Consider the following 144,179-nt stretch of genomic DNA (forward strand, 5'->3'; position numbering starts at 1 on the left):
ATTCGATGATCTGTATTTCTCGATTCAAGGTTAAAAACTCGAATATTTTCTCAAAACCCAGATCTAAACCAGTTTTTTTAAAGAAATTTCCAAAATTCAAACCCAAATTCTCAAAAAGCACTTTTTTTGTAAATATTTTTAATTTTCGCAAAATTAGTTTAAAACCCTTAAGTTTTCAAAGTTTTCATATCAAAAACACCCAATATATATATATAGATATAGATATAGATAGATAGATATATATATAAAGCCTAAAAACCTCTTTTTGAAAACATTTCTTTAGCTAAAACCACTCTTTTGAAAAATGTTTAGAAGGCAAACCATTGTTCTGAAAATTTCTGAAAAAAAATGGACCTCGTATGAAAAACTCCAACGGCCATCCGTTGCGAGAAGGACCGCAGGAAGAACGATGGAGACGATGGCCTTCCAACCCTTGGATCATCCTCACCTTCCTCAGCCATCTGATCCCCAACTGCTTCACTCCTTCTCGATCCTTCTGAGGCTTATAATAACAGGCATCGAGAAGGGGTAGGGCATCCATTTTTCTTTTTAGCATCATCCATCTTTTCTCATCATCCGTGATTCACCTCCCTTCACCATCGAGCCTCTCTGATTCATCAAGTGCATCTGTTCCTGCGATTATCCATCAGTTGCTCACCCCTCCACGGATTGGAATCCAGTTTTTGCCTCTCTTTCAATCAGTAATTCCACAAGAAAAAAAAAGAGTGCCCTCCTTCAAATCCCCTACAGTGCTTCAAAGCTTCGGACCATCCGGAAAGAGATCGACCATCCCCTGCGGCTGAGAGGTAAGCGGTCACCTCCTTCTTCTTTTGATCTCTTTGGAACATCCCCATTTCATCATATCTCCTTTTACTTTATTCCGATTTTCTTTGCTTATTCTTTTTTTTTTAGTCACAACGCGTTGGTGGTGGAGACGACCTGCATATAGCAGGATTGGTTCACCTCTTTGCAAACAACAAAATGGAATTTCTTAATTCTGACATTTATGCTAGTTTCTGTTTCATTTCTTTTATTGGTTCTGCCGATTTCTTTTGCTCACACCACCGGATTCGATGAATCTCTATGGTTCATTTGAACCCCCAATCCGACCTCCTTACTAATTCCCAGTTTTACTTTCGTTTTAATTTTCTTATTTCTTGTTTATATCACGATCTCTGCTCTCGATGTGGGAAATTTCGCTTTTATTGATCATTTCATTCTGATTCTCGTTGGCATTATGGTCTCTGGCACCTAGACATCTGCTTTTATTTGAATCAACATTATTGTTAAACAACAGATTTGCAAGTTTTATAACTTCATATCCGCATTAACGTCATATTCTATGGCTTTGATTCCCTGCATCTCTGGTAGTTAACATGTGATTTGTAATTGGTTCTTCTTCCTTTTCTTTTCCTTTTCTTTTTTATTATTTTATTTGTTTGAGCATTCATCGGTGTAGGAGGACCTTAAATGGCTGTATTGAATTTGAGGTCTCTCCTAATAGTTAGCATCATTCCCTTTGCCTTTGTTCATTTTCTTTGTAATTACAACATGATGGAGGTCAGCAGGTTGCTACTGGCCACTGCTTATCGGCATTGAATAACCAGGTTTAAGCATGGTTTGTCAACTTATTTCCTCCCCCTCTCTTTGTGTTCTGCTAGTTGCGTCTGAAGAGAAGTTGTCAATAGGGGCCTTCTATGATGAAATTAGGGAGGTTCGATCACACTGGGTTTTGGGTTAGTGACCCCTGTGAAGACATGGTATAACAGGGAAACTGATACTTCCCAAGACTCTCAAAACTCTCCACCATCTACTCCTGGAGTAGAGAGTTCAGTGCTTTCTATTAGATGTTGACCTCAGGTTAGTAGCCATAAAAAATAAAGAGTAAGAAGCCAAGGATTGGTGATGTGTTTGATCTGAGTTGAACTATTTGACATTTGGAGATTTACTACTTTCATAATTATTGGTTTAAGAAGTTGTGAATTCTCAATTTTGCATATAAAACATTTTTCTGTGATATCAAATGACATGAATCAAGAAGATAATATAAGGATGCGTGAGGTCAAAAGTTCATGCAAACGTATTTTGTTTGTATGGTTTGCATTTTATATGAATCAGTTGGAAATTTCGATAAGTTAATGTAAAACTGTAATGAACTCAATGTCAAACATTTATTCCAATACAGAAGTTAGTTAGAACCAAATGCTTTTGAACGAGTATTGTAGTTGTTTATTCTAGCTTGCTCTTTGCCTTCATATTTAGCAGGCTTGGTGATTATATACAGATATACCTGTTTTGTTTGATTGCAAGCTAATGCTTTTGTCTCCTTATTTTTGTGTGCCTTCTTAGCACTAGTATGACCTGTTGTTATGTGCTTATAAATACAATACCTTTTGATGCCATTCTAACAATTTTGCTTCATGTATTGTACACTAGTTCATTGTGCTGTTTTGAGTCCATATTCTACATCATTGAAACTTGCAAATATGAGATTCCAGGTTCATTGTTTCATTGTGAATTGTGCACTTGCATGAAATATAAATTCAAGCACATGGCAAGAATACCTTTTAGTTTGTTTGACAGTTCAAATGAAGTGTTCATATATGACGCGTAGCTTCATTATGATGAAAATAAATAAAGGAAAAATGCAGGAACAGTGAATTCCATACCCAGCTTGTACATTAAACATGGCATGGACAGGGTTGTGGTTGGACTGGTAACAAACTTAGTCACTTGTATCTCAATCAAGTAAATAACGTATGGATCTTGTTTTGATTGAGTGGCTTAGAAGGGGAAGACATGGAGATCTGTGTAGCTTTGGTGGCTATATTTGGCTTGGAGACAGACGTGGAAAGAGAGGAACTGAAGATCAAACTGTAAATCCTATCAATACTCATCACCACATTGGTTGTTGCCACCTATAGCCTAGCCCCCTCCAACTTGTAGCAGCATCACCACTTCATCATTCAACCCATAGTAATCCACTGTTGCATACACCTTATATGTTATACAGAATAGAGATTGTCTGAGATGTTTTATTCGATTAAGTAGTGTGAAATCATTGGACAGTTGGCTCCAAGAAGTTTAGAATGTTGAAGTCAATGGCATCGATATGTTAATGGGAAGCTAATGATCATAGTTTCATGTCCGCTCAAGAAGGTTCTGCTGGATCAAGGAGGGTTGAGACCCTGGTAAAGTTTCTGAAGATCAAGAAGGGAGCCAGATGGTTGGTGAAAATTAGTCAGATACAGGGAAAAGCCGCGTTAAAAACAAGCCTCTGGTTGTGTCTCTAAAATCACCACAAAAACAAATTGAGCCCTCATCATCTGTGTTATAGCATCTTACCTCATCAGTGTCTACAGATGTCACCCTCAATACATCATGCATCCATTGCACTTAGTTTGTGCTCAACACTTATTCTATTCGTCATTTTTCTGTGCTTTCTGCACCTTTTCATTAACACTTATGCACATTACTTCATCACATGTCAGCTATGAGTTTAAGCATCATTTTGCAAATATGATTTCTTCTGTATCTTGTGCATCATTTGCTTCAGGGATACCTGTTTCTGTTTCTACACTCTAGGTTGCTGCCAACAGCCATGTAACCTTTAGCCTCCATCTTTATTTCAGTTAAGTCCCACATAAGTCTCACCTACCTGCTGTTGTGTCTCATCTTCTAGCATCATATGGAATTTCTGAATAAGCAATACATCCCATCAACCTTTTGTTAGCTAATAAAAATTCATTCTCTGTCAAGCATGCCTGTGACTCCATTCTCAAACACGCTTCTCACTACAGTTGGTTAGGCATATCATCCCTGACTACCACACATGCATATCCTAGCAATGTTAATATCATTAAAACCTGTATATGCACTGCAACTTAGATACATTATAGCACTTAGTTACTTGTGTCCTACGACAGTTTAAATGGACTGTCATAAACTGTCTTTATAGGTATCCCCCACATTAAACCTATACCTTACCTTAGGCAAAGTCATGTGCATTCCCCATTTAGCCTCTGCATCACCCTTAGGCAAACACATGTAGACTTGCATCTACCCCAAAGGTATTGCATATATCTTTCTCATATAGGTTTTCATTATACATATATATATACGTTTTCTCATTAATATAAGGCATATGCATGAATATTTCATCATTTGCACTCTAAATTCAAATATGATGTTTGCAAATTCTTTCTATCTTGTACTAACTCGTCTTTTGCAGGAAATATACGGAAAATGTTATTCCCTTTCCTAGCTTAGAAATTGCAATCTTAAATTCCATTTCAATGATGTAATAGCTAGATTATGATGAAAATTTTATCTTCCCAACACTAGATTAAAACGTATGAGCATGCATATATCTTAGAAATTGTTTGTTTTTCATATTATTTTTCTCCTTTATTGATAAATTTCACAAATGGGAGCACGAATGACACGTGCACTATTTTATAAAATGTGATTAAATCCTAAGTTAATGATTTACATCAATGGCCATAGTCAAGGTGTGAACAAAACTTATGGTTTTCGGATTTTATGGAATAACATTGGATCCACACTGGATCCTTTTAAAAAATCATCATGTTTCCAAAATAATTTTCTCTCTTTATTAGAGTTTAATTTAAAATTAATTCAAGATATATATCAATGGCCATAGTCAGGATATATTGAAGGTTAATTTAATCTTAAACCCTATAAAGGCACCAAAATATGTTTTATTCTTCATTTGAATTTAAATATGATTATCATATAATACATTTTATGACCATAGTCAGAAATGTATTATATCTTCAATCTTATTTCAATTCACTTAAAGAATGAAATATGTTTTTCAAATCCAATTTCAAATTCTTTAATTAATTTCATCAGTTAGGATAGAATTACATCATGTTTTCAAACATTCTTTTTTAAAATCCAAGTGATTTTGAGATATATCTTCAAATATTTTCTTCACTTCTCAAATCAATCTTCAATTCTTATTTATAACTTCAAATTCATCTTTCTATTCTCAAATTCTATCTCATTTTCAAGATTCAAACTTCACTTTCAAAGTCCAATTTGACTTTGAAATTTCAAATTCATTTTATATTCAAAATTCAAATTCTAATTCCAAATCAAATTTCAAAACTCAATTCAACTTTGAAAAATTCAAATTCATTTTCATTTCCAAGATTCAATTTCAAATTCAATTTAGCATTTCAGATCAAGTTTCAAAGTTCAATTTAACTTTGAAATTCTTGATTCATCTTCTGATTTCAAAACTCAAGCTTTAAATCAAGCTTATCCTTTATTTTTCTCCAAAGTTCTACCTAAAGATTGAGTCTTGATTCTCAATTCAAAATAAGGGTTTTGAGATTGATTCTAAAATCTCAAAATTCGATTTTTCCTAAGTTTAAAGCCCACTCTTAAAATTCAAATCTGGATTTCCAAAATCCAGGTCCATCCTCAAAGTCCCATTTGGATTTTCAAAACCCAATTCCAACTCGGATTCTAGATTTAGAACCCAATTCCACCTTGGATCCAGATTTTCGGATTCAATCCCATTTAGGATCCCAGATTTCGAATTCAACTCCATCTTGGATTCCAGACTTCAGATCCAATTCCATTTAGGATTCTAGATTTTGGATTTAATTCCATCTTAGATTCCAGACTTCGGATCCAATTCAATTTAGGATTCCAGATCTTGAATTCATTCCGTCTTGGATTCCAGACTTAGGATCCAATTCCATTTAGGATTCCAGATTTCGGATTCAACTCCATCTTGGATTCTAGACTTCGGATCCAATTCCATTTTGGATTCCAGACTTCAGATCCAATTCCATTTAGGATTCCAAGTTTCATATCAAAATCTCATTCCAGATTTCAAATCCAGTTCTATTTCCAATTCTCAATTCCAAAGCCAATTTTAAAAGCCTAAATTTGAATTCAATTCCTATTTTAGGTTTTGAATTCAAAATTTCCTTTTTCAAAATCGATTCTTGAAAAATCAATCCAAATTCAAAGTCCATTCTGATTTTAAAAATCCAATCTTATTCCAAAATTCCAAGCCTAAATTCCTTTTCTTTTCATCTGAAGGCTTATCTTTCCAAATTCTGATAATTCCAAGACTTGGAATTTCAAGTCCCTTCTTCCAGATATATTTCAAAATCCAAGTTAGATTCAAAATCTAACTTTTTCAAACCAATTTCAAAAGCCTTTTGAATCATTTCTTCACTCCATTTACCAAATTTATTTCAGAATCACTTAAAAAATCCCAAAATTTCTATTTCTCACAAGCATACATCTTTGCATTTGCATAAGCATGATTCTTTGTGCATTTTAAACTTAGAATAAATTTTTAAATAATATTTAGGCAAAGCAAAAGGCATAAATTCGATCCTTGGTTCGATTACCCCTCGTAAAGGCGTCAGGAACGGTCGAACCTCGTACCAACGAGCGAATCTCGTCTCTCCATTTTTCAGCAAAATTTTCAAAACGGAGGCGAGTAATTTCAAAATATTTTTCAAAATTAAGGTCAAGTGAGACCTTTGTAAAAGAATTCCTCTCTCTTCTTTATTTTCTCTTCTCTCTTCTTTTCTATCCTTTTATTCCTCTTTAAAAAGGGAATAGAGGCTAGAAAGGCAAAAGGAAGGAAAATAGGGATACAAGAGGAAAAAAATTTCAATGATCACAATAACATATATCTCTTGCTTTATCATCCTGTGCTCCACATGATGTTGATACACTCCAAAAAAACTTAGGTTGTGGGGCAAGTTTGGTTTGGTTTAGGTGAGGTGAATATGGGTAAAGTTTGGATCTCGAAAGAAGGTAAGGCATGGGGTGGCTCTTTTGGGATTAGACCACAATGTTTTTGGATATGGAGATATGAGAGTCCAAGATAGGTTTAGAAAGATTCAACAAAAGAGATTTGGACTCTTCACATGATTCTGGATCTAAATTTTCTTTAATTGGATCTAGGGTCAGAAAAGGCCCTCTGAGAGGTTTAATAGAAGTCTTCTTGGAACTGGACTTCACATGAGCCTCTACTTGAGTATGAGTAGTTTTAAGGACATGTAGGGGTCTCTCTACTTCTTGTCTCGGCTTTGCTTTAATATCCAATACATGTTTGATAACTTGTTCTAAGGATGTGAGGTTGGATCTTGAGACCTGCAGCTTATTTTGGATAAGAGACTAAGTTTGGATCAATTGTGGATCTTGGGTGAGGTTGTAGCTTCGATTGATAGGAAGATGCGTTTGAGTAAGGTTTTTTTGGATTGGGTATCTAGGTTGTTGGATATAGGTAGGATATGATTGGGTTGTATAGGATGATAATTGGGCATAGATAGATATGATCTGATTGGATCGTGACATGATCAGGATAATAACATGCAATTAGACTCATATTTAACTCGGACTAGGTCTGGATCAAGGTTTGGGAATGATATGATTGGTTTGAACCATGGTTGGCATCCTCAAGACTCAGTATCGGATCGACCACATACAACTGACTTACTTAAGTGAGTCAACTCGGTAATTAAGGTGAGTCAAGAATTTTTATTTAATTTATTCAAAATAAATAATAATAATATAATTTATGATAAAAATAATAAAATACCATATTAGGTGTAATTTATTATATATAGTAATAAACATAATTTAGAAATTGTATATTTTAAAATATAAAAAATGGTATTTTCACTATTTAAAATTGAAAAATAGTGTGTTATTCACAATATCATAATGTACTTGATAAACCATAAATATCACATTGTCATCATGATATTTTATATTTTAAACATATTTTTTTTAGAAATTATAGATAATTTTGTAAGAGTTAATTGGATGCATTAAAATAGTGTCACTTTGGTAAAATACCTATTTATTATCATTATTACAGTATTAAATATTATCATTTAGTTCGCACTCTCATGCTAATAAATTCTCATTAATTGAGTACCAACACCAAATGCAACTTTGGAAAGTAGAAATATTTTCAAATCTAGCTTTGGAAAATTGAAAGCTTTTAATGTTTTTACTTAATGTTTTGATTTTTAAGGAAAACATGTTTAATGCTTTTACCCAAACATGCTTTTAGTTAATGAAGTTTGAACATGGTAGCTAAGACTTGGCCGAGTCAATGATAAATTTAGTTGAGTCTTAGTTGGGCTCGGTCGAGTAAAAATGTGACTTGGTTGAGTTTGGTCCTAACTGAGTTATACTACTTTTTTAACTTTGTTAGGTCCCGATCCAAGACAAATCGGGCGAGCCACGAGTTGACTCGCTGAGTTTGCCAACTATAGTTTGAACCTGATCTATACCCATAATATTATTGAGTTTGGTTTTGACTCGGTTCATATTGAAATTGAGGCTATGTTTGGGTCTAATAAGATCCATTTTGGGTGGCGTTAAGATTGAAATTTTGGGTTTGGTTTTGACCTGCTCGGTATGAGTAGGGATTTGGGTTATTAATGGTATTTGAATCATATTGGGTCAGTATAGTTGAGTGTTGAAGTGGGTATGGGTCTAAATCAAGGCTAGATGGGTCAAAATAAGAGTATTTAGACTGATTTGGTGGATTGGAATGACAACAATGGGTTGGGGTATGATTTTAGAGGTTAAGATAGTCATTTAGAGCACTTTGGTTTGACACACATGGGTTTTGGGGTTAGGTTTGAGTTCAGAATCGGTTTTGATTAGCAGAATCAGTTCCTGAGGTATGAGAGTGAACCTGGATGTGAGAGGAGGAGTGAGTCGATGATGAGATGAACTAATTCTCAAAAAACCGGTTCACTCAAATCCCTCCACAATCGCAATGGGTTGAGGGAGGGAATGTGGAGGCTAGGGTTTTGATACCCACCCTCCACCACTTATATTAAAGAAGCACCAATCGAGCCACCGGTTGGCGACCAAGAGTGCCATCGGTCTGGGGTGGCCAGTGGCCAGCCTCCGACAAAGTTCCCGACTGGCCTGCACCCTATAAGCAGCAGCCGGATGAAAGGATATGAAATAAGGGTGGAGGAAGCATTGGTAGGGCCATCGACTAGCGATCAAGCATGTCACTAGTCTAGGGTGGTTGGAGGCCACCCTTCGACAAAGTCGCTGCTAGGTTGCACCCTGGCAACAACGATCAGATGAAATGAAATATAATAAGGGGTGGAGGAAGGTGGTGGGTTGAGGTTTGGAAATCACCAGCCATCCTCCATCCATGGGAGGTTTTCGGCTGGATGGTTTGGCCAATGGGTGGCCGGTGATGGTAGATGGAAAAGGAAAAGAAAATGGTGGGGTGATGGTGGTGGAGGAGAAAAGGAGAGTGGTATTTGTGTTGTTGGATATGGTGAATGTGAAGATGATGGGAAAGAAGAAGATAGTGGTTGTTGGGGTAATATCTGGTGAAAGAATATAATGAATGCAAAATGTATGAGCAACTTCATTTTGTTAAAGAATGAAATGAATGCAATGTATCAACAACTTCATTTTATAAAACAATGGAATGAATGCAAAATGTATGAGTGACTTCATTTGTGAAAGAATGAAATGGATGCAAAATGTATGAGCGACTTCATTTTATGAAAGAATGAAAATATATGAACAACTTCAATTTGTAAAAGAATTTAATGAATGCAATGTATGTGCGACTTCAATTTGTGAAAAAATGGAATGAATGCAAAATGTATGAGTGACTTCATTTTGTGAAAGAATGGAATGAATGTAATGTCAAAATTACATTCACATGACATCCATGAATGGACCTTACATTTAAATAACAAAATGTATGAGCAACCATGAATGAACTTTATATCCAAATGACATCCAAGTTTTTATTCATTGTCAAAATTGCATTCACATTTTTAATTTTAGATTTTCACATCCGCACATGGACCATGTTTATACTTTTTACTGTCAAAGAATGGGTGGGCTAACCTTTACCTCAATTCAGATTTTCAAGGATTTTTTTTCTTTTGAAGGAAAACGTTGATGGTTATATTATGTTCAACTTAATTGCAAGAGATACTATTAAACATTTGTGTTATCGAAATATGTATGTGTCAGACACATGTTACACTAGGAAACAAACTCTGCCTATAAAAAAAAGAAACAAACTCCCTAAATTTTGGTTTCTTTGAATCCAATTAAGGACTTATTACTCTCAAGGGCTCTGCACACCTGGCTAAGTGGATCAGCTTAAGGCATTCAAGTTAAAGGATGTTGCCAAGTTCTATAATCGGGATGCACGTACATCCTTTGCTACAGAGTTGAAGCCAATGACAAACTATCGTTAGTGGGTGGGGGAGCTAGTACTTGTGAAGTTTTACATCATGAATATCCAAACAAGACCACAGTCAACATGGCACCTCTCAGCCATAACATGACCTCTTAAATGTATGTGGTTTCTCCTTATTAAAAAAAAAAAAAAGAGCGATGGACTTACCCACCGTGAGCAAGTCCAACAACTCATACTTTTTTTCTTTGATATTTACACAGAGAAACCACCCCCAGGATCAAAGACCTAGTCGCACTGGCTTGACTTGTGGTACTTACGATCATTGTCCTGGTAGCATAAAACTCCATGGGCTTAGCCCCATGCTTCAGCTTGCGCAAGGGGTGACACCCATGGGATTTGAACCTAAACCGTTTGCTTAGAGGCCTTAGCTCCATCCCACTAAGCCAAACCCCTTTGAGGTCAGACAACTCATACTTGACAAGCAAATGGTCAAATAAACAGAGTGATAAACAAGATGATCAAGTTGAGTGTGTGAGCATTGTAACACCTGCAAATTTTGTTTATCTCAACTTTTAAATTTGAGCAAAATTCAAGTTAAAATCATGTTAAATTTAGGTAAAATTTAAGAGTTTAATGTGAACTAGGACCCTAGTTAGAACCGTTGTGAGTCATAGATCTCGTAGAAGGTCTATTTTGGCGATTTTGGATATGAGTTGGTTCAAAAAATGTGTTTTTCAAAATATACCGACATCCATTTTGAGTTTTTTTACTTGGATCAAATCCATAATTTGATTTTTTTTAATTGACCAGGCTATATTTTGGACTCAACCCAGATTTCTTATGGGGCTCAGAGTTGAGGTTGTGCATACCTCGGGTATTGAAAAATAGTTATTTGGAGTTATGCTTATGGGAGTGTGCTCCCTCTTGTCTTGGGATCGTCCTTGGATTTCTGAAGTTTGTGTGCCTATCATCATGAGTTCCTCATATGCGTCAGCATCATCATCCATGGCTGCATCTTTGGTTTTTAATGTCGTGATCCAGTGGATAGCCTTTTCAAGCCTTATTTCGATAAAATTGGATCGCAATAATTATTGGTAGTGACGATCTTAGATTGAACCAATTATGTTTAGTTAAGATTTGATTAAATTTGTTGGTAACTCATGCTCTGCTCCAGAGTAATATTTAATTATGGCTAAGGAAGGTGAAATTTGCCCTATAAATCATGAATATCATGTGTGAAAAAAGCTTAATTAGCTAGCCCCTAAGCTGGATTAAGTCCATTGTGATTGAGGTTGTGCTTAGTCAAGTTGTTAGAATCCCTATTGCTAGGAACACGTGGGTAGCCTTTGAGAAAGCTTATGCTTTTCAATCTAGCCTTAGAATCATGCGAATGAAGAAAGATCCCCAAGATATTAGTAAAAAAAAAAAAATCATGATAGGATATTGAAATCATGTTAAATTTCTTGCAGATTCTCTAAGTGTTGCTAATAAAATAATGAATAATGATGATTTGATGCATTAATCTTTAAATGGCCTCACTCATGAATATGAGAGCTTTGTTACTACTATTACTATGCTTAATGAGCTATCATTCTTTTATAAATCATATGATATGTTGTTGAATCAATAGAAAATGATCCATTTGATAAGCAAAAGGTAGAGGTCATAGTCAGGGTTTTTCATGACATTTTAGAGGAGGTAGAGGTGGCGGCAGAGGTAGAGGCATAAATTCTGAGAACTTTGGTGATCGTGGTCACAGTTTTCTTACAGGAAATAATCACGACAAAGGTAATGGTAATCAGGAAAAAGGAAATCCAAATCAACAGGGGTTATTTGTTAGTTTTGTGGCTAAAGAAATTATACTGCGATACAATGTTGGGATATTCCTAAGGCATTTACTTCTTTTTTGAACATGTCCTTAGTTGAGAACTACCCAAACACAGGCGCCACCCATCATATAACAGTAGAAGAAGAGGGTATAACAAATAAGGTGGAATATCAGAGTCTAAATTGAGTTATGGTTAGTAATGATGCTAATCTGCCCATATCCACAATAAGTAACATAAAACTCTCCTTAAAATACAAGTTTTTTATACAAAAAGATGTTCTTTCTGTTCCTAAAATTAAGAAAATTTTACTTTTTGTTGCTTCATTTACACATGATGACAATTGTTTCTTTGAGTTTCACCCCATATGTTTCTATGTTGAGGATCTGAAGAACATGTCTAACCTCTTAAAGAGATGAAGTGAAGGCGGATTATACATCTGAAACTAGGAAAATGAGGAACTAAAAAAAGTAGGGATGTTTCATGCTTAGAAATATACTTTCTCTAACATATGGCATTGTAGGCTCAAATAACTTAATCAGGGTCTAATGGATATTTTTAGTTCTAGACACTTACCTCAAAATAAAATGTATTTATTTGATTTATGCTCTAGTTGCATGCTTGAAAAAACTCATATTACCTTTTAGTTTATCTGAGATTGTTGTTTTTCATCCTCTTGAAATTATATATACTGATTTATAGGGTCTTGCACCTGTAATTTCTACAAAAGGTCATAGATATTACATGTTGCTTGTCGATGATTATTTTTATTTTTTCTGGTTGTTCCCTTTAGTTAGAAAACCTGACACCTTGAGTTGTTTTGAAACTTTTAAAAAGATTATAGAAAAACAAATTGGTTTCCAAATTAAATTTTTTCACAGTGATGGGGTAACAAGATTCTCAGTTTGGCCTTTTTAAAGTTTTTTAAATCAACATGGTATTAAGCACCAGATTTTTTGTCCCTGTATTTTCTAACAAAATGAAGTTGTTGAAAGAAAACATAAACATGTTGAAACCAGACTGAGTATGATGATCTATGCCTCTATGAGTAACAAGTTTTGAGTAGATGCTTTCAAAACTGTCACCTACCTTACAAACAAGCTCCTTAGTCCTAATCTTGATAACAAGTCACCGTATGAACTTCTTATTAAATAAAACCCTGAATACACTTCTTTAAGAGTTTTTGGATGTAGTTGTTATCCTTATCTGGTGCCATATAATTCTATAAAGATGTCTCCCAAAATCAGGCCTGCATTTTTATTGGATATAGAACAAATTATAAAGGATACTTGTGCTTTGATCCTGTGTCAAATAAAGTGTTCATATCTAGGCATGTGACCTTTGATGAAGCAAAGTTTTGGTATACTGGTTCTAATGCTTCTGTCACTTTCAAAAATCTTCACGACCCCAATGAGAAAGAATTATCTAACTCCCTTATAGTCTACCAAGTCCTTCACTCACATTTACCCTATCTGCACCAGAACCGTCCAGTGCAGAGCCTAGCCCACCTACCTCACCAACCCTTGGTCTTGACCCTAGTCCTAAAAACTCATCTTCTATAGCCTTTGCAAGAATTGACTCTAGTGTCTCTTCAGGGATAAATTTGATTGTTGACCCAAATCCTGCAAAAGTTCACCAATTTTCTAGGACTCATACCGTAGTTATCAGATCCCAAGATGGAACCTTGAAACCAAGACTCTTCTTATCCAACTGATATTCCTTAAGTGTTGTCTTGATAAGTGAGTTGTCCCAGGAATCTATACCAGAGACATTTGCTGAAGCCAATAAAAAAAAGTGACAAAACTATATAGGAAGAGTATGATGCTCTAATCATAAATAAAACCTGGGTCCTAGTTCCTGCGTTTTCTACCCAAAACCTAGTTGGGTGTAGATGGATCTATAAGATCGAGATTCATGTAGATGAGTCTATTTTCAGGTATAAGGCCAGACTTGTATCTAAGGGGTACAACCAATAGTAAGAAATTGACTATTTTGAAACCTTTAGCCATGTGATCAAACCTAATACTATCAGAATTGTTTTGTCTATTGTCGTAAGTTTTGGTTGAGTTATACATCAATTAGATGTGAACAACACTTTTCTGCATGAGTACCTTCAGAAAAAAGTTTACATGACTCAGCCCTAAGGGTTTGAAAATAGTAAGTATCTCAGTTATGTTTGCAAATTGAATCGAGCTTTGTATGGGTTAAAACAAACTCCTAGAGTCTGGTTTGAACAGTTGCATAACTATCTCATCCACCTAGGCTTTGTTGAGTCAAAGGCTAACATGTCTCTCTTTATTAAAAGAAGAAGAGAATTTACATTATTTGTCCTTGTATATGTTGATAATATCATTGTGATAGTAAACTCTCATGTAGAAGTTCAGAACTTGATCAATAAGTTTGAAAAATAATTCTCTATTAAAGATCTTGGGTCTCTGTGTTTCTTTCTGGGGATTGAGGCAGTTTTTTGTCAAATAGATTGATTCTCTTTCAAAAGAAATATATCTTGAATGTGCTCAAAAGAAGCCATATGCTAGAGGCCAAACCTCTAACTACTCCAACTACAATTAATGTTTCCTTCTCCATGTTCCAAGGAGAACCATTCGAGGACACCACTCATTATCAAAGCATTGTTGGGGCACTCCAATAGATGTAATACCTGAGATTTTTTAATGATAAGTTCCAGATTTTTTTACTTGAGATTACGTAAGTTCAGATATGAGAGCGATCCAAACCCGTTAAGTTTGGGTTCGATAGGGGTTAGAAGGAACCAGACCCAATAGCCGGTAGTGATACAGACTCTATAGTATCGATCCGTACGCGATTTAGATGGACTGAAAATCTATAAAACTCATTTGATCGAAGCAAATCGAGTATGTATGCAGGGTTTAGATCAAGATACAAACAATATGAGCCCAAAAGGGCATTTATGAAGAAAAGAAAGGGGACATGGCGTAACGAAAAAGAAAATGGGTTTTTTTGGGAAATTACAAGGAAGATGATGGGTGAATGTAGCCACGCCTGGCAGAACCACGTAAAACTGTGTGTGTGCATATGTTTGTGTTCTTGAGTTTTAGCTTACGTAAGATCTAATCCAACGTCAGCTCTATTTTTTATAACAAAGAAACTTTTTTTTTTAGGCAACGTTCCCGAACCGAAGTTCTTACCTCGTGCTAAACAGAGAAACTAACAACAGGCAAACAAAATTCTTTTGTTTTGGGTTTTTGAGTAATGTGCTAATAATGGCTAGTGAAATGGTGTACAACACCCTACCCCCTACCCCCTACCCCCACACACCAAAATAAAGAAAAATGCTGGTCAAATGGGCCAACTCAAACCATGTTGTTTCTTATATTTACTCTATAAATTGAGGACATTGGTTTATGGGCTAGTAAATCGGAAGCAACCACCTCACTAGGTAAAGAGTTTGATGCCTGGGGTATGTGTCTTTTGCTGCAAGGCATAAGCTGAATGGGAAACTCACTGATGCCTGGGATGTCCAAATGAGAAAACATTCTCCCTCTCTCTATCTCTCTCCACATATTGGGTTATGAACTAATTACTAAGAAATTAAACACCCCTCCCCCTCTACGTAAACACGGGGTTGTGAATTTATCTCTCTCTCTCTCTCTCTCTCCATGCACCTATGTCACAAGGATACTCCAACTTATCCACGTATATGTCCCCTCCATATTGTTCATAATATGAAAGTATAAAAAAAAAAATTGATGTATCTCGAGTCCTTTTAGCCGTGTCATTGTGACATAGACACGCACACATACATACACACGCAAGATCGAGATGAGCACATGTATTTCAAAATTCAAAACCATATACCTCCCTCAGCACATTCAAGATTAATTATACTTTCATCGAGTAGCCCAACAAAACCATTGTGCACGTCTTTAGATCGTTGGTTGGTCGGTTGAGCCATTGTTTGAACTTCAAACCCTACTGCTACTCTCCTCCCTCCCACGAACCTAACCAATAAAAAAATGAGTTTGACCGTCATCAATAGTTAATAGTCATAATAACATATCAATAGGTTGTCCTTCTTCTTGGAGAATGAAACAAGGAGAGCCACACATGCATTGTCCCTCTCATTTCCAAGTGAGAACTGCAAGGCGTGGACTTTTGAGGCATCACAAAAAGGAGATTTCAAACATTGCTTTCTACTAAAACCATTGTATCAATGAGGCAAGCTGCACTGTTAAATGAAATAAATCAGTGTTGCACTTAGCAATTAAGTATGATAAAAGACGTGTATCATTTTGAAGATTTACAGGTAGATATTGATGCTCTTTTTTTTTTTTATAACCCTAAAAAATGACACCCGTGCTGGCTCACAGCCTGCGCATACCTACGGTCGTCGTGCCAGCAGAGCATAAAACTCTGAGGCTATGACCCCTGCCTCCGGGGAGCCTATGCTGTGTTGGCTTGTACAGAGAAGTGATGCCCATGGAAATAGAACCTTGACAGATCGTCTAGCAGCGAATGCCCCACCCCACTACGCCAACCCCCCTTGGGGCGATAATGATGCTCCTTGTGAGCAAAAATAGGCATCGTCATGTATAGGGTCGACAATTGTGATATTCTGTTTCTTTCCTTTTAAAAAAGCCTGTCTTCATGGTGAGGAGTTCCACAAGCTGCAACTCAACTTTGCTTGTGGTTTACCCATATACTAGTTTTAAAAATATTGCAGGTGCATGATTTCAACTTTATGAAACAATATATCTGGGCATCTCTATTGGTTTTATGAGTAATTTGGCAGTTTTAATTGCATAAAGTCAATTGTTTAATGTATTTATGGTCTGTTAAGATATTTAATAATTTTGAGTATGAACCAATGTTATCAGTATTGGTGCCTATCCGCAGAATCTCGATACGCTGCAGTGCCAATTCGGCTAATTTTTAATAAATGTAAAAAAATAACAAAAAATATGTATATATATTATTTTAAATTTATTTTAATGGTTTTAACACGTATGATGTTATTATTGACATGTAATAATTTTTTATTATTTTTGGGCAGATACCGACACTGACACTGACAGCATTGGCACGAACTTAGTCTTTTTCTAAATGGGGGTCCGCCTCAAATTAACTGGAACGTCTTAGGATGCATGTCTGCATGAGTTATGTCATTTGAGCCATTTTGAAGAAAGAAAGAAAAAAGTTTATGAATTGTAATAATCTTGTAATTGGAACCCCTTCTAGTTGGTCAATCTAGCTATGTTCCCTTCCCACTATTCACCTTTGAATGCACTTGGTCGTGTCAAATGGGTAAGCACATGTAAGCTAGGTCCACATGTTCACACGAGCACCAACATGAAAATTTTATTCTCTTTGTCAACAGAAAACCTGGCCACGGATCACACATTGTCAAGCCTCCAGTTGGTAAAACCTTGAAGGTCTCTCTTGTCCACCAGAGAGTGCACCCAGCTTCAACATTGTAGAGAAGGATGCCTCCTGTGGGTTTTGAACTGTGGTCATCTCATATCAGGTGACAAACCATGGTAGACTCCCCTTGCGGGTCATGCTTTTATAATCTTACTCTAAAGTGAATGACATTCTTTGGATATTTGTGCTTTGGGATGGCATGAAGCAAGATTCATGTTGATCTTCGAAATTCAGGTGCATCAGCGACTCCTTTTTTGTCATGAATGCATCATTCTTGATCTCTTGAGTGGTTGGTTCCATTGAAAGAGAAGTTACTGATGTATGACAGCTGAGCTAATTGTTCTAAGCCGTGGATCAACAGCCTGCCTCATTCTATGTGCACGTTATCAAAGCATTAGTATGTTTCATTCTGTTGCAGTCAAGAGAGAGAGAGAGAGAGAGAGTATAGTTCCAGACAATTTTCCAACTGCCACCTATTTTGTTTCTTGCAGGTGAAAGGCAATAAAATCATCCACCAATCTACTATACATGAAGTTATACAGCTGCTCTAAGTTAAAACTCCGGTTTCTCAAACTGAGATTCTATGCCTGTGCAGCAAAAGAACAAATTTAATTAGGTCTGATGATGGCCAAGCGAAGTCAAACCAAACTTTTGTGTTACCGAATAAGACATCGGAACCATAGTACTTGAAATTATCACTATGTATATGCCTACCACCTCCTCGCCAAGACAGCGGCGGACGTACGCCTGATCTGACGGTCACACCAACGACTTTTAACGGCGATCATGACCGCCGCAAAAGCCCTTTTGGATAGAAAAAAATAAATGACGTGTGCATCCGCTCATGTGTATATATATAGAGAGAGAAAAAGAGATATGATGGTGTGCCCCCAAGTTTTGATGTGCCCTAGCCTGCCCCCAACCCTAAATAGACCAAATGAAATGATATTGGTTATAAGTGATTGACATGGTTTGTTCAATAAAAAATAGGTTTTTGGATCAGAAAGATTTTTGAAAGCATGAGAAATCAACGGCTCACAATGAACCAAAATTTCACCACTATAGAAATCATGATCTTGTTTAAAAAAATACAATCCAAGGTATGATTCTTACTAAACAAATTATGCTTCTTAGCACATACATAAGATTAGATTGCACAAACAAAGGTGTACTTAACATTGGGGCTAGGGATGGCAGTGGACGGGGACAGGGGACAAGGTCTCCACCCCCGCCCTGTCTCAAAATCCTGACCTCTATCCCCACACGGATTTGGATTTTAACCTCCATTTTTGCCTCCATCCCTCTTTCATGTCCTCCATCCCCATTCCAAACGGGACGAGGTAGGGCAGGCCCAGTTTTCCCTTGGTCCATTGACATTCTTAGAAGGATTGGGGATGGGGCAGGGCAAGGTGGAGATCAGGACGGGGCGCGGCGGGGGAAAGCGTAAGTCCATCCCCACCTCCGTCCCCACACGGCTTTTGATTTTAATCTTCATCCCCCCCTCCATCCCTGTTTCATGTCCTCCATCCCCAATCCAAACAGGGTGTGGCAGGGCGGCCCCGTTTCCCCGGTCCACTGCCATCCTTAATTGGATCCCAATAGGGCACACCATCCAATCTCTCTCTCTCTCTATATATATATATATATATGCGATTCCTTTGTCTTGGCCCTACTACTGTTACTCTGCTGAATGCATGAACCATTCACCATCAGTATATTACAAGGGCATGATCCTTTTTTGAAAGTCGATGGTCAAAATGCATCCATTACAATAATCAAGTACCTATGAGTCTGGTAGGTACAACTTTTCAAGGTCCTCTTTCTTTAGTTAAAAAAAAAACACCACAAGCAGCCTAATAATCCCAAGATAGCTAACTTATGCACTTTTCTTCTGTTATATTGTCATTGTCATTTTCACCCACAATAAGGTTGCCCCATGACAAGGATCATCTTGATAACCTGAGCTCACGTAGCCTTATCATATTACTATTGATGATGTGAGAATACGTTAGAAAAATATGGGCAGGTCAGGCATGCCCAGTGGGAGCCTGTCTTTTTCCAATGCCTGAATTGTCTTTGTTAGTCCCTTTGTCTTTTAAAGGCATCTTTGTTATGCCCTTGTTCGGAGCGTTTTGTATCTAACAAAGACCAAGGTCAGCAATTAAAAGAAAACTAATTTAGTATCGTTGCTTCTTTAGGGTTCAACCCTTAAAAGCTATTGTTATAAGGTGCCAACAATTTCACACACACACACATATATATATATATATATACAAAAACAGGTATAGTCGAACATCTCTCTAGCGTGGGACCAGCTCGGCTGCACACCGTGCGTCAATTAAAAAAAACAGCTTTTAGCGGCGGTTTTGGACCACCGCTAAAAACTGAAATGTGCTGCATTTTTTTGCGCCGCTGATCATGCACACGATTAGCAGTGCAAAAATGTCTGATTTTCATCGGATGACTTAAGTGTTTGATTATATATATATACACACAAAATGTGTAGGTGCATAATCACTTTTGAACATGATCAGAACGAACTCGTGCTGAGCATCCATCGTGCACGCTCAACTCAAATTTGCATCAAATAAGTCACGGCTAAAAGTCTTTTTGCAAAAACAGTGTCACTGAGCATCCAACGCAAGTTAGTTTTGGTCATGTTCAGAAGTGGTCATGCACCTACAAACTACTCTCTCTCTCTCTATCTATCTCTCTATATATATATATGATAAATGAATATATTAGGCCTCATTTCTCATTCTGCCCCATTCTGCCCTATAGGTTTTCAAGTGTTTTATGATAGATTTGAACTGTTAGATGTGTTAAACATGATCTATTTAATGGGAATTGGCTCTTTGATAATGTTTTTTTGATGAATTAACATGATTTTATGAGCCAGAAAATGTTGGAACCTTCATAGCCATTGATTTTGGACCATGGAAAACCTGTATATTGGTCAGATTCCCGCTATATGAAAGCTAGTTCCCACTAAACAAAACCTATAAATCACATCTACGGTACTATATGCGAGAAAAAAATACTTAAAACAATTATTTTTTAAGAGGCCTAACGAGACCTAACAAAAAAGTGGGCCTAAGCAAAACATTATTTGCAGCACTTTTCTGAATTGACAAATGTGTTCAGCTCGGTCAATTACTAAGAATTGACACATGGAACATATTTTTTTGTCCAAATTTTTTTTTAGCGCCGCTGATCGTTCACGCGATTAGCAGTGCAAAAATGTCTGATTTTCATCGTATGACTTAAGTGTTTGATTATATATATATACACACAAAATGTTCACTTTTGAACATGATCAGAACGAACTCGTGCTGAGCATCCATCGTGCACACTCAACGCAAATTTGCATCAAATAAGTCACGGCTAAAAGTCTTTTTGCAAAAACAGTGTCACTGAGCATCCAACGGTCATGTTCAGAAGTGGTCATGCACCTACAAACTACTCTCTCTCTCTCTCTCTCTCTATATATATATATATATATATATGATAAATGAATATATTAGGCCTCATTTCTCATTCTGCCCCATTCTGCCCTATAGGTTTTCAGGTGTTTTATGATAGATTTGAACTGTTAGATGTGTTTAACATGATCTATTTAATGAGAATTGATGTTTTTTCGATGAATTAACATGATTTTATGAGCCAGAAAATGTTGGAACCTTCATAGCCATTGATTTTGGATCATGGAAAAACCTGTATATAGGTCAGATTCCAGCTATATGAAAGCTAGTTCCCACTAAACAAAACCTATAAATCACATCTACGGTACTAGATGTGAGAAAAAAATACTTAAAACTATTATTTTTTAAGAGGCCTAACAAAAAAGTGGGCCTAAGCAAAACATTATTTGCAGCACTTTTCTGAATTGACAAATGTGTTCAGCATGGTCAATTACTAAGAATTGACACATGGAACATGTTTTTTTTTTCAAAAATCTAATATTTATAAGCTAAAATATTTGTAAAATTTATGAACATTTTCAGACTTTATAAAAATCTACCCATGTGTTGTAATTTGATGATTCAAAAACTGATTCCTATAAAATTGAAAACACATATAACATATATATATATAGTTAGTTAGTAACATCCAACCAAATGAATGTTTAAAATTTACAACCAACTATGATTGAACAACTCTTCTCCAATGCTTGAGCATCTCATCTCATTGATCCAACCTCGTATATTTGTTATTTATAGTTTATTTAATAAGAAATATGCTTTACAAGAAGCCTTTATGACATATAGATATGTTTTTTCTAAACGTGAAAAACCACTCACAATGCATTCAAAACTTTATAATACAAAGTATTTGGTTGGTTGATGTTTAGCACTTTCAAAAACCCATATAAACATCTCAAATTCATAATCCAAAACATGCCGCTCACTAAATAAACGGTAAAATCTAATATGTAAAATCTGATCGATGAGATGCTTAAGCATTAAAGAAAGGGAGCGTCCGATTATCATGGTTGTAGATTTTTGACCTTTCTTTTATTGGACATCACCCTCCCTATATATATATTAATGCGTTGGTTGCATGTACCCCACTTTTCGTTTTACCATGTTAGGACCCTTCTAAAATCATAGTTTTTGTGTTTTTTCTCACATCTAACACCATAGATGTGATCGGTAGGTTTTGTTTAGTTGAATCCAACTTTTGGATCACCAGACTTGTATATAGGTTTTCCCAGGGGCGTAGCTAGGATTCATGTGAGGCGGGGGCAAACAAGGGTGTAGAAAAAACAATTATTTGTGTAATAGTAGGGGGTTCGGGGGCAGCGCCCCCGAAAAATTTTTTTTTGAGATAAAATAAAAAATGGCTACAATTATTAATAAAAATCTATTTCATATGGACAAATCAAACTATTTGCTGCAGTAAGGGCTGGGCTAAAAAATGGATAAAAATCTATTTCATATGGAATCAGGGCAGGGCTAGGACTGGGCTTTTAAAAAAAAATTTTTTTTTTTAACTGTTTGGGGAGGCAGGACTGGGCTACAGCCCAGTCCTGCCCCCCCCTAGCTACGCCCCTGGGTTTTCCAGTGATCCAAAATCAATGGCTATGAAGGTATTAGTTTTTTTTCAGTTCTTAAAAATATGTTTTTTCGTCAAAAAAACATTATCCAAGAGTTGATTCCACTAAATCTAGCATATTAAACACATCTACCAGTTCAGTTCTGTCATAAAATACTTCAAGCTATGGGGTCTAATGGGGCAGAACGAGAACAACGGGCCTAATATGTTCAGTTCTCTTATATATCAAAAAATGGTTCAAACTATGGGGTCTAATGGGGGCAGAACTAGAACAGCGAGCCGAATATGTTCAGTTCTCATTATATATATATATATAAAGAGAGAGAGAGAGAAATGCGTTCCTTAGGCTCCCTTTTCCGTTAGGTCTTATTAGGACTATTCAAAAATTATAGTTTTAAGTATTTTTTCTTACGTCTAATACAGTAGATGTGATATATAGGTTTTGTTTAATGGGAACTTGTTTTTTGATAGCTGGAATCTGACCTGTATACAGGTTTTTTCAGTGATCCAAAATCAATGGCTACGAAGGTATCAATTTTTTTTGGCTCATAAAATATATTTTTCATAAAAAAAAATGATTCAAGAGTTGATTCCCACTAAATCAAGATGCTAAACACATCTAGGGGTTCAGATCTATCATAAAAACACTTGAAACCTATCAGAAAGAATGAGAAATGGGGCCTAATAGGTTCCCTTCTCTCTCTCTCTCTCTATATATATATAATTGCTTATCAGAAACGCTACTTGACCATTATGTCAGCGTTACATGGATATAATCCCCCTGCATAAGCTGAATAATCTGACGGGGGAAATGCCACGAAGTATATCGAGAGTGCATTTTTTTAATTTATCGTATATCTGCAATCATTTGTTTGGTTATTAACATGATGAGATAATTTGCCATAGCTGACCCTCGTTCAAAATCCACATATAAAGAAGGTACACTAATTTTAGTGATCTTGCATACAGTTATAATATCATTTGGGAACCGAATTCTGTCGATAAAATATATTTCGATATCTTAACTAAATGTAAACAGACAATCCCATTTTTAAAAATCAATTGATTCAACTTCACATCTTTCATTATTGTACAACAAAGGTTTTTAAAATAATTTAACTTGAAAAGAACCTTCTCGAAGCAATCCATCGTTCTCTCCCCATAATAACTCAACAAAAAAAGAATACATTTTGATCACCACAAAAGCACAATCTCACGTCCTTTTCATGGTCACAGGCCAAGTCACCCCTTCTCATGATGTGCACTTCTTTATCCCCGCAACCAGAAAGCACTCCTCAAATCATACACCCCAACATCTACAATAATAACCAAAGTGCACTCAACCATAAAAATCCATTTCCAGCAATAAATATTTAACCCCAAATATAACTATCAATAATCACAAAATATTCACACAATGTGCTTACTTTAATTCAAGTAGAATCCTCACTAAACTGGCTATTGTTTCTGCGATTAATCTTATCAATAAACAATTGGAACAAGAAATAAGCGAGAGAGAGATTAGGACTGAGAAACGAGCCAAGCCCTCTGTTCATGTTATGCTCCTATAGAGCTTATTCGAATTCGTAAAATAAGCTCAGCAAGCTGAACATGAACAACAGATACTCTGCTCAGCTCGACTCATATAAGCTCTTCATGTAGTTAGAAATATATTTTAGATATATCTTAAATGTATATTTTTTTAAACCCTATTTCTCTTTACTCTAAAACTGTGTATTTTCCTATGAATAATACAGCTGAAACTCAGATTTGTTTAACTCAGACTGATTATAAGCTTAAATAGCCACAAGAATGAGCCAAGCTTGAACACAAGATATTAACAAAAAATACTTCCTTTGATTCAACTAGAGCCCTTAACTGGCGATTGTTTCGTGCAATTAATCCTACCAATAAACAATTACTATGCAAACAATAAACAAGAGAGAGAACCGCAGAATATTAACCAAAGTACTTCTTTAATTCAACTAGAGAGCTTAATTGGAAATTGATTCCTGCAATTAATTATACAAAATAAACAATTAAATGCAATCGAGAGAGAGAGCTGGACCAGAGTTCATCGAAGGCAGGCCTATTTTTAGCGCGTGCTTCTGTCCTGCTTAATACGTGACGTGGGGTCTTTGCCTTCTTCTTTCGTCTTCTTTTCTCTCTCTCATCCCCATCTCCCTCTTAATAAATAAATAAATAAACAGAGTAAAAACGCAGGGGACGCAGGCGCATGAACTCAAGCGAAGCTGAAGCCTTCTGAATCGCGGAAGATTCCCCCATATTCCCCAAACCCCAATCTCTTTCTCTAGAAAGCGAGGTACCCATCATTTTTTTCGCACTTGTTTCCTTTTCCTGTTCAATTTTCGGGGATCCATTAAAGAATATGTTTCGATAAAATTGTGCGCTTGTTCTCCTTTTTGTGTTGGCCGTGAACGCACTTTTTTTTTCCTTTTCTGTTTTGTTTTGATTTTTTTTTGGTGGGTGGATGAATTAAACTTTTGGGAGTTGGGTTTTTTATGTGTTTCTTTGTTTGCATCCGTTTGTTTCGTTCTTGAATTTTATGTATATTGTATTTTTTTGGTTTTTGCGTTTGGAAGTTGATGGATTAGGGTTTTGGTGGTAGTCGGAGAATTAGCGCTTTGATGGTGGTGATGGTGCTTTGGCGTGCTCGTTTGCATGTATTTGATGGTTGGTTTCTTGCTTTAGAGGCGATTTTTTGGTTGAATGCATACGGAGTAGGGGTTGTGTTTAGTGAAGGTGGTCTTGGTTACGACTGGGTTTCGGTGCACAATTTGTACGCGGATTTGAAGGGTTAGATTTTGTTCCGGAAATATATTCTATCGACGGCGTTTCGGGAAATTCGAAGTAGTAATTCTGGCGACAACTCCCTGTTCGGGGCATTGTGCAGTAGTCTTGCATATCGGTTTTGGTGGAATTCTGGAGGTTTTTCTTCGTGAGTGTGGACGTTTGTGACTGGATTGATATAGGAACTTGGTTTTGGTGTTAGTTTGTAGCTACAAGAGTTTTAAAGTTTTGGAAATCCATCTCTCTCTTGGTGGACTAGGTGATTTGATTATATTGGAAATCCGTTTCTGGGATTGCTGACCCTGTATAGGATACAGCGGTTTTGGGTATCCCATTGTGGGTGGTGTGTTGGCAATTAGGGCATATGCTTTCGAGGCCAGTTTTCAGTGAAAAATGACAATCGGTTGCCTATGGAAATCATGATTCGAGGTATTGGGGTTTTGAGACAATTGCGGATGGGGGATGTTTACATTTGAGAATGAGGTTGTGCGTTTTGCTTCAATAATGGAAGGTTTAGATTCTAATAATGATCGGACACCGACTTGTTTGACTGCACACCGAACAACCAGCTCAACTGCTTTAGACACATATAATGATGAAACACCCACTTATTCGAATTCACATCAAACTATTGAGGAGGTAGCAGTTAGTGATCCAGCATCTGCCTGTTCTACCTCAAATCGATCTGCCGAGTCGTCTTCTATCGCAGCTGTTGAAGAAACATGGAGTCCCCGATGGATATCGTTGTTTACATCTTCCCCTAAGCATGTGACTGTTGGTGGTGGTGGACTTTTAAGATGGAAGCGCCAGCTACAGAGGGCTTGGAAATGGGGTCCTAATTCCAGGGATCATGGTTTAAGATCGTCATTCAATCCAGAAGTTCTAGCTAATCAGAAACGTCAGTGGTATCAGCATCACTCACAGTCACCGGTATGCCACTTACACCTCTCTCTCTCTCTTTCCTTTAATGTATCTGCCTAGGTGTGATATATGAAATGAACTTCAAGCTGTTCTCTGTGTGCCCACACACATGCCTGTTTTCATTTTTTTTTCATCACCTACAGTAAGTGGTGAAAATGGAACAATCAAATGAAAGAATCTTTTGTACTATGTTTTGAGTATACTTTTACATAATTGCAAATAAATCAGGTTCGGTTGATCAGTCTACACTGATAAAACAACCATGGTTACCAATTTACAGTTATAACAATTTCTAATACCATTCTTATGGATGGCAATTCAGAATAAACGTGATACCATTGTATTTCTATTCATTTATTTGGCTGATGATCATTGGTCCTGCTCCTCAGTCCTGCCATTCTGGTGCTGACTTGCTGCCAGGTAGATTGGACACTGGACTGTGCCTTCTAATGAGGTTGCGCCATGATCATATCTACATGGGTTGCACTTCTAGGGCCATTGAATAAACCGTGGGTGTATGTCTAACTCACAAAAATTGCGATGAAATAAAGATTTTGTGTCTCATGGAAGGAAAATGTTCTTCATAATTTATTGTTCTTCCGTGCATCAAGATATCGCTGAACTCGGTATTCATATAAGGCCTTTTCTTGTTCTGACCATACTCAAAATTTGGTTTTTTATTGGAGTATTTAAGTACAATATAGTTGCATTTAAATTGGCAATGAAGGTGGATATTAAACCATACATGTATTGTCATGAAAGTAGTTCAGTCAGTCACGACATCACCTTTGTTGCCCTATACTCCACTTTGATACCATATAAGTGATTTTTTTGGTAACTTTTTCCATCTTTGATTCAGTGAGCTCCTGTGAAAAAATGCATTTAGGATATAAATGCAAATTATTCAGTAGTTGACCGCTAATTTCCAATTCTTTTGCTTCTTATTAAAATGGGGAGAACTATGTGTTAAACTTTTTCTGTGGTCAAGAAGCTGAAGAAATTTGTAGCATACAACATCAGGAACAAGTGATGGCTTTTTCTCTATCAATCAATCAATGACTTGCTATATTGCTCTGTTGTGGGTCAGTATATGGTGTATCTGTTAAAATGTACCTATTATATATATATATATATATATATATATATATATATATATATATATATATATATATATATATATATAAATTCTGTTTATTACATCAATACCCGATAGGGGTATTTTTGTAATTTCACAGTTGTTTTAGAAAACAACTATTTTTTCTTTTTTGAACAAATGTAATTTTTACTTTTTATTTTTTTCATTTCTTTTTTATTATTTTTGAGGACCTAAAGGGGCTCCAACATAGAAGTCGTTGGAGCCCCCAACGATCACAAATGTGACCGTTGGGGGCTCCCAACGACTCTATGGGAGCCCCCTTTTGGCTCTTCTTTTGAGGCCCTTTGGCCCTCCTTTTTCCTCCTCCTTCTCTTGTATAAATAGGGGTGATCCCCTTGTGTATTCTCATCTTGGAGAGCTCCTCTCTCTTTTCAATAAGAGGCTTTGTATATTGTTGCCTTCTTAAAGGCTTGTGCTTGTATTGTCCCTTCGTGGACTTGTGATATTTTCTCTTTTATTCATTGTTGTATGTGCTTGTATGCACTCTTTATATTTTCGCAATATCTCATTACATGGTATCAGAGCCACTCGATTCTTGAAGGAAAGGTGTGGTTCGTGTATCTCTTATTTTGGTGGACATCTTCTCACTTCTTGGCAACATCATGGAGACAAAGATTGATCTTTCTTTCAAACTCAATGGAAAGAACTATATGATGTGGGCATCGGCAATGGAGAATAATCTCAAAGGGAAGAAGCTTTGGGGTTATGTCATGGGGACCGTTCCGGAACCTAAGCTTATGCTCACAAAAATGGAAGAAGATCAAGAAAAAGCTCTTGAGGGAGATGCTCGTCTCAAGGCCATTGAAAATCATCAAAAGGAAGTAGAAGATTGGGAAAGCAATCACGCAAAAATCCTTGCGTGGTTTATGAACAATGTGGAGCTTAAGGTATGTGCTAATATAGCTAAATTTCGTAGAGCCAATGAGGCTTGGTCCTTTATGAGGGGTATGTATACCCAAAAGGATCTTGCAAGAGCATACTTCTTGCAAGAAAAAGTTAGAACCACCAAGCAAGGTGATTCTAGCATTCAAGACTACTATAGTGCCCTTAACCCACTATGGGATGAATTGACTCTTTTAGAGCCAAAGTGGGTTTCTATGGAAGATGTTGATTTAAGACAAAAACAAATGGAACAAGAGCGATTGTTTCAATTTCTTTTTGGGCTACGCCCCGAATTTGAGCAAGTGAGATCCTCACTTCTCCATAGATCTATTTTTCCTCCTATTGAGGATGCTATTGCCGAAATCACTCAAGAGGAGACAAGGCTTGGCATGAGTAAGCATGTTGATGAAGTCCTTGCCGTATCCAAACCGGGTAACAATGTTAGAACCTATAAGCCTCCTCATTTTGGGAAACAAGGGAACCACAATGGAGGAAGAAAAATGATTGTTTGTCATTATTGCAATGAGCCGGGTCACATTAGACCCGTTTGTCCAAAGCTTATGGGAGCCTTCAAGCCTAAAGTAGCCTCTCTTGAAGAAACCACCTCCAAAGAAGATGAAGGCAAAAACAATGACATTAAAGAAACTCTTGGACAAATATCTATGGCTCTCCAACAAATGCTTAAAGTTTCTTCCTCCACATCGGGTGCGGCCATTGCTTCAACATCATCACCCGGTACGTATTCTTGGATCCTTGATTCCGGAGCTTCTTTTCATATGACCCCTCATGAGAATGCACTTAGTGATGTTTGCATCAATTCAAAGGACTCTTGTGTCTCAACGGCCGATGGAACCTTTTTGAAAATTTCAAGTATTGGCTCTTTTAAAGATTCTCAAAATTTTTGTGTTCCAAAAGTAAGAGTTGTTCCCAAATTAAATTTAAACCTTTTTTCGGTTTCTCAAATTGCCGACCATGGATGTGAAATATCTTTCTCATCTAATGGTTGCTTTGTGCAGGATCTCCGGTCTGGGAAGCGGATTGGGCAAGGCCATAGAAAGGGAGACCTCTATTATATGGACCATCTTGATCTCCCTACAAACTTTTTTTGTTCTTATGTCCAAGAAAAAAATATGGAAACTTGGCATAAAAGACTTGGTCATCCAAGTTATTCCAAAATGTATCTCTTTCCTTTTGGAAACAAATTTTGTAAGGAAAAAGAAATTAATTGCAAAGATTGCATTTTTGGAAAAATGAAGTCTATTCCTTTTCCAACTAGATCTTTTTTCTCATCAAGGCCTTTTGAATTGGTGCATTCGGATGTTTGGGGTCCTTCTCCGGTTATGTCTAAAGGGGGTTATTCATATTATGTTACGTTTATTGATGACTTTACTCGGTATGTTTGGATTTATTTCCTTAGTCATAAGTCAGAAGTATTTACTTTCTTTAAAGATTTTCATAAAAAGGTTCAAAATCAATTTCAAAGTAACATATCTATTTTAAGATCCGATTCCGGTGGTGAATACTTATCTCACGAATTCCAAAACTATTTAAACCAAAATGGCATTTGTCATCAAAAGTCATGTCCTAGGACTCCTCAACAAAATGGCCTAGTGGAAAGGAAACATAGGCACATTATAGAAACCGCTAGAACATTGCTTGTGTCTAGAAATATTCCAAAAATTTTTTGGGCGGAAGCCGTTCTTACCTCAACCTATCTAATCAATAGAATGCCCTCTTCTAAGTTAAAAAATGCTTCTCCCTATGAGAAACTCTTTAAGTTTTCACCCGATTTTAATCGACTTCGTATTTTTGGTTGCAAATGTTTTGTCCTACTACATAAAAGGGATAAGTTATCTCCCAAAGCAATTGAATGTGTATTTTTTGGATATGGTGAAAATAAAAAAGGGTATAGATGTTATGATTTTAAGAATGATAAACTATATGTTTCAAAAGATGTAACATTTCTCGAAGAAGAAAACGGTTTTGATAAAATAGAAGAAACAAATGAAATCGATTATGTATTCTTATATGATCTTATTGATGACATACAAGAAGATTCTCTTGAAAACATAGATGATACTCACGAGGTATCCCCTCTTGACATAACACTCTCAAATGATAGTAATTCAAATACAAATGTTCATGATAGCAATGCCAATATAAATGCTTACTCAAGAAGAAATCAAGAAAACCCTATTAGTGCCCTCGAAAAATACTCTCAAATTTCTGAATCAATTGAGGAACCACAAGTTAGGCATTCTTCTAGAATATCAATACCCCCAAATAGGTTTGTCTCCTATGACTCTTTAACTCCCAACTATCGGGCATGTTTGATAACTCTACACTCTTATTTTGAACCAACTCACTATAATCAAGCTAAATCTATACCTCATTGGGTTGAAGCAATGCAAGTTGAACTAAATGCTTTAAAAAAGGCCAATACTTGGGAAGTAGTTGATCTACCCTCACACAAAAAACCTATTGGTTGTCGTTGGGTCTTCAAAGTTAAAACTAAAAGCGATGGCTCTTTGGAACGATATAAAGCAAGATTGGTTGCTAAGGGATACTCCCAAGAATATGGTATTGATTACGAAGAAACATTCGCCCCCGTAGCTCGTATGACAAGTGTCAGAACCTTAATAGCTGTTGCATCAACCAAAAAATGGCCTATTTATCAACTTGACGTAAAAAATGCCTTTTTAAATGGAAGTTTAAGTGAAGAAGTTTATATGGATCCACCACCCGGAATAAATATTAAGCAAGGTCAAATACTTCGGCTTTTAAAGGCATTATATGGTCTTAAACAAGCTCCTAAGGCTTGGTATGATCGTTTTAGTGATATCATGATAAAATTAGGATTTCATTCTTGTTATACTGACACTGCTCTTTTTGTTAAAAATGCAGGTTCTAGTATCGTAATTTTGTTGCTTTATGTTGATGATATGATTATCACTGGAAATGATCAAAGTAGTATTATTAATGTTAAAAATATGTTAAAAGATAATTTTGATATGTCTGATTTAGGTTTTCTCAGATATTTTCTTGGAATTGAGGTTGCATATTCTCCTAGAGGATATATTTTGTCACAGATGAAGCTTGCTGCAGATATATGTTCTAAGTCTGGGATTTCTGATGATAAGAAGGTAGAGACTCCCGAGGTTATTAATGCCAAGTTGCGGTTAGAGGATGGGGTTCTTCTGGAAGATCCTACACCGTACAGACAACTCATTGGGTCTCTTACATATTTAACCATCACCAGACCAGATATCACTCATGCGGTTCACTCAGTCAGTCAATTTCAGCATGCTCCTACAACCGTGCATATGAGTGCGGTTCTCCGAATCATCCGCTACATTCGGAATACCATCAATAAAGGGCTATTTCTATCCTCCTCTTCCCCTTTGAATCTTCTTGCTTATACTGATGCAGATTGGGGAGGTAATCCCAATGATCGAGTCTCAACTACTGGTTTTTGTGTCTTTTTAGGGGACTCATTGATTGCCTGGCGATGCAAGAAGCAGCAGAAAGTTTCACTATCATCCACTGAAGCTAAGTACCGGGCAATGGCAACCACAACAATGGAACTTGTATGGCTTCGCAGTTTGCTTAAAGATATGGGAGTTGATATTACTGAAGCCTCAAAGCTGTGTTGCGACAATAAGAGTGCCATCTATATTGCAAGCAATCATACTTTTCATGAACGTACGAAACATATCGAAATGGATTGCCACTATGTTCGTGACGAATTTTTACGAGGAACTATTGCTCTGCCATATGTCACTTCAGAATATCAATTGGCAGACTTCTTCACTAAAGCTCTTCCGGCTCTTCGGTTCATGTTTCTTCTCGGCAAACTTTCCGTCCTTCCCCCGTAAAGTTTGAGGGGGGGGTGTTAAAATGTACCTATTATATATATATATATATATATATATATATATATAAATTCTGTTTATTACATCAATACCCGATAGGGGTATTTTTGTAATTTCACAGTTGTTTTAGAAAACAACTATTTTTTCTTTTTTGAACAAATGTAATTTTTACTTTTTATTTTTTTCATTTCTTTTTTATTATTTTTGTGGACCTAAAGGGGCTCCAACATAGAAGTCGTTGGAGCCCCCAACGGTCACAAATGTGACCGTTGGGGGCTCCCAACGACTCTATGGGAGCCCCCTTTTGGCTCTCCTTTTGAGGCCCTTTGGCCCTCCTTTTTCCTCCTTCTCTTGTATAAATAGGGGTGATCCCCTTGTGTATTCTCATCTTGGAGAGCTCCTCTCTCTTTTCAATAAGAGGCTTTGTATATTGTTGCCTTCTTAAAGGCTTGTGCTTGTATTGTCCCTTCGTGGACTTGTGATATTTTCTCTTTTATTCATTGTTGTATGTGCTTGTATGCACTCTTTATATTTCCGCAATATCTCATTACAGTATCCTCTATCCCACAATCATTTTATTCAATAATCAGAGTATAAATGTATAATTTTGGCTAAGGCAGACAAATCAATTGGCTTGAAGAATATGGTTTTGTTTTATTCTTGTTGGTTCCTTTTCTCAAAGAGCTTGATAGTGCTAGACTATGTTTGTCCCGTGCAATTGCAAATTCACCCTTGCTTAGGACTCTGCCTTAATGAAGGTATTCTTTCTCTGATTGATGATCATGCGTCTAAGAAGCTCTTTCTTTTCATATTCAAAATAGAGGCCGTAAACACAAGCCAGAGATGGTTTAGAATTAACCAACTTGAGATATAATCATTTCCTGCTGAAAGTTCACAAGTTCATATGTGTTAAGTGAATACATGCCTGTGTGTGCATGTCTTGTAGGTTTTGGTGCTATTCCTTGATGGTCCAGCCTGTTCTTAGGATCCTTATTTTTGTTCTAACATCTGTACCATTTTCAGCCTGAATCAACTTGCTGCCTCATATGTGTATTCTCGACTCTATTTTTAAGATTTGCTTAGTGGTTCTTCATTCTTTGAAGATGGTATCAAAATGGGTATGGGGTGGTGAAGATGAAGTAGTTTGTCTTGCCAAGATCGGAAGAGATTCTTGAGCTGGCTTGTGGAGCCCATCTTCACTAGGCGAGGAAGGCTTTTTATGGGCATATTACTTGCCCTACCTGTATACATTTGATCAATAAGAATTAGTGAATACATATGTTTAATGGTTTCCCGATTCATATCAGATAATTTAATAATTTGCTGATATGACAACAATTGCACTAGGAACTACCTTCAATATTGTGTCTCATTCCTGTACTGGGATGCCACATTCTAGTGCTGATGTCTCACCAATAAGTTTGCAAAAGATGCAGGTCAGGTTTTTGGTGGAAGTATCATCCCCGAGTGAAGTTAATTATGTCTTTTTTAAGGGGATTACTCTTAGTTGCATTTTTGTACAATCTTTAATTAAGATGATATCAGTTTCATGTATGTTTATTTTCGCCTGCCAAATTTATTATTCACTTGATGGATAAAGTTTGTCAGTTAACCAGTTTTATGTGCACATTAAGGCCTCATTTGTTTCATGCAACTTTCATGGGAAAGTGTTGAATTGACAATCCTCAATCCCTGATGTAATCCTTTCCCACCATGAATGAAATAAACATCAGATCATCATGGTGGGAAAGTGCCATGCTGGCACAAGTGGGCCCCAATTTTTCCCACCGCCTACCTCTTTTTATGTGTAAATCCTTTCATTCCTCCCTCCCCCCTCAATGAAAGCTTTCTCATGAGAAGGTTGAGTTGGCAGGATTTGTTAGAAATCCGTGTCCATTCCCATGTAAAGCCTTTCCTTTACATGGGAATGAAACAAATGAGGCCTGTGTGAAGTCTTAAAAGTTAAAACATTGCTTTCCTAAAGCAGAATATGCTGAAATCAGTTCATTTAATTATCAGTATAAGAAGTGGATGCTTTTCAAGCAGAGTTTGATATTGAAAATTAAAGTTGAAGTCATTTTCTTATGTCAATTTCATACTACTGCCCATGTGATAGGAAAAGTATATCTATCCCTGGTTTTTCAGTCATATGTCAAAACTTGATATTCTTGCCTGTGCATATGGTTATGTTTTTAAGGGGTTTCTGTGCATGTAAATTCCAATAAACAAGTCTTCGATTTTCTCTTTTGCTTTTGGGAGCTTAATTACATGATAGTTTTCTTGGTATTGTTTTAATTTATAATTGGTTGTATGGCTTTGTTCTTGCAGAATCACAATCATTATAAGGAACCTACTTCATTGTTTGAGCACTTTGTAATTGTGGGTCTTCATTCAAATGCTAACGTTGAAGCTACAGAAGATGCTTTTGCAAAGAGGAAGATGTGGGAGTCAGAGATGGCAAAATCTGAAATCTTAGCTCTCAGAAAGCTTCCACACCATGGTCGTCTGGTTCCGCCTTTAGAGCCACAGGTAATTCTTTTAGTTAACAGAAATTAATGAAGTGATTCTTGCTTGCTTGATCTCTTGAAAACATATCACAAGGAAAATGCATTCTATGACAAAGGTGCAGGAAAATCAAACTGCTTTGATACACCAAGATTAGTCCATGCAGAAAAGTAGGATTTTGACAGAATCAATTCAAACTTCCAATTCACAACTGAGATGTAGCTGAAGTGAAAAACTCAGTTATATGATAAGATCTAGATGCTGAATCTTGAAAAAGTAGTTGATCTCATTTGTGCTTTTCAAATGGTTCCTATTGGCTGATTCACTTATGCACATGTTCATGATTTTTGACATGTTAAAATTTACATGTTTTTTCTTGTTTTTAGTTCCTTGAAATATTGTATTGTTTGTTGTCATGCAGATTCTCTTCAAGTATCCTCCTGGAAAGAGGCTAACTATGCGTGCCAAGGATTTACCTGCATTTTGTTTTCCTGGGGGAGTCAAGGTGTGGTGTACCTGGTTTCTATTAATGTATGATTCAGATGTTGTCATATCATATACTGTTTGTTATTAGAGTTCATTTTATGTGCCCTTGTACAATTTCAAAGTGAGTCTCTTCTTATGTGTTGCCCATATTGGTTCTTGGATTATCTAAACTTTGGCTTGTGACTTGTGTCCTACAACCTATGTTACCTAGACAGTGATGAGAGCAACCTGAGTATGAAGTGTCAGACACTTCAAACTTTAAAAACTTAGACATGTGGACATACACACATAAAGGCATTTATACATACATGCATGCATATATATGAGAAGAGGAAAATGGTGTGACAAGGGACAAAAGGGAAAAAAGTGAGATGAAGGAAAAAGAGAAGCTCACCTATTCTCAACTAGACGATTGAGCAAACCCCCACGATGTGATGTGATATATGAGATCATGAACAGGGGATAGAGAGGAGGAGGCAAAGAAGCTATGTGAAAAACCCAGAAAATGAAAAAAAAATTGCATGATGAAAAAGTAAAATAGGTAATTTGTAAGATCCTTGAAGTTTAGATGGAAAATTGCTAAATGCTTTAAGAAAATGAAACTCAAAAAGGCCATTCAGTGCTAGTGATCATCATTGTTCACCATATAATTAATACTTTAGAAAACAAAGGATAATTATAAAATATCAGATTCCACTCACGGAGTCTCTTGCACTTGACACGTCATGCCTAGCATTTCCAATAGTGTTGGACACTTTGAAGTTAAAAAATGACCATATCAAAGCTATGTCAAGAAGTCCCAGTGTCGGACACGACTGGACACATACACGTTGGACCTACAGGAGTTTCTACGTAACATAGCGTGCAACCAATGTTGCAGCCTACTAGAGTCTTGAGGCATCTAGCTGCCTGCAATGTATACTGTAACCCTTATTGTGACTCCTGCATTACTTTGATTATGCTGTCTGATAAGGCGTTATCTTGCTGGACTGTTTGATATTTGGCTAGGAATATGTCGATGTTCACATGAACATCTGTTGATTCTAGTTTGGGAGGTTGTTCCACAACATTTTTTCACCTTAAGCCTTGATTGTAGAAGATCCTGAATCAAAATGTGTGCCTATGAACTTCAAATCTAAGATTAGTACCAGTCATAGGATCAGTTTGTGAGTGTTGTCAACTAGCTCTTATTAGTTGGACTGTGGATACAAGTTCGTTTGCACTTGTACATTACCCGTTTGTCTGACATGATTCTGTTTGTTGTTGTGCGTTTGAACCTATGTCACATAGGTGCGGGTGCGGCGATGCGGCACTTTAAAAAAGCTTGGGTGCGGGGGTGCTGGAGGATATATATATATATATATATATATATATAGTTTTTAACAGTTAACAGCAGTAACACTAATTTTTAACAGTATATATATTTTTAAAGTCCAGATTTGGACATTTATAACCCTGGGTGCATTGACCGCACCGGGTGCCGCACTCGCACCCGAGTCGCGTTGCATCGACGCAGGTGCGGCATCCTGCTGGCCGAATCCCTGTGACATAGGTTTGAACTCATTGGCGTAAGACAATGTCACATAAAAAAATATCATAGTCATACGAACTATTGACAGAACATCATAATACCACAACCAGCAAAATGGAGCTGGTCTGATTGCATGTGAAATTTGATGTGACTGAGGCACCTAAATATGTGGACTTGGTTAAAAGTTCACAATTCCACAGATTGAAATGTTTTTGGCTTGAAAGTATGTCTGAAGACTCTGAACACCAGCGGCAGTTGATCATAAGAGAATAGATCACAGGAGGAAATTGCGGAAGACTCCTGATCTTTGTTAGATAAACTGAACATCATTCATGACACATGTCTCATCATTGTGGGACCTAGGTCTAACTTATCTTCATTGATCAACACAAACAAATATGTAGTTTTTAAGGGGTTAATATTTGCTACCGTCACCATGAGGTACAAACACCATTTTTTTCCTTTTTCAGTTTTTTGATGTTTTTCATGTATCTAACTCATAGATGTGATATATATGTTTAGTGGAATCGGCACTTGGATTGTTCTATTATGACATGTAGGTATGATTTTGGAAGGCTTAAAAAATTGATGGCCCACAATGTCTGATATTTTCCTGACAACTAAAATCATGTTTTAAGGTCGAAAAAACACAATTCAAATGCAAATTCTTTGCATTTGGACCATGCTGAATCCATCTACGAGGTCCGATTGGATCAAATGACCTGCGCCTATGTGATCTAGAGGCATTTGTACCTCCATTTTTGAGTCAGTTTTTCTAGGAAAAAAATATTATGTTAAATTTGAGCTCTGTTATCGGCAGTTCCACAGACACTGCTGTGTACGATGCACTCAAGCATATGTGAAGAGGGTTGGGGAGGGAGGAGGGCATGGGGGTGCATTTGCTCATGTATTCCCAACTTTTCCCTGACTAAGATGTTTTTATTATGTCTCCATCTCATATCTTGTGGTGTTGTATTAAAGTCTGCACTGCTAAGAGCCATGTTGAGATCCTTTCACTTGTATAAGGTGGCTGAATCTTTTTGGTAGTCACATTTAAGCTATGTCACACGAATCCTTCATTGTGACTGTGGTTCCATATCCCTTTATATACCAGTCATATTGGAAATTTCATAAAAATGGCTGTATCCTAGTATCCACAGTGGTATCCATGTGACAGATTTCTGGCACTTTGGAGCTCTTCCTTTATTATTCTTCCTTGGCTTTGATTCTTGTATCTAATTTCTGTTGTACATCAGTTAAGAGTGAAAAAGGCCTTTTATATCTCTGCCTTGGATGGAGTGATAGAGCTTGAGAAGTCACCACAGCCCTGGGCCCTGCTTGGTTGAGACTTCTTAATTCTTGTGATAACTAATTTCTTTCTTTATGAAAGATGCTAAAATGATGAGTTCTGAAGCTTCTCCTCTCCCAGTTAAATGCAAGGCTTGGTTTTCAGCTAAGTGCGTTAAAGATATGGAGGTTGCAGATTGACGTTAAATTAAAGGAACAAGTACTTTTGGGGAAGGGAATGTTAGATATCTCTATGTTTTCCACCATATAAACTGTGCATGGCATGGCATTGTACTCTATTTACCTTCGGATTCTTTAGGTCAAACCATTATTTTTTTCAGAGAAAGTGAAGTAGTATTAAAGAAGCGTGTCATGAGAAATCACCAAAAAAAGTAATACAGAGACAAGGGAATGACTGTACAAGAAATATAGATCAAGCCATTAATAGATTGCTGATTGAATGCATCTGATGGATTCAGCAGCATGGAGTTTCCTTCTTCCAATGGTTGATAGTGTGTTGAATCAATTTCTAACTTTGTGGTGACTTCTTGTAGTTTTTCTTTTGTGCTTCTGCAATATTCTTTGTCTGTTGGTACAATTTTCTTTTGGTTTTGCCTAAAACTTAAGATTTTGCTTCCCTTCTGATCGTTCTAATTTTATGATGTTGAGCATTTTAATGCCTCCGTTATAGATGGATGTTTATTTGATAGCTGTGGCAAAAAAATGCAGGCTCGCTTAATGGAGAGGACACCGTCTATGAGTGATTTGAATGGAGTTTTGTATGGGCAGGTATTCTCCGTATATATTTTTATACCACCTATCTCATGCATTACATTAACTGTTTTCTTACTTTATTGCTGTCTATGACAACATTGCACCCCCAAAAAAAGAAACTCTTTTCTTGATTCTAATTATAAAATAACATCCTTAACTTTATTGTTAAAAGGTATCTATATTCTTCTATAAACAAGCAAACCTTTTTATATGCCTGGTAATTCCCTTTGAGACCTCTTTGTGTGGGCTAGTGAGAGAAGTGCATAAATTGGTATTTCCCGATTCACTGAGGAAAGTGATGGTACCTGTTGTACTTCTATTCACTGTTATACCAGCACATGGATCAATTGATTTGTGTTGATTCATGTGGCTAGCCATCAACATGGTTTAGGTTAGGTATCTGGAATTTGGAATTTGGGAGGGTCAAAGTTGTAAAGGAATTCTTGAAGCTATTGCATCTCTTGAATGGTGTTTCTGTGATAATCTCTATAAAGAGAGTATGTGTATCCAAACACAATACTTGAAACAAGAAATGTGCACAAAGGCACAATGAAAACTCTCAAAAGTGCGCAAAGGCACGGATACAATTGCACAAAGGCATAAAAAATAAAAACTTCTTTATTGAATGTCAAGGAGCGTGGGTAGCACCCCTATTTATACAAATGGGAGACCATGGAGGGGCTCTCAATATGATCATTGGTGTAATATCCAAAAATTTCTAAGTTCTTTTTCTATAATATTGTAAAATTCTTGAATTTCGTGCCAATATAGAATCTTAATTTCTTTAAAAAAATGAATGTTTGAGTATATTTGTAAAGCTTAAGGGGTTTAATTATGTTAAGATGTAGTAAATATAAACCCTACACGTTTTGGATATTAGAGGAAATTCTAAGTAATGTCTAATTGAAAACGTTTCTCTTAAAAAGAAACATTTTGATTTTTTTTTAAGTAAATTTATTTAAATAAAGTAAATTAACAAAAGTAGATTGTAAAAAAATATACATATTAATATGCTTAATAAGATGAAATTAGCTTATATTCAATTCCTTTACATTTTCACATGACTTGTGGTTATATAAAACAAAAATGATTTTTAATTGAAATTTTATGGTTATTCAATAATAGTTTAATATAATATTTTTTTTATTTCTATAAATTAAAATCCATTTTATTAGTTTAGTATGAGCCCATAGGTGGGCCGTCCCATCCTATGTGGCATCTTACTTCAAATTTATTTTGAAAATAAAGGTATAGTGATTTTCAAGTTTATTTCAAGCTTGAAAAGTCAAAGTGGAGATCAAGGGCTCCAAATGACTTTCATTATAGTGATCAAGGGCTGGAATTAATTCCAGCCCATAACCTAACTCATGAAGGGTTATAAAACCCTCTCATAGCCCACGCCCCCCTCATTTGGGCTGGAAAAAAATTGTGGAGCTTCTCTCTCCCCCCAAAACTCTCTCCTCTCTTTCCCTTCTCTTTTTCCCTTTTTTTTAGGGTTTCTTTAGCTTATTTAGTGCAAGATCCAGACTTCAAGGGGTGTGGGGAGGTGATATAAGGTCCCCACCTTGCTGGAAGAAGGAGTTGATCTGTGGGATCGAGCAAAAAGATCCGTTCATCCATTAAGAAACACGTTTTTTCAACAAAAAGTAGGGTTTCTATGCTTTTCTTGCAAGAACGAAGTTCTTGGCATGGATTTTGATGCTTTTTCATGAGTGTAGATCATGATCAAACCCTCCTAACCGTGGGTTTAACTCAGACCTAATGATCCATGGCAAAAACACGTTTTCCCCTAAAAAAACCCCTTTTGAAATCGGGTTTTTCATAAAAATCGGTTTCTCGGAAAGTAGATTTGTAAAAATAGCTAGTATTCGATTTATGCCATGATTTTTATGCAAATATTGGTTTGGGTTGATAGAATATGATCTGTTCAATCTACTGTGAATATTTTAGATTTTTATAAATTTTATTTCATGCATTTTGCCTATTTCTTTTGAATTTTCTTGGGATTCGGGTGACTCGGTTTTATTCACCCGAATGCAAATCTCGAAATTTTCAGGTTTTCAACTTGACCTCTGTTCAGTAAAACGGTCGTTTCTTCCTCGTCCGGAGGAGTTTTGACGAACGGATTGTTGCGTTGGAAAGCTAACGCAATTTCGCATCTACTGTAGAAATTTGGGCTCTGTCCATGGACCGAGCACGCCCATGTGACAGTCGAAACAAAAACTGATAGGTTTGTAGTAAAACATTCATAACTCCTTCATACGGAGGAATTTTTATGAACGGTTTGCGGCTATGGATAACTAACAACATTTCCTATATACTGTAGAAATTTCAGCTCTGTTCATGGAGCCAAAAATTTTCTGTGTGCTCTGTATCAGTCAGACAGAGTTAAGGATTCGGTAAATTCAAGGCCGGTCATTAGCCCGAGGTTCAAGAGATGCATAGTTTATATGTTTTTATGCAAATTTCTTCATTTAATTAGTATGTATTATGTGAATGATTATGCATGTATGATTTTACGCAAAGTTTATGGGATTATGACATGAAATGTTAATAAAAGCATATACATTAAAGATTAAGGATCAAAAGGTCCAATGAATACAAGTTTATGTTTTAAATTCTAAAAATGTGTTGACTGCATATATGTTCATGATATCGTGATGATATGATTGTTTCATTGATATGGATGTTCATATATATACTCTCTTTGTTGCATTGACCATGTACATGCATATGCCTTATGATGTGTGAAAATGAATAAGATATTTATGTTACGCATGTGCTCAAGTGTCTCTTACAAGTTTAATTAAGTGAGTTTGTCCAATGCTTTATAAGAATGCATCCATAACCATAAAGTGGTTTAAGTTGATGTTGCATCAAAAGTACGACTGTAATCAAGTAATCATGTGATATTAAAACTGAAGATACTTGCTGGGAGAGTAGCAGGTGATACAAAACTTTGTGGGGCTAGTCTGTTACGGGCACAGAAGGTTGCTCCTCTCCTCCCACGACTTTAGGGGAAAAACCTCTGCATTAGACTGCAACGTAGATGTTATAGTACTCATGAGGAAAAAACTGATTGTAACGCCCCAAATTCCAAACTTGCGAACCCTTTTCAGAAAAACAGGCAAGTGACTAGAAATATCTCTTTCCTTTAGAGTTTGTTTATGTAATCAGCGGAAGATTTTTCTTTGGTAAATCATAAGGCAAGCTGACAACTTTGGGCACGTTAGCTAAAAGAACCAAAACTCACAAGATTCAGATATCCTAAGGGAATTCCGATACAAACCCATGCGTCCAGGACGCGAGCTAAGAGCAGGAAGAAGAAGTCTTGAAGCCATCTTGCAATCACGCCATCGCCCGTAGTGTACCTAATCATCACCTGTACCCATAGAATGGGTTAGTTTCGCGAAAAACTAGTAGGTGCACAAGAGAGACTACAAGGAACTGAATTAAGTACATTTAATTCAGTAGGCTACGCAGTTTAAAGCAGATATGCAGTTAAACAGGTAAGCAATGCAAGCAGGTGAATAGTGCAAACACGTAAGCAGTATAAACGAATAAGGCGTGCGAGCGAGTAAGTAGTGCAAGCGAGTAAGCAGTGCAAATGCGTAAGTAGTGCAAACAGTAAGCAGTTTAACGCAGGTAAGCAGTTCAAAGCAAGTAAGCAGTGCAACTGACCAACGCAGCATACGATCCATTTGATCGTAAGCTGAGAACTACTACGCAACAAGCTTGTCCTCGTTCCTAGAACGAGGTCTCTGCATCTAATCACCATCAGGACATCGTTTGTCGCTCACTACTTCTAACAAACGCGTCGTCCTGAACAACCTTAACCTATTCTCATCTCTCAAAGTCTTACGCGGCTAACCGTCACCGGTTATGATGCACTAAGGCGTCATACTTCCTCAGAGAAGCTCACCCTTCCGTAGAAGGTCCAAAACATGATCACTAACTCAAATCACTAACGATCTGATTCTCACATCTGAGTCATGCATGTAATCATGCTAAAACAGAAAGCCGAAACTATGAATTCATAGTTGGCTATCACAACCAATCTCAGAAGATCGTCACAGCTCACCATAACTTTTTATGGTAAGCGAAAACACAAGATCCACGTCGGATCGTTCGGTCCGAGAGATATACTTCCGGACAAGGAATTACCGCCCTAGAGGGTATACCTGATCTTGGACCTTACACTTCCTCACAGGAGTTCACCGTCTTTGCAGCTACCCGTTTGTGGACAGTGTACATTTTCACAGAGATCTCCCACTCTAGCCGGGTCACCCGATCTGGGAAATGTATAACCTCACAGCGAAACCTTTGAGAAACCGATCCCCAACATATGCCATATCCAATGAAAATCATTGCGATACACGCATCAACACAAAAGACCGCTCTTGGGGTCGATAGCTACTAATACCAACAAGATCAACGCCGGATCACCTGGTCTGAGAAATGTATAACCTCACAAGGAATTCCGCTCTAGATGGTATACCTGATCTTGGACCATACACTTCCTCACAGGAGTTCACCGTCCTTGCGGCTACCCGTTCGTGGACAGTGTACATCCTCACAGAGAATCTACCACTCTAGCCGGGTACCTGGTCTTGATCATACACGCCCTCGCAGATAATCCTTTGGAGATCAGGTGCTCGTCAGACACCCTACTCGGTGATACACGCATCTATACAATCGATTGCTCCGAACAGTAGACTGCTCTCGAGGTCAGTAGCCACAATATGGGCACAAGCATGTATATCAGCAATATGCATTGTATCACTCCGCGCAGAAGCATATAATCCTACGCATCGTATGATTGCCACGAGGAATATTGCAATCCTCAAATAGGCCCTCAAAGCATGTGTAAACGACACGTGAGAACGCGCAGATATGGCAATTCAGTTGATTCTATGGACGAAGGGTAACTAACTCTACCCGTCAGCCAAACAAAACAACTGAATAAGACAAGCACTCATAACAATGCTCGTAAAACATATAATTGCCATAAAATGGCTCAGTCCATGAACAAGTAATTAAATTAATCGTAAGGCATAAACCATTATATCACAAGCCATTCATAAGCAATCATACGACAACAATTATATCACAATATGTAAGCAGCTTATAAGACAAGCGACCACATCAATCCTAGTTGCCACTAGTTCGTAGACTACGAGCTGTATGCAATCACATCAATCATAAGAGATGCAAGCCAACAAGTGCTACGCTACAATAAGCACCAAACAGTTCGACCAAGGGATAAAGCAAGTCACATGCTAATATGTAGCAACTGGCATAATGCTACTATTATAAGCATTTAACTAGTATGAGAAACTCCTTATTACTCCGCAAAGAACTGCGTAAGCAGTTTAACCAGCTAGAGTAACGCCTTAACAGGCGTACACAGCTCAACGAGTAGCATATTGAACTATCGAGCAAGCAAGCGAATTAGTAGTGCAGGCGAAGCAGTAGTGCAAGTGAATCAGTAGTGCAAGCGAATCAGTAGTGCAAGAGAAGCAGTAGTGCAAGCGAAGCTCACGACTCAACGACCAGTGTGAACAGACCTTATGTTTCGATAATTACGAACCTGCGGGTACGCGCAGGCAAAAACGTAGACCCAACTGAAACTAGTTCGGGCGTCTGTTATTCTATGTATTTTCAATAACCCGAATAGCTAGTTGAGTTCGCTCCAAAGGGACGACTTTAGCCGAGAGAGGATTCCCCAAAGGAGGCTGTGCCACGGACGCATCCAACTTCTGCAGAAGTGTTGAGCTAACTAATGTAGCCCCTTTCCCCTAACTTCAATGACTGGGGAGGCCGGATCGTTGCCCGTAGGGTGGTTGTTAACAACCTGTCCATTGGAGTTTGTACCGCTCTGTCCTCTCCCTTGACAGACACAAAGAAGCGAATAGGTACGTTAGGGGTTGCTTAACTAACGACCCATTCTATGCTGTGGTATTTAAACCACCCGAGCATCTTGCCTGTGAAGGCGAATGTGAGGCCATTTATGTGATTACAACATTTTGCATTTAGCGTTGTTCGAGGTCGCACGACCGTCTCATCCGATCATCGCAGTACTAGACGTGTCGTGCACGACTACAAGTACTCTAGGATGAAGGGGGTATAGCTCCTCAATAGAAGCCTCAACAGGAGTGTTTCACAAAGATGTAAAGTTTATCTACTTTACTTTATCTTTTGAAACAGCAGTACCTTGTGCCAACATTATGCATGTGATTATCTCGAATCACATCCGCTATCGGGGTATCTACATGTCTCGCATGACTCGATACCGGCCTAGATAAACGGGGTACGGGTTTCTCAACAGAACACCCGCTAAGAAGTTCGCTTGAACCCCCAATTCGGGATCACCTGAGATATGCCAAAAAGGCGAGCAGAACCAGCCAGTCACAACCTTCCAAATGCTTCGATTTGGAGCACTCTTTGATGCTTTTGCGCAGCTCCCTGAAACCTCAAGTCGACTCTGCGAGACTGCACGCACGAAGAGCCAGGATCCTTGCGAGGTATCCCTCTCCTTAGACGAGGATGTATCGCCAGCTCCCAACTGAACTCTTGTCGCAAGAGTGAGTGATAGATGTCTCTTGCATCCTCCACGAGGATGCCTTTAAGGCATACGCAAAGAGCAAGAACCTGCACGTCATCTGCAAAAGCAAGGCAATACCAACACATATGCAAAAGCAAGAGCCTAGGCGCAACGACAAAGTAAAGGCGGTAAGCAGAAGTGCAACGCAAACCCTCGCACAACGCGCAACGGCAAAGTAAAGACCGTAAGCAGGAGTGCAACGCAGAACCTTTGTGTGATGCACGACGGCAAAGTAAAGGACAAGGATCGCGAAACCGCGTCCTTGAGTTACATACGTACTCATATAAATATATATGATATATATATGCATATATATTTATTTGATTGTCCTTTTTAGTTAATTGAACTCAATTCAATTGTCCAAGTCTTCTGTGCAATCTTCCACTACCTTTGAGAGTTGCAAGCTTGCTGTCGTTCGCGGATGAACGCGATTGGTGGCTCGGGTCGCGGAGCGCGAGCGGGATCCGTCGTACGAGCTGCAAAAGTAACGATCTTAGCAAGCAATACCAAAATAGGAAGTCAGGGGCACTATCGTCGTCCTGACGTAAGAGAAGCAGAGGCAGGGACATCGTGCTCATGCGCACCTGCTATAAGCACAAGAAGCAGAAGCAGGGGCTGCGAGCCCCTGCTGACTTGCTGTCAGCGGACTTCGAGGAGGCAGGGGGGTTGCACCCCTGCCCTCATAAAGCGAGGGCAAGCAGGGTTGCGCTTCTGCCTGACAAAGTAGAAGAGAGGCAAGGGCAGAGCCCCTGCCTGTCAGCAACGAAGGGGAGGCAGGGGGCTTCGCCCCTGCTAGACGACATACAAAGAGGGAGGCAGGGGGGCCTTGCCCCTGCCTGCCGAAGAACAACAGAGGCAGGGGTGATGCCCCTGCCTAAAGAGAGAAAAGGCACAGGGAGGGAGCTCGACCCCTCCCCTGAACGACGAGGGCATAGGGAGGGGGATTGACCCCTCCCCTGACCAAAAGAAGAAGCAGGGAGGGTTCGACCCTCCCTTGCTGTCAAAGGGTGCAGGGAGGGGTTGACCCTCCCCTGCTGTCAAAAGGGAGCAGGGAGGGGTTGACCCTCCCCTGCTGTTAGGAGACACAGGGAGGAGGGGCTCGCCCCCCCCCCCCCCCCCCTTGTCAACACAAAGAGCAGGGAGGGGGCTCAGCCCCTCCCCTACCGTAACACGAAGCAGGGAGGGGGCTCAGCCCCTCCCCTGCCGATCAAAAGGGCAGAGAGGAGGGGGGCGAGCCCCTCCTCTGCCGTAACAGAGAGAGCAGAGAGGAGGGGGGGGGCGAGCCCCTCCTCTGCCGTGGCAGAAGGCAGGGAGGAGGGGCTCGGCCCCTCCCCTGCCGTGGCAGGAGGAACAGAGAGGAGGGGGGCGAGCCCCTCCTCTGCCGGAAGAACCACGAAAAGGCAGGGGCTCTGCCCCTGCCGAGAAATCCACAAAAGGCAGGGGGGCAGAAGCCCCTGCCGAAAAGGTGGGCCGACACAGGGAGCTCCGCTCCCTGCCGGCGAAACAAGAGGGACAAGGGGAGCGGAGCCCCCTGCCGACGTATGGCGACGACAGGGGGCTTTGTCCCCCTGTCAGTCGACCCAATGAGAGAAACAAGGGGGGAGTCCCCCTGCCGACGACAGGGGACTCAGCCCCCTGTCGGCCGATCCTGAGAAAGGTAGGGGGCTAACCCCCCTGCCGATGGGGGGCGACGGCAGGGGGCTCCGCCCCATTGTCAGTCGATCTCCCCTGGAGAAGAAGAAGAGGTGGTGGAAGGAAGGGAAAAGAGGGGAAACGTACCTGAAGAGTCGCCGGAACGGAAGGCAGTGGCCGTGGGTCGCTGGCACCTTCGCAGCAAAGAGGGAAGGAGATGGCCAGCACCTGAGGTTTTCGGCCCCCTGCAGCGCGCGGGATGAGGGCGGTTGCCGACGGCGAGTCACCGGCGTCGGTGGCCGCAGGGACGAAGAGGGGGAAAGACTCGGTCGGGGGAGAGAGACCGAGAGAGGAAGAAGGAGGGCGGGGGTTATCTTTGAAACCCCTGCCTCCCTGTGTTAAAAACACGGGAGGCGGTGCCTCCATTCGAGTCCGGGTTCGGATCCGACCCGAATCCTAACTTAATTTTTTTTTTCAATTTATTACACTGATGCATCGGGTTGAAAGGTGTTGGGAATCTCTCTCGTATTAACGTCCCTCACCCCGTCTTAGTGAATGGACCTGGCCAGGCTAAAGCCACCCCTGTATGTAAAACACGTCCTGTGTCATGGTCCTGATCTAAGAATGTTTGCCTGCGTCGTATCAGCAGAGCTAAGAAGTGATAACTTAAATGGTGTGTGCATTAAATTTGGCATCACATGCATCATCTAATTAAGAAAATATAATTAAAGATAAGAAAAATATTCATGCATTGAAGGGCTTCTGCATATGGTAAGTCATGCATATTATTGGTTCATGCCTTTGGTATTTTGAATGTATGGATTAATGTTTTCTGTTAAATGTGAAAATTCTAAACCTGCATGATTAATTGTATGATTGTTAAGTTAAATTAAATGTTAAACCATGAAATCTCTATTGAAATCTTTGTCTTGTAATTTCGTCTTACAAGTTTAGCATATTTCACTCTACTGAGACATGTTTTGTCTGACCCTATATGGTTTAATGTTTTTCAGGAGAAGAGTAGGTACTTACGTGCGAAGGCGGAAGGTTGCGACGGGGACTGAGCCTATCTTTCTTTTGATTTATAGATTCTGAACTCTGATTTTATTTTAATTCAATTCAAGGACGAATGTGATTAATTTTGGATATTGTGGAACTTTGATTTTATTTCATGCATGGTTAATTAGTTGTTAAATTTTAAATTCCAGAATTATATGTTTGCAAACGTTTATATGTAGTAGCATGTCAAGTTTCGTACGAAATGTGTTTTTCCGCTTTTAACTGCTAAAAGATTTAAAGGTATTTAAATTTTTTTTTCACCATTTTTCGGGTTACAAAAATTGGGGTGTTACAATTGGGACCCCTCCAATGGTCATAATTAGGACCGTTGGAGGGCCCAACAATCATATCGTGTGGGCCCTTCCATGTGCTAAAAGCAAAACCAATAAAAATAATAAAAATAAAAAAGAAATAAAAGTAGAAAAAAATACATACATATTCTATAAAAAAGAATATGCGTAAAATGAGGTTAAAAGGACTGATTTACCCTTATTGGTATAAATATATATATTTATATATATATAATTAGATAGATACATATACACACATATATATATATATATATACACGAGATATATATGTATCTCTCTCTCTCTCTCTATATATAAATATATATATAACTATGTCACACGGACTCGGCTAGGGAGGTGCCGCACCCGGGTCGACACGCCCCGACACGTGTGCGGCTTCGGACTCGGCCTGGACTTGGTCAACGAGTCGAGGCCGTCCACATTTTGGACTCAGTCAACTTTGACAAAGTCCAAAAATGTCCATTTGTCCCTAAAAAATGATTTTTTTTTTATAATTTTTATTTAAAATAAATAAATAAAAAGAGTCTGTGCACAGTGCTGTGCTGTGCTGTTGGCTGTGCACTGTCTGTGCTGCAGTCACAGACACAGACTGTGTGTCTGTGCATATATATATATAGCCGAGTCCCCGTGTCCAAAAATTTTAAAATTGCGCCGCACCCGTGTCGCACCCGCACCCATGTGACATAGATATATAAAAGATACGATACAATTTAACCCCCCCAAACTTAGGGTGACATAACCGAAAGTTTGCCAAGAAGAAAGTTAAATCTTGGAAAACACAACCCCTTGGTGAAGAAGTATGCCTGATATTCTATTAAAAAAATATTTAGATTCGGGTCGGATCCGGACCCGGACCCGGACCCAACTGAGGCACCGCCTCCCTCGCTGTCTTTTAAAGACAGCGAGGAAAAGGGAGGGAGATTCTCGAAACCTCCCTTTCCCCTTTTCCGCTCTCTCGTCTCTCTCTCCCTCGACCGCCTCTCGCTCTCCCTTGTTTCTGCTCGCCGACTAACCACTGCCACATGTGATCCTCTCCGGCGTGCCAACCCAAAGACCCCTATCAACCCGTCGCCACCTGCGACCTCCCGTCCGACAGTCCGAAGCTCCTCCGACGACCACCAGGTAGGCCTCTTCTCCCCTCTTTTTTCTCTTTTTCCCCTCTCGCACCCTTATCTTCTTCTTCTCCGTGTTCAGTCGACCGACAGGGGGGAGGAGCTCCCTGTCGTCGCCTCTCGTGGGCAGCCCCCTCCCTCTCCTGCCTCTCTCTTTGGGTTGACCGACAGGGGGCCGGAGCCCACTGTTGTCGCCTCTTGTCGACAGGGGGATTCCTCCCCCTGCCTCTCTCTTTGGGTAGACCGACGGGGGGCGGAGCCCCCTGTCGTTGCCTCTCGTCGGCAGGGGGACTCCTCCCCCTTGCCTCACTCTTTGGGTCGACCGACAGGGGGGGCAGAGCCCCTTGTCGTCGCCTCTCGTCGGCATGGGGACTCCTCCCCCCTGCCTCTCTCTTTGGGTAGACCGACAAGGGGGCGGAGCCCCCTATCGTCGCCTCCAGTCGGCAGGGGGACTCCCCCTCCTGCCTCTCTCTTTGGGTGGATCGACAAGGGGGCGGAGCCCCTTGTCGTCGCCTCTCGTCGGCAGGGGGACTTTCCCCTGTTGTTGTTCTTTTACGTCAGGCAGGGCGGGGCAGAGCCCCCTGCCTGTGTCTTTTCTTCGGTCGGTGGGCACAGTGGGAGGACTGTAATAAACTGGAAAAAAAATTAAGTTAGGATTCGGGTTGGATCCGGACCCGACCCAGACCCAAATGGAGGCACCGCCTACCGTGTTTTGAAGACATGGAGGTAGGGGTTTCAAAGAGAACCCCCGCCCCCTTCTTCCTCTCTCGTTCTCTCTCCCCGATACCCCCCGACTCTCCCTCGTCTTTGGTGATTTGCCGAAGAGTCCTGTTAGGCCGCCGCCGGCGACAACACCACCGGAGCCCACCCTCGCCGGCGACTGCCTCCCCTCTGCGACCTCGCCGACGATGCCTTTCTACCCGACGACCCCCAAACTCGCCGCCGGCCACCTCTTTCCTTCTCTCAGCTGCGAAGGCGCCGACGACCCACCGCCACCGCCTTCCGCTCCGGCGACTCTCCAGGTACGCACCCACCTCCACTCCCCTTTTCTTTTCCTTCCGCCACCTCTTCTTCCTCTCCGTGAGAGATCGACCGACAGGGGGGGCAGAGCCCCCTGCCGTTTGGCTTCTCCAAAAAATTTTGGTTCAAAATAAGAATGAATGACACTCAAACAAGCTCGATATTTAGGAGAGAAAGAATCAAAAGATACGAATCTAGAGGGAGTCCTTCTAGTTCTTTCAGTTCTCCTAGGATGAGAATCATGAGTGAAAATAGTCTCACTAGGTTCACTATATATTTCAATGGCACTCCTAAAGGTGCTTCTATCTCTATGAGAATAAGTGATGGGTTCTCTATCTCTAGATACATTTTCTTCTTGAGGGGTAGAAGGGTTGGAGTTATTGTTGATCACAACAATTTCATTTTCACTATTATATGTTGATTCATCATCCTTAGATAAAAGGTCAAAAAGAAAGGAGCAATCGGCATTTTCTAAATGAGATTCATTTTTTTCAAAACCACTATCATTTTCCAAAAAAGTTACATTCCTTGAAACATATAATTTATCATTCTTAGAGTCATAACATCGAAATCTTTTTTGAGTTTCCGAATAGCCAAGGAAAGCACAAGGAATGGATTTTGGTGAGAGTTTATCATTTTTATCGGTAAGAACAAAACACTTACAACAAAAAACTCTCAACCTATTATAATCGGGTTCTTTTTCATATAGAATCTCAAAGGGAGAAATTTTATCTAAATTTTTGGATGGAAGTCGGTTGATAAGATAGACAGAAGCAAGAGCCGCTTCGGCCCAAAAATTTTTAGGAATATTTTGGGAAATGAGAAGGGTTCTAGTGGTTTCAATGATATGCCTATGCTTTCTTTCGGCCAAACCATTTTGTTGTGGGGTCTTAGGATACGATCTTTGATGGACAATGCCACAATCCTCTAGATATTTCTTAAACTCATTAGAGAGATATTCACCTGCGGAATCAGTCCTAAATATCTTTAAATTACTATTAAATTGATTTTTGATCATCATATGATATATTTTAAAACATGAAAAAACTTCATGCTTATGTTTGAGAAAATATATCCAACAATATCGTGAGAAATCATCCACAAAAATCACATAATAAGCAAAACCACCTTTGGATATGACTGGTGCCGGTCCCCAAACATCCGAGTGAATAATTTCAAAAGGTTTAGTACTAAACATAGTTCTTGGTTCAAAAGGTATACTTCTCATTTTTTCAAGAATACAATCATTACAAGAGAAGGTATTTTTACAAAAATCTTTAACAAAATGTAGATAGGATAACTTGGTAATGTTGGGATGACCAAGTCTCTTGTGCCAAACATTTATGTCTTTATGTTGGGCTACATTACAAAAGGTGTTTTTAGGAATTTGAAGAAAGTCCACATAGTACAAGTCTCCTTTCCTAGAGCCTTCCCCAATCAATCTCCTAGACCGATGATCCTGTATTAAACATTTATTAGATGAGAATTGAATGTTACACCCAAGGTCCATGAGTTGAGAAACGGAAAGCAAGTTTAAATTTAATTTTGGTATAAGTCTAATTTTTGGAATAAATAAGTTTTGGGTTTTAAAATTTTCGATTCCCTTAATTTCAAGAGAAGTACCATCCGCGGTCGAAACAAAAGAAGGTGACACATTTTTAGAATACTCGGAAAGAGATGAAATGTTTGGGGTCATATGAAATGATACACCCGAATCTAAGAGCCAAGAAGTTTTACCTGGAGGAGAAGAGGTGGATACGACGGCACCGGAAATAGCTCCCTTTAGAAGAGATTGAAGAGCCTCCACAATTTGATTGAGAGATAGAGTTTCTTTTGAAGATTCCTCTTTGGATGGTTGAGATGTAGTTGCCATTGCTAGAAGTTTCTTTCATTTTGGGTAAACCGGTTTGATATGACCCGATTCTTTGCAAAAAGTGACACGAGATTTTGCTATAATCTCTTCTTTCTCCTTGATTACCTTGATTTTGATTCTTAAAATGAGGAGGTCTATATGTTCTTAAATTGTTACCGGGTCTAGAAACGACATTAACACCATCACATTCTTCTTGATTTGTGGACATTGCAAGCACACTGGGATTTTGCTTGCTAATGCCCATACGGGTTTCCTCTCCACTTAATTTAGTTAAGACATCTTCAAGAGAGGGAGAGGTAAAAGAGGATAGGAGAGAAGATCTTATTTACTCAAACTCGGGCCTTAGCCCATTCAAAAAATTAAAGAATCGGTCTTCTTCTAATTGCTTATGACGAAGCTCTATGGATTCTCCACTCCATTTGGGTTCAAGCATGGCAAGTTCATCCCAAATTGAAGAGAGTTTCGCAAAATACTCTCTTATAGACATATCACCTTGAACAAGAGTTAACACTCTCTTTTGAAGATAATATTTATGGGACAAGTCCCTAGAAGTATACATCTTCTCAAGATACTCCCACGCTTGAGAAGCCTTTTTAAACTTTATAATGTTGGCATTAATCCTTGTCTCAACGGAAGAGAAAATCCAAGACAAGATCTTGAAATTCTTCATTTCCCATTCCTCATGTTTCCTATTATATTTCTTAAAAGCATTAGTTCTTTCATCTCCCTCAAGGATTTTGATTTCCCCTTCTTTAACCAAAGTAATTTTAGGCTCTGGTTCCGGAATTGAGCCTTGAATGTAACCCCCAAACCCTTTCCCTTTGATGTGAGCTTCCATATTTTCGGCTCACACGTGATAATTTGAGCCATTTAGCTTGAAACCAAGAGAAAAATGAGAGTTTTTGTCACCCATTAGAGAGGAAAGAAGAAAGAAAAGAATACGTACCACAATAAGATTTTAAATCTTTCTTGTTGTAGTAATCTTCTAAAATATTGAATGAAAAAGAGTCTCCACTTCAATCACCAAAAAGTTGAAGGCGCGTTTTCCGAAGCACTTGATATTGAGAAGAATCACACCAATTTCTTTCTCCAAACAACCTTGCTCTGATACCATGTGAAAATCTTTACAAAAAGCGATTGTGTGTAACACCACAATACAAGAAATACAAAGAGTGCACAAAGGCACAAATGAGAACACTCACAAGTGCACGAAGACACGTATACACATGCACAAAAGCATGAAACAAAATAAACTTTAATTCATAAGTTCTAAAGAGGGCCTTTACAAAAGCATTGTTATTGCATATGCACTCACAAAAAATGATGTGTTTACAAGGGCCACTAAGGCCTATTTATAATGCAAAAAGAAGCCACAGGGTGCAGCTCAATATGACTGTTGGAGCTGCACCCAACGGTCACATTTGTGACTGTTGGGGCAGCTCCAACAGCTATATGGAGCTGTCCCTTTTAAAAAAAAAAGGTGTAAAAGGCAAAAGTAAATAAAAAAAGAAAAAGTAAAAATGTTAGCCCATTAGGGTGGCTGACACCTATTGAGTAAAAGGACTGAAATACCCCTGATGGGTATTTCAGTTTACAGTTAAAAGATACATAATATTTTAACAGTCACAACCTGGAGGCAGTAAAACCTCCTGTTTGATTGTTGTTGTATCAAGGAAGGAGCATCATCAAGAGGATTTCAGGAAGTAACATCTTGCGTCTACTGGTTGACATATAAATGTCAACGAATGCTAAATGTCTGTGATGTGTTTCCTGTATGGAGTGTGGAGGCAGGCACCGTCAGTACTGATAATTGTGCTATCACTTTACGAGGAGTCATGGAAGAATAATATTCCATCATCAGTCTACAAAAGCTTTGCTGTTATGCTGCAATTGGTCACACTGTGTGGCTCTCCAGTCTGGGAAGCCAGAACTTAACTTTTGTGGCTGGTTTTTGGAAGCATTACCGTGTTGTGTTATTTGAAGTATGTGGCAATATGTGGTATTGTGTAATACCATTGTTTATCTGGCAGTCTATCCCTCTGCTTGATTATTATGTATGGGAATAAACTTTCACTTGTTCATTCTGCATGTTTGTCATCTAGTTTGCCCTGCTGTGTTTTGAGAGCTTATTGTTGAGTCTAGATTATGCTGATTAGTGCAAATCATTCTTTTTCTGAAATGCTTATTATTCTTTTTCCTTGCAGGAACATATGAGCAGCGATGATTTGGCTTTTATATTTTCACTCAAAGTAAGTTCTTGGTTTTTTGTTTTTGGCTCAATTAGTTCAGAATGGATGAATGGTAGATTAGGTTGTCATTCAGGTATGTCAGTGTGCTTTTAACAGTTATCAGGGATTGATTTTGTACTGTCATATCCATCTTGGTTTGATCCATGTGGCTTTAATTGTGTCCGTTCTTTATAATATAGAGTTGGACCACTTATTTGTCCTAGGTCAGTACTTTGATTTAAAAGATCATTTCACCACTTTGTATGTTATGATGGTTCAGCCGGTTGCTTTTAGGAGCATATTTTTATTGGTGTTTGCCATCTATTTATGTATTGGCATGTATATGCTCCTTTGTGGAGCTTGCTTCCACTTAATGTTTAATTGGATATGTTGGCATGCAACGAACAGCATGGTGATTATATGATCGTAATCTGGTTAATAGTTGTCCTTGTGTTAGTTGCGAGGGTATTGGATTTCCATTTTCTACGATGACCCGCTTGCAAGAATTTGAGTCCTAAATTTCTGTTAATTTTGCCAAGCTTGTGTATAGAGTTGCATATTCCATTTGTTGGTTTATGTATTTTTTCCATTTATGTCGACAGTTGAAAAGTAGAGGTGAATCTGAATTTTTGTCAGCAGGTCAGCATCTTGTGTGTGATCCTTTTTCCAATGTCGTGTGTTAATCATTCCAGGTGCATTCACAAATACTACACTTGTCTTAGAGATGTGATACTGTGCTTAAGGTTTTCACTTTACTTTTCTGTTTATGTTTCCCTAGAAATCTTGGTTTCATTATGCAGTTCATTAAATATGGCCATCTCTAGTATCTGCCGTTCTTTATTTTCCCTTCAGATTTAAATGAGTATCAAGATGCTTATGAGGTGTTATTTGTTTATTTTTTACAGGTTGCGGGCAATGCAACCTTATATGGGGTGTGTTTGCATGTCCAAGAAATTGTTCAGAGGCCACCTGGCATATTAGGTGTTGTATCACCCCTATCACAGTCGCCTGGTTGCAGCCGGTTTTTGGTTTCTGCGCCTCGTTGTTACTGCTTACTTACAAGAGTGCCATTCTTTGAGCTGCATTATGAGATGTTAAATAGGTTTGCCTCTTCCTTGCCTGTATCATTAATGAGTGATAATTAATAATCAGTTTCTACACAATTTTTAGCAACTCATTATTTGATCAATGGATTACTCCAGTTGGCTAGTTTTCTTTTATAATCTTCTTAGAAGAGTTTCTTTTCATGGTTATTTATTATGTGTACTCGATGGGAGACAGTGTCCCAAAATTCCACTACTTGCTTGTTTTTCGTTCAGGTCATTGTATCTTAACAACTGTTTTTTTTTGTGGTAACAGCATTATTGCACAAGAACGCTTGGATAGAATATCACAATTTGTTAATGAAATGGCGTTAACAGATTATGTTCCTCCAATGATCAGAATGCGGGAACAAATGAATGCCAGTTCAGATTCTATGAATGGGGAAAATGTGAGTGACTGGATGGCTTATGCTATTCCTGTTGACAGTGTGTTAGGACTTGCTGCAGCAGCTGCTGGGCTTATATCAAATAATGAGGTGAACTCTTTCTCATTCAGAACGTCAGAACCCCAAACCTCTGAAAGTCTTTCTGCTAGTGAAGCATCTGATTTGAGCCAATCAAGGGAATGGGATAAGGACACGAGGAAAAACCTTCATTACAATGATGGTTATGTATCTGAGGCTTCAGAATCCTTCTCTGATAGTTTTGACAGGATTAATGGCAATTATGAAAATGGTCGAGTTTCACCAGAGGCTGGGATGTTTCGGTTCTCCACGAGTCGCCCTATAGAGCGCGTTGAAAGTTCTGAGTCCTTAATAAGGTAGAAAAATTATGTGATGTTCTCTGGTTAGGATTCTTAATTTGATTTTTCTCAGTAATGATTTTGATTTTTACTGAAATGTGTTTTCCTTGGCTTTTTTATTACACATTTCTTTTATTGTTCTTTTTATTCTTTGTTTTATGTTTCTCATTTTGCATCCTGGTTATGAAACTTCCATTTTTGTTCTTTCCTCTTCATTTATGTGACATGAGTTCTGCAGCCTTTAAACTTGTTCAGCTGGTTACTTCAATCAACAGAGCTGATAGGAAACACTATTTTCTATAATTTTGTTTACAAAGCCGTCACTTTCAAATTTGTTGAAAGTATATTACAGAAATAAAACAGGTCTATGAATTGAGAGGGCTTGTTGATTCCCATCAATATGTTTATGCTTTTTTTTCATCCTCTTTGCCATAAATGATTTGCAAATTCTTCCTCCTCTTCAACCCAAAGTGGTTCAATTAAAGTTGATGTTAGATGAGGATCAATTCCACATCCTCTACGTGTGAGCCTGCAACTTCGTACTGTGACTTATGCACTTTATAGTTATACATTCACATTGTTAGTTGAATTCATTCTTTGTACATGATGTTTGTTTTTTAATATCATTGTTTCTTTTATAAAGCTGCAACCTGCTTTTTTTATGTGATTATATGTTACATAATCGTGCTTTTGAAAATGGATTTAAAGTTATTTTATATGTGCATGTAACCATTCATTCTTTGTTCTTTCTTCATGCAGTGATTATCTTGTGTACTATGATCTGCACATTCTGTGTACATACGGATTTTTAGATGTCATACTATGATTCAGATACTATGTGATTCTCTGTCTTCCTCTGCCAAAAGAGGTGATTTATCTATCACCGTCATTCCTTCGACTTCCATTGTCATCATGAACCAACATTGTCATAACAATCTTAAGCTCATGCTACAATTCACTGAGCACTTGAGATAATATTTCTCATGCGATGGAATGGAATTAATAGGATAAAATACCAATGACATGTTCAGTTGTGCTTATGGTGGAACCTTTAGTTGGAAGCTTTCTTTTTCTGGGTGCTTATAGTTACACTTCATTTATGTTTTATTCTAGACTGTAATTTAGAGTTTAGCTCTTTGGATCGATACTGAGGATTAGATGTGCATTTTCCAAAATGGTTTAAGAAGCTGAGTGCTGAGCTGTTGTTTCGATGTACTTGCTAATGCAGAAATTAAAATTTGTGACAGGCTAAATCAGAAATTGGTAATTGCCACTGATAGTTTCCCCCCAATAGTAATGCATTGAGAAACTAGTTATCTGAAAATCGCCATTTTTTCCGCATTTTCAGAATGGGAACATTTAGATTGTTTGTGGACTTGAGCTTTTAATATTTACCAAATTTTGGTCTTAACCATCCTTTGTCTTTATAGTTGAGTTCTGCGAAATCTTTATTTGGAGTCATGTTTTGGTCAAGAAAGAAGACAAATGTATCATATCTGATGTTCACTGTGGACCTATGTCACACAGACACTCCATTTTTCCCTCTGTACCCGTGTCGACACGCGTGTCCCCGTGTCGACACACATTGACACCTGGACACACCATTTTACCCTCCATACATACAAGTTTGTATTCATTTTATAATTTATAGTTATATTTTCAGTATATAATATATATTTTAGATATAGCCAGTGTTATCAAAAACGCGCCTTGAGGTGCAAAAGGCGCACCTCGCCTTGAGGCGCGGCCCTGTGTGCCTCAAGGCGCAAAAAAAAAATTTTTTTTTTTACAACAATACTTCCGAGACATAATCAATAAGAGTTTTGTAGGTTAATCTCATATATTTTCTAGTTATTTCAGTTATGTAATCAGTTTTTTAGTATATTTTAACTTTTGTTGGTTAATCTCATATATTTTTCAGTTATTTCAGTTATGTAATTAGTTTCTTAATATATTTTAACTTTTGTTGGTTAATCTCATATATTTTCCAGTTATGTAATCAGTTTTTTAGTTACTTTTATATGTTAATCTCATGTTTTTTAGAATAATCTCATATATTTTAACTTTTGTATGTTAATCTCATATATTTTCCAGTTATTTTAGTTATGTAATCAGTTTCTTAGTATATTTTAACTTTTGTTGGTTAATCTCATATATTTTCCAGTTATGTAATCAGTTTTTAGTTACTTTTATATGTTAATCTCATAGTTTTTAGAATAATCTCATATATTTTAACTTTTATAGGTTAATCTCATATATTTTCCAGTTATTTCAATTATGTAATCAGTTTCTTAGTATATTTTAACTTTTTTTTGTTAATCTTATATATTTTCCAGTTATGTAATAAGTTTTTTAGTTACTTTTATATGTTAATCTCATATTTTTTAGAATAATCTCATATATTTTAACTTTTGTTGGTTAATCTCATATATTTTCCAGTTATTTCAGTTATATAATCGGTTTCTTAGTATATTTTATCTTTTGTTGGTTAATCTCATATGTTTTCCAGTTATGTAATCATTTTTTTAGTTACTTTTATATGTTAATCTCATATCTTTTAGAATAATCTCATATATTTTAACTTTTGTAGGTTAATCTCATATATTTTTCAGTTATGTAATCAGTTTTTAGTTACTTTTATATGTTAATCTCATATTTTTAGTACTTATTTGAGATTTTCTATTTCTTATTGATTGTTATTTAATCAATAAAGCATTTATTTATTTATTTATTTATATTTTCAGATATTTTTTTATAATATTTTTTAAGTTTTCAAAAAAAATTTGAGGCTTACACTTAACGCCTCGCCTCAGTTTTTGGTGGAGCGCCTCGCTACGCCTCAACGCTTTTCACAACACTGGATATAGCATATATATTTAGATTATATTCAGTTTATTTTGTGTGTGTATATATATATATATATATATATATATATATATATATATATATAGCTATATATATATATATATATATATATATAGCTGTGTCCCGTACCCGCATTTTTTGAAATTACCATGTCGTACCCTCCGTACCCGTACCCATGTGACATAGCTGTGGACATTTCCATGATTTCGTGCTGCCATTTTGTGTAATTTGTCTGTTGATTAAATTACTTATGCCATTGGTTTTGCGCACAGTTCTGTAAGAAGCGTGGGCTCAGAAGAAGATGATGTTGATGAGGTGACATCCAAAACTGAGACAAGTCATGCTGGTGAAGAAGTAATGGAGTGGGCAAAGGTCTTTCACTTTCATCTGCATGCTTGAAAATTTTGTGTTGCTTGCCAAATAATAATCATGATATAATACTTTCTTTTACCTGCAACAGGTAAACAAGAATGATTTATTGCGGATAGTATGTGGTTACTACTCTCTTCCTTTGCCACCACGAGGAACTGAAATAATTTTTCAGCCACTGGAGCATTTGCAGCCTATTAAATATTGCAGACCTGATGTGTCTGCACTGGATTTAGATGTTGGGTATTCTGAGTTTGGATTATCTAGTTCATCATTGGAAGTTGCAGAGGTAATCTGTCTGGCACTTATTTGAATTTCTGTTGTGTAGAAACATTTATAGGTTGTTTCCTTTCTTTGCTGCATGTAACTTTTTGAATTGTAGTGCTAAGTTAAAAAGTATTACTTATTGCAGTTTAATGCAAAAATAGCAGCTGCTGAGGAAGCTGTTTCATTATCAGTGTGGACAACTGCAACGGTTTGTCGAGCACTTTCTCTTGAAAGTGTAAGTATCTACCCAGTGCTACAGTTGTCTCTTTTATTGTTTTGCATTTAGCATGTCTTTGGGTGCCGTGGTACTTTGGCTCACTTCTCCATTGAAGTTGGACCTCTATTGAATTCTTGAACTTTCATTCCTGCAGATGTTGTAGAGAGATGTTCAGGATTTTGAGCTTTTACCTATTTTGGACCATTGTTAGAGCTTGGAATTCAGGCACTTCTGGAATCTTTTGGAAATTGAACTCCAGAAATTGAGTCGATTTCAATTGGAAATGGGAACTGAATTTGAAGTCCAGTCCTAGAAAATGTCCTTTGTATCATTTTTCAAGATTTTTTGTGGAGTGTAGAAGTTATACGTGAATAGTTTACCCATGGTTAGAATTTGAGCTTATTGTGGGGTAAACTTCTGTTGTTATTATTGAAGATCCAGATGGAAAATTTGAATCTTATGATCAGTCTGAATTTGAAAGTGCATTCTTTTTTTTTGTTGTCTCTTGTCATTCACATTTGTAATATTCCTTGTGGTTGTTTATACCATCAGTAGGAATAGAGCTCTTATGATTGTTCTTTATTTTTTTCTTCTTCCAGGTTCTGGCACTCCTTACTGGGGCATTGCTGGAGAAGCAAGTTGTGATCATTTCTCCGAATTTGGTAAGGTCACCTTTGTCATAAATATGGATAATATAAGTCGAATTAAACATCATTTTTAGCCACCTAGGGTTAATTTTGTCTTGTGCTGCAGGGTGTTCTGTCAGCTGCAGTGCTGTCAATTGTCCCCATGATCCGCCCATTTGAGTGGCAGAGTTTGTTACTTCCTGTGAGTTTATGGAATATAACATGAGAAAATATTCACTTCTTTGCATGTTTAATGCATGCTAATAATTTTTTGCGCTACTTTTCATTGTTTAATAGTTTATACTTGAAAATCGATATTGATGCATCTTGTAAAAATGTATTTAATTTTAAAGTTTTTGTTAGTTTGGTTTTAGAAAACTGTGTTAAAGGATTTTAAGCTGTGTTGTCTTGATATTTGTATTTTCCCTTTCTTATCATTGAGAAAGACTAATGCTCTTCTTTCTACCGGTTATTAGATGTGAAAACTTATTTGGAACTGGATCTTCAAATTGATTCTTTGACAACTGACTGCTGACCAGTAGCTACCCAAAGGATGATATGAACCAAGCTGGGTTCTAACCCACAATTTATCATTAGGATATCACGAAACTTGTCAAATAAGTTCAGATCATCCTTTGGGAGGCTACTGGTCAGCAGTCAGTTTTTTTAAGGTGATAGGCTGTGTTACAGTTTTGACATTGGAGAACTTGGGATTCTGAGATGGTCACTTGTGTATTCTTTTTGTAACTTCTTTTCCGTAGTAAGGCATGTCTTGAGTTGGGGTAGGAAGTTTCATGGTTGAAACCGAATTGTTCAGGACCAAGTCTAATTGTAATTGGTGGAATGACCAGGAATTAGAATCACTGAGTTACAAGACATCCATTGCTTCATGTTCGAATTTGACCTCCTTCCCTACCTGACAAGCATCTTGGGTAGGAAGTTTCATGGATGAAACCAAATTGTTCAGGACCGAGTAGGATTGTAATTGGTGGAATGAACTGGAATTAGAATCACTGAATTGCAAGACATCCATTGCTTTGTATTTGAATTTGATCTTCTTCCATACCTCACAAGCAGCTTAGCTGGTTCAGTACTCCATTTACTAGCTTCATGATAATGAAAGAGCTTGTACACATGCTTTGAAGCTGCCTGATTGGCTACTCAAGAGTTGAGTTCTTCTCCTCCAACCAACTGTAGCATGGAATCATCCCTTAAGTATCTCTGTCAGGTAGGCATATGCTATGCGTGGATAGCCCCTGAAGCCACGGTCATATGTCAAAGTACCTGATGTTACTATTATATACATTTAAATTGTTTTTTAGTCATTTCTAACTATTTGCTTTCTGTATCCACCTTTCCAAATGGTTCTGTGCTACTTGCAAGCGCAGTTGATTACACCATCATCTTTTAAGGATGGGTTTATTTTTCAATATTAAAAATAAAAATAAAAATGAGTCATCTATCAAGTTTGGTGTGCCATTAGCTTTGAGTTTTACATATTTATTTTTTTCATGCAACCATTCATCAACAATCAGTGTATGACTTTTTTATTGGAAAACATTAAGTTAAGGCTTCTATTCTTGACAATGAAACTTGAATACCAGTAACTTTTGTAAAGTAAAATGCTAAGGCTTTTGATGCAACCATGGCATTAGAGGCTTCATTCTAGTTACATTTCATCTGTCCTGTAAATTATGTTGTTGTGGCTGTACACTGGGAGCCTTTGGACGAATTTTGTTCTTGTCTTGTTGAGTAGCTTATCTAATGCTTATTCTGCATTCCTATGTATATCTTTTTTCTTGGGGTAATTTGTGCAATTTGGAGTGATTCTTAGTTTCTGGGTTTATCATATATAGGTTTATTGTGGTATGTCTTTGATCTTTCAGGTTCTTCCACAGAAGATGCTTGATTTTCTTGATGCTCCAGTTCCATTCATTGTGAGTTTGAGGATCTTTTTCCTTTTCAGTAAGGAATTATTTTTGTAATATATTTCATTTAAAGTACTGGTATATGTATATGTTTGGTAGAGGAGTGCATTTAAATGTGAAACTATGTATAGCCTAGTTAATCATCCATGCTGTGCATGCCTGTTGATATATTAGCTGTCGTTTTGTATCACAAGCTCTTTTGTGTTTATTCTTGTATTATTATTGTTCCGTAGTTGAAGCTACTGTTTTTCTTATCATTGCATGTTAGCTTCATTAAGCACACTTTTCTCTATTGTAAGCTATAACAGAAACTTTAGTAACCAGCAGTCAGGAAGTTCTCATGTTGATGGTGGAGCTAATTTGGTCAATTTATGTTTAATCTATTTTTGTCTGACCAGTGTATGTCTGCTGATCCTTCTATGATTTAATCTTCAGATCCAATTATTCAAATAACTTGTATCATGAATAACATTGTGCTTTGCAGATTAAGTCCAGAATCTGGGCTTTGCTTAGCAATTCTTTATTTTGTCCATGCAGTAGTTTTGTTATTTTCTTAAGGACTTCCACCCCTCACCTTTGTCAAGGTTCGTATTTAGTCTGAATTTGCATGTCTGCTGGGGTATCTAACTTTTGTCTCTCAGTGTCAGTGTTGGCCTAGCAGATGGAAAAAGTCTTTATTACTTGTGCAAAATCCAAAGTATTTTTGGTCCACCTTTTAGTAATCATTCCGCCATCCAAGTCATTCCTAGACCTTCACTTTCATGGTGCAACTCTGCCACCTGAACAATTGCTTATGTTGGGCCTCTTGAAGGCTGAACTGACCTAGGGGAGAATGTAACAATTATAGGAATTGAAGATGTGGTTCCCCCCTTCCCCACCCTACTTGTCCTGACACCTGTCATTTCCATGTTTTTTTGTGCTTCATGATCAGCCTTCTAGTGATCCCTGTTCCTTAGCTACCCCTTAGTTGGTGCATTTCCATGTGACCTGTGGCTTGGTCTGAACTTCTATTTTATCTGGTAGTGAGTTCCTTGTCCTTGCACATGGAACTCTGACAAGTTGCGATTGATGTGCAATTGTGTCTCATGACTATAACAAGAGATGCAATTGTGGCAGATCAAGCTACAAAAGTGTTAGTCATTTGAGGATCACCTTGGGCAGCTTCCATATGCATATTTATTCGTCTTCCTTGCCGTCTAACCAGGAGAGGGTGATGTCACAAACTAATGATATACTTTAAAGAGCCACTTATGGGCTAGAGAATACTTTGAGAGAATGACCTCTTATGGGTCAACACAAGAATAAACCACTTAAGGACTGAGAACACACATAAAAAATATGGAATTTTATTAGGGAACAACCCTTAAACAATACTCAAAATGAGAGAGGGGGCAGACCCCTTTATATACACGAGGAGGCTCATAGAGAGCCGTTGGGACCTACCCAACGGCTAGAATTCTAGCCGTTGGGTAGGGTCCAACGACTCCCTAATTTATTCCCTAAATACCCATATTGGCTGGGAATAATTACAAGAAAAGAAATAAGAAAAATAAAAAAAGTAAAAAATACACTTATTTTGGATGTACATGTGAAAAGACAAAAATATCCCTGAACTACAAATGTACATAAATACATATGTAAACATATACATACATACATATATGTTTACATTAACAGGTGATACCTTGTTACGTGGTCTTGCATGCAGTTTATTAGTTTATTTGTAATATTTTGTATGCTTTTCCTTAATAGGTTTTTGCTTTCCTTCTTCCTGAACAAAACCCTGCAGAAGAAAAGTGCAATATGCGGATTTTGAAACCCTTTGGCCACTTATGGGAGAAACATGACTGATAATGCCTTATAGTGTGAGAGATGCATGAACTCTAGCTATAAGAGAATGTATGCTATTGCTTCAATGTTAACAAATGTTTAAGCACTCAGTGCCTTGCTACATACCAGTGAAAAATAGTCAGTTTTCTGTGGTTGACAAAATATAGCTCAATCTGTGTCTAAATTAATGGAAAAACCTTGTAAATGGTGTGATTGTTGATAATTTGTTGCATTTGGTTGAAAGCTGACCTCAGATTTCCATCTAAAGGTAACATGTGTTTTGAGTAGGATGTGATGTGCTAGTGAAGTCCACCATCAATGTTAATCTGCTCTGGTGGATGAAACCTATTGTTTATGGTTTCTGTTCATACATGAAAGAGCCCTATAGGATGGTGGTCGTGGTACATATTGTAAAATTGTCTATGAAAAGACAATACGCATACGAGCACAAATAATATAGGAAAGGTGTGCACGAAGGCACTCTCACAACACTTGAACAAAGTACGCAAAAGCGTAAAAATAATAAACATGTACAATGACATGTATTTTATAGAAAGAACCAAATGCTTGAGACTCTCAAGCTTAGGAAAAACAAGAGGGGAACACCCCTATTTATACAAGAAGAAGGAGGTGCAAAGGGGCTCCCAAAGGAGTCGTTGGGGAGCCCCCAACGGTCACATTTGTGACCGTTGCCCCCCCCCCCCCCCCCAACAACTCTATTGGGGGACCCCCAATGCACCTTTTATGAAAAAGGTAAAAAGAATAAAAATAAAAAATAAAAAATAAAAGGATACAAAAAAATAAAAAGAAAAAGATACAACATATTCCAAATGGAATATGCGTAAGAAGGAAAATTACAATTATACCCTTATCGGGTAAACAAAAAGAAAAATATATAAATATACATATTTATATATATAGAGATACATATAATTATTATATGTATATTTATCTCTAGGTATATAAGTATATATATTTATATTTATATCATCGATTTTAGGAGTTACTTTTTAACACCCCCCCTCAAACTTACGGTGTGATAACCGCAAGTTTGCCAAGGAGGAAATGAAATCTGGGCGAACATAGAGCTTTGGTGAAGAAGTCAGCAAGCTGATACTCAGACGTTACGTATGGTAGATCAATGACCTTCTTCAAGTATTCTTCTTTGACATAATGGCAGTCCATCTCTATATGCTTTGTTTGCTCGTGAAAGGTGTGATTTTTGGCAATATAAATTGCACTTTTGTTATCACAGCACAACTTTGTTGGTTCTCTGATAAATACTCCCATATCTTCCAAAAGTCGACGAATCCATACAATTTCCATGGTGGTAGATGCCATGGCTCTATATTCGGCTTCAGTGGATGACAGTGAGACCTTCTGTTGCTTTTTACATCGCCATGAGATCAAAGACTCACCTAAGAAAACACAGAAACCAGTGGTGGAGTGACGGTTACTAGGGTCACCTCCCCAATCTGAGTCAGTATAAGAAAGCAATTTCAATTCAGAAGAAGAGGATAGAAATACTCCCTTATTCACCGTTCCCTTCAAATATCTGATGATGCGAAGCACAACACTCATATGAACGATTGTAGGAGCATGCTGAAACTGACTGGCGATGTGTATAGCATGTGACAAATCGGGTCGAGTAGTGCTAAGATACATTAAAGAACCTACCAACTGCCTGTAAGGAGTAGGATCGGTTAGAGGAACACCGTCGTCAATCTTCATTTTTGCTCCCACAACTTCAGGAGTTTCGCATACTTTGTCATCAGAAATACCTGACCTGTCAATAATCTCACAGGCAAGTTTAGACTGAGATAGAAAATAACCACGTTGCGAATAGACAACCTCAATTCCAAGAAAATATGTCAGAAAACCTAAGTCTGACATCTCAAATTTTGAAGTCAAGACGGACTTAATACCCTTGACTCCTTGAACATCATCACCTGTAATTAACATGTCATCAACGTAGAGCAACAAAATTACAATCCCTGCATTAGATTTTTTAGTAAACAAAGCAGTGTCAGTATAACAGGAGGAAAAACCATTTTCCAGCATTACACTGGTAAATCTATCGTACCAGGCTTTGGGGGCCTGCTTTAAACCATAGAGAGCCTTTCGAAGACGAAAAACTTTATCTTTAGGAATTATCATGCCTGGTGGGGCATCCATATACACTTCTTCGTTAAGATCACCATTTAAGAAGGCATTTTTAACATCCATTTGAAAATGTTCCAATTTTTAATAGATGTAATAGTAATAAGACACCTAACCGTAACCATTCGAGCTACAGGGGCAAAGGTTTCTTCGTAATCAATTCCATACTCTTGCCCGTACCCTTTTGCAACTAAGCGAGCTTTATACCTTTCTAGAGAACCATCGCTCTTAGTTTTAACTTTAAAGACCCATCGACAGCCTATAGTTTTCTTTCCTATAGGTAGAGTTTGGAAATCCCAAGTTTCTGCCCTTTTAAGAGCATTACGTTCACTTTGCATGGCTTCTTGCCATTCTATACATTTTTTAGCTTCTTCAAAATTTCTTGGTTCAAAATAAGAGTGAATGACACTAAGACAAACCCTATATCGGGGTGAAAAATAGTCAAAAGATACAAAACAAGTTGGAGGTCTTCTATTCCTTTCAGATCTTCTATGATCAAGAATAGGAGAAAGCTCACTATATTGATCAATAGCACTTCTAAAGGTGTCTTGGTTTCTACGAGAGTAGGTTATTGGCTCACTTGGAACTCTACTTTCTTGTTCATTGAGTGAATTATGTTTACCAATATCTGCATCATTTTCCTCATCATGGTTTAATGATACCTCATCATCACTAGATATATCATCATTACTAGACAATAAGTCAAATAAGGAGTAATCAAAATTTTTTTGTTGAGAAACATTTTTTTCAAAACCACTCTCATTTTCTAAAAAAGTTACATTTCTAGAGACATATAGCTTATCATCTCTAAGGTCATAACAACGAAAACCTTTTTGAGTTTCAGAATAACCAAGAAAGGCACAAGGAATAGCCTTGGGAGAGAGCTTGTCATTTTTATCCGTAAGTATGAAACACTTACATCCAAAGACTCTTAACCTATTATAATCAGGTTCAAGCTTATGTAATACCTCAAAGGGAGATATTTTTCCTAATATCCTAGATGGCAAGCGATTTATCAAATAAACAGAAGCAAGAGCTGCTTCAGCCCAAAAGTTTTTAGGAATATTTTGAGATATAAGAAGGGTCCTAGTGGTCTCAATAATGTGACTATGTTTTCTTTCAGCCAACCCATTCTGTTGAGGTGTTTTAGGACAAGACCTTTGGTGAATAATTCCGTGATCCTCAAGATATACCTTAAATTGATTGGAGAGATATTCTCCTCCAGAGTCACTTCTAAAAATCGTTATGTTGCTGTTGAATTGATTCTTAATCATTGAATGAAAATTTTTAAAACATGAAAACACTTCATGTTTAAACTTAAGAAAATATATCCACGAATATCTGGAAAAATCATCCACAAATATTACGTAATAAGAAAAACCTCCTTTTGAAACAATAGGTGCAGGTCCCCAAACATCCGAATGAACAATTTCGAAAGTTTTAGAAGAGAACATAGTTCTTTGCTCAAAAGGTAAACTTCACATTTTTCCGAGAATGCAGTCATTACAAGAAAAAGAGCTTTTACATAGGTCTTTTGCAAAATGTAAATATGATAACTTGGTGATATTAGGATGACCAAGTCTTTTGTGCCACACATTTATATCTTTATGTCGGACAACATTACACAAAACTTTTGGAACTTGAAGAGATTCCATATAGTATAAATCTCCTCTTCTAAAGCCTTCCCCAATCAATTTCCCAGACTGACGATCCTGTATTAAACATTTATCATAAGAAAATTTAATATCGCAACCATGGTCCGTGAGTTGAGAAACAGAGAGGAGATTTAAGTTAAGTTTAAGTATAAATCTGATTTTTGGAATAGAAAATTCTTGAGTTTCAAAATTACCTATTCCTTTAATTTCAAGAGAGGTTCCATCAGCAGTGAAGACATAAAATGGGGAACCATTTTTTGAATAATTGGAAAGTGAAAAAATGTTTAGGGACATATGAAAGGATGCACCGGAGTCCAAAAGCCAAAAGATTTTACCTGGAGAGGAAGAAGTGGATACGGCCGCACCGGAGGTAGATCCCTTGAGGAGAGGTTGAAGAGCTTCCACTATTTGATTTATAGAAAGGGTCCCACTCGAAGATGCCTCATCCTTCTGCGGTACACCAGTGGTAGCCATGGCTAGAAGTTTCTTCCATTTGGGACATACGGGTTTGATATGCCCCGGTTCTTTACAAAAATGACAAATAGTTTTGCTATAGTCCCTTCTTCCTCTTTGACCACCATTTTCAACTTGATTTTGAAATTTAAAGTGAGGGGGACGATAGGTTCTTACATTGTTTCCGGGTCTGGATACGACATTGACCTCACTATTTTCTTCAATATTACAAGGGACCACAAGAACATTTGGTCCTTGTTTACATAAATTCATACGAGTCTCTTCACCACTTAATTTGGTGAGAACATCTTCAAGAGAAGGGGGAGAAAAAGAGGAGAGAAGAGATGACCTTATTTGCTCAAATTCGGGCCTTAGCCCATTCAAAAAGTTGAAGAACCGATCTTCTTCAAGTTGCTTGTGACGGAGCTCAATTGCCTCTCTACTCCATTTTGGTTCAAGCATTGCAAGCTCATCCCAAATAGAGGAAAGATCAGCAAAGTATTCCCTAATTGTCATTTCACCTTGAGTAAGGGAGATAACCTTCTTTTGAAGGTAATACTTATGAGAGAGATCCCTTGAAGTGTACATTTTTTCAAGATAATGCCAAGCTTCCGATGCCTTTTTGAATTTAATAATGTTGGCATTAATCTTGGTTTCCACGGATGAGAAAAACCATGAAAGAATCTTGAAATTCTTCATTTCCCATTCATCGTGTTTCTTGGAGTATTCTTCAAGGGCTTTGGCTCTTTCTTCTTCCTCAAGAATCTTGATTTCGCTTCCGTTTACAACGGCAATCTTGGGTTCCGGTTCCGGAATTGTGCAAGTACATATCCCCATAGACCCTTCCCTTTTATATGAGCCTCCATATTTTCGGCCCAAACATGATAGTTGGACCCATTTAATTTGAAACCAAGAGCAAAACGGGACTCTTTTTCGCTCATTAGAGAGTAAAGAGGTAGAGGAAGAGGCGTACCAACACAATATTTTCAACACCAACTTTGCACAAGATTCTTCTAAAATATTTGAGAAGAAAGATCCACCACTTCAAACTTTCAAAGATCGGAAGGCACGTTTTTCGAGGCACTCGAAAATGGCGAATCCCACGATCTTCAATAATCAACCTTGCTCTGATACCATGTAAAATTGTCTATGAAAAGACAATACGCATACGAACACAAATAATATAGGAAAGGTGTGCACGAAGGCACTCTCACAACACTTGAACAAAGTACGCAAAAGCGTAAAAATAATAAACATGCACAATGGCATGTATTTTATAGAAAGAACCAAATGCTTGCGACTCTCAAGCTTAGGAAAAACAAGAGGGGAACACCCCTATTTATACAAGAAGAAGGAGGTGCAAAGGGGCTCCCAAAGGAGTCGTTGGGGAGCCCCCAACGGTCACATTTGTGACCATTGGGCCCCCCCCAACGACTCTATTGGGGGACCCCAATGCACCTTTTATGAAAAAGGTAAAAAGAATAAAAATAAAAAATAAAAGGATACAAAAAAATAAAAAGAAAAAGATACAACATATTCCAAATGGAATATGCGCAAGAAGGGAAATTACAATTATACCCTTATCGGGTAAACAAAAAAAAATTATATAAATATACATATATATATATATATATATATATATATATAGAGAGAGAGAGAGAGAGAGAGAGAGAGAGAGAGAGAGATACATATACATATAAATATTATATGTATATGTTGTAATGAAATATGCGGAAAAGAAATGTATGTCCTACAATGGACATTCACACATAGAAATCAAAGAACAAGTCCAAAAGAGGACATACACAAAAGCCAATAATGGCTAGAAAGCATAAAATCTTATAAATGCACTAAGGGGCTTGAAGAAGCCACACATTACAAAGGGGGAGACCCCACTTATTTATAGGCAAGAGAGGAGTGAGAGAGGGTTTAGAGAAAGGAGAGAAAAGGCACCATTGGGAGACCCAACAAGGTGTCGTTGGGCTCCCAACGGTCACAATTGTGACCGTTGGGGGCCCAACGACTTCTTGTTGGGGCCCCCAATGAAGGTGCATTTAATGCACAAAAAAGAAAAAGAAAAAATAAAGAAAAAAGAGAAAAAGGAAAAAGAAAAGAAAAAGTAAAAAAAGGAAAAAGACTATACTGCCCCTATTGGGCGATTTTACAGAAATACCCCTTATCGGGTATGGGTGAATATATTTATATATATATATATATGTATATATATATATATATATAAATATTGATTACATGTATATTTTAACATATGTATCTCTAGGTATATAAGTATATATATTTATATTTACATCATCGATTTTAGGAGATACTTTTTAACACATATGTATGTGCAGAAGTGCAGGTGCATACATGCCTTGTGACAATCATGCTGGTTAATTGGGTGACAATCAATGTTTTTGAGATAGGATTGCTACTATGTAAAAAAAAATTATTGGAATATAAAAAAATTGAAAAAATGTATGGATGTGGCTTCTTTAACAATGAATATAATAAAACAGTTTGGAAATTAAACTGAGGGATAATTGTATATTTTGGGTTACTTTATGAATCAAAAGAAATTGCTTATTTTGAGGGCTGCGACTAAAAGCCCCATTTGGATGTCTCGTTTGGAATAGTTTCCTAAAAGATGAATCTCATTATTATTTTATTATAATTTAATTTTTCAAAATGTAATCTACTAATTAAATGATTGAATGGTGTTTGGATGATCATCTACACTAAAACCATTATATTTTAATGATCTCTCTCTCTCTCTCTCTTTATATATATATATATATATATATATATATATATATTTATATAGACCTATAGATGTGTTTGGCATGGTTCACTTGCTAGGAATTAACACCTGCTTTGTGTTTTTTCAACGAAAATATATAAACTTTAAGGTTTGAATGTTTCGAGATCTTCAGAACCCTATAAAAACATACTCGTGTCATAATCAGATGATCCAATGGCTGATTCCTATAAAATCAAGCATGTAGAACACATCTGTATAGACAGATTTGAAAAAAAGGGTCCTCTAAAATCCAGTTTTGCAGGAGCATGGAGGGTCTCATTATATATATATATATACATATATAATACAGTCGAATGTAGGTACAATCTAGTTGGAATCTCATGATTCTAATTGTTTTGATTCAATCTAACCTTGTAGATGTGTTCAGTTCAGCATGCTCGATTTAGTGGGAAGCAACCCTTGGATCATATTTTTTTTTCAGTCGGAAAAAATCAGTGCATTTACAACTGTTGATTTTTGCATCACCAAAAAAACCTGTACATAGGTTCAGATTCCGGCGATTCAAAAGCCGGTTCTCACTAGAAACACAAAAAAAGGAGTTTGCTGAGTCATTTGTACATGCACGCTCACACACACACACACAAATATATATATATATATATATATATATATATATATATATATATATATATATATATATATATATATAGAGAGAGAGAGAGAGAGAGAGAGAGAGAGAGAGAGAGAGAGAGAGGGAGGTGCCTACCGCAAGTGAACATGTGCTTTCAGGGTGTTTTTCGCAAATTTGACCCCTCAGATGTGTTCTGCATGGTCGATTTGCTAGGAAGCAACACTTGGATCATGTTTTTCCAATGAAAGAACGTGAATTTTTCAGCTTGAATATTTATGAAAATTGTAGACTGTTGATTTTCAAACCTTATAAAAATCTACCCATGTGTCAGAATCAGACGATCCAAGACTCAATTCCTATAAAATCAAGGATGTAGAACACCTGTACAGTAGGATTTGAGAAAAACATGAAAAAAAATCCCTTCATAATTTTGGTAGGCTGGCAGTAGGTATGGATCAGAGCAGGCAGCTACCCCCTACTCATATATATATATATATATATATATATATATATATATATATATATATATATATATATATATATATATATATATATATATATATAAAGAGAGAGAGAGAGAGCTCCACAAGTTGGCACATATTTGTGACATGAGCCTCACAATTTGTCGGTTGATAATGTTTATTGTTGTATTATTTATTAGTAACATCATCATCATGGTTGAATGTGTGCATGTTTTTGTCGGTTGGTATGCAGCCTTATTTGTTGTTTGATTTGGATAATTCCTAGTGATCAATTATTTGCAGCCGATCAGGTTGCTATCGACTTGTTCATATTTCATGTTTGTGATTTTCAGGTTGGTATACAGCATAAGCCAGCTGAGATGAAGATGAAAGCTTCGAATTTCATCTGTATTAATGTGAACAAGAATCAGGTCTGTTCTATCTACTGTTGTCTGTATAATTGTTTTTAGTCTTTGTTATTCTACATATGTTCTTTTCCAGTTTTTTGTTATTTTAAGTATGCTATTTCTTAAAATCTGCACATTTTGTTGCTTTGATGTGAGCCTTCTTCATGGCAAACACTAGACTTCTGAATGTAAATAATGCTTTTGTAAGGGATGGGTTGGACCCTATGTGCTTGTCACTGTAATGAAGAGGGGCGGAAGCACCAATAAAGCAAAACACTCTTTAAGAGTGATCTCAAGAGCCAAGAACACAAACACTAGAAGTGCATAGTGTATACAAAAAACCCACAAAAGGAGAAATGACTTAAAGTCATAAGTTGGATATTATTTTAGAAAGAAAGAAGAGGGTAAAAAATCCAATGCTCATACAAGGGAAGGCCTCCTCTATTTATAGAGGAGGAAGCCAAGAACAAGGGACCACAAGGGGGCTCCCATCTTGTCGTTGGGAGCCCCAACGCTCATAAATATGACGGTTGGGGCCCCAACGACAAGAAGGGTGGGGCCCCTTGTGGTCTTACAAAAAGTAAAATAAAAAAAGAAAAAAGAAAAAGCAAAAAGTAAAAAAGGAGAGGAGAGGGTTTACATGGCGATTTACCAAAATACCCCTATTGGGTATTTGGAAAATAAGAAAACAAAAAAGAATTATGTATATATATACATATATGTATATATATATACTTATATATATACGTATGTATATATATATATATATATATATATAAGTATATGTATATATATATATATATTTATATATACATAATTTAACTTGCTCCCTCAAACTTTACGGGGAGAAGACCGAAAGTTTGCCAAGAAGAAACATAAATCGTGGAGTTGGGAGCGCTTTGGTGAAGAAGTCAGCCAGTTGATATTCTGAAGTAACATATGGTATTGTGATAGTTCCCCTGAGATATTCGTCTCGAAAATAATGGCAATCCATTTCGATATGCTTGGTCCGTTCGTGAAACGTATGATTGCTTGCAATGTATATCACACTTTTGTTATCACAACAGAGCTTGGTGGGAGAGGAAATGAAGACGCCCATGTCACCAAGGAGACTTCTAAGCCATACAATTTCCATAGTTGTCATTGTCATGGCCCGATATTCAGCTTCAGTGGATGATAGTGAGACCTTTTGCTGCTTTTTGCATCTCCACGAAATGAGAGATTCACCTAAAAAAATGCAAAGACCAGTAGTTGAGATACGATCATTGGGATTTCCTTCCCAGTCTGCATCAGTAAAAGCAGTTAATTCAAGAGATGAGGAAGAGGATAATAAGAGTTCCTTAGAGATGGTATTTTTGATGTATCGCACAATTCTCATTACGACCGCCATATGAACTGAAGTAGGTGCATGCTGAAACTGGCTTGCAGCATGAACCGCATGAGCTATATCTGGACGAGTGATGGATAAATAGGTTAGAGATCTAATTAATTGACGGTAGGGGGTTGGATTCTCAAGAAGAACACCGTCCTCAAGTCTCATTTTTGCATTGATAACTTCAGGAGTCTCAACTTTATTTTCATCAGATATCCCTGACTTGGTACAAATGTCTGCTGCTAATTTCATTTGAGATAGGATGTATCCTCGCGAGGAGTAAGCCACTTCAATTCCTAAAAAATATCTCAAATATCCAAGGTCAGACATATCAAAAGTTTCTTTCAACATAGACTTCACATCATTTACCCCCTTTTTGTCACTCTCAGTGATGATTATATCATCAACATACAACAGAAGAATAACAATGAAATCACCTGTCTTCTTAACAAAAAGAGCAGTGTTAGTATAACAAGAAGTAAATCCTAAATTGATTAATACATTACTAAACTTGTCATACCAAGCTTTAGGAGCTTGCTTAAGTCCATATAAGGCCTTTTTTAATTTAAAAAATTTTCCATTTAAATTCATACCCGGAGGTGGTTCCATATATACTTTTTCATTTAAATTTCCATTTAAAAAAGCGTTTTTGACATCAAGTTGAAAGATTGGTCATTTTTTAATAGAGGCTATTGCAATAAGAGCTCGAATACTAGTCATTCGAGCAACTGGGGCAAAAGTTTCATCATAATCTACCCCATACTCTTGGGCATATCCTTTGGCCACTAACCTAGCCTTGTATCTTTCTAGTGAGCCATCACTCTTAGTTTTTACTTTAAAAACCCATCTGCATCCAATGAGTTTCTTGCCATTGGGAGGATCAATGATTTCCCAAGTTTGTGCTCTTTTAAGTGCATTAAGTTCCAGTTCCATTGCTTCATTCCAATGAGCATAGTGTTTAGCATCATTATAATGAGATGATTCATGAAATGAGTGAAGAGCTAGCAGACATGCTCGAAAATTTGGAGAAAAAGAATCATAAGATAAAGATACAAATCTATTTGGTATTTTAGAAATACGATTCGATCTTCTTTGAGAGAATTCTTCAATCGACTCATTTTGAGAGAATTTTAAGGGCACAAGGTGGATTACTTTCATTCCTTCTAGAGTAGACTTGTGTTTGTCTTGGTACATTATCTTCTAAACTTTGGTCATCATTTGGAGGTTCAAAATGATCTTCTATGGGAGATTCACTAGATTCATCATGGCAATCTATGATGTTTTCTTGAGGTAACAAGTCAAATAAAAAGGAATAGTCAAAATTTTCATTTGGTTTATGCGAAAAACCATTTTCTTCTTCTAGGAATGTGACATCTTTTGAGATATAAAGTTTGTTTTTGAGTATGTCAAAACATTGATAACCTTTTTGTTTTTCGCCATATCCTAAGAAAATACATTCAATTGCCCTAGGAGAAAGTTTATCATTTTTGTGAGTTAGAACAAAGCATTTACATCCGAAAATTCTTAGTCTTTTATAATCGGGAGACATATTGTAAAGTTTTTTAAATGGAGAAAGATTTTTCAAAGAAGATGAAGGGGTTCTATTGATAAGATATGTTGAGGTTAGAACCGCTTCGGCCCAAAAGGATTTTGGAATATTTTTTGAAATTAATAAAGTTCTTGTGGTTTCTATTATATGTCTATTCTTTCTTTTCGTAAGGCCATTTTGTTGCGGAGTATTTGGACAAGAACGTTGATGGCAAATTCCATTTTCTTTTAAATAGATTTGAAATTCATTGGACATGTATTCGCCTCCTGAATCGGATCTAAGAATTGATAGATTTTCTAAAAATTGATTTTTAATCATTGCATGAAATTCTTTAAAGAAGGAGAAAACTTCGGATTTGCGACTTAAGAAGTAAATCCATGTAAATCGAGTGAAGTCATCAATAAAGACCACATAGTACAAAAATCCTCCTTTGGATAAAACAAGGGAAGGTCCCCATACGTCGGTATGAACAAGTTCAAAAGGTCGAGTGGTGAAATAACTTCTTTGAGGGAATGAAATAGCTTTAGATTTCCCAAAAATGCAATCTTTACAAGTCATGTGTTTGTCTTTACAAGTATTGTTCAAAAAAGGAAAAAGTGACATCTTTACAAAATTTGGATGACCAAGTCTCTCATGCCAAATTCCAATACTTTTGTCCTTTATAAGATTGCAAAATGACTTTGGTGGAAGAGTCAAAAAGTCCATAAAATAAAGATCACCCCTTCTATGGCCTTGCCCAATCAGCTTCCCTGACTGGAGATCCTGCACGGTGCAATCTTTTGGTGAGAAAGAGACTTGGCATCCATGATCGGTTATTTGAGAAACGAAAAAAAAATTTGGATTAATTTTTGGAACGATTCTCACTTTAGGAACGAAAAAGTTTTGAGAGGTCTTAAAATCAAGTGTTCCAATACTTTCAATTTTTAAAGATGTCCCATCGGCCGTTGAAACATAAGAGGATATGAGTTCGGAAAAAACAATAGAAAGAGAGTTTTTATGAGATGTTATAGGAAAAGAAGCACCGGAGTCTAGAATCCACATACCTGGAGGTGATGAAGAATAGGCGATGGCGGCTCCGGATATTGAAGATGAAGAAGTCTTGAGAAGATGTTGGAGAACCTCGGAGATATGATTAAGAGTTTCTTTGATATCTCCCTCTTTGGCATTTTCTTCTTCCTTCTTTGGAGAAATTTCTCCAACCGCGGCCACTTTTCCCTTAAGCTTTGGGCAAACCGGTCTAATATGTCCCGGTTCATTATAATAGTGACAAATCACTCCCTTTCTAAATCCATTATATTTGTTAAAGTGGGGAGGTCTATATGCCTTTACATTTGATCCGGGCTTAGTAACGGCCAAAACTTCATCACTCTTAATACTTAGGCCAAGTCGAGTTTCTTCTTGGCATACTTCGGCAAAGGCGTCCTCAATGGGTTAGACTTTACTTCTATGGAGAATGAATGCCTTAACTTGTTCAAATTCCGGTCGAAGACCATAGAGAAATTGGAAAAATGCTCCTTTTCAATTTGTTCCCTTCTCAACTCAATATCTTCCGGAGTCACCCATTTAGGCTCAAGAAGAACAAGTTCATCTCAAAGAGGGGTTAAAGAGCTAAAGTAGTCACAAACACTCATATCCGCTTGTCTAGAGGAACAATTTTTTTCTTGACAAAAAAATTGTCTAGCAAGATCCTTTTGGGTATACATACCCTTAAGAAAGAACCATGCCTCATTGGCTCTTCTAAATTTAGCAATGTTGGCACAATTTTTGAGGTTCACATTGTTCATAAACCATGCCAAAATTTTGGCATGGTTATTTTCCCAATCCTCAACTTTGGATTGATGGTCATTGATAGCTTTGATGGGCTCATCGCCATCTAAAGTTTTTTCAACCTCATTTTCAATTTTAGTGAGAACAAGAGAGGGTTCGGGAGTAGTTCCCATAACAAAACCCCAAAGTTTCTTACCTCTTAGATTATTTTCCATAGCGGAGGCCCACATGAGATAATTGGATCCATCGAGCTTAAAAGAAAGCTCAACTTTAGAATCGCGTTCCATAGGTACCGAATAGTCTTCCTTTCTTCAAAAGCTTGAGAGGCACATGTCCCAAGATAAAAAAAAGAGAAGCTCGATCACCAACCTTGCTCTGATACCATGTAATGAAGAGGGGCGGAAGCACCAATAAAGCAAAACGCTCTTTAATTGTGATTCAAGAGCCAAGAACACAAACACTAGAAGTGTATACAAAAAACCCACAAAAGGAGAAATGACTTAAAGTCATAAGTTGGATATTATTTTAGAAAGAAAGAAGAGGGTAAAAAATCCAATGCTCATACAAGGGAAGGCCTCCTCTATTTATAGAGGAGGAAGCCAAGAACAAGGGACCACAAGGGGGCTCCCATCTTGTCGTTGGGAGCCCCAACGCTCATAAATATGACGGTTGGGGCCCCAACGACAAGAAGGGTGGGGCCCCTTGTGGTCTTACAAAAAGTAAAATAAAAAAAGAAAAAAGAAAAAGCAAAAAGTAAAAAAGGAGAGAAAGAGGAGAGGAGAGGGTTTACATGAGGATTTACCAAAATACCCCTATTGGATATTTGGAAAATAAGAAAACAAAAAAGAATTATGTATATATATACATATGTATATATATACTTATATATATGTATGTATATATATATATATACAAGTATATATATATAATTTAACAGTCACATCAGTGTTGGTGCTGGTACATGGTAAAACACAGTCATGGCTGCTATATACCTGGTAGTTTTCCAAAAGAAGGGTGTGAGGGTGGAGGTAGGCTATGAATTTTGCACACACACGCCCACACACACACACAGTGCAAATGGTGAAGTCAACCAAAACACAGAAAATGTGGAAGGTATAAAACATCTATAAAAGCATACAATTTATCATTTTATATTATTTGAAATATTTGTATGTGGCAGCACCTAGAGGCACCCAGCACGGGCACCCAGAAGTACTGATGTAGACGCAGTTAGGGTGCACACACACACAAGCCTAACAGCCCTCTGAATGAGAATTAAAATCAAAGTACTGCATTAGGTTCTTTTGAATTTGCCATGTGCAGATTTTTAATCTTAACACCGAAGCGATAGAAAATTCTAGTATTTGCTTAAGAAGAGAGGGAAGATGATGGTAAAACACAAAGCAGTAAATAAGAGGGAAAATGCATCCATGTAAAAGGGAATAGATAGAAGATTCTAGTATTTTTCTTAGAAGAGAGGGAAGATGATGTTCAAAAACAAAACAGTAAATAATAGAGAATGTATCCAAGTAAAAGGGAATAGAAGAGATGGATTGGGTTTGATAGTGCCTTGACGTTAATCTTGTCCTGATTCCATATTGAGATTGAATATTTCACCTGCTAGAGTTCTTCTTAAGTCTTGAGATGTCTCTTAACATGTTCGCCCAACTCCAATTGTATTTTATACTAGAGCATAATTTTCAAAATTTCTTCCATTGCGTTGGAAAGTCATTTAACTTAATCTTCTTCCTCACTAGCATTTTCACTAGACTTGCACTCTATGTATTCTACTTGCCAGTCTTTAAAGTTTAAACCATTTTTTATGGTATTCCTTCTAAGTCTTTCATATTTTATTTGCATTTTTGTTGTCTAGTAAGTGTTATACTGTTATGTCAATCTGCAAACAACAAACACCATAGGGTTTCTTCTTGAATAGACGATAGAGGATCTCACTTCATCTATGACTATATATATATATATATATATATATATATATATATATATATATATATATATATATATATATATATATATATATATATATATATATATATATATATATATATATATATATATAAGCTCGAAGCAGACCTTTGATTTTGCCAAATCTTAATTATGAACATATTTTTTTCTACATGTAGCAACCATAAAAATCAGCCACATAGCGACATATATGACTATCTCTATTTTTCCTCTTTCCCTATCACTTTCTATCAGAGTTTTTTTTTTGCTTCCACAATTTTCCTTTCATCTAATTATACTAATGTTTTAAATTTGGCATGGATTTGTTCCTTTTTATGAAAATCTTAATTGTTGTCTCGAGTGTATGCAATTCAATGATTTGATATGTTGGTTAGGCATTTGGATGTGTGGTTAGTTGGTTTTTGGGTAGCTAGACAGAAACAATTTTTAGATCCTTAATGAAGCTTGCCAGTGTAACGACCCCAACTCATCCACATTGAAAAGTGATTTTTTTTTTTTAAGAATTTGAGGAAACCAAAACCTAAGGATCCGAGGCCTCGTAGGCTTAACCAAATTCCAAACCACAAGGGATCTTTACATTGAACCAATCAATCAAAACAACTTACTTTATTAATCAATAATCAAAGTCTGTGAACAGAAGTAAATTAAAGTTTAAAATCATAGAGCCACAATGTACAAGAATATCAGAAGTAACGCAGTCTCGTAGGCTTCCTGTGGTTGTCGTCCTCATCACTGAGCTCTAGATCCTGTGAAAAACATAGGGAGTACTGAGTAAGAATAAAAAATTCTTTGTACGAATTCCTCTAAAAATCCAAATAGGCAAGAAAAAGTATAAATCAAATTCATGCAATTTTTTAGAGGAACATAACTACAACAATCTCATAATTCAATTACCATTTAAGCAGTTAAAAGTAATTATCATGCAATAACAATATCTCACATAAAACAAAACAAATAAGAATGCATGAACTAATGCAGAACAATAAATATGCATGATTCCAATGATATGTACGAACGATTTATTATGTTATTATCAAAGTTCTCTTTTCCACGTATATCCCTATTAAATGCACATGATTTTAGTTTCACTTTTCATTAAAACCTGCAGATACTCAAAACGGGCACCACAAATTTTTGAAGTTCAAGATAGATTCACAGTTATAGCTTAACACACAATTTGTATTTTATTACTGGGTTCCGCACTTGTTCCTCGGTCGATATCAGGAAGCAACACCCTCCATCGAAACATTAGAAATCAACATCTAATATCGGGACATTAGGAAAATCAATATCCATTGATGTCACTTTCTTGGTATACCAACAACAACTGTAACACCACCACTCCTAAGCAAAGTGGCTGAAAACTCCTTACAACCGTGACCGGGAAGCGAACCACCATATCGGGTTCATGGGCACAATCGCACACAGAGATTTAGTATCTTTACGGTTTCTCCAAAACCACCATTCAGGATTCCCATACTATGGAAGAGACATCCAGAAAGAAAAATATCAATTATACTGTTTTTCTCTTTCATCTTTTTATCAAAAGTCAAATTCTTTACAAAAGAATCATTTTGCAAATCAACATGCAAAACACAACACGGGGCCTTGGCCCGTTATAATTTAACAGTGCAATTAATTTATAATGTCAATAATTTCAAATGTTAATTTTGCAATGCATAACACTAATCTTGGAGCTACACATGCTCCTGACCCACATGACCTACATTGGTTCACATCTGATCGCTGATGCATCTTAAATAAAATCCTCAGTGAACATATTTACACACAACTATTGAAACATGTCCACAATGCACATTCATTCACACAACAAGAATGTACATATAAAACAATTTACATATGCATATGAATATTTGCTTGCAACATGCATTTTGCTTTCATGATTCATCTCATGCATAACATCCAAATGCACATGATCATATTAATGCAACATTAAAATAATTTCAGAAATTACGTGTTCATGATATGCTCATTTATGCCGACATAATATTCAATTTCATGAGCATACATAACCAATAAACACCTTTTCGAATTCGAGCATGCTCGAGATACAAAACATAACTACCGAGTCAAAGCTATGCTGCCCCCATACCTATGTAACATGAACTCTTCTAACATTGCACCGCACCCGCATTGTACCCGCACCCAGGCGGGTGCAACACTTGGACGCTGCTTCCTTTGTGTTAGGTGAAGTCAACCATACTAAGGTCCATTTCTATCCAAAAGTAGATTCAGTTAACCCTAATCAAGTCCATTTTTATCTATATTATATATATAAATACATAAATGCACACACATACATGTAATGTTAATTTAAAAATGTTAAAAATTATATATATACTCTCCCCGCACCCCCCACACCCGAGTTTTTTTAAAGTGCCTCATCTGCACCCATACCCGCACCCACACCTATGTGACATAGCTCCATACACAGGACAACACTACCATGCTATTGGCAACATGTTTCTCATGCATAAATATACAACCAATGGTAGTAGACAACGGACATTATTGCACATAAATGTGCAGCACTACCCTGCCCTACAGCATCCCACATAATTCATACATATAACATATTTAACAACGTTATAACATATCATATGGCAGCATTTAAAACCAATTTGGTATTCAGCCAAACCATGACAACATAAAGAAAAAATATTTCAGCATAGTGTTAACATAGATAAAAAATCCTGATTTTCGGGCTGGTTCGATGCCCACCCATATGGCAGCATAAAAAAACTTGATGCTTGACATAAAATAAACAAAACCGAGGGTGAACCTGCTCATGACTATCACCAGGGTCGATGTAATGTATTCATGCCATAAAACAGAAGTTTTAATGAAATCAGCACTAATCGGGCATAACCAGATTTTTTTTGTCATGTTTGTATTGTCAACTACCGACTGATTTCCTGTGTAAGAGTTCTGGACAGACCCTACATAGGTAAGTGAAATGGTAAATTCATATATGATTTCAAAAACTCGGTTGAGTACCGATATACATGGGCAGTTTGCGAACATAGTTATTTTAAAAAACTATCATATATTTCTGCACATCCATAAACATTGTTTGATGACAGTTTGCAAGCATAGTTAATTTCAGAAACAATCATATATTTCTGCATATATATAAACATTGTTTTATGACAATTTGCAAACATTGTTATTTTCAGAAACAATCATGTATTTCTGCATATATATATATATATCAACATTGTTTGACGACAGTTTGCAAACATTGTTATTTTCAGAAACAGTCATGTATTTCTGCATGTATATAAACATTGTTTGATGCTATGTCACACGGACACGGCTAGGGAGGCGCCGCACCCGAGTCGACACACCCCGACACGGGTGCGGCTTCGGACTCGGTCAACGCCGAGTCGGACTCGGTCAACGAGTCGAGGCCGAGTCCATCCTTTTTTGGACTCGGTCAATGTTGACTGAGTCCAAAAATTGTCCATTTTTAGGGAGAAAAACAAAAAAAAAATGATTTTTTTATATATTTTAAAAAAAATATATATATATATATAGCATGAGTCTCAAACATAAGCCCAAAAAAAAAAAAATCCGGGGGGCGCTGCCCCCCTACGACCCGCGTCGGGGGGAGCCCCCGGACCCCCTTTCTGCAAGGGCAAAAGTACAATTTGCAAAGTTTATAAAAACACTCATGCTGGTGCCAAACTTTAGAGGACAATATCCACATATATGCACACAGGATATATATATAGCCGAGTCCCCGTGTCCAAAATTTTTAAAATTGCGCCGCACCCGCACCCATGTGACATAGGTTTGATGACAGTTTGCAAACATAGTTATTTTAAAAAACAGTCATATATTTCTATACATATATAAACATTGTGTGATGACAGTTTGCAAACATTGTTATTTTCAGAAAGAGTCATATTTCTGCACATATATAAACATTGTTTGATGACAGTTTGCAAACATAGTTAATTTCAGAAACAGTCATATATTTTTGTACATATATAAACATTGTTTGATGACAGTTTGCAAGCATAGTTAGTTTCAGAAACAGTCATATTTTTCTGCATACATATAAACACTTTTAATGATAGTTTGCAAACATAACCAATGTTGGAAACTAATGTCATATTGCTGCCCACTGTGACCGAAAATCAGCACCACTTTGTGGTACAGCCAACTGATTTTCAGTGTTATAAAAAAATGTAAAATAAATCAGTTTTACAAGCATATTCATATCAGTAGCTATATATATATAATAGTATGTTGGGGCCTTGCAACAGGTCTGGATCTGATCCAAAACCGGACTTTAATGGGTCAGCCGAATATACAGTCAGTTCCACTCATATATATATATATATATATGCTGGACCTACGACAGGCCTGGGTTGGGTCAAATCCGATCCCAAACCAACACCTCGATGGGTCAAACATAGCCCTGACCGATCATCCATATATATATATATATATATTAAGCATGCTATTGTTATAAAATCAACAGTTTGAACATGAATAAACAGAACATGTATACATCAAAAATCAAGGTTCATACCCTCACACATCAAGGCATGTGATCGAACATGTAAAGAAAATCTGATTTATTATTTTTCCATCAAGAATCCCCACACAAATCTGATTTAAACTATTTCTCTCCGTTCGAATCAAGAGAGGAACCCGTACCCTCGACCGGAGATGAAAAAAGACCGGAAATATACATCAAACGATTGGAACGGAAGGAGATCCTGTTAAAATGTATCCTTATTGTATATATATATATATATATATATATATATATATATATATATATATATATATAGAGAGAGAGAGAGAGAGAGAGAGAGACATATACATATATACTATGTCACACGGACTCGGCTCCAAGGTCGCCGCACCCGCGTAGACACGCACCGACACGGGTGCGGCTCTGACTCGGTCAACCCGACCCTGGGTGTGGTCAACGCACCCAGGGTCATTTTGGTCCATTTTTTGGAATTTTTTTTTTTGGAATTTTTTTTTTTAAATTTTCTGGGCTACAGCTGTAAGGAAAAAAACCCATAACAACTAAAAAACCTGTACACTTTCAAGTTTTAAGTACAGAATGGGCACAACTCAAGTTTTTGTGGTTTTTTCCTGTATGAAGAAAGTGAATTATTACAGTGTATGAAGAAAGTGCCCAAAAGTGAATTATTCCTGTATGAAGAAAGTGTACAGAATGCCTTCACAACTCATCACCTGTCCCCTAATGGGCACAACTTTGACCGAGTCTTATTTATATATATATATATATATATATATATATATATATATATATATATTTTAATATATATATAGCCGAGTCCCCGTGTCCAAAATTTTTGAAATTGCGCCGCACCCGCACCCGCACCCGCACCCATGTGACATAGCATATATATCATACATTTATGTATACTTATCTCTATGTATATATATATATATATTTATATATATATCATTTATCTTTTTGTAATACCCGATAAAGGGTAATTCAGTCTTTTCACATTTTACACATATTTCAATAGAAATATGTTTGTACATTTTTATTTTCCTTTTCTTTTACTTATTTTTTCATTTCTTTTTTTATTTTTTGTACTTTGTACCTTCCTTGGGGGGGGGCAATATAGTCATTGGGCCCCTCCAACGACTACATTGGAGTCTTCTCAACATGGATTTTAACGCAATTTAACCTTTATATTGAATTCAAAACTTTAAATTGGTCGAAATTGGATTTTGGATTCAGATCCAGATCTAAATACATACTCAATATCTGTATGGATCTCAAATTGGACCAAATCTATATTAACTTGGGTCAAACGGATCGGATCGGATCCAATCCAAAACCAGTCACATTGAAGCGGGTCATTTTTTAAAAAATGCAAATTTCAGGCCAGCCTTAGCCTGAATTCAGAAAAACAAAATATCAATGTTTTCAAAATTTCGAGATGCATCTAATGATATATTACCTGAATTTTGCCTTCGAATTTCACCTGAATTTAATCTGAATTTTGCTTGAATTTCTCTCGATTTTAAAGTTCAAAAATAAAAAGTTTTACCAAATCTTAATTGGCTCGTTTAGGTCTTGTCAATGAGTCCTGGGCCAACCCCAGACTTAGCTGATGTCACCTAAAATCGAGGATTTTTATAGACTTTACGAAACACTTAGCCAAATTTTATGAAGTCTCAAAATTTAATATTATAGAAAAAGACACGATATTACAGCCAGAGTCGTTAGTGAAGGAGATTGGTATTATTTGTTTAAGTTAGATGATGATGCATTTGATCCTCTTAGATATTCAGTCAATGTGGTGAGACTTGAAGTAGAACCAATCTTTGAGGTTTTTTGGAAAAACTAGCTTCTAAGTTTTTGAGCCCTTCTTATATGGAAGACCTTAATTTTTGGATACTCCTTGGACTTCTCTTCCAAGTGCGAGCATCACTGTGAGAGTGGCCTATCACCTACAATGGAGACTGTAGGCAACGTTGAGGGAGAATTAAAACTTGACCTAGCAAGTCATTAGGTAGGTTGTGGCCTAGGTTTCTGTCAAAACCCTTAAAAAAAGGTATTAATTTCTATACTACAAGTTACAGGGCCCAGCTATATTAGGTTTTGAGTCTATCAAAAAGTGCAGTTGCCCAACCATCATTAGATTAGAACTGTTTCCTTCTAGAAAAGGTTTCGACTTTCCAGAATTCATTGGAGGTGGTGGCTTGCATAATTGTCCTAAGCAATGGTTTAAAAAATTTATTTATGCTCATTGATTTGTATTTTTTCCACATTTTGAGAATCATTTTGGTGATTGGTCTTCATAGGTTTATTTTGTTGGTGGTGCCAACATGCATAAGGAATCACCGTATAAATTTGGAAAATTGTTAAAAAGGTCAATGAAGTTATTGACGTCCATGGCTTCTCTAGTGGGCATGAAGAAGTTAATCTTGGTGGCCCTTTATAAATTTCTATAATGTCCATTCTGGCTAAGGTGTTGTTACAATGTTAGCTCACTGGGACAGTATTTCAGATCTCTACATTACCCTTCACAGATCAAAATGCATAGTGCAAATGTATCGCGTACAATACAGAGGTGTATCGTACGATACACCTGATATGCATAGACACATTTGTATCATGAGATGAGTGTGTATCATATAATTTTTTTAAGATATAATAAGCTGTATGCTACAATAATTACAACTTTGATCTCCATTACCAAGGCATTGTCTTGCGTTATGGTTATTCTTAAGAGATGCCTATGGGCTGTATATTCTTATCTGATGGAGTGTGAACTTGACTTTCATTATAATTTTCATTGGTTATTAATTTCTTCTGCTTCTCTCACGATGTATGGGTAGGCGTTTATAGCTTTACTTCATAATTTTGTAGGGTTATTTGTAATGCTTGATCCATGCCTATAATACTCTCAAATCATTTTTTTTTGCCGTTGCTACTCACAATACTATGACCTATATCATATACATGTGAATTTTGATCTTTTACATATTGATTAATCCCACTGAAGTTTTCACTATATGATTGTTATTTGTTAACGGATTTATTTAATTCTCATAAATCAGATTCTTTTGTTTTTGCTGATTATTTTTGTGCCTTGTAGGTTAAGATGGGTTCTTTACCACCTCTTCCTCGACAACGAGAGCTTATTTCTGAGCTAAGTCCAATTCATGCAAGACTCGCATCTGAAAATAATATTGCTAAAAGGCATCCTGTGTATAAGTGCAATGAAGTTCAGGTATCTGTTGGCTTACGTTTGCTGGAATTACTCACCTATTTTCTGCGAGAAATGCAATGCTACTTTTTGTAATTCATTGCCCATGAATGATTGTAATGAATGTAAAGAGTTTGTGGCCAGTTGAAAAGATGAAATTTAATCGATAAGCATCATCATATTTGTTCAAATTTCAAAGATAATGAGCATTTTAGATAGATTTGTCTCTTCCAAACTTCTTTTATGTATGGTAATGAAATTAGAGGAACCCTTAGGTTCTCCACCTAGGCTCGGTTTGGGATCCCGTGTTGAAGAGGCTATGAGATGGGTGATGGGAGTGGAGAAGAAAATGGGTGATGAGAGTGCAGTTGCCCTGTGAGGATGTAATTTAAAAGGGTCCATCTCCACTCTCCTCCACTCCCATCACCCTTCCCATCTCCCAAAACATGGCTTACAAACATCAATAAGGGTAAATGGGGTAGGTAGCAATTCTTAACTCGCCATCTCCCCTCCCATCTCGGGCTCCCAAACAGAGCCCTAGGGTTTCTGGGAATGTTTTTATCTTGTTCTAATTGCTCATTGTTTGTCTAATGATCCGCCCTGTTTCATCCATGTAGAAACGTGTGGAGTTGGTAAAACTATTAAAAGTATCTTTTCTCTTATTTCCAGATGCTCTTGTGCCCTAGACTCTATTCAGTTTTGTTCCCTGTTTGTGGTTTGTACTACATACCTGTGTTGGTCTACCTGCAGGCTGAGGCTGCTGTGCAGTTCTTAAATGCTATGCACCGCTACTTGGAGTCATTATGTTCAAATTTGCGCGATTATACTATAACAAGTATACAGTCAAACAGTGACCGGGTCAGTAAGAATTGTCAGGATTACATGCTTCCTAAATCTTGTGTGCAGTTTTTGTTTTTTGTTTTTTGTTCTATTAAGCTTCTGATTATTCTTTCTTGCTGTTGTGTTCTCTTTTTTTTCCTTTCAGGTATCTCTTCTCCTTAAGGATAGTTTTATTGATTCTTTCCCGGCGAGGGATAGGCCTTTTATTAAGGTATCACATATATGGCATTTCCTGCACATGTTTGTGGTTGTCTTCTAGTAGTTCTGTTTATGCACCTTTTTATGTCAATCCTGATTATGTCATTCGTATAATTTTGTTTCACACATGAACAGTATTTGCTGCACAGACACATGGTTGCGCAGTTATGGAACAATTGCTGTTCTACTGAGGCATGCATGTCCATAGATCATTCAGAAATGCATGTGCAGCTGGTCCATGCAGCAGTGATGATTATGAAACCATTTTGATTAATGTGGACTATTGCCACCACATGCTTGTCTCAAGGCTTCTTTTTCCAATGAACATGTCATGTCACGATTTAAATTTGAATTGCCTTCTTTTGACTGTGTTCTGGCCTAGCTTCTGGCTGTCTCTGCTATCTGTATTTTTCCCCAGCCAGTGTCTTACCCAAGTTTGTTTGGTGTTTTTTATTCTTATCGTCTGCCATAGTAATGTCTAAAAAGCAAATGCTGAGTAATACTTTTTCTTGGTTTGATTTGTCCCCAGCATTTTGTAGACACACAGCTCTTCTCTGTTCTATCAGACTCTAGGCTGTCAAGTTATGAGAATGAACTGCCTTGAGCCAATTTTCTTCCATTGTACATTACCAATAAGTTTTTGAAGATATAACTCATGAGCCTGTGAGCTATGTAAAGCAATTATACAAAATTTATAGCAAGAGTGGAGGACACGTCCCGGCAGTGAGGTGGAAAACCGGCTGGTTCGTGTGTCTGCTGGAGCGCTCCGTTGTCCACCATCATCAATCGCCATGACCCTGATGCCCTGACTGGATAATCTTTCACAGTTGTATGTGGTGATCTGTGACATATTCAGTAAAATTTACAGGCATTTACAAAATTTTGTTACTTTAGTGCCTCTTGGTTGTTGAAAGGTTCATCTCCACATTTCATTTGTGGAAGGTGATCTTGTGAAAGCTTATCATTGCCCTCCCACCGCTTATTATTGTAAATACTGAGCAGTGTTATTTATTTTTAACAGGCTTATAGTGTCCAAAGGTTTTGATCATCAATCAATCTACAATTTCAATTGCAGGTGTGCTACTTTGAGTTTTTCTCTGAGAATTTTACAGATCTGCTGTGTTTGATGTCTGTGAACCTATAGGCTGAGGCGAAAGGGGTTTGACGGTATATGTTGTATGGTCAGAGTGCCACAATTTATCGATACGAGATGTGCATATAGATGTGTGCCGGTGCATGTGCATGCGGTCGTTCTCACATGACTGCACACACCACCTTTGTTTTCTGTTTTAGGGTGCTTTTTAACAACATGCGTCCAGTCAGCAATCAAGATAGCATGATGATCTGGTTGGCTAAAATAAAGGAAATGAAGGATGATGCTGTTAGTAAAATTAAGGAAATCAAGGAGAAGTCTGTTACCATTTCCAACCAAATTGAGAAGGATAAAGATGATTCAATTGAAAGAGAAAGGAAAATCCTGAAGAGCAACTTCTATATCCTGATTGGTTCATGCTGATCAGATATGTATTACCTCTCTAATAAAATAGTGAGAGAGAGTGAGATTTACCTATGGATGTAGGATCAGTGTGATCTGAACCATCTAAAATGTTGCCTCTTGTGTGGTTTGGCTCTTTTGTTCTCTGTCTATGGTATCAGAGCTTGTTTGAAGCATACAAGTTGAGGTTAGCTTCTAAAGGTATGGCTGGCTCCTCTCCTTACGTATACTCACTTCAGTTGAATATTGCTAATTTTGTTTCACTCAAGCCGAGTCAGACAATTTTTTTTATTGTGAAAAACCCAAATGATGGCACTCATTGAGAGCCAAGATATGCAGGAGTTTCTAAATGATGAAACACTCATGTCGCCACCCACTATTGTTGATCCGTCTGATATGACAAAAGTTGTTCAAAACCCATCCTTTGTTGCTTGGCATCGATCTAATCGGCTATTCAAAGGTTGAATCACCAACACACTTTTGAAAAGTGTGTTGGGATTCAAACTTCAAGAGGGATTTGGAAAACTCTCGGAAATGCTTTCACTCAAGAGCAAGATTTTCATCTTCACCTGATGGCATTTTTCAAGAAAGGATTTGATTCTCTTAAATATTATGTCAGAAAGTTCAAAGTTGTTTGTGCAGCTATAGAGAAATCCATTGAAGATGGAGAAAACACTTTTTTGATTTGTTCGAGGACTCGGTTCCGAGTACGAGTCTTTTGTGTCAGCAATGTTTAAAGTGCCTATTTCTCCCTATGAGAAAGTAGTTTCCTTACTTCAAGATCATGAGGTTTGAAATAAACTTCATGAACTCAGTGGTCATCATGTTGCTTATTATGCTCAGTAGAATCAATACAAGAAAGGAAGCGGTAACTAATACCGTTTCAATTCTAGAAGGCGAGGTTTTGCCCAAGGTGGTCGAGGTCAAGGTGAGGCTTCTCGATAAGAGAAACAAGGTCAAGGAGGTTTCTCTTATAAGATAGATAAGGATGAGACTGATTTGTCAAATTTGTGAAAAAAAAAAACCATTCAACCATGAAATGTTACAACCGATTCAATCATGCCTTTCAAGTTGATGACACTCCTAAAGCCTTGACGGTTATGACAATAAAAAAAAGTCAGGATGAGGAATGGTTTGCTGACATAGGTGCCTCAGCGCATGTCAGGTAATGTTCGCAAACTTAAGAATCTTGTTCCATATTATGGAAATGATCTAGTCATAGTAGGAAATTGACAAAAAATTGCCATCACTCACATTGGGGAAGTAGAAATTAAATTCAAGTCATCAGATATCATATTAAAAAATGTTTTGTTTGTTCCAAGCCTAAAGAAAGATTTAATTTTTGTGAGTCAGTTAACAAATGATTTGCCTTATTTTTTTTTAATTCACTTATGTCTGGTTGTATGTTAAAGGACAAGAGAACATGAAGGATGATAGCCACATGGAGTAGGCATAGGGGACTCTACGCCATTGATGGAGATCACTCGACTCTTTTTTCCAATCGATTTAGGAAAGTTATAGAAAATAAATGGCATGCTCATCTTGAACATCCACGAGTTGTAGTTACTTTTCTTAAAACTAAAATTTTTATTGATGTGGTTTTAAATCATTTGAAGGACCATGTTTGTGAAAGTTGTCAAATGGGAAAGGCTTGTCGTCTCCCTTTTCTTATTTCTGATGGTGTTGAACATCAACCTCTTGAGAAAATTCATTCGGATGTATATGGGCCAGCTTCTGTTCGAACTCAAGAAAATTATAGGTTATATGTCATTTTTGTTGATGACAATACCCAATTTTCTTGGCTCTATCCGATGAAAAATAAGTCAGATTTCTTTGAGATTTTTTGCGACTTTTCAAAATTTTATTGAAAGACAGTTTGATAAAAGGATAAAAATCTTAAAAAAGGATAGTGGGGGAGAATATATAAATGCCAAAATGATAGGATACTTGAATAATCTAGGAATCAAACATCAAATTTGTTGTCCTAAGACTCCCGAACAAAATAGAGTCGTAGAGAGAAAGCATCGAAATGTCACGGTGTTGGGTTTGACTATGATGTATTATGTTGGGATTACAATTTTTTTTGGGTTGAAGTATTTTCTACCACTGTATTTTTAATCAATAGCTTGCCATCTTTCACCCTAAGCATGCAATCTCCTTTAATTTAATTGGGAATCATCCAAACTACTCTAGTTTGCATGTTTTAGGCTGCCGGCATTTTCCTTACCTCAAAGGATATGCAATGGATGAATTTGATCCACAATAGTTGTCATGTATTTTTCTTGGATACAGTTTAAATTATAAGGGGTATAAGTCTTACCACCCTCAGACATAACATATCTACATGTCTAGAAATGTTGTGTTTGATGAAGAAAAATTTTCTTTCAAAAATCCTGCCTCTCTTTTCAAAAATGAAAATGTTGGAAATGATTTTTTCAGTTTTATTGATGGAGAGTTTGGGGGTGACGACCGAGATGTCAATTCAGAAACTGATTCTTATATTCAAAGAGATCCTCAAAATCACTCTTATAAAAACAATTGCCAATTAGCCTTGCTTGATACATATCAATTGTTAAATAACCAGCCTACTCGTACCTTATCTGAAAACGATCTTCGTCAAGACCCTGTTGAGATTGATCCTTCATCTGAAGAAAATGTTGATGATCATCATATTCTTGAGCCTACAGGATGACTACTTGTGAGATGTTAGGAGTCTTTAGACCAAATTCCATGCTCATCTTTATATTTTTTATGAGATAGTTCCAAAAAAGTCAAAGACTGTTTAGGGCTGCTATTTTGCACCCCGGATGAAAGGCTGTCATGGATGTACAACTTTAACTAAAAATGAAACTTGAGAATTAGTTTCAATGAAACCTAACATGAATATAGTAGGATCAAAATGTGTTTTTAAAACGAAACTCAAGTTTGATGCAACCGTAGATTGTCTAAAGGCTAGACTTGTTGCTAGAGGGTTTACTCAAATTGAGAGAGTTGATTTTCATAAAACATTTTCTCTCGTTAGTCGATTGGCAAGGATTAGAACCATTCTCATTGTTGCTATGGTACAGCATTGGAAAATATAACATCTTGATGTAAAAAATGCATTTTTACATGGATTCCTGAATGAAATCGTTTTTATGCAACTGCATAGGTATGAAGATCCGATATTTCTAAATCATGTATGTCATCTTACGAAAGCACTATATGGGTTAAAGCAAGCCTCTCGAGCATGGTTTGAGAGACTAAGTGATTTTCTTTTTCAATATGGTCTTAAAAGCAATGTTTTTTATTCTTTCATGTTTACGTATCATGATCAAGAAAATTATCTCATTCTTCTTGTATATGTTGATGACATGGTTCTCACTAAAAATAAGTCCAGCCTTCTGAACATTTTTTTGAGAGATTTACAAAATGAGTTTCTCATGAAAGATTGAGGACTATTACATATTTTTCTTGGAATTGAGGTTGTTCTTGCAACAAAAGTATTATTTTTATGTCAAACCAAATATGCTCGTGATAGGCTCGAACATGCTAATATGATGGATTGTAAACCAATCAACACAACAATGACGACTAAAGTTGATACGAAATTCTTAGGTGATAAAATTTTTGAAAATCCTACTTTATACTGCAGTCTTATTGGCGCACTCCAGTATTTAACTATAACTTGTCCTAAATTATCTTTTAGTGTGAATTTTGTTAGTCAATTCATGCATGAGCTGGACTGTCATTATCAGGCAGGCAGTGAAACAAATTCTTTGATATGTTAAAGGAACTATTGATTACGATTTTCAAATTTTGGTGCAAAGCACTTCAGATCTGTATACTTTTTCAGATGTGGATTAGGCAGACTATCAAATCACCAGAAGATCTATTATTGGGTTCTATACATGTTTTGGAGTAAATTGTATTTTTTGGAGTGCAAAGAAACAAAGCACGATAGCTCTCTTCAGTGCAGAAGCTGAATATCAATCTATGGCATCAACTACAACTGAGATCACACGGATTCTTTCTATTCTGGGAGATATTGGAGTAACGGTAAAATCTCCTCTCATTCTTCACTGTGACAATATCAATGCTCTACATATGACCATTAATTTCACAATCGGTTGAAGCATATACAATTTGATTTTCATTATGTGCGAGAGATGATTGCTTATGACAATCTCATCACCAAGTGACTTTCAATAAGCAGATAACGGATCTTTGGGAACACAACAATTTTTGGGTCTCCAATCCAAACTAAGCCTATGTAGCCATTTTAGTTTGAGGGAGCATGTTAACAATATACTTCCGGTTAACAGTCAAGATAGCATGATGAGCTGGTTGGCTAAAATCAAGGAAATGAAGGATACTGCTGTTACTAAAATTAAGGAAATCAAGGATAATGCAGTTACCATTGAGAAAGATACAGATGATTCAAATGAACGAGATAAAGGAAAATCCAGAAAAGCAACTTCTATATCCATTAGTAAATGTAACAGATTGGCTCCTGCTGAGCATATATGTATTACCTTTCTAATGAAATAAAGTGTGAGAAAGTGAGATTTACCTGTGGATGTAGGATCCGTGTGATCTGAACCACATAAAACGTTGCCTCTTTTGTGTGGTTTGGCTCTTTTGTTATCTTTACCTCTTTTCTTCAGTGCTTTGATGTACCTTTGGTTCTGAGTGTGGATCATTGACTAGCAAAAACATCATTTTCTTCTTTTTGGAGAGAAACCACCGTTATGATTTCGACATCTGATAGGTGCTACATTGACCGTGACGAAGAGCAGTTAGCGTCAGTCACCTTGTGTTGGGACATTGCAAGTTCGAATCCCAATGGTATGGTTGTATAACTGGTAGGGGTCTGCCTAACCCCAGTTTTCTGTGTCGAAAAAAAAAAAACATAAAATTTCATGAGTGAGTACTCCCCTCTGCCCACTGGAGATGGTTTTCCGTTGCCTTAAACTCTAAAGCAAGGGACGTGCACCTAGGTAATGAATTCAAGTGGCAGTGAGCCTGGGGAGAGAAGGTGCTCATCTTTTCATCTCAGGTTTGATTCTTACCAGGTGTGCAGGCGCCATTAACTGGTGGGCTCTGTAAGGGCTTGGGTGTTGGTGACCCCACCTGTGCGCGATGGGTTCATTAAGTGACCCGGTTCTCGGTCTCGGTGAGGGTTATTATTCATGATAAAAAAAAAAGGTAATGAATTCTTGATGTCCAACTGGAATGTTTTAACCTGACCAACTTAGCCAGGTGTGGGAAACTTTGTGGGGGGGCATACTCAACAAGTTGCTAGTAAGCAAAACTGAACTGAATTTATTATACATTTGCATCTAAGGTTTGAATATGAGAACTACTTTTGAAACCTCCTCATGGAATTGGGTTGAGTCATAGCCATGAATGACGGTTATTTTGAAAGTATTCTGATTTATCGTGTAGATTTAAAAAAAAAAAACTAAAATCTCGTTAAAATAGGATATTTTAAAAGTGTCTAATTATAAAAAAAAAAGTTACTTTATCACGATTATGTAATAAAAGCTTCCATTGTTTTTATATGTTACCTAGTATTTTTTATATCTGATATACGCCAATGTTCCTAAAATTTTCATGAAAAAATAGATTGAAGTCATCGTAATTTCAAAAAGAGAAAAAATCGTTATTAAGATTTGTGGCATCATTCATACAACTGTGGATGGGAGCACGAACTACACATTGAGTTCTTGGGGACAACAAATGCACACGATGTTAAGTATCCTCACGGTCTCTCATGATCGTCATCAAAGGTTCTCACCCTTTCAGAAGGACACCATAAAAGAAAATTATTACACAGTTTGGTCTCTTTTATCATCTTAATTAATTTAAAGTTCTTCACATAAGAACAATTATGTAAATTCACATGAAATAACAATTTCAGGCCCTTGGCCTGTCACATCAACGATTAAACCAAATTTTTTAACAAAATCTTTGCAATGCAAATTATAACTTAACATTTCACATGCTCATGGCCTCAAAAGACCCATTTGTGATTCAGGCATTACCATAATCAGATATCCATTCTGTGTCATGAAGCCCTGCAGCTGAGCCAAGCTCAGCAAAACTCTTAATTATCTGAAAAGGTACATGGGACAAGGGTGCAAATGAATTGTATTTGGTTGGACCTTTGGTCTGAATCCAGCACTTGTCTGGATACTCTTGAAGTAAGACTCAGAAAAGTGTATTTGGATTGGATTCGAATTTCCTACTCTAATTTGAATTGGATTTGGATCAATGCTTTCAAACAAATCTATGTTATGGCTCGGATTTAATCTGACCCATTTATAGTTTTTACATGTAGAACAACTGCCCATGTTTCCAGATCTGGATAGAAATCTGCATTACTGGATCTTATTAAGATATTGTGCACAAAATTCAGATTCAGATTTGGATCTAACATGGTCCAGCCCGTATCCGATCCTTTTGGATGACCACTAGCCATGTATAACGGTTTTAACATATGTATCTTGCTGGGTTAGATCTGAATGGAGTCCAGGGATCTAACTTGCTGGATTTTGGTAATAACTGGACTTAGCAACGGCCCAAAGGGGGTTGGCATAGCGGGGTGGGGCCTTGGCTGCTTGAGGGACAGTCAAGGTTCGATTTTCATGGGCATCGCCCCTTTGAGCAAGCCAATACAACCAGGACTTAGCCTCGGAGTTTTACGTTGCCGGCACGACAACCATAGGGTTTGTCTGGTGATCTAGCTTGATCAGGTCTTTGTGCAGTTTCTTCAGGTTATAAATTCAACAACAACAAAAAAAAAAAACTGGACTTAACTAAAACTAAAAATGCATTGCTTGTAAACGGTGTGTAATAAAAAAAAACAAAATAACAAAATAAAAAAAACACAAATAATAATGATGTGCCATGAATGCTAACAGAGTTGGCGGCTAGGAAATAAAAAATAAAGATCGAGGAGTTGGCGGCTACGAACATAAATGAAAATAAGTCTTATAATGAGACTTTTTTTCTTTGCTAGTAATTTAATGAACGTTTGGATCACAGATTATTTGAACTAGAATTGAAGAAGGAGCAGTTGGAGGTGTATAAAGAAGCTTAAAATGAAGGGTGCCAGATCAAACCCCATTGCGTGCTCCAACATTTCCACCGGTGAGTCTTCTCCATAAAGCATGAGGGTCGCCTGGGTCAGCCTGTCATACCTACAGTCATCGTCTCAGGGGCGTAAAACTCCGAGGCTAGGACCCTTGTCTCTAGTGCTTATGATGGGCTGTACAAAGGGAGTGATGCCCGCAGGGTTTGAACCTAAACGCTCGTCTAAGAGTGTAGGCCCAATCCCCACTACGCCAACCCCCTTTGGGACCTGATCTAATAAATAAGATTAAAATTAAAATCCACGTCATCAAAAAAGTTGGATAAAGGAAGAGCGTTAAAATAGTTTGCACGCACTAGTAGGACCGAACCGTACAGGTGTCTTTGGGTGGATGCTTGTCTTTTTTTGCATGAGTTTGGTCCAGGTTGGATCTTTATCTGTCATGCCCGAAGGCCTTTATTCTTTTTTAGTTCGACAGAGAAAACTGGGGTTAGGCAGACCCTACCAGTTATACGTACAACCATATCATTGGGATTCCAACTTGCAACGGGATCCAACAAAAGGTAACGTGCACTAACTGCTCCTGCCAGACAAGCAGAGCCCCGTTGGTGAACAATGCCGTTATTGCTGCATGATAAACAAAAGTCCTGGATGGATCGGGTCATTATCCAAACCCAACCTGATAATATCAATATACCATACTCACAAGTCCCGGACTGACTAGGTTCATATTCCTTGATACTAAGGTAACCATAGGAAAGGGTGTCAATGGGTCGGTTTGACCTAGACCCGACCCATGCCAAACCCTTTAGGGTCAGGGTTTGGTGGTAAATAATGAGGTCCGATTAGAATCCGAGAAGGGTCCAATCAGTATATGAAGCTGGGTATGGTTTGTGAAATTTCATACCACATCCCTTCTTCACCTGGTGAATATACCTATAAATTTTCAATGTAAAAAGGATGAAAATATTATTTTACAAGGTATGGACTAGTCTGGTTTATGTTAATTCTTGTAAGGTTCGGGTATGGTTTTCCATATGGCAGACCTGATAGGACCCGGTACATGCACTTTTAATTGGATCCGGATTTGAACACACCTGGGTCTGAACCAGATCCAACCCATTGACACCTATTCTCAAGCTTCAATTTCATATTAGGCATCTTGAACCAGAACCGGATTCAATTAGAAACCAGCAGACTCTACGTACATGCCTGGTATTTGAAAATATCATGATAAAATAAAGCTACTTCCAATAGCTGATATAATGCCTACAAACGTGATATTTTCATAATATACCGAAGCAGGTTATATGCCCCCCCCCGAACAGGGCAGTTAACTACATCTCATGTTCCGGGGGTCGCACAACGTATGTAAGCATGTGCATCTCGTATCCTCATGTTTGTCAGCATTAATTAGCGTTGGAGTTTGATGCGATTGCAAAGACTTAAGTACCCTCTCCTCCATTGATGCAAAAAAAATGACGATTCTAGAAAATGAGTGGTTGTAAAGACTTAAGTGCCCCAAAGATGATTATTTAAGACCCAGTCTCTGCACTGCAGGATTATCTGAGAAAGAAATCTCTCCTGGAGGAGGCCATGAACATCAACCCTCTCACTCTCTCTCTCTCTTCTCTTTCTGCTTCTGTGCACATCCAGCAGAAGATCCTACATTGCTCCATCAAACACCGACTGACCTGCACATTGACTGTTGTGGAGCCTGATTCAGAGTTTTTACCCTTACAGGATGAGGGTTTGGGGGCTCCTCCCAGCGTGGGTAGCATCATTCAACTAAATGAGTTGTAGATCTTGATTAAGAGTTTTTACCCTTACAGGAGAGAGGGATCTGGGGGCTCCTCCCAGCGTGGGTAGCACCATTCAACTTGAAGAGTTGTGGAGTCTGATTCAGAGTTTTTACCCTTACAGAAGGGGGGACTGAGGGCTCATCCCAGCGTGGGTAGCATCATTCAACTTGATGAGTTGTGAAGCTTGATTTAGAGTTTTTGCCCTTATAGGAGGAGGGTTTGGGGGCTCCTCCCAGCGTGGATAGTATCATTCAACTTGATTCATTGTGGAGCCTGATTCAGAGTTTTTGCCCTTACAGGAGGGGAGTTTGGGGGCTCCTCCCAACGTGGGTAACATCGTTCAACTTGATTCATTGTAGAGTCTGATTTAGAGTTTTTGCCCTTACAGGAGGGGGGTCCGCCCCCCCCGGCACGAGTCCGAGGTGTCGTTGTCAAAAAATGCACAGGGTGTCGTGGTGAGAAAGACATATGTTTGTTCCAAGCAAGGTTGGAAGAAATCAATGGAAAATCCAACAAGGAGCATGCCAGAACCAAGATGTAGATGTGAAGCGAGAATGGTGTTGTGCAACTCAAATAACACAGAATAATAGGGGTCTCGTTTTTAGTTTAAATAAGAAATGAAATGACAATAGAAATCACTGAAAATTTATAGGAATAAACTAGACTGAATAACGAAGACACCACTTTTTACGGATTTGGAATATGACCTCCGGTTAGAGAGATATGACCTTGACAAGTTGGTCCTAATTCGGGTAGCGATTTGATTACTGAATAACACTATAAATCGCTATAGTGATTTGCGAAAGACACTACAAATCGCTATAGTGAGATCCAACAACACTATAAATCGCTGTGGGGCTCGTTGGAGACCAAAAAACACTATAAATCGCTATAGTGATTTACTGAAGATACTACAAATCGCTGTTGAAAAGCCGAATAACACTATAAATCGTTGTGAGGCTCGTTGGAGACCCGAAAATACTACAAATCGCTGTAGGAAAACCCGATAATACTATAAATCGTTGTTGGAAGGCCCCAAAAAAATTTGGTCTGGAGGGCGTTGCCTCCCGAGCCCCGCCAGGGGCGGCCCCCCCTGGACCCCCGCCCGCTGACCGCGCAGCGGGATTTGCGCCGGGGGGGGGGGGTGACCCCGGACCCCCCTCTTGTAAGGGCAAAAACTCTAAATCAGACTCCACAACTCATCAAGTTGAATGATGTTACCCACGCTGGGAGGAGCCCCCAAACCCCCTCCTGTAAGGGCAAAAACTATGAATTAGGCTCCACAACTCATCAAGTTGAACGATGCTACAGTTAGTGTGCAGGTCAGTCGGTGTTTGATGGAACAATGTAGGATCGTCTGTTGGATGTGCACAGAAGTAGAGAGAGAAGGGAGAGAGAGCGAGAGAGTTGATGTTCATGGCCTTCTCCAGGGGGAACTCTTTGCCTCCCTTGATTTCTTCTCTAGAGAGAGAGAGGGTTTTATAGTGTTTTACGGAGAAGGAAGAAGAAGAAGATGATGATGAAAAATTCAAATGGACATTTTTGATGGCTCAGGTTTGTTTCGTCGGATGACCATCGGATCGCCGGTTCACCATCGGATCATCGGCTCACCATCGTTTTGCCGGATCACCATCAGCGAAACGATTAAGGTTCGTTTCACTGTGTAGACTTTGAAGAGTCAACATCATCCTCGACTTTCTGGATGGAGGACATATTTGTCCTTTTTTTGAACTGTTTGTTTTTTCTTTTTTGAATGAAGGGCATTTTTGTCATTTTCTCAAATCATCATTTTATAAAAAGAATGGCAAGAAAGGGTACTTAAGTCTTTGCAACCACACCAGACTCCAATGCTAAGTGATGTCAACATACACGGGAATATGAGCCCCATGTGCTTGTATACGTGGTGCTCATTCAGACCCCCGAACACAGATGTGGGATTCAGTGAATCATCGGGAGAGAACATACACCACCCTCCCGATGAATATATATATATATATATATATATATATATATATATATATATATATATATATATATATATATATATATATAGAGAGAGAGAGAGAGAGAGAGAGAGAGAGAGAGAGAGAGAGATGCTATGGTGCTTCAAGAGTACCGACTCCCACACTATAAAAGTTTAGAAATCATGGTTGTAGGTTGTATCTTTTCATAAAGTGATGTACTGGACATAGTTTAATTGATGGAAATCATGCTCTGGTTCATGTTTTTTTTTATATAAAAGATTTTTTAAGTCATGAAAATTTGATACGTTGTGAGCCATTGATTTTTTAAAAAACATACATATATGCTATAATCACATGATCAAAAACTTGTTTTCTACTAAAAAAATGATTATAGATCAGGGTATGATCAACAAAAAAGTTTAAGAAATTTGATAATCTAAAGCTTCTATTAGGTGAGAGTGAGTACTCGAGGAGCACCGTATCATTACTAATATATATATACATATATATATTATATTTATAAAATCCCTTATTGAATTCTTAAGTGGACCTGGGTTAGTTCCAAACCCGGTTTAAGCATAGCCATGTTTGCCAGATTGTGGACTTTGGATCCGACCTACTTTCCCCAATGCCTCCAAACAAAACAGACTAACAGAATCTCCAATTCTCCACCCCTTTCACCGTCTTTTTAATAAAAGTCCATGGGCATTTGAGTCATTTCATACGAAATATTCTCGTTCGTGCGTGGCATGCGAATTGGGTTCATGGCCTCTCAGTCATACACCCCACTCTCACTCCTCCAAGCAATTCTCTCTCCTCCTCCATCCCACCACCCCTCTCTCTTTCTAGGGCTAGGCTTTCTCCTTCTTCTTTTGTTTGGTTCACTAACGATTTGATGGTAGTTCTTTTCTATTATTTTCGACTGGTGCTCTCCATGGTCGCTTCCAGCTCTCTAGGGTTCTCTCACATCTCTGTTTTCATTTTCTTCAGTTTTTGTCGGATTTTTTTTTTTTGCAACGTTTTGGCGTTTCTTTGTGTATGTTTTGATTCGTTTGGACGCTGGTCCGGGCGTTTGATTGGATGCCTGCTTCATTTTTTTTCCATTTTTTTAAAATTTTCGCTGTCATGCACTTGTGAATACACGCTGCTTGATTCGGTTTAGTGACTTGTAGAGTTAAATACTTGGTCGACATGTTGAATGTTTGTTTATCTGAATCTTTTTTTATCGAGTGAAATGTTTGTTTTGAAGTTAAACGGCCTTTGTTTTACTACTTTGTTTCGGAATTATGCTTTGGTTTATTCATCTGCTGTATGATATTAGTTGTGGGTGAATCAGACTACTTGGGCATGAAAAGTGTTATGGTGCAGAATGTGATATAACAAGTTATCGTAGTTTTTGGATGGTATATGTTGATTTTTGCTATCTATTTGATATGTTAATACAGGGTATCACTGACTGAGCCAGGGGTGGGCATGGGTGGGTGGTCGCCCACCCCAGAATTAGAAACCGAGTCGACTTGGGACTCGGCCGAGTCAACTCGACTCGGTGCCCAACTGTAAAAAAAAAATAACTTATCGGACCCGGATCAGGTCCGGACCCAACCCAGATCCAAGAACCCAATAGGGTTAAGTGAGTAGGGTCACGGGGAAGGGCTCGCAACGCCTTTCCCTGCGCCGCCCTCCCCCCTTCCTCCTCGCCTCCCGTAATGGTCATCGTCGGCCGTTGTGTTACTTCGTGAAAGGAAACCCTTTAGGGTTCTTTATCATCAGAGGGAAGGGGCGGAGCTCTGCGCCTGCTCCCTCTTCCCTCCCCTCTCGTTCCCTCTCCTCGCAACTCTCGTCTCTCTTTGTCTCATTACGACTTCTGACAACCCCAGCACCGCCGGCTCCCTCTTGTCCTCTATGTTTCCCCCTTTGCAATTTTCAGTGAGCCGACCCCCCATGTCAACCCTGCCACAACGAGCACCGACGCCTCCCGCATGTAAACCCTGACTTCTGTTTTTCTTTTCCCGTTCGATCGGGATCGTCAGATGACCGACAAAGGGTCAGTGTCCTCTGCCGGAGCCTTCCCCTTCCCCTTTACCCATGACAGTTGGAGGTCCGGCAGAAGGCCAGTGGCCTCTGTTGGAGCCTCCTCCTTCCCCTGGGGTCGTCAGAGGTCCGACAGAGGACTGAGTGGCCTCTGCCGGAGCCTCCCCCTTTTCCTTCGATGGTTGTCGAAGGGCCGACAAGGCCCAACTGCCTCTGTCGGGCCCTCCCCACCCATTTGAGGTCGGTGGGTGGGCTAGCAGAGGTCCTGACCATCTCTGCCAGGCCTCTCCTGCCCCTTTGGTCTCTCCGGTAGGACAGGGGGCTCCGCCCCTGTCCTCGTGTCTGTCGGCAGGGGCTTTGCCCCCTGTCCCTTTGTTCTTTCCGGCAGGACAAGGGGGGCTCCACCCCTATCCTTGTGCCTGCCTTTGTCCCCTACCCCTTTTATCTTTTCGGCAAGACAGGGGGCCTCGCCCCTGTCCTCGAGCCTGCCCCTTTGATCTTTCCGACAGGATAGGGGGCTCCACCCCCTGTCATTTTGATCGTCGGTAGGGGCAAAGCCCTTGTAGTCACAGGCTGAATGCTTCTCTTATGTGATTTTCTTGAAACATGCAAAACTTGGATAATTTTTTTATCTTTTTAATGATTTGACATTACTTGCTAGAACTTGCGAACTGAAAATCGGGTTTGGACTTACTTGGCTTTACTTCAGCTGAGGTAAACTGATTATTTCATGTTAGAGGAAGATTCAGAGATCACATCGGGTTTGGACTTTGGAGAATTTTACGATACCTGTTGCCCCTTCTCTAGAATTTTACTTTCACTTCATGATCAGTTCATATCATGTTGTTGATACTCATTGCTTAGTTACAAAACATAGTTTGATACCTAGCCTCATAGAAGATTGTCATTTTCATTTTGCTCGATCCTCTTTTGCAATGAGATTTGGCTCATCGAATATTGTCTTATTTTTTTTCGTTGTATAGGAATAGATAAGTTTATAATGAAAAGGCCAATCTTTGATAAATCTTCTATAACTTGAGAAGGAGAACCAAGTTAGAAAATAAGCAAAACAGAAATTGATGAATCAGAGTTACCTGCAGACCCTACACTTTGTCATTCTATTTCTAGTTATCATCCTAATATCCAAGATAATGTTCATAGAGCATATATGATTCGAGGTCCTTATCAACCTCGAAATTGTACGTTTCAACTAAACCACAAAAAATGAAGGTTCATTCCAGCTTTGTATGATGAGTATAAGAATTGGTTGGAGTATAATACAAGTAAGCATAAAGCATATTGTTTGCAGTGTTATCTTTTCAGGCCAAAAAGCACACAGAAGATTAGTTCAGAGGCATTCGTATCTGAAGGGTTTGATAATTGAAAAAACAAGAAGATGTTTGATAAACATGTTGGAAGCTCTAGCAGTTTTCACAATTTAGCATAAATGAAGTGTCAAAATTTGATGCAACAAAAACAACATATTGATGCTATACTTTATAAACAAAGTGTTCTACAAAAAGATGAATATAGACTTCGCCTTTGAGCAACTGTTAATGCAATCAGATACTTGTTAAGTCAAGGATTGACATTTCGAGGGCATGATGAAGCTGAAGAATCTCTTAATAGAGAAAATTTTATTGAGTTGTTGATATCTTTAAAAATGGTACAAAAACTGATTTCACAACCATCAACTAAGTGATATCTTTAAAAATGCTACAGAAATTGTTTCTTCTACAAGAAGATTTCACAACCGTCAACTAAGTGATATCTTTAAAAATGCTACAGAAACTGATGATTCGTCTTCACCAGGTGTACATAGTCATATTCGAGCAGCAAATGCAAGTTGCATGGTTGAACGTTATGTTAGTGAAAGAACCAAGCAAATGGAAGCAGATGGGTTGTTGGCTCAGCAACTTCAGGAGCAATTTTATCAAGAAATAACAGGAATTGACAATACCAAGGGCTGTACTTGTTAAAATATGTTTTTTCTCTCTCTCTCTATGTATATATATATACTTATATATAGATATATATAAAAGAGAAATGTATTTATTTTGTAATACCCGATAAGGGTAATTTTATCATTTCTCTTCCTTTTACGCATATTCATATTTTTTAATATGTTTGTAATTTTATTTTTATTCTTCTTTTTCTTTTTATTTTCCTCTTTTTATCTTATCTTTTTTATTATTATTGAGGGGCCCCATAATAGGCGTTGGGACCCCTCCAACGGTTAGAATTTTAACCGTTGGAGGGGCTCCAACGTCTATTTTGGAGCCTCTCCTTTGCTCCTTTTTTGTATTATATATAGGGGTGACCCCCCTTTGTATTTGCTAAGCTTTCTAGCAAAGCTCCTATTAAGCTCAATAAAGATTCTTCTTTCTTTTATGCCTTTGAGCATTTGTGTTCTCAGTTATGTGTTGTGCCTTTGTGCACACTTGTTTCAAGTTCCCTTTTTATGCCTTTGTGCACATATCACATTATTGAAGATTTAGTGCCTTTGTGCACATTGTCTCTTTGAAGACACTTTTACATGGTATCAGAGTAAGGTTGATGAAAGTATAGCTTGTGTTTTTGCCATACTCCAGTGGTTGCCTTGAAGTGCGTGCACTTTCTCAATCTTTTCTTTTTGACGTGGAGAGCTCTTGCAATCCACTTCTAGGTGTCATTCATCTTCTCAAGTGAGCTTAAAAGGCCCCTTGTGGTAAGAGCCTCTATTCTTGAAGTTTTTCTTTCTCATATACTTCTCCATGACGAAAAAGGATTCCCACTTTTCTCTTGGCTTTAAGCTCAATGGGTCAAACTATCATGTTTGGGCCGAAAATATGGAAGCACACATCAAAGGGAAAGGTCTTTGGGGTTATATCCAAGGTTCAGTACCGGAACCAGAGCCAACAATTACGATGATTGAAAAAGGGAAAATAAAAATTCTTGATGGAGAAGAAAGAACAAAAGCACTTGAGGAATATAGCAAAAAACATGAAGAGTGGAAGATGAAAAACTACAAAATCCTATCATGGATTTTTTCTTCTGTTGAGACAATGATCAATGCAAATATTTTAAAATTCAAAAAAGTGTTTCAAGTGTGGGAATATCTTGAAAGGATGTATACCTCAAAAGACTTATCCCACAAGTATTATCTTCAAAAGAGAGTTTTGACTCTCCAACAAGGCGAAATGACCATTAGAGAATACTTCATCGAATTATCTTCCATTTGGGATGAGCTTGCTATGCTCGAACCTAAATGGAGTGAAGAAGCCATTGAGCTTCACCATAAACAATTGGAGGAAGATCGGTTCTTTAATTTCTTGAATGGGCTTAGGCACAAATTTAAACAAATAAGGTCCTCTCTCCTTTCTTTTACTTCTCCTCCTCTTGAAGATGTTCTTACCAAATTAAGTGTAGAGGAGACTTATTTGGGAATGAGTAAATCAAACCCAAGTGTTCTTGCTATACCTTCAAACAAAGATGAAAATGAAGGTGTTTATGCTGTCTCTAGACCCGGAAGCAAGTTAAAGTCATACAAGCCTCCTCACTTCAAAGATCAAAATCAAAGAGAAGGAGGACAAAGTAGAAGATGGAATCAAGGGAGGGAATATGGAAAAATCATTTGTCACTTTTGTAAAGAACCGGGACACATTAAGCAGGTTTATCCTAAGTGGAAAAAGAAAGTAGCTATGTCTACTACTTTTTAACCACAAAGAGAAGAGAATTCATCTACTTCCAATAATGGGGCGTTGTCCTTAAGTCAAATCATAAAGGCTCTTCAACCATTACTCAAAGGATCCATCTCCGGTGCCGCTATGTCTTCTCTTCTCGGTAAGATCTCTTGGCTCTTAGATTCGGGTGCCTCTTTTCATATGACTCCAAATTTTTGTACACTTTTCGAATATTCAAAAAATGTTTTTCCATCGTTTGTTTAAACAACTAATGGTGTTTCTCTTGAAATCAAAGGAATTGGAAATTTTGAAAAACAAATTTTTTTTATTTCAAAAGTTAGATTTATACCAAAATTAAATTTAAACTTGCTTTCGGTTTCTCAACTCTCGGACCATGGATGTGATGTTAAGTTCTCATCAAATAAATGTTGGGTACAGGATCACCGATCCGGGAAGTTGATTGGGAAAGGCTCTAGAAAAGATCTCTAGTATATGAAGTTTCTACACATCCCAAAACATTCTTTTTGTAATATTGCCCAACATAAAGATATAAATGTTTGGCATAAAAGACTTGGACATCCCAATGTCGTTAATCTTTCTTATTTACATTTTGTTAAGGATCTCTGTAAAAGTAATTTCATTTGTAATGATTGCATTCTTGGAAAAATGAGAAGCTTGCCTTTTGAACAAAGATCTATGTTTACAAACAAACCCTTTGAACTTGTGCACTCGGATGTATGGGGACCGACACCCGTGATATCCAAGGGAGGATTCACTTACTATGTTATTTTTTTTTTATGATTATTCAAGATTTTGTTAGATATACTTCCTTAAACATAAGCATAAAGTCTTTGCAACATTTAAGATGTATCATATGATGATTAAAAACCAATTTAATGGAATTTTAAAAATCTTTAGAACCGATTCTAAAGGAAAGTATCTTTCAAGTGATTTTAAAAATTATCTTGACAACCATGAAATAGTTCATCAAAGATCTTGTTCAAAAACACCGTAACAAAATGGTTTAGCCGAAAGAAAACATAGGCATATTATTGAAACAACTAGAACCTTACTCATTTATCAAAACATTCCTAAAAGATTTTGGGCCGAGGTGGCTCTTACATCCGTTTATCTTATAAATCGTCTCCTTTCAAAAAATCTAAACAAAACTTCACCTTTTGAAATTCTATACCAAAAGGAACCCGATTACAATAGGTTAAGAATTTTTGGATGTAAATGTTTCCTCCTTACTGACAAAAATGACAAACTTTCACCAAAAGCCATTCCTTGTGTATTTTTTGGATATTCTGAAACTCAAAAAGGATTTAGATGCTATGATGTTAAGAATGACAAACTATATGTCTCTAAGAATGTGACTTTCATAGAAAATGTGAGTAGTTTTGAGAAAGATGAATCCCATAAAGAGAATATGAATTATTCTTTTTTGTTTGAGTTACTATCTAGAGATGATGATTGTAAAAATACCTTCGAAGATGTGCACTATAAGCACCAACACCGTAAAAGAATATATGTTCAAACACACACCAAGAACACTTGAACAAAAGTACCAAAAAGGTACAAAGGGGGCACCCACAAATGCATAAGTTGAATCCAATAAGAGAAGGTGAACACTAAAAGCTCTCACAAGAATACTTCTTAAAGGGGGGAAAACCCCCTATTTATAATACAAAAGGAGACCAAGTGGGAAGGGCTCCTACTAGACATTGGAGCCCCTCCAACGGCTAGAATTCTAACCGTTGGAGGGGGTCCAAGGTCTACCCCCTCCCACTTTGACTTAGTCAAAGCAATAAAAAAATAAAAAAGAAAAAAGAAAGAAATAGAAAAAGAAAAATAATAAAAATTACATGCATGTTCACAATTGTGAAGATGCGTAAAAAGAAAGAATGTTGAAATGAACAAAATGCCCCTAGGGCTTACAATATATATATATATATATATATATATATATATATATATATATATATATATATATATATATATATATATATATATAAGAGTGACACTTCGCGGTTGCGCGGCCTTCGGGCCAGTGCTGCGACGTTTACGAGGGATGCAACTCCGCCTGTGTAGTTATACACTGCCGGTCCCAAGCCCGGATAAAGGAGGAGGGTTGCGGTAAGCCTGTGACAGCCAGCATAAAAACTTTGTCATATCCTATGAAAATGAACCAATATGAGAATTTCGTTGGGGCGTTCCCTACTGAGCGACGCGCTGTACTCTCTAGGCCCAGAGGTAGTGATAAATGTGCAAGGGTTGCTAGGTCGTCGCCCAGAAGCGACGCGTCACACCGGCGCCCGGGTGTGGTGTCAAATAGGCAAGGGTTCCCTCACTTTGTTGGATGGGTGGGGGTAAAGAAGTTAGTCCAAGACCATAAAATTAGGTTAGCCACTTGGAACATAGGGTCTTTAACTGGTAAGTTGGTAGAGTTAGTAGATGTTATGTGTAGGAGAAAGATTGATATTTTATGTCTTCAAGAGACCAAATGGGTAGGTGAGAAAGCTAAAGTGATAGAACCTTGGGGATATAAGATTTGGTATACAGGAATAAATAGGAATAGGAATGGAGTAGGGATTGTTATGAGTCGTCAGTTTATAGATAATGTAGTTGAGGTCCGTAGGAAGGGTGATAAAATTTTACTTATTAAATTAGTATTAGGTACGGATATTATTAATATTATTAGTGTTTATGCACCTCAAGTAGGTTTAGATGATTCCATTAAGCATCAATTTTGGGAAGATTTAGATGGAGTAGTACAAGAGACATCTTATGGAGAAAAGCTTTTCATCGGCGGTGACCTTAATGGACATGTAGGCATTAGTAGGGATGAATTTGAGAATATCCATGGAGGCTATGGTATAGGAGAAAGAAATGAAAGTGGAGAAAGGATTTTAGATTTTTGTTTGTCCTATGATATGATCTTAGCAAACACTTGGTTTACGAAGAGGGAGTCTCACCTAGTAACATTTAAAAGTGGGGTTAATACGAGTCAGATAGATTTTTTCCTACTTAGAAAGAGAGATAGGGGTTGTTGCATCGATTGTAAGGTTATACCAGGAGAAAGTGTAGCTACACAACATAGAGTCTTAATTTTAGATCTTAGAATTAGACAATGCCGCAAAAGGGATAGACATAGGATAGATCCTAGAATTAAGTGGTGGGCACTGAAAGGAGCTAAACAAGGAATGTTTGTAGAGCAGGTAGTTAAGGAAGTTGATTGGTGTCTCGAGGAGGATTCATAATCAATGTGGAATAAGATAGCGGGTGGTATGAGAAAAGTAGCTAAGGAGGTATTGGGTGAGTCTAAAGGCGGTGCACCACTAGGTAAGGATACATCATGGTGGAACGAGGATGTCAAATTAGCTATTAAGGTTAAAAGAGAGTGTTATAGAAATCTAAGTAAGAGTCGTGATAATGAGAATTTGGAGAAGTATATGATAGCAAAGAAGGAAGCTAAAAAAGTTGTTCGAAACGCGAGGGCTAAGGTATATAAGGAGGTTTATGACAAGTTGGATACCAAAGAAGGCGAGAAGGATATTTATAGGCTTGCAAAGATGAGAGATAGGAAATCGAAGGATTTGGGTATGGTTAGATGTATCAAAGATGAAACGCAAAGGGTTTTAGTCAAAGATGAGGAGATTAAGGAGAGATGGAAAGATTATTTTGATAAGCTATTTAATGATAGTCATGCTCAAGATCTTGGAGACTTCTCTATTCCTTTTCATGAGATAAATCGTGACTTCATGCGCAAGATTCAAAAGAAAGAAATTGCAGAGGCTTTGAAGAAAATGAAATCAAGAAGGGCAGTTGGCCCAGATGGTATACCTATCGAGGCTTGGAAATGCTTGGGAGAGAAAGGTTTAGAATGGTTGACAAATCTTTTTAACTTGATTTGGCGAACAAATAAGATGCCTAATGAGTGGAGGAAGAGTACTTTGGTGCCTTTATATAAGAATAAGGGTGATATACAAGATTGCACAAACTATCGTGGTATAAAACTCATGAGTCATACTATGAAACTTTGGGAGAGGGTGATTGAATCTAGGTTGAGGAAGGTTGTCATGATATTGGAGAATCAATTTGGTTTTATGCCTGGAAGATCAACTATGGAAGCTATACATCTTCTTAGACAACTTATTGAAAGATATAGAGAGAGGAACAAAGATTTGCATATGGTTTTTATTGATTTAGAGAAGGCATACGATAGAGTACCTAGGGACGTTCTCTGGTGGACAATGATGAAGAAAGGTGTTTCTCTCAAGTACATTAGTATAATTAAAGATATGTATGAAGGAGTAGTAACCAATGTCCGCACTTGTGGAGGGGTGACAACCAATTTCCCGATAACGGTTGGGTTACATCAAGGATCTGCTTTAAGCCCTTTCCTATTTGCGATAGTGATGGATGAGCTTACGAGATCAATTCAAGAAAATGTACCGTGGTGTATGTTGTTTGCTGATGATATTGTTTTGATTGATGAGTCTAGAGCTGGGGTTAATGCTAAGTTAGAATTATGGAGACAGACATTGGAAGCTAGAGGTTTAAAGTTGAGTAAGAGTAAGACTGAATATATGGAATGTCGGTTTAGTAAGCAACGAAGTAGTGATGGGAGTGTAGTGAAGCTTGGTGAGCAAGATATACCGGTGAATGATTATTTCAAATATTTGGGATCCATCATTCAAAAGTATGGAGAAATTGATGGAGATGTAAATCATAGGATAAAGGTTGGGTGGATGAAATGGAAAAGTGCTACTGGAGTGCTGTGCGATCGTAAAATGCCATTGCGGTTGAAGGGAAAGTTTTATAGGACGACTATTAGACCCGCTTTACTATATGGTACGGAATGTTGGGCTGCCAAGAGACATCATATTCAAAAAATGAGTGTAGCTGAGATGCGGATGCTTAGATGGATGTGTGGAAATACAATAAAAGATAAGATTCAGAACGAAGAGATACGTAAGAAGGTAGTTGTTGCACCCATTGAAAATAAGATGCGAGAGAATCGTTTACGGTGGTTTGGACATATTCGGCGAAGGCCTAATGATGCTCCAGTTAGAAGGTTGGAGAAATGGGAAAATATATTAGTTAAAAGAGGTCGGGGTAGGCCTAGGAAGACTTGGATGGAGATGATAGGAAAGGATATGAATGCTTTGAACCTCACCGAGGACATGGCGTTGGATAGAAATGATTGGAGGAAAAGGATTCATGTGGAAGACCCAAAATGAATTTCTTTTTTGGTTCATATCGCTGACCCCAATTGTTTTGGGATGAAGGCGTAGTTGTTGTTGTTGTTGTTGTGAAGAGTGACACATTTTAACACCCCCCCTCAAACTTAGGGTGCGATGACAGAAAGTTTGCCAAGAAGAAAATGAAATCTCGGGGAACATAATGCCGTTGTGAAGAAGTCTACTAACTGGTATTCTGAAGTCACGTAAGGAAGCTCTATGACTTTTTGCAAGTAGGCTTCTCTGACATAATGACAATCCATCTCAATATGCTTGGTACGTTTATGAAACGTGTGATTTTTAGCAATATAAATTGCACTTTTATTGTCACAACACAATCTTTTAGGTCCCTGAATTTGCACCCTCATGTCCTTTAATAGTTGATTAATCCACACGATCTCCATAGTTGTAGAAGCCATGGCCCAATATTCTGCTTCTGATGAGGAAAGAGAGACTTTTTGTTGTGTTTTGTACCTCCACGAGATTAGAGATTCACCTAAAAAGATTCAAAACCCAGTGGTGGAGTAACAGTTATTTGGGTCACCTCCCCAATCAGAGTCAATATATGCAATCAATTCTAAATTAGAAGACGAGGAAAGAAACTCCCTTGTTTACTGTGCCTTTTATGTATCTGAGAATACGAAAAACAACACTCATATGAACCGAGGTGGGGGCATGCTGAAATTGACTTATAGTGTGAACGACGTGAGATATGTCGGGCCTTGTAATACTAAGATACATAAGAGACCCCACAAGTTGTCGATAAGGAGTAGGGTTATCCAGAGGAACCCCATAATCAATCTTCATTTTAGAGCCCACAACTTCAGGAGTCTCACAAATTTTCTCATCTGAAATGCCGAATCTCTCAAGAATCTCACAAACCAACTTAGATTGAGACAAAAAATAACCTCTATGAGAAAAGGCAACTTCAATACCCAAAAAATATGTCAGATATGCCAGATCTGACATCTCAAACTTTTTCTTCAGAGTGGATTTGATATTTTTGATGCATTTAACATCACTACTTGTAATAAGCATGTCATCAACATATAACAACAAAATCACAATTCCATCATTAGATCTTTTGATAAAAAGGGCTGTGTCAGTATAATAAGAAATAAATCCTGTTTCAATCATTATTTTGCTAAATCAATTGTACCAAGCTTTTGGAGCTTGCTTTAAGCCATATAAGGCTTTTCTAAGGCGGAGGACTTTTCCCTTAGGAACATTTATGCAAGGAGGTGCTTCCATGTAGACTTCTTCGTTTAAGTCTCCATTCAAAAATGCATTCTTAACATCCATTTGATATGTGTTCCATTTTCTAATAGATGCAATAGTAATTAAACATCTCACAGTGACCATTCTAGCCACAAGAGCAAATGTTTCATCGTAATCAATACCATACTCCTGACTGTACCCTTTTGCAACAAGTCTAACTTTGTATCTTTCAAGAGTCTCATCGCTCTTGGTTTTAACTTTGAAAACCCATCTACATCCAATTGCCTTCTTTCCTTTAGGAAGACATTGAAATTCCCAAGTTTTGGCTTGGTTAAGTGCACTAAGCTCAGTTTTCATAGTATCTCTCCATTCTAATTTCTCTTGAGCGTCTTCGAAGCTCCTAGGTTCTTCATATGAATGTATGACACTAAGACAAGCTCTATGTTTTGGAGAAAAAGATTCGTAAGATATAATTCTAGATGGGTTCCTTCAGGGTCTCTTTGTTCTTTGTAAGTTTCTAGATTGAGTAGACTCACTAAGATCACTATATCTTTCCATGGCACTTCTAAAGGAATCCCTATCCCTGTGTGAATAAGTAATTGGTTCACTTACTATTTCTTCTATAGGTTGAATAGACACAGAAATTTTATCATTTGTTTGTTCAACAGACACATGCATTTCATTCTCAAAGTTTGTCTCATCGTCATTGAAATCATCGTTCTTATCTAATAATTCAAATAAAAATGAATAATCAGCATCATCAGGAGAAGTTTTGTCTTTCTCAAAACCACTTTCATTTTCCAAAAAGGTTACATTTCTTGACACATAAAGCTTATCATTTTGAAAATCATAACATCTAAATCCTTTTTGGGTTTCTAAATAGCCAAGGAAAGCACAGGGAATGGCTTTGGGGGATAACTCGTCATTTTTATCGGTAAGAACAAAACATTTACAACAAAACATTCGTAATATGTTATAATCAGGTTCTTTTTGGAATAAGACTTCAAAAGGATATCTTTGGCTTAAGGTTTTGGATAGAAGACAATTTATTAAATAGACAAAGGCCAAAGCAGCTTTGGCCCAAAATCTTTTTGGAATTCTTTGAGAGATTAGTAAGGTTCTTGTAGTTTCAATGACATGCCTATGTTTTCTGTCGGCTAAACCGTTCTGTTGAGGGGTTTTGGGACAAGACCTTTGATATATAATCACATTTTCCTCAATATATCTTATAAAATCATTTGAGAGATACTCTTCTCCGGAATCGGTTCTAAAGACTTATAATTTTCCATTGAATTGAGTTTGAATCATAGCATGAAAATTCTTAAAGGTAGAGAAAACTTCATGTTTATGTCAAAGAAAATATATCCAACTATATCTTGAATAATCATCAACATAAATAACATAATACGAAAAACCTTCCTTAGAGACAACGGGTGCGGGTCCCCATACATTCGAATGCACAATTTCAAAAGGCTTGGTTGAAAACGTTGATCTTGATCCAAAAGGCAAGCTTCTCATTTTTCCCAAAATGCAATCATTACAATTGAAGTTCTCCTTACATAGAGTTTTAGTAAACTGAATATGAGAAAGTTTGTCAATATTTGGATGCCCAAGACGTTTATGCCAAACATTTATATCTTTATGTTGGACAATGCTACAAAAAAATGTTTTCGAAATTTGAAGAAATTCCATAAAGTAGAGATCACCCTTTCTAGAGCTTTCCCCAATCAACTTCCCGGACTGGCGATCCTGTATCCAACATTTATGTGATGAGAATTTGATATCACACTCATAATCCGAAAGTTGAGAGACAGAAAGTAAATTTAAATTCAATTTTGGGATAAATCTAACTTTAGGAATAAAAAAATTTTGTCTTTCAAAATCACTGGTTCCTTTGATTTCAAGAGAAGCCCCATCTGCAGTAGATACAAAGGATGGTAAAATATTTTTAGAATAATTGGACAAAGCAAGTGCATTCAAAGTCATGTGAAAGGATGCTCCTGAATCTAAGAGCCAAAAAATTTTACCTGGAGGTGAAGAGGACATAGCGGCTCCGGAGATAGATCCTTTAATCAATGGTTGAAGGGCTTCAACAATTTGTTGGAGAGAAAGAGATCCATTTGATGAAGATGGTCGTTCTTCCGGTTGAAAGGTGATAGCCATTGCAAGCAATTTTTTCTATTTAGGGAAAATAGGCTTTATATGCCCCAGTTCTTTACAAAAATGACAATGAAGCTTGCTATAATTTCTCTTACCATATTGTCCATTTCCTCCTTGATATTGATTCTTGAAATGAGAAGGTTTGTAGGTTTTTACATTGTTCCCCGATCTTGACACCACATAAGCTCCTTCATCTTCATTCTTAGAAGGGATGGACAATACATTTTGATTGGTTCTATTCATTCCCAATCTAGTTTCCTCTCCACTCAATTTAGTTAAAACTGTGAAGAATCCTTGCTAACAATTTCAATACACAAAATAAATGCACAGTGTTTATAAGCTTTACACCACAAAAGAAGTGCAATAAATGCACAGTGTTTATAAGCTTTACACCAAAGAAAGTGCAATAAATGTATAGTATTTATAAGCTTAAGGAGACAACTCCTTACTGTAATGCATACATACAATGGGCTCACATAGCCCTTATTTATAAGCATACTTAAGGGACGTTGGGCTATTCCCAACATCTCTTATTAGAGACGTTGGGAATCAACCCAACGTCTATCTTTTTAAAACTGTGTACACAATCAGTGCTGACTGTTGTACACTGTACACAGTCAACCACTGACTGTGTACAAAAACATTATATAAAAAAAAACAAAAATAAGAAATGGAAAAATTATAAAAATAAGAAAAAATAAAAAGGAGGAATTATAATCATATTAAAAAACATGAATATGCGTAAAATATAGAAATGACTGAAATACCCCTACAACCAATACAAGAAAGAAATATATATTTTATATATATAAGTAGATGGATACATGTACATATATATGAAATATATATATGCATATGTATCTTTTTTTATATATATAAAATATATATAGAAAATACATTGTCTTATAAATTACAATTTAACAAAAACATCTTCCAAAGGCTGGGAAGAGAAGGAAGATAAAAGAAAGGATCTAGATTGCTCAAACTCGGGACTAAGCCCATTTAAAAAATTAAAGAAATGATCCTCTTGAAGTTGTTTTTTCCTTAGCTCAATCGCCTCTCCACTCCACTTTGGCTGGAGGAGGGCAAGCTCATCCCATATAACCGATAACTCGGCAAAATATTTCCTTATGATCAATTCTCCTTATTGGAGAGTCAAAGCCTTCTTTTGAAGATAATATTTATGAGATAAATCTCTTGACGTATACATTCGTTCAAGATATTTCCATACTTGATATGCCTTTTTAAAATTCAAAATATTGGCATTGATTTTAGTTTCAACGGAAGAAAAGAACCATGAAAGAATTTTGTAGTTTTTCATTTCTCATTCTTCATGCTTCTTATTATATTCTTCAAAAGCCCTCTCTCTTTCTTCCCCTTCAAGGACCTTAATCTCCCCTTCCTCAACAATAGTAACTTTAGGTTCGGGTTTGGGAATAGTTCCTTAAACATATTCCCAAGACCCTTCCCTTTGATATGGTCCTCCATATTTCCGGCCCAAACTTGATAATTCATTCCATTTAATTTGAAGCCAAGGGGGAAGTGTGAATCCTTTTCACCCATTAGAGAGAATAGAAAGAGAGGTAAATACATACCACAATATAAAATGAATTCCTACTTGATGTAGGATGCTTCTAAAATATTGAATGAAGGACCGAGTCTTCACTCCAACCACCACACCTTGGTGGCATGCTTTTAGAGGTGCTCAAACAAAGAGAAAAGATGCACGATCTTCTTTTCTTTTGAACCTGACTCTGATACCATATAAAAATACCTTCGAAGATGTGCACTATAAGCACCAACACCGTAAAAGAATATGTGTTCAAACACACACCAAGAACACTTGAACAAAAGTACCAAAAAGGTACAAAGGGGATACCCACAAATGCATAAGTTGAATCCAATTAGAGAGGGTGAGCACTAAAGGCTCTCACAAGAATACTTCTTAAAAGGGGGAAATCCCCCTATTTATAATACAAAAGGAGACCAAGTGGGAGGGGCTCCTACTAGACATTGGAGCCCCTCCAATGGCTAGAATTCTAGCCGTTGGAGGGGGTCCAAGGTCTACCCCCTCCCACTTTGACTTAGTCAAAGCAATAAAAAAATAAGAAATAAAAAAGAAAGAAATAGAAAAAGAAAAATAATAAAAATAAAAATTACATGCATGTTCACAATTGTGAAGATGCGTAAAAAGGGAGAATACTGAAATGGCCAAAATGCCCCTAGGGCTTACAATATATATATATATATATATATATATATATATATAAGAGTGACACATTTTAACAGATGATATCTCTAGCGATGATGAACTCGATGACTTTAGTGAAAAAGAAAACATAGTTGAAAACAACCATCCTTCTTATCAATCTGTTGACCCACCTATAGAGGAAAAAACATCTAATGATCCCATTACTTATACACATAGAGACAAAGATAACTTTAAAAGTGCAATTGAAAGGTATAGAGTGAATCTAGTGAATCTTCTTCATTGAACAACTCTCGTAGAACTGAAAGAATTAGGAAAAATCCTTCTAGATTTATTTTCTATGAATCCTTCTCACCTAAATATCGAGCATGCCTTAGTGCTATTCATTCCTATATAGAACCTAAAATTTTTGAAGAAGCCAATAAAATGATAGTGGAGGGAGGCAATTGATAATGAACTTAGAGCCCTTAGGAAAACCAAAACTTGGGAATTCCAAGAATTGCCTAAAGGAAATAAAACTATAGGATGTAGGTGAGTTTTTAAAGTTAAAACCAAGAGTGATGGGTCTGTTGAAAGATATAAAGCCCGTCTTGTTGCCAAGGGGTATAGTCAAGAGTATGAAATTGACTACGATGAAACCTTTGCCTCAGTTGCCCGTATAGTTACTGTTAGGTGCCTAATTACAATTGCATCTATTAAAAAATAGAATATATATCAAATGAACATTAAAAATGCTTTCTTAAACGGAGATTTAATTGAAGAAGTTTATATGGATGCTCCTCCGGGTATGAATGTACCTAAAGGTAAGGTTCTTCGCCTACAAAAAGCTCTTTATGGTTTGAAGCAAGCTCCCAAGGCTTGGTATGATCGATTTACCAGTGTAATGATAGAAAGTGGTTTTGTTTCATGCTACACTGACACTGCTCTATTTGTCAAGAATTCTGATACAGGTATTGTAATTCTATTATTATATGTTGATATGTTAATCACAGATGATGATGCAATAGGGATCAAAAGTATCAAATCTACTCTAACCAAAAAATTTGAAATGCCAGACTTGGGTTTTCTAACATATTTCTTGGGCATTGAAGTTGCCTATTCTCACAGGAGATATTTTTTGTCTCAAACTAAACTTGCTTGTGAGATCATTGACAGGTTAGGCATTTCAAATGACAAAACTTGTGATACTTTTGAAGTAGTAGGAACAAAAATGAAGATTGATGATGGGATTCCTCTAGCAAATCCTACTCCTTACATACAACTTGTCGGTTCACTAATGTATCTTAGTATTACCAGGCCGGATATCTCCCATGCAGTGCATGTTGCAAGTCAATTTCAACATGCACCAACAACAGTCCATATGAGTGTTGCGCTTCGGATCATCAAATATGTGAATGGATCCATAAATAAGGGAGTATTTCTATCTTCATCTTTTGAGTTAAAATTAATTACTTATACTAACTCAGATTTGGGAGGTGACCCAGATAACCGTCACTTCACCATTGGTTTTTGTGTCTTTTTAGGAGAATCTTTGGTTTCGTGGAGATGCAAAAAACAATAGAAAGTGTCTTTATCCTCCACAGAGGCTGAATATCGAGTCATGGCAACCACCACCATGAAAAATGTTTGGATTCGACAACTACTGAAAGATATGGAAGTTAATGTTCAAGGGCTTACATAGCTATGCTGCGACAATAAGAGTGCTATATATATTACAAAGAATCACACTTTTCATGAGCAGACAAATCATATCGAGATGAACTGACACTATGTTAGGGAAGAATACCTAAAGAATGTCATTGATCTGTCGTATGTGACATCAGAATATCAGCTAGCTGACTTTTTCACTAAGGCATTGTGTTCACCATGTTTTTTTTTCTCCTTGGCAAACTTTCGGTCATTACACCGTAAGTTTGAGGGGGGTGTTGAAATCTCTCTCTCTCTCTATATATATATATATATGCATATGTACTTATATATATATATATATATATATATAAAAGAAATGTATTTATTTTGTAATACCCGATAAGGGTAATTTTGTCATTTCTCTTCCTTTTACGCATATTCATATTTTTGAATATGTTTGTATTTTTATTTTTATTTTTATTTTCCTCTTTTATCTTTTCTTTTTTATTATTATTTAGGGGCCCCACAATAGGCATTGGGACCCCTCCAACAGTTAGAACTCTAACCGTTGGAGGGGCTCCAACGTCTATCTTGGAGCTCCTCCTTTGCTCCTTTTTATATTATATATAGGGGTGACTCCCCTTTGTATTTGCTAAGCTTTCTAGCAAAGCTCCTATTCATCTTAATAAATATTCTTCTTTATTTTATGCCTTTGAACATTTGTGTTCTCATTTATGTGTTGTGCCTTTGTGCACACTTGTTTCAAGTTCTCTTTTTGTGCCTTTGTGCACATATCACATTATTGAAGATTTAGTGCCTTTGTGCACATTGTCTCTTTGAAGACACTTTTACACTTGTCTGTTTAGTTTTTTTCTATTAATTAAATCTGAATCATCAAATTTCAATTTCTGGCAAGTTGCTTGATGGTTTGAGTGATTGCAGATAGATGCCAACATTACATGGATGTTTCAAGAAGAAGAGAGTGCTCGAAATGCTCCATCTACATCTTTTTTAAATCAGGATCTACCATTTTGTGTGAGTTGGTTATTGTAGTCCTCAGATTTGTACATCTAAATAAATATGTTTGGTGTTTCCTATTTCTCAAGATGTCACTCTAGGGCTGCAATTGCTATTTTTGCTTTTCAGGCATGACATTCAATATATAAGTTAAATGGTCATCCGTTTGTTTGTCTAGTAGGTATCACTTGTTATCATCAATACAATATGCTTTTCTTCATAAAAAATACATGTCTTGTTTGTTAAGATTAATGTAATATAAGTATATATATTGTTTAATATATATGGGAGTCAAGTCACAACTAGTTTGACTTGCTCCTAATGGCTAGAACTCTAGCCGTTGGGAGCTGGTTAAACTATCGTGACTAACTCCCAACAACTAGAATTCTAGCTGTTGGGAGCTCTCTCCCATGCTTTTATGAGAGAGGTCTTCCCGTTTTTATTTCATTTTTCTTCTCCCTTTCTCTCCTCTACCCTTCTCTATAAATATGGGTGAGTGTGTGCCTTTGTAAAGTGAAAGAGTGATGGGTAGTATTAGGGTTGTATATTATTTTTCTTTGAGTGCATTGTAGTGAGGCTTGAATGTAATTTTATTTTGTATTTCTTTTAATGTTCATTATGAATAAAATTATTTATTTACATTTTGATATGTGTCTTTTAATTCTTAAGTTTGTTGTTTAAATGTATAATGTTTTGAGTCTTGGAGATCATCATGAAGTGCATTGAAATCCGCACCATTTGATGACATGGTATCAAAGCGAGGCATCGGTCTTGGAAAGGATTCGTATAAATAAATGAAATGGATTCAAAGATTTCGCATTCCGGTATGTATCTTTGGCTTCTTATTTTTTATATGTATGGTAAGTTTTAAAAAGAGTTATGTTAAAAATAAATATTTTTGTGAAGTATGTGGAAATTGTGGTATTTTGATATATATCTCAGATTATGAATGTGTAGTGAAAAACTATATTTTGCATATACTTTTACACAGTCATTTCATTTGATCATTCTTTTATATATATTGTGCCTTATTGTATATCCTCTTGTGGGATTTGTGATTGTGTTCTTTTAGAATACATCTTTTTTGTTCCCTTTGTGGTTAGTGTGAGTGTGTTCCTTAGAGAACACCTTTGTAGTTATCCACTCAAGTTGAATATGTGGCTTCTTATAATAGTATGTATTTTGCAAAATACTAAAATTTATATTTTTTAACATATGTATAGACTATCTTTGAATTTTTTTAATATATTATGATGTGATCAAGCATAATCTTTTATCATGTTGAGGCCTTTTGAATGTGTTATTTCATATATATTTGAGCAATTTCTCTATTAAGTAAAGATTGTTTTCAAATTACGTGTTGGATTAAGATTTGAAAGGCATAAACATGACTTGTTATCGTATAAAAAAATGTGTTTATCTTTTGTGATTTCTCTCTTGCATATTGATATTCTACATCATGCTTATTGAAAAATGTTACATTATGAGAAAAATCTCTTGTTTGTGTGATTATATATATGTGGATATATGAGGATCTATATAGCTCTTTGGGAATCTCTATTTAATTTTCTTCAATTGCTTCATAATAGACTTGTAATTTAGCTCTAACTTCTTAGTCATATGTGTTCTTGTCTCTTTAATGAGATTTATTAATTTTTTGTATGTAATGTGGTTAGTGCACTTGGTTCTCATTGGTGGATTTATGATCTTTTGAAGAATTCTTAAACTTCATAATTCCACCACCTCTATAAAGAGTGCTTATATTGGGCATGACTCGTTATATGCTTATTCAAGATTTTGAAAATTGTCATGAGACATCTTGTATTGCATATAATTGCACCCATTGACATATTGTTGTGCATATGATTGCACTAATTTTTATATTAAGGTTTTTACCTAACCTTTTTTGGATTTGATTTAAAACTTGTCTTTTCAAATCAGATATTTGATATGAACTCATCTATTTGGAAATTGAATTATGTGAGTATGTATTGCCTTTTTATGGCATTTTGACTTGTCCATTACAAAATTTTATATGATTCATCATCTCTCTTGGCCTTGTTGTTGGGTCAGGGTTAGCCGTTGAGGTGAGTTATGTGTGCACCTCAAATTATCTTATCAATCTGCAATTATCAAAGTTTATGTGTGTCGTGTTGACACCCGTCTTGGATCTGATTGATAGTTGATTGACATCTGTATCCGTATATGCTTTTGTGGATTCATAGATGTTTGTTGGGGTGAGTTTTATGCATCTCGTTTTATGTCAGTTTAGATTGTCAAATTATGTTTTGGCTCTAACTGACAGTTGTTTGATCTCTGCATCTGAGTGTAGTGTTTCACTCATTTGTTGTATGGCCATTATTATTATAAATGCTTATAACTCTGTTTATCTCTGATGGCTATCTTTTTTTTAAAATCATGGTATTTCAAAATATTGTTAAAATTGATATTCTTATTGACAACATTAGTGTGTTTCCATTACAAACCTTCTTACCTTGGGTGTTTTCTCCTTTTTATGCCTTTTATCTAAGTGTCATTATACAAGAGACATTTGTTCATACTTTTGTGTGTGTTTTTAGCCCTTTGTTGGCATTGAGATTATACTCTTGATCTAGTCGCTAATACACTTAATTTTTTAGTGTCATTATATGTAGACAATAGGTATTTATTCACATATTCATGTGTGTTTTTTTAGCCCATTGTTGTCATTATACTCTTGATCTAGTCGCTGATACACTTGATTTTTTAGTGTCATTATATGTAGACAAGAGATATTTATTCACACCTTCATGTGTGATTTTAGCCCATTGTTTGTATTATACTCTTGATCTAGTCGCTTATACACTTGTTTTTTTAGTGTCATTATATGTAGACAATATATGTTTATTCACATCTTTGTGTGTGATTATAACCCTTCGTTGGCATTATGCTCTTGTTCTAGTCGCTGATATACTTGTTTTTAAGTGTCATTATATGTAGACGAGATATTTATACACACCTTTGTGTGTCTTTGGCCCTTTAGTGGCATGATGTTTGTGCTCTTATTCTAGTCGTTGATACACTTGATGTTTGAGGTTTTGAGGCCTAGGAAGCGATGGCTTGTGGTAGTCAAACTAGTATTTTAATTTATAAAATTCATGCATTGAAATCCGCACCATTTCATGACATTGTTATGGTTTTGTAAGGGTTTCATGTTTCAAGTCAAGAGTGTTGTGCTATAGGGAATAAAATTTGAAATTTAGGTAATTTAATATTTCATTTGGACATACCACTGTGCTTTTGAGTTCTCACAGTCACACTCATTAGCTAATGCTACTCTCTCATAGCCTTCTTTTGTAAGGGTGATACATGCAATCAGATGAATGAGGGCGCTTCTGTTGGTCTATTCTGATAATGCTACGATGAGTGTTTGGGCAGCATAAGCTGGATTTTAGTGGTCGAGGTTTTAGTTATAGTGGTTGGGCAACTTGTTAGTCAATCAAAGTAGTTGATGCTTTTGTAGCTGATAGATATCTTTCTTTTTTTCTCCTTCTCTTGTGTAGATTATATATGTGTTGAGAAGCCATCTACGTTTCTATGCAATTAAGGGTAGTTTGGTAACTATTTAATAGGTCGGGTCTATGGTATTTACTTATTGTTGCAAAGGGTATTATTATACATACTTTATTGTTGGCTAATCTCTCTATTTAAGTGAGATTAGACCTAATGAGTAAACACGATTTATTCTTCTCTCTCTCTCTCTCAAACCCTAGCCGACTTCAACATGGTATCAGAGCTGATTGCAGATCTGGGCATGTGATCTGATCAAGTTCCTCCTCCTTTGGCAGCAACAACCTAGTTGCTCAACTCATCTGTAGCAACTAGGCTTACGCGTGGGAGCAACAAGTTTTTTTTGGCCTGCAGCTTGAATCTGATGCCAGATTCTTGGATCAGACGTTAGGCTTTGTTCTTGGTGTGTCATAGAGGATAGATTTACTGTCGACATCAGTGTGGAGGCCAGTCGATGGATACAAGTATGTGATTTATGCATCGTGGTCATCTGGTATGTAAACAAAACAAAAAAGATTGCAGTCACTGCTTGGAGTCAATCTGGTGTTGAATGATTCAGTTTTTTTTATCCAATTATGCGTTCAGATCTGGGTGTCGATCTGAGGTTGAATGATGCAGTTTTTTATGATTCAAGTCTATGTTCAGTTTTAGGTGATTCAAATCTACTTGTCATGATTGTGGGTTTCATGTTGTGTGTTGCATTCTTCCTCTTTGTGATCTAAATCAGATCTGTTGGGTCGATGGAAGTGTTTGTGGGTGGTGTTTTTAAATATGACAGTGAAAGTTGTCGATCGTGTGGAAAATCAGATCTGATCAACATCTCTTAAATTTGATCAGATCTATTAGTGTTGAAGTTGCAGATCGGTGTGGAAAATCAGATCTGATCAGCGTCTCTTAAATCTGATCAGATCTATTAGTGTTGAAGTTGCATATCAGTGTTGGTCAGATACATAGTCGTTGGTGGACATCTCAGATCAGAGTTCAAGGTTGTGTTTTAACTAAGCTATAACTGGTTATTGGCTGCACCCTTTCACAGAATAGTATATTTTTTTTTGCGGCAGACTGTGTGTGGGAGTGTCTGTGAAGTGGAACACATCTACAGTCCAATCTCATGGCTCAAACGCAGAAAAGGCTTTTGCTAATCCATTCTCCTATGGATCATCCGTAAAGCTTGATTAGACCAACTATGCTAGATGGTCTCGTACGTTCATGATGTCTGTCTCAGGGCATCGCAGAAAACATATTTTGTTAGAAAGTGAGCCTAAAGACAAAACTGAAAAGTATGCAACATGGGAAGAGGACAATGATATTGTCATGTCATGGATTATGAACAATGTGCAACCTTCTGTCCTTGATGGGCTAATTTATTACACAATTGCAAAACAAATGTGGGATAATTTGCGAGATACTTACTCACAAGAAACTAATGTAAGTCGTATTCTTCAAGTGAAACAAGAGATCTATCAATTGCAACAAGGAGAGCAAATTCTAGCCCAGTACTATGCCTCTGTGAAAGCAACATTTGAGAGACTAAATGCACATAGACCATTATGCTGTGATAAACAGAGGTTACACCAGGAGCACACCATGGTCGCGCGGTTCCTTACTGGCTTGTCAATTGAATTCTGAGTTGCCAAAGTTCAGATGTTGATGGGCTCAGATGTTCCCACTCTTGCTGAGGCATATAATCAGTTGAGGAGGCTTGCCATGTCTCTTCCTTTATCCCAGTCAGAATCACAAACCTCTGTTATGTTTGTCTCCTATGGCTGAGGCCGAGGTTCTATTCCTAATACACGAGGTCGTGGACGTGGTCGAGGCACATGAGTACGTTGTTATCGTCGCAAAATTTTTCCGTCTTCCCTTCCCTTGCAGGAGAGAAAGAGGAAAACATGCTTTCGCGAGTCAAACTTGACCAGATTTTGGAAATTGTTTTGAAATACTCACCTCTGTTTTGAAAATAACGGGAAAATCCATGGGATGGGGCTCGACCTGTCGGTACGAGGTTCGACCGTTCCTGCCGCCTTTAACAGGGGTAATCGAACCAAGGACCAAAATGTGCTTGATTTAGTTAAATTATCGAAATTGTGTTCTATCCTAAATGCACAGAGAATTCAAGCATGTGCTATGGGATTTTGTAAAATGTAATTTGGAAAAATATGATATATGCTTAGAAAACATTTGGAGTTGGAAAGCATTTCTCAAGAAAAAGATGGAAATCAAACTATCAGGAAACTCTGATGAAAAGATTTGAAATCTCGAGAAAAATTATGAAGCTTTGGGAAAATCATGAATGGTTGAAACTCCTGGGAGAATAGAAGTAATTCTTGAGAAAAGATGAACATTTGAAGGGAAGATGCTTGTTAGGAAAAGCTTCGAGTTTTGAAAGCTTTCTTTGGAAAATAGTTGAGATTCATTAGAAAATTGTTTGGAGATGGAAAATCAACACTCGGGAAACTGAAATCCTGAGAATCTTATCCTTGAAACACTGGGAAATCGATTTTGATCTTTAAGAAGGGTGAGAGACTCCTTTTGAAAATCTTGAGAAAATAACCTTTTCCATGGAGAACTGTGGAAAAACCGATTTTGAAAAATTCTCAGAGTTTCTTAAGAAATCAATTTTCCTAAGAATGAAATTTTCTTGAGAAAACCATGAGAAAAACCAGTAATTTCATGATGTAAATGATATGAATGAATGTCATTTTGTAAAAGCCTCTTTTCAGAAAAATATGTAATTTTAGAATTAAACTAAGCAAAATATCACATATTCTGACTATGGCCGTAAATATGTTTATAATTTACTTAGTCCATTCTAAAATAATTGGAAATATGCAGTGAAATTTTGGAAGATAGCCTAAGAGTGTAGGCTCAATGTGACTGGTAGAAAGATGATGGATCTGGGTCTCGTCCATATTCCGACTAGGGCCGTAAATATGGACTCCAACGAGTTCATCAACTCCCTAAGAGTTGGTGCACATGCCATTCGTGTACATCCATAGTGCTTTTGGAATAAAATGCATGAATCACATAATCAGGATATTGCATGAATTCAAACTATATGATATGCATCCTAATCTAAGCAGAAAATTAAATCTCTTATTCCAAAATTTACATTATTACATCACTAATTAAATAAAATAAAAAGAAATTGCAGACTTCAGCTCCTTCTTTTGAATGCCCTGCCAAACTTGAATTGGGGTTAGTTCAAATATGTGTGTTTTTCCAAGATTTCCAATAATATTTTGAAATTATTGGACTTAATTAGATATAAACCCTATTATCATGCTTTCTTGATATTTGAAATGATGTAAATGCAAGAGATTCAGTAAGAAATAGTTTGAAATTCGAAATTGTGGTCAAAATGACCAAAATACCCCTGATATTGAAGTTACACCTTTAAAATCAAGTGTTTTTTTAAGGAAATTTTGGTAAAATCAAGATTTTGAAATTTGAATTGGACCAAATGATGATGAAATGCAAGATGAGACATGATGACATGCTGTTAAACACCTTAGGACTGTAAAATCAGAATTTGACATTTTGCAATTCATCCAAAATAACAAATTTCACTTGTTTTTCGCTTGGATCTGGGTCCCGCGGGGCCCTATTTTGATGATACGGCTAAACCGAGCATCAAACAAATTCCAAATCACACCAAATTCGGTATGAAACATCTTCCTATCCTGATAAACAGCCTAGAATGCTAAAACCCATGAAATGACATGGTTAGGGTGCAAAAATTTATAGAAAATCCGAAAATGGGCGAATTTCGCCAACGGACCCGAACCAAATGTAACACTTGATGCGATAATACAAAAATTCCACCATAGAAACATTTGATATTTTGCAGACTGCTAAATGACATAAAATTGAACACTTTTGGATTTTACAGCCTCGGGATTTGAACTACGGTGAGTTCGGTAATAGGAATTTGGCTCTAATGGAGGTAAAATCGACCTGAGCTAATATAAAAATGCTAAAAAAATAGCAACCCACCATGGAAATTTCTGATATTTAAATGAGAAACTACTGACAGATGCGGAAACAACTTTCATTTTTATGATTTCGGCATTTGATCAACAGGAACAAAGATACAAATGTGACATTACTTGCCTAAATTAACAGAATAGACAAATGTGACAAAACAAGAGACTGGCAAGAAAAATCCGAAACTGCTATTAAAACTATTCTAAAAATCATAAAATTTCAGATGCAAATAGAGGACATCCCGGACATAACATTCAATTTTTACAGATTTGGATTTGAAGTAATACCCAAAGGGAACCCATCGACTTAAGTTGATCCAAAGTCTCAGAGGCCCAAATCAGGCTCTGACACGTGTCCCAAACTCTCGGATTTTGGTCAGACATCATAAAAATTCAAAAAAATCTAAGAAAATCAAATTCAAAACTAAACATTATTCTGAGTTCATAACATTTTTCAGATTGAAAATCGGACCTTATATAAGAGAGATCTCGATTTTACAAGTAGGAGATACATTTTCAAAACGTATCCCGGGTAACAAAACCCAACTTACCATTTTGAACTTTTACCACAGTAAACAAATTCAAATCATTCTGAATTTTTGGAAAATTGTTAGGGACATCTAAGGGCGCATACTATGATTTTATCAGCATTTTTAACAAAAAATAAATGCATTAAATGACGTGTGGACTGACTGACAAAAACAAAGAGTTACCTAAATGAAGCTGAATGCACGAAATATTAAATAAATTCATGGAACATGCTATTTTAATGAAATAAAATGTAAATATAACCTATTTTAACGCAAGAACATGATTAAATATGAAAATCTAATCAATAAAGCATGAAAGACATCTTTTTGATACGTGTCATTTTATGAGAATAGCTCGATCCATCCCTCGGATGAGCTCTTTCTTCAAAATGATGATTTGAATCGAGTAGGGATATTAATATAATGAAATCAATAGGGATAGAAGTGCACCTTGCATTTTCCTGCAGCTTTGGAACTCCCGAAATGAAAGGCTACAAACGGCTTCTTTCGTCCTTCGATCGATCCACGCCTAGATCGAATTGGGATTGATGCGAGCGAGGTTGGTGCTTCAATGCACCCTCTCCACTGAGCCCAAAGGGGGCGTGAATTCCAAAATTCAAAATCGTGTTTCGAAAAAGATCTAGGTTGAAGTTCAAAATCCAAAAGGAGCTCCCTCTAAGCTGGGCGTGGGACCCTGTATTTGTATCATTTTTTGAGATTTTTGAATTTCAAACAGGCTTAATCTGAGCCCTCCATGTGATGCCATCTCAGGGCATGCCACTTAGATTTTTGAAATAATTAAAATAAGAATTTTGTAGGTGAGACACCTCAGCAGGGGAATTTGAAAATTTTCAAAAAGCTTGCTTGATTTTCTCTGCAGGAGTCTCCAAAATGGTGCCACCTCAGAGGGTGCTATCTGGGGTTTGAAATTCAAAGTTTGCTTTTTGTAGGGAGCCCTCATGTGGCGCCACCTCATGGTGGGCTACTTTTATTTTGAATAAAATAAAATAAAAAATGAAGCCAAGTGGGGTTCTAGAATGGCACCACCTCAAAAGGTGTTTGAGATTTAAAGCTGGAATGAGGGGAGAATGCCATGTGGCACCACCTTTGAGGAGTTTAAATATTCAAATTTCTGCTTTTTTTGAGAAGAGCAGAGAATGACATGTGTCATTTGCTTTTTTTGCGAAGAGCAGAGAATGACATGTGTCATTTGCTTTTTCTGAAAAAGGCCAAGAGTGACATGTGTCCTCTACTTTTTCTAAAAGAAGCTAAGAGTGACATGTGTCACTTACTTTTCTGAGAAAAGTAAGGAGAGACATGTGTCACTTACTTTTTTGAGAAAAGTAAGGAGAGGCATGTGTCAGTCTGCTTTTTCTGAAGAATGGAGAGATTGACACGTGTCCTCTGCAGGAGACACACTTCAAATGGCGCCACCTCAGGGGAGACAAGCTTTACTTTTTCTGAACAGGGCAACACATGACACTTGGCATCTCATGGTGACCTTGGAATGACACATGGCACAGGGTGAAGATGGTGGACATATGGCGCCATCTTAGAGAGGTCCCACATTGACACTTGGCAAAGAAATGGAAAGAGATAGAAAATGACATATGGTGCCACCTCTAGGTGAACCCCACACTGACACATGGCAGGGAAATGGGAGGAGAGAGAAAAGACAAGTGGCACCAATTCAGGGACAAGGCTCCTATATTTTTGGGTTTTTCAAAATTCAGTTTTTTCAAAAGAAAAGCCTATGTGACACCACCTCAGTGTGGGTCCCACATTGCTTCTTTATTGAAATAAAGACAAGACAATAAACCTCTTTTTGGAATTTTCATAAAAATCTAGACCAATTGGCAAAATAGAAATTTTGAAAAGAGTTGGCCCCTGTGGGGTGATTTTGCAAAAGAATGATATTGGAAATTGTTGACAAAAGGGGTAAAATCTGAGATGAAGTGGCTGAAATCCATATTGAAAACTATCCAGATCGTTTTCCTGAGGAAACATTTTGAAATTCAGAGTCCTTGGGGTAAAATGGGAAGAATTGATAATTTTGAAGATCCAGGGTTTCGAAATTGATTTTGAAAATATTTGAAATTTGAATCTGGATTGAAAATTTTGAAATCGAGAGTTCTGGACCTCGAAATGACATGCTGTGCAGTGCAGTGATATGAAATGTTCATGCAATGACATGTCTTATGAAATGTAATCTTGAATCAGGATTTGGAGATTCTCGTCTCCTGTCAGGGATAGGATTTTGAACATCTGAGCTAAAATAGAGAAATTTTGAGAGTTGCAGATGAAATTTGGAATTTTGCGGGTTCCAGGCCCAGAAAATGACCATTTTGCCCTTCAGCGATTTCAAAGGCTGGATGATGATGCTTGGTAGAAATGTCAGAGAGGTGAATGAAAATCTGGGGTGTTTACAGACGTGGCAAGATCCAGTGTATCTATTGGGGGAGATTTGGTCATTTAGAAGATAGATGCTTTGACAAGCATGGGTGACCTCCTGCACATTCAGCTAAAGTTCCTACAGCTCAAGTTGCCAAACCCGAGTCTCCCGTTGTTCCTCCTAGTGATTCAGTTACACTCACTCGTGCTGAGTATGATGATTTGTTGGCACATCGTCTGTCTAGTTCCCCCGTGGCTGATGTTGCATGTTCTACAAGTGATGATTTATCTTGCGAAGGTAGTAGGTGGATTATTGATTCAGAGGCATCTAGACATTTGTGTGGAAATGCCTTTGACTTTTCTAATTTGGATAGTGTTGCTAACCATAAAAAGGTGGTTCTTGCCGATGGAAGTTCCTCTCCCATTGTTGGTCAGGGAAATATCTCCATCTCCCCTACTCTTCAATTATCAAATGTTCCCCATGCCCCTTCATTCCCTCAAAATTTGTTATCTATTAGTCGTGTTACAAAAGAATTGAATTGTAGAGTAATATTTGATCCTGCATGTTGCACTTTTCAGAACTTGCTGACGAGAAAGATGATTGGTGGAGGCTACGAGGAAGGTGGAGTCTATTATCTACATCAACCAATTGGATATGTTCATTCGGCAATTGATTCCTCCTCTAGTCCGCTATTTTGGCATCATCGTCTTGGTCATCTCCCGTTGCTTAAATTTCATAGAGTTAATCCTCACATCTTGTCATCCACTACCCTGCTGTGTGAAGCGTGTCAGCTTGGGAAGCATCATAGGAGTTCATTTTCGTCTAGTCAGAGTCCTTCAAGTCAAAATTTGTTTGATCTTCATGTTGATGTTTGGGATCTAAGTATAATTCTTAATCGTTTTAAGTGTCGTTATTACTTAGACATGAAATTCCACTAGAGGGGGGGGGGGTGAATAAGGAATTACTAAACAGATCGATAAATTAAAAATATGATGCAATAAAGGCACAACACATAAACACAGAATATATACTGGTTCGGTCAAAACCCTGACCTACATCCAGTCTCCAAGCAAACCACTTGAGCTTTCCACTATAACATCCGAGTCACCGGATAAATAGTACAATACCCTCTTCCTCAGAGGTCTTCTTCTCTCAACAGAGAAGGGGCACACCCTCTTCCACAGAGGTCTTCTTCTCTCAACAGAGAAGGACAACACCCGCTTTCACAGAGGTCTTCTTCTCTCAACAGAGAAGGGCAACACCCTCTTTCTCAGAGGTCTACTTCTTTCAACAAAGAAGGAATACAGTGAATAACAGAAAGTTACAATACTTCCTATAGAACCTTCAGAATGATATGAATGCACGAATGAAGGATTCTCAGAATGTTCTGTTCTTTTCACTCAGAAGATACTCTTTGTCAAAGAGCTATTCTTGACTTTTTCTCTTTTTTTTCTCTTTCTTTTTCTAGGCTCTCTTTCAAATATCAAATAGGAATTTTTCTCGTTGTAAGCCCACATGTCCATTCCCTGTTAGAATAGTTTATTTGAGTGTGTTTATATAGCTTTAAAAAAGTAGTTGTTACTTATTTGAAATCGTAGTCTTTTTGAGATGTGAAATGTCATGTCATTTCAAAAACCAAATTTATGGGTTTTCGAAAAAGTCTTCTTCTCTTTAGATGGTCTTTAGGAATGCATGGCTCATCAAGCTTTTTCTTCAAGGAGTATGATTGCACCATAGTTGTACTTGAACAGTAGGTCTCCATCCTTTTTGAGTGAGATATCCTTGCATCAAATACTCGTTAGATATATGGCAAAACATATCCAGTCATAATATAACATTTTTCAAGAAGACATATTATCAAAAAGACATTATGCATAGAAATAATAATATCATAAAAATATTAAAAAATGTCAAAGACGAGTATTTTTCTCCAATAATGGAGACAGGTTTTTCTCCCCCTTTGTCATGGACAAAAAGGAAGGGATCAGAGTAAGCAGAGTTATTACAGACCAAAAATAATGTAAAGTTATTACAGACGTCATGAATGAAGAGTTCATTTTGATCCGGAGGAGGGGTGAAACTTCCGGAGTAAAGCATCTTGGCCGAGTTGTAGTGAAGCTTGATTCTTCAGAAGGAGATCCTGGGTGTTCTGGACATTGACAAGAGCTGAGAAGATGTCAAGGTCAGAAGTTGCTGCTTGATCTGCTTCTTGAGGGCCTTCGTCGTCAGAGTTTAGGTGAGAGGACTCTTCTTCATGGAGAGAGGACTCATCAAATATATTGTTTGAGTAGTAGACGACATCTGTTGCAAGAGGAATCTGGAAGAATTCAAGAATGAGTGTGATGAAATATCCGAAGGGAAGAGACTTAAAGGAACGAAAGTTGATCATGTTGTGGAAGATGACACTGGACCAGTTGATGGGAAAAGCAGAGAAGATGGCATAAAAAAGAAAGGAGACTTCATTTGCAATAAATCCCCTAAAGGGCGACTTGGGGACGATATTGGAGGAAAGAATTTTGGACAACAATAGAGCATGAGGTTGGAGATTGCTCTCATGCCATGGGAAGTGAGTGGAGCGAGTGGAGAGGAGGATTTTCTGAAACACAGAGTGGTCGAGAGGAACAATGTTGGGAAGCTCAATACCGTAAGAAGAAATATTCAAAATGTTGCCTAACTGAGATATGTCGAAGGAGAAAATTTTTCCATGTACCATGGAAGTGATAGAAGAGTGATCATGGTCGATAGAAAGGTTGGTGTAGAATATTTTGATAAGATGAGAATAGACGAGCATTCGTTTCGGAGAGGTTAGAACATGAATAAGTTCGAAAAGAGAAGTTTGTAAATCAAAAGCTGGAAAGGCTTCAAGGTGAACCAAACTGCCTGGCAGGATGGTCAAAGATTTTATGGAGTGATAAGTGTGAATGAGATCCGGAAATCTCAACTCCGAAGCTTGGAGTAAGTCGGATGTGCAAGAGAAAGCCATTGCAAGAGCTTAGGAAAAATGAGCAAGAGAGAAGAGCTTGGAAGGAGTAGTAGTTTGCAAGAGAATAGAGATATTCGTAGGGAATTGATGAGAGATGAATCAATCTATTAAATAGAAGGAGAAAAGTAATGGTGATAAGAAATGAATGACATTTGAAGTGAAGGATTTTTAGATTTTAGCTGAAAGAGGAAATGCGTGAGTTGGAAATAAAGAGGCTTGTGAATGACAAATCAAATCAGTTTTTTTGGATGATAGTGTATTGTATGTTAAGAAGGACATAGTTTTTAAATTTTTCTATATAGATAAAGGTTTACTATGGGAGAGTTTGTCGAAGTTTGATATGTGTCATGTGATGCATATGGACTATCTTATTAGACTAGGATTTTAAAGAGTTTCGTGTGATGAAGAGATGTGAGAAAAGATGTATAGTGAAGGAAATAATGGCCTAATAAAACAAACAACTTTTTTAAGCCAAATATTATGTTACTTTATATGAAAGCATACAAAATCCGTGAGAGATGAATTTGGAATAGGACAAGCAAGGATGCAATAATTTCTTATTTGAGAAGAATTTTTGTAGGAGAGTGAAAAAAATTTATAAAGACAGGTGAGTTGATATATGAATTTGAAAGAAAGAGAGAGAGACATTATAAATGACAACAATCCCTTGATGTATGACATAAAGTCATGATTGATGTTTGGCTAAGAAGGCATGGTTTTAATGGAGGGAGTTCATGGTTTTTTAAAACGATAAATTTAAATGTATAATGGTCACGGATGGAGATTCACTTTGTATTGGATGAAGAGCGACAAGAAAAGTGTGGTACTAAATAGTACATAAGAAAAAGAATGGTGGACAAGTTTTTGAAAATATTAATTATTCATAAAGAGGTGTGAATGATGACATGATAGAAATAGAGTGTACGCAATATATGATATAACAAATGATATAGTAAAATTATACGTGAAATACAACAACTTAATTTTTGAAGAAGGTAAAGAGAACTAAAAAGATAATCATTCGATTTTGACTAAAATTTGAAAAACAAGATTTCTCATAAAATACTATTCTTGTTTAAGTTACGTATAGGCAAGTTGAGAGGAATATGTTATCATGTTGAAGGTGAACTAACTTATCGTAAGAGAAGTTTTCACAAAAGGACAAAAATAATAAAAGGTGATATGAGATGAGTGATGTGAACAATGTCATGATAGCTTTTACTTAATATAATTAGTTCTTATGGATATGAGTGAAAGGAAATAGGACAAGGAGTCATTATAGATGTGTACTTGAAAGATGACAAGTTGAAAGACATAAAGAATGTGTCATGATGAATGTGTTTTTATAAGTGTTTAGAGTATACGTGAATATAGAAGCATAGTTTGACTTTTAAAAAAATAAATAAATATAAGAAATCGATAAGAATGAAACTGAATAAAATAAAATTTTAATAAAACTCATAAGATGTTTTAGTCTTAGTAGGTGAGATTAATTATAAGTCACTTAGTTTGCATATTCCTAAATCTCTTCTAATTCGTGTAAAGTCTTCATGTTTTAATGGTTTAGTAAAGATGTCTGCTGACTGTTGATTAGTGGGTATGAATTCGAGTTTAATTATGTTGTTTAAGACTTGTTCTCTTAAGAAGTGGTGTCTTATTTGAATATGCTTAGTTCGTGAGTGTAAAATAGGATTTTTAGATAGGTTAATAGCACTAGTATTATCACAGAAAATAGTTGTATTTTCAAAATTTAAACCAAAATCTTTCAAAGTTTGTTTTATCCAGATGATTTGAGTACAGGCTAGGCTAGCAGCAATGTATTCAACTTCAGTGCTAGATAAGGATACACAGTTTTGTTTCTTACTGAACCATGAAACTAGTGAGTGCCCTAGCATATGACATGTTCCACTTGTGTTTTTTCTGTGAGATTTACTTCCAGCAAAGTCAGCATCGCTGTATGAGATTAGATCAAATGTAGAGGATTTTGAATAAAATAATCCAAAATCAACTGTGTCTTTTAAATATCTCATTATTCTTTTTACAGCTTTAAGATGTGATTCTTTTGGATTTAACTGAAATCTAGCACACAAGCAAACACTGAACATAATATCTGGACGGCTAGCAGTTAAATACAGAAGTGATCCTATCATACCTCGGTATACCTTTGTATCAACAGACTTACCATCTTCATCTTTGTCCAAAACAGTGGTTGTGCTCATAGGAGTGGTTTTTGGAGCTGTTGAGTTCATGTTGAACCTCTTTAGAAATTCATGAGCATACTTGGATTGATTAATGAAAACTCCATCCTTGGTTTGCTTAATATGCAGTCCAAAAAAGTATTTGAGTTCTCCCATCATACTCATTTTGAATTCCTTCTGCATGGACTTAGAAAATTCTTCACAGAGAGTGCTGTTAGTAGGTCCAAAGATGATATCATCCACATAAACTTGAACAATTAAGGTATGATTATCCACAACTTTTACAAATAGAGTAGAGTCTGCTTTGCCTACCGAAAAACCAGTTTTTAATAAAAAGGTTTTGAGTCTATCATACCAAGCACGAGGTGCTTGTTTTAATCCATATAAGGCACGTTTTAGTTTGAAAACATGATTTGGATATTGTTCATTTTCAAAGCCTGGAGGTTGTTTTACATAAACTTCTTCATTTATAAAACCATTAAGAAAGGCACTTTTAACATCCATTTGATTGATAAAGTTTAAAATCCATATAGCTTGCATATGCTAAAAACATCCTAATAGATTCAAGTCTAGCAACAGGAGCAAATGTTTCATCAAAATCAATACCTCCCTCCTGGTTGTATCCTTGAGCTACTAGTCTTGCCTTGTTTCTTATAACATTATCTGTTTCATCTAGCTTGTTTCTGAAGATCCATCTTGTCCCAATGATCTGATGATCCTTTGGTCTTGGTACAAGATCACAAACTTCATTCCTTTGGAATTGATTCAGTTCTTCAGTCATGGCTAGCATCCAGAACTCATCGATGATGGCTTCATCAATCTTCTTTGGTTCAAGTTGAGAAATGAATGCCATATTTGCAATCCGTTCTAGCTGAGCTCTAGTCTGAACCCCCTTTGTCAGGTCTCCCAAAATCTGCTTTTGAGGATGATCTTTGATTTCGACAAATGTTCTTTGATGATCATCTTCATTAGATTTGGCTGTGTTATCTAGGAACAAATCTGTACTTTCAACATAATCATCGTTAGTCTGTTTAAGAACAGATTGATCAATAGATTCACAAAAACTGACATGCATAGATTCTTCAATAGTATATGAACTCTTATTAAAAACTCTATATGCTTTACTATGACTTGAATATCCTAAGAATATGCCTTCAATAGATTTAGCATCAAATTTATCCAGGCTATCTTTTGTGTTAAGGATAAAGCACTTACATCCAAAGACTTTGAAATAGTCTATTCTTGGAGTCCTGTCATAGAATAATTCATAGGGAGTTTTATTTAATAAGGGTCTAATAAGAACTCTATTTGTTATATAGCATGCAATATTAACAGCTTCTGCCCAGAAAGATTTAGCAAGATTATTATGTTGGAGCATAGTTCTAGCAGATTCCTGAAGGGTTATATTTTTTCTTTCTACTACCCCATTTTGAGGTGCAGCTCTAGGAAAGGCAAAGTTATGAGAAATACCATGCAAGTTACAAAAATTTTCAAAAAGTTCATTTTCAAATTCTCCTCCATGGTCACTACGGATTTTTACAATGAAACAAGATTTTTCATTTTGTAATTTTTTGCACAAAATTTCAAATTGACAAAACGTGTCACTTTTGTTTTTCAAAAATATTACCCAAGTAAATCTTGAGTAGTCATCCACAATGACAAAAACGTATTTATTGTGATTAAGACTAGCTACTCTAGAAGGACCAAAAAGATCCAGGTGGAGAAGCTCTAAAGGTCTTTTGCTTGAAATGATATTTTTTGATTTGAAAGATGATTTTGATAGTTTTCCTAGTTGACATGCATCACAAAAATAATCCTTTTTAAAAGATATTTTGGGTAACCCACGTACTAACTTATCTTTAGCTAATTTAGACATGTATTTGGAGTTGACATGACCCATTCTCATGTGCCATAAATATTGAGTGTCATTATTAGCTATAAGGCAATGTTCAGTGATGTTTTCTAGGTATAATTCATATATATTATTTCTTCTTATACCTTTTAAGATGATGTTCTCGTTGGTGTCTGCTATAAGACATGCATCATGATTAAAGCTAACATTATAACCTGTGTCACACATTTGACTAATACTTAGAAGGTTATGTTTTAAGCCTTTAACCAGGAGAACGTCTTTGATAAGAGGTTTATCAATATTACCAATATTACCAATACCAATTATCAAACCTTTGTTGTTATCTCCAAAGGTGACCGTTCCTCCTTCTTTATGATGAAGAACAACAAAAAGGTCTGGATGTCCTGTCATGTGCTTTGAACATCCACTGTCTAGTATCCATCTGTTCTTCTTCTTTGGAGCCTGCAAAACATTAAGTAAAACTTTTTTTTGGTACCCAGTCGGGTCCCTTTTTGTTAGATTTTGGAACCCAAATCCATTTTGATTTAGGTTTGTCTACAGCTTTAAAGAAGTTTAATGAATTAAAATTATAATACTCCTTTTTAGGTTCAGAAGAACTTTTCACAAAAGTGGTCTTTTGATTCATACAAGAAGGCTTGTTGAAATGAGAGTAGCCAATACCATTCTTGTAGAAAGAGACTTTTTGAGAGGATAGGAGTTTATCCAAGTTCTCTTTTCCTTTAGTAAACTTGAAAACCGTTTTCATAAGGTTCTCAGTTTTACTTTTTAATTCTGAAATTTCTACTTGCAGATTTTTAGTCTTGGAGCTAGTAGAAGAGATTTCAGAAGTAATAAGAGGATTTTTCTTTTGTAACTCAGAATTTTCAATACTGAGTTTTTCATTTTTCAGAATGAGCTCTAGATTCTCAGATTTCAAATGTCTATTTTTGAGAATCGTTTTCCTTGATTCTTCAAAAAGTTCCTGAAAAGAATTGTGAAGTTCTTCAAAGGAGAAATCAAGGGATTCACTTACAGAGCTTTCTGCCATGAAGCACATGTTGGCGGTTTCTGCTTCATCATCATTTGACTCTTCACTTGTGGATGGTTCTGAATCATCCCATTGAGCATGCAGAGCCTTTTTCTTGAAGAACTTTTTCTTTGGTTCCTCAGTCTTGGATTTTCTTTTGATAAGAGGACAGTCATGTCTCAAGTGACCTGGCTTATTACACTGGTAGCACATAGAATCTTCCTTTGGGTCTTTTCTTTCTTTGTGCTTATTTGGAAGCCGGTTCCTTCTCATAAAGCGCTGGAATTTTCTGGTGAGTAGCGCAATCTCAGTTTTTTTTCTGAGTCCTCATCCTCAGAAAGGGCTGGGAAGGCTAGTGTTTTCTTTAAAGGTTGTTCCTCTTCCCTTCTTTCCTTCATGTGGACTTCATAGGCCATAAGATTGCCTATTAAATCGTCCAGGGTAAGCTTGGATAAATCTTGAGTTTCTTCAATAGCAGTGGTCTTTTTCTCCCAATCAGTTGTGAGAGATCTCAAGATTTTCTTCACCTTTTCTGTCTGAGAGTGGGTTACACCCAGAGATTTCAGATCGTTGGTGATGTTGGTGAATCTGGTGAACATCTCTGTGATGGGTTCATCTTTGTTCATTTTGAACAACTCATATTTTCTGACAAGAGATGAGATTTTGGCTTCTTTCACTTTGTTGGTTCCTTCATGAATAACCTTCAAAGAATGCCAAATATCATATGCAGATTCACATATAGATATTCTATTGAATTCATTCTGATCAATGGCACAATATACGACATTCATAGCCTTTGCATTTAGATTTGCCATTTTCTTTTCTTCACCAGACCATAAGCTATAGTCTGTGGATGAAGATGTGTATGGATGCTCAACAAATTTCTAATACAGCAAAATCTATGGACTTGAGAAATATAGTCATTCTGCACTTCCAGTATCCATAGTTGGAGCCATTGAAGAAAGGAGGACGAGATGCGTGTTGACCTTCAATATCACGAGCATAGGAGGTAGATGCCATTTGTGCTGGAAGACTTGTTATGTCGAAACCAACAAACCTGCTCTGATACTAAATGAAATTCCACTAGAGGGAGGGTGAATATGGAATTACTAAACAGATCGATAAATTAAAAATATGATGCAATAAAGGCACAACACATAAACACAGAATATATACTGGTTCGGTCAAAACCCTGACCTACATCCAGTCCCCAAGCAAACCACTTGAGCTTTCCACTATAACATCCGAGTCACCGGATAAATAGTACAATACCCTATTCCTCAGAGGTCTTCTTCTCTCAACAGAGAAGGGGCGCACCCTCTTCCACAGAGGTCTTCTTCTCTCAACAGAGAAGGACAACACCCTCTTTCACAGAGGTCTTCTTCTCTCAACAGAGAAGGGAAACACCCTCTTTCTCAGAGGTCTACTTCTTTCAACAAAGAAGGAATACAGTGAATAACAGAAAGTTACAATACTTCCTATAGAACCTTCAGAATGATATGAATGCACGAATGAAGGATTCTCAGAATGTTCTGTTCTTTTCACTCAGAAGATACTCTTTGTCAAAGAGCTATTCTTGACTTTTTCTCTTTCTTTTCTCTTTCTTTTTCTAGGCTCTCTTTCAAATATCAAATAGGAATTTTTCTCGTTGTAAACTCACATGTCCATTCCCTGTTAGAATAGTTTATTTGAGTGTGTTTATATAGCTTTAAAAAAGTAGTCGTTACTTATTTGAAATTGTAGTCTTTTTGAGATGTGAAATGCCATGTCATTTCAAAAACCAAATTTATGGGTTTTCGAAAAAGTCTTCTTTCCATAAAAGTAAAATATAGGGTACAATAGTCGTTGTAATATTTTAGGTAATATATATTTTATGTAAAAAGTCTATTTCTTACAATAGTACATTGAACGTTGGATTGTAGGCTGTCATGTAGTTTTGTCTTTATCCTAATTAATGATTTGTGGTACATAAGTACTTCTTTACTTTAAATGAGTGTAAGTACAATAAATGCTTTGAGATATTTATTTGTACATAGTCATATCAAGAGTTTTCTTTATGATGTGTTTTTCAATGTCTACAGAGAGAATGGAGACTTTAAACAAGTCGACATTCTTGAGATGGATATTAACAAGGATTTCTTACAGGAGGTATTTAATGCTATACAAAGAGAATGATGACTTCAAGTAAGTCGACATTCTATGGGTTTATAAAAAGGTAACTAAAGTCTTTTCACCAAGTATTATATTTGTTTTTCTTTGTGTAGCCGATTTTCATGTTTTGTCTTTTTCCTACACATTTGAAATCATTTCTTTAAAAAGGTAACTAAAGTCTTTTCAACAAGTATTATATTTGTTTTTCTTTGTGTAGCCGATTTCCATGTTTTGTCTTTTTCCTACTTTTAAAATCATTACTTTTCAAGTTGTCTTGTATATGATAGAAGGTACAATTATTGCTTTTTTAAATCATGAATTATATCATGTCAAAATACCTTTTCCATAAAGGTTTGTAAGAAGGTACAATTATTGGTTTTCAAAAAGGTGCTTTTTGAAACTATCGTATACTTTTATGAAATAGCTTTTATGAATGAGTATGTAATATGCATGCTTCTGAAGGTTCTGTTACATATGACTCTAAAGAAGAAAAAAATCTTCAACTTGAGGTAGCCGATCTCTTTAGATGGTCTTTAGGAATACATGGCTCATCAAGCTTTTTCTTCAAGGAGTATGATCGCACCATAGTTGTACTTGAACAGGAGGTCTCCATCCTTTTTGAGTGAGATATCCTTGCATCAAATACTCGTTAGATATATGGCAAAACATATCCAGTCATAATATAACATTTTTCAAGAAGACATATTATCATATTATATAAAATCAAATACGATAGTGTATCATATTATGTGACATCAAAATAAAGTTTCTCAACAAGACATTGTAGATGATTTTTCCAGATTATTTTGGGTATTCTTGTTAAAAGATAGGGTTGAAGCCCCCATTATTCTCAAATCTTTAATTATTGAAATAAAAAATTAGTTTAATTCTTGTGTCAAAGTTGTTTGCATTGACATTGCTCTTGAATTCAAATCCTCTGAATTGTTATAATTTTACAAAAATCTTGGAATTCAACCTCAGACTACTTGTCCTCGTACCTCGCAACAGAATGGAGTAGCGGAGCACAGACATAGACAAATTCTAAATGTTGCCTGTTGCCTCATGATCCAGTCTAATATGCCTGCGTCTTACTGGGGAGATGCGGTTCTAACTGCGGGATATCTAATAAACTGTATACCTTCAACTTCTGTGGGGGATCATATTCTCATTCAAATTCTTAGACCGGAAGCTCCTCTTTTCCCTATCTCTCCAAAGGTATTTGGTTGTGTGTGCTTTGTTCATAAACTTGGTCCCAATCGAGATAAAATGTCACCTTAATCTATGAAATGTGCTTTTGTTGGGTATCCCAAGCACCAAAAAGGATATCGTTGTTATGATCTCATATCCCAGAGAGAGTATGTCAGTGCAGATGTTTCCTTTTTTGAGTCTATCCCATATTTTTCTAGTACTTCTCCAAGATTACATGCTAGTCAAGGTGATTTCTTTCCTCTTCCTGTTCCTCCTTTTCCATTAGAGTCTGTCTGCCCAGAGCCTCTTGTTCCAAGTTCGACTTCGTCTTGTTACAAAAATCCTCATGTGGTGTACACCCATCAAGCTCCACACAACTCTATGCCTTTGCCATCAGCTTCTCCAAAGGTGAGTGCTCCTGACCCTACTGATGAGCTTACTGTTGATAGTGATTTACCTATTGCTCTTCGAAAAGGAAAAAGGCAGTGTACACTTCACCCTATTTCTCAGTTTGTTTCTGAGGCAAGACTTGGTGTTAATATGACAAATTTTGTATTAGCATTATCTGTTGCATCAGTTCTTCTCAATCATCATCAAGCTCTTCTGGACCCTAAATGGGCGCGGCGCAGGCCATGCAGGATGAAATGGATGCACTGCTTTCTCGAAAAACATGGAACTTAGTCGATCCTCCACATGAGGCTGATATTGTTGGTTGTAAATGGGTGTATACTATTAAGTATAACTTAGATGGCTCAATTGAAAGGTTTAAAGTCTGCCTAGTTGCTAAAATCTATACTCAAACCTATAGAGTGGACTTCTTTGAAACATTCTCTCATGTTGCTCGCCTTGGGACTATTCGTCTTGTTTTGTCAGTTGCAGTGCACCATGGTGGTCTCTATGTCAGCTTGATGTGAAAAATGTCTTTTTGTATGGAGGCTTGGAGGCGACAGTTTACATGCAACAACCTCTGGGGTTTGAAGTTTAGGGGGAGTGTCAGAAGGTATGCAAGTTGAATAAGGCAATCTATAGTCTCAAACAGAGTCCTCGTGCATGGTTCTCCAAGCTGGCTGATGTCATGTCAGCATTTGAGTTTGCCCGATCTGCCTCTAACCACTCTCTTTTTATCAAAAAGACTGGTACAGAGATTGTGGTTATGATAGTATACGTTGATGACATTATAGTCACAGGAAGTAGTGAAAAAGACATCTCTGAGACAAAGTCCCACCTTAAGAAACACTTTGTGACTAAGGATCTGAGACCACTCAGATATTTCTTAGGCATAGAGGTCGCAAGGAGTAAAGAAGGATTGGTTTTGTCACAGCGAAAATATGTCTTGGATCTGCTGAAGGAGACAGGGATGTTAGGTGCCAAACCTGCAAAGATTCCTATGGATCCTAAGGCTCATCTGTTTGATGAAAAATCAGAGTATGTGGACAATAGCCGTTATCGCTCCTTAGTTGGCAAGTTATTATATGTGACTGTAACCAGAACCAACATATCTTTAGCCGTGAGCAAGATAAGTCAGTTTATGGGCAAACCTACAAAGGTTCACTGGGAGGCTGCAATGATGATTCTCAAATATCTAAAGTTATCTCCTGGTAAAGGACTATGGTTTAGACAAAATCCTTCTCTAGATGTTATTGCCTACTCAGATGCAGATTATGCAGGGTCGGTTGTTGATAGAATGTCAACAATTGGATTTTGTGTGTTTGTTGGAGAAAATCTGGTTACTTGGAGAAGAAACAAACTGTCGTTGCCAGGTCGAGCGTTGAGTCAGAGTATCGGGCTATGGCTCAGACTGCTACAGAGATGATGTGGGTTAAATCTGTGTTGACTGATCTCCAAGTGAAAGTCTCATTACCTACGAAGATGATATGTGATAATAGAGCTGCTACTTATATTTCTAATGACCCAGTGTTTCATGAAAGGACAAAGCATATTGAAGTGGATTGTCACTATGTACGTGACCTGGTACAAACTGGGTACATTTGTACCAAGCACATACCTTCAAAGAACCAAATTGCAGATGTCTTCACTAAACTTCTAGCTAGTTCAAATTTTTGAAAATGTTGTGACAAGCTGAACATTATTGATATATATGCTCCAGCTTGAGGGGGAGTGTTGAGAAGCAGTCTACGTTTCTATGCAATTAAGGGTAATTTGGTAACTATTTAATAGGTCAGGTCTATGGTATTTACGTATTGCTGCAAAGGGTATTATTGTACATACTTTATTGCTAGCTAATCTCTCTATTTAAGTGAGATTAGACCTAATGAGTAAACACAATTTATTCTTCTCTCTCACAAACCCTAGCCGACTTCAACAATATGTACACATACACACCGA

The 144,179-nt window shown here is 37.1% G+C and overlaps 2 protein-coding genes across 7 annotated transcripts; both read left to right on the top strand.

Moving 5' to 3' along the window:
- The first annotated feature begins 24,619 nt into the window (after positions 1-24,619).
- Positions 24,620-89,683, top strand: LOC149845493 (uncharacterized). 6 transcript variants are annotated; one of them, XM_089995786.1, is made up of 19 exons: positions 24,620-24,811; positions 25,092-26,229; positions 34,459-34,659; positions 35,057-35,140; positions 38,669-38,728; positions 54,529-54,573; positions 55,458-55,654; positions 55,912-56,415; positions 59,535-59,634; positions 59,723-59,920; positions 60,044-60,133; positions 60,715-60,777; positions 60,869-60,943; positions 62,628-62,678; positions 72,971-73,048; positions 87,327-87,461; positions 88,188-88,295; positions 88,423-88,488; positions 88,611-88,837. In XM_089995786.1, the coding sequence occupies exons 2-19, from the start codon at positions 25,762-25,764 to the stop codon at positions 88,743-88,745; spliced, it is 2,658 nt and encodes an 885-aa protein (XP_089851912.1). In that variant the 5' UTR covers positions 24,620-24,811; positions 25,092-25,761; the 3' UTR covers positions 88,746-88,837. The 6 variants fall into 6 exon arrangements, with proteins under 6 accessions (XP_089851912.1, XP_089851913.1, XP_089851915.1 ...); XM_089995787.1 differs by having other exon boundaries at positions 25,118-26,229; XM_089995789.1 differs by lacking the exons at positions 24,620-24,811; positions 88,611-88,837 and adding an exon at positions 89,551-89,683 and having other exon boundaries at positions 24,824-26,229.
- A 35,058-nt stretch (positions 89,684-124,741) lies between these two features.
- Positions 124,742-125,158, top strand: LOC149845494 (uncharacterized). Its single transcript, XM_089988128.1, has one exon. The coding sequence runs from the start codon at positions 124,742-124,744 to the stop codon at positions 125,156-125,158; it is 417 nt and encodes a 138-aa protein (XP_089844254.1).
- Positions 125,159-144,179: the final 19,021 nt, after the last annotated feature.

This window comes from Nuphar pumila, chromosome 2, assembly GCF_984573655.1.
Source record: "Nuphar pumila chromosome 2, dmNupPumi1.hap1.1, whole genome shotgun sequence".
Taxonomy (NCBI): Eukaryota; Viridiplantae; Streptophyta; class Magnoliopsida; order Nymphaeales; family Nymphaeaceae; genus Nuphar; species Nuphar pumila.

Coding starts and splice junctions, on each gene's coding strand:
- LOC149845493 (XM_089995786.1), top strand. CDS start 25,762: ATGTTTACATTTGAGAATGAGGTTGTGCGTTTTGCTTCAATAATGGAA. Junction 34,660..35,056: donor TTCCGCCTTTAGAGCCACAG/GTAATTCTTTTA, acceptor GTTGTCATGCAG/ATTCTCTTCAAGTATCCTCC. Junction 60,944..62,627: donor GGCAGAGTTTGTTACTTCCT/GTGAGTTTATGG, acceptor TTGATCTTTCAG/GTTCTTCCACAGAAGATGCT.
- LOC149845494 (XM_089988128.1), top strand. CDS start 124,742: ATGTCTGTCTCAGGGCATCGCAGAAAACATATTTTGTTAGAAAGTGAG.